The following is a 144,179-nucleotide window of genomic DNA, read 5'->3' on the forward strand; positions in this document are numbered from 1 at the left end:
TCAATTTTGTAGGTTCCCGGAGCGAAAACTCCCAAATACCAAATCAAATACAAACCAAATTGTCCGAAAATAGTGATATAAACAAAGAAGTTCAGAAGTTCAGTTAAATAAATACATCCAAGAGAACAGTGAAATTAAGAATATTTAATATAAAGGTTTTATTCAGCCAAATGTCTTCAGTCCTCCCGTAACACAATTTAAAAGTTAAAAGTAACTTTTATAGCTAATATCATGACCACGAATCAAAAATGAGGCCAGAACACATCCAGTTTTATTTGACGGGGTCTATAATATTCTAGGTAGTAGGTAGTGGTGGTGCTGTGGTCTACAAAAATGTGAAAACGAAAGATGTTTCCAAGTTAGTCCAGTTTCTAGACGGTGCACTGAAGCTATCCACTATCGGGTTGCTGAGCCTACTTGACTATGACTGCTGTTTGGTTAAGGAAAACTCACCTACTACTCGTTCAGGACTACGGCACTCTGCGCAGTCCGTGTTAATTTTTGATAGATGATTATTTCTTAGGGGACTTCAAGGAGATTTGAAAACGGCTCTTGCCTAAAGATTTTCTAAGTCCACTTTTATTTAATTTTTTTAATTATTGTACGCTAATTCATGCTACCGTTTCCGAAAGTATTTCGCATATTGGTGAGTTAATATGACTTACATTATGTTACAAACTAGATTTTGGATCAAATTCACTTAGTACTGTTTTGCTTGTATCTTCCCATTGTTATTTAGGACTGTGATCGATCAGTCTGTTGTTGGTGCATAATGTGCAGAATGTGCGGATCCCCTCGTTATAGCCTTAGGTCACAGGCATTTTAACCAGAGATGAATAGTGTCCAGCAATGAAATCCAGGACGCGCGTTTCGTCCTATCTACCTGCAGGTACATCCAGCTGATGAGTCCCAAGTAGGACGAAACGCGTGTCCTGGATTCCACTGCTAGCTACTACCCACCTTTGCTTTAAATAGCTTTTGGATCGTTATCAGAATTCTCTGTCAGCTTCCGAAAGACCACTGACCTTTTTTAGAGATCACTTCTGGATTCTCTTCTTTAAGCTTTACTCTGCTGACAGGTTGAATAACCACTATGTGGTTTTGAAGTGTGACGCAATTATTTATTTTAAAGATAGCCACTTTTAAACAGTTATTGTTGATGCTGTGCTTGTTGGCCTAGTCTTGGATGTAGAGTAGATTAAGCTTCAACATAATCTTTGTTAGATCGATTTTGTGTTCTGAACTAATATCTGTAGACCCAAACTATTTGGAGTTCCTAGTACTTCGTTCAACTGCGGCTGGAGTCCCTCCGGGGGCAACTGCCGGTCCCAAGCCCGGATAAAGGAGGAGGGTTGGGCATGGGGTTAGCGTCCCCATCCCGTAGAAAACTAACTCGCTAAAAAAACGCTAACCAGAAAAAATTATTCACACCTTTTAAACTTTGCCCTGTGTTGGGATATTCAGAAAAATATCCTAAAAATTATTCTGTTAAGTCTAATGCTATCCTTGGACATGAAATGGTATCATCCCATTGGTCAATATTCATTCAACGTGTCATTTTCCTACTGGTCAATATTGTACAATGTTATTTCTATTTTATGGTACGATGTGGTCTGCTTGATTAGTATATAAACAGAGTGTGTTTGAAATATAGTGATTCATATCTCCGACGCTGAGACTTATGTTCTAGACTTAACTGGCTGGGCTAGACAGGGGGCAGGACCAATCAGAACCCTAGGCCGTTCTATGTGTTTGCACGTCTTTGGTCCAATCAATAATTCGCTACCCTCTAATCTGCCGTCACATTTATAGCACCCTGGGAGTCAGAAGGTCTTCATTTAGAAGAACTATGACGCCTCATGATGAAAGCCGAATTCCTTCGGAAGTTACGAGACCGATGCCATTTCTGACAACCAGAGCAACCATTTATTTAGGTACATGGAATGTTCGTATAATATGGGATACCGGGAGAGCCTTCCAAATTGCTGCAGAAATGAGAAGATACAACCTAGAGGTGCTTGAGATCAGTGAAACACATTGGACGCAAGTTGGACAACAACGACTAACTTCAGGAGAGTTCCTGTTATACTCCGGTCATGAAGAAGTAAATGTCCCACATACACAAGGAGTTGCATTGATGCTGTCCAAACAAGCACAAAATGCACCTATAGGATGGGAATCTCATGGACCAAGGATCATCAAAGCCTCGTTTAAAACAAAGAAAGAGGGCATTTCAATGAACATCATCCAATGCTATGCACCTACCAACGACTACAATGAAGACGCGAAAGATTAATTCTACAATAGGCTGCAGTCAATCATCGAGAAGTGCCCAAAAAAGGACCTGACCATTCTGATGGGAGATTTCAACGCCAAGGTTGGAACGGACAACACTGGATATGAAGACATCATGGGACGACACGGACTGGGAGAAAGGGACGAAAATGGTGAGAGATTTGCAAACCTATGTGCCTTCAATAAACTGGTCATAGGCGGCACCATATTCCCACATAAACGCATACACAAAGCCACATGCACTTCGCCGGATCACACTACACAAAACCAAATCGACCATATCTGCATCGAAAAAACGTTCAGGAGGACGATGGAAGACGTGAGAACCAAGAGAGGAGTTGATATAGCATCAGACCATCACTTACTGGTCGCTAAGATGAAATTGAAACTCAAGAAGCACTGGACAATGGGGCGGACAATATCAAAAAATTTTAATACGGCCTTTCTTCGAGATACTGACAGACCCAACGAATTCAAGATAGTCCTCAGCAATAAGTTCCAGGCCTTTCACGATCTACTCAGTGGAGAGCAACTGGAAGGGGATCAAAGAGGCAATCACTTCAACATGTCATGAGGTTCTAGGCCACAAGAAGCACCATCACAAGGAATGGATCACTTTTGATATACTGGATAAGATTCAAGAAAGGAGGAACAAGAAGGCAGCAATCAATACCAGTCGAACAAGAGCAGAAAAAGCCAAGGCACAGGCTGAATACACAGAAGTAAACAAACAAGTGAAGGGGAGCATCAGATCCGACAAACGTAAATATGTGGAAGATTTAGCGACGACGGCGGAAAAGGCTGCAAGAGAGGGAAACATGAGACAACTGTATGACATAACAAAGAAACTCTCTAGAAATCGTCGCAAAGCAGAACGACCAGTGAAAAGCAAGGAGGGCGAGGCAATCACCAACATTGAATAACAACGAAACAGGTGGGTAGAACACTTCAAAGAACTCTTGAATCGACCAGTCCCATTGAACCCACCTAACATTGAAGCAGCACCCACGGACCTCCCAATCGATGTTGGCCCACCAATAATTGAAGAAATCAGCATGGCCATCAGACAAATCAAGAGTGGCAAAGCAGCAGGACCGGACAACATCACAGCAGAGGCACTAAAAGCAGACGTAGCGGCAACTGCAAGGATACTCCACATTCTCTTCAATAAGATTTGGGATGAGGAACAAGTACCAACAGACTGGAAAGAAGAACTTCTGATCAAAATACCGAAGAAAGGCGATCTCAGCAACTGTGATAACTACAAGGGCATCACTCTTCTCTCAATACCGGGAAAAGTCTTCAACAGGGTATTGTTAAACAGAATGAAGGACTGCGTAGACGCCCAACTTCGTGACCAACAGGCAGGATTCCGTAAGGATAGATCGTGTACAGACCAAATCGCAACTCTACGGATCATTGTGGAACAATCAATTGAATGGAATTCATCACTCTACATCAACTTCATTGACTACGAAAAGGCATTTGACAGTGTGGACAGAACAACACTATGGAAACTTCTTCGATACTACGGCGTGCCCCAGAAGATAGTCAATATCATACAGAACTCATATGATGGATTACACTGCAAAATCGTGCATGGAGGACAGTTGACAAAGTCGTTCGAAGTGAAGACCGGTGTTAGACAAGGTTGCTTACTCTCACCCTTCCTCTTTCTCCTGGTGATCGACTGGATCATGAAGACATCAACATCTGAAGGGAAACGCGGGATACAGTGGACATCTAAGATGCAGTTGGACGATCTGGACTTCGCAGACGATCTGGCCCTTCTATCCCAAACGCAACAACAAATGCAGGAGAAGACGAACAGTGTGGCAGCAGCCTCAGCAGCAATAGGTTTCAAAATACACAAAGGGAAAAGCAAGATTCTCCGATACAACACAGCATGCATCAATCCAATCACAATTGACGGAGAAGATTGGGAAGATGTAAAAACCTTTACGTATTTGGGCAGCATCATTGACGAACAGGGTGGATCTGATGCAGATGTGAAGGCGCGGATCGGGAAAGCAAGAGCAGCATATTTACAACTGAAAAATATCTGGAACCCAAAGCAACTGTCAACCAACACCAAGGTCAGGATTTTCAATACAAATGTCAAGACAGTTCTACTGTATGGGGCAGAAACCTGGAGAACTACGAAACCCATCATCCAGAAAATACAGGTGTTTATTAACAATTGTCTACGCAAAATACTTCAGATCCATTGGCCGGACACTATTAGCAACAACGTACTGTGGGAGAGAACAAACCAGATCCCAGCGGAGGAAGAAATCAGGAAGAAGCGCTGGAAGTGGATAGGACACACATTGAGGAAAGCACCCAACTGCGCCACAAGACAAGCCCTCACATGGAATCCTCAAGGTCAAAGGAAAAGAGGAAGACCAAAGAACACATTACGCCGAGAAATGGAGATAGACATGAGAAAAATGAACAAGAATTGGATGGAACTAGAAAAGAAGGCCCAGGACAGAGTGGGTTGGAGAATGCTGGTCAGCTGCCTATGCTCCATTGGGAGTAACAGGCGTAAGTAAGTAAGCTGCTTCTTTTTACCTTCTGATTTCAAACATCGTTGAAGATTAGACGATAACGGTACGAGGGAGATTAGTTATTGAAGCACAGCCACTACAGAACTGGTAATCCCGATGTGAGAACAGGAAGCGAATTTTGACGAAATAATCAAATTCCGAAAATTCGACGCGCTTCATCTCAATTTGGATTATCATATGAACTATAATTACAACTGTGGATTTATATTACTATTTTAATTATACTTACATTATTTCACAGACATTAAACGTGACGATCATAATCATTCTAAATAACAATTATTCGTAAACAATTGATATATTGGTGCAACTTAGTAAGTCTGTTCCATTTTATAAATTGTACCATTTTTTATTATCATTGTTTTTGTCCGTCTATTTGTCCTTGTGACAGATACATTATTTTCGTGTGCTACTTAATTTTTTATAAACATGTCTTACGAAAACACAGTGTCAGGCGTACAGCAAACCTCGTCCCTGAGGTCCCTTAACCTTCCTGCCCCTTCTTTTAAAGTCACAGACCCAAAACTTTGGTTTATAAGATTTGAAAATTATTTTCTCGCTAACCGCATTCTCTTGCAAAAGAATAAATTCGGCCTCACAAGCACACTATTCCCAGATGAAGTAGCAGACAACTAACATAAGCTGAGGATGACTATTGCAAAAACCAAGGGAGCACTGGACAGTTTGTTTGTTCACAGTTTGAAACTATTCATCATTGTGAACGCTAAGTCGCATATGAAATCAAATTGTTAACAAACTAGGACGAAACACCCATTTACTGCTTTTCGATTTTCAAATCTTTACCCGATATCAGTTTTTAGTGGATCGAAATCTGACTCCAGTGAGATTGTTTCTGATTGCTGTTGAGATATACATATCGTCAATCCTCGTATATTATCATCGACTTAACTTGCGTTAGTGAATAACGGAATTAAATAAGCCAAATACGAGGATGAATTTTGAATATGTATATTTCATGCACTCATTGATTTGAACAGACAATCGAGGAATGAAGCGAAGAGAAGGAAGCTAAATGACGCGCAGTGAAGAGGGCGTGTGAGACAACTCCCATTTAACCAGGCGTTAATCAATATTTATAGGCACACAAAAATAAGTTACAGATATGTGATGAGTAATGGGTTAGGAAGTGTACACACACCTACGCGCTCATATAAATACAGTTAAGATTGATAAGCGAATAATTAACAAGGTCAAAATGTGACTCAAGTAGAATGAATAGAATACGCTGTCTGAAAGCTAGAATAAGGTATATGGACATAACATAATAACCGACAATACAAGATCATGGTTGCAACCAATAATGAATTTCATCTTTTACTATTGTAGTTTAGTCGAATGTTAATTTTTTGGTCGTCGAATAGACAATAAATATTGAAGTACTCAACCTTTCAAAGTTAGAAAATCAATAATAACTTTCTTGGTATTATCTTGTGTGCAAGACCTATATTGATATTCAACAAAAATCTTGACAATCGCGAGTTTTCAACCAACGATCTCAGTGTTTAGACAAAGCGCCTGATTCCTTCAGTTACTTTACTTACTTACGCCTGTTACTCCTCGTGAAGGAGCATAGGCCGCCCACCAGCATTCTCCGTTCAACCCGGTCCAAAGCAATCCTTTCCAGCTCCTTCCAGTTGTTATTCACCCTTTTCATATCTGCCTTGATTTCTCGACGTAATGTGTTCTTTGGCCTTCCACTTTTCCGTTTCCATTCAGGACTCCAAGTTAGGGCTTGTCTCGTGATGCAGTTTGATTATTTGCGTAATGAATGTCTTATCCATTTCCATCGTCTTTTCCTAATTTCCTCTTTAGCTGGAAGTTGGTTTGTTCTCTCCCAGAGAAGGCTTTTGCTGATAGTATCCGGCCAATGGATGTTGAGTATCTTGCGTAGACAGCTATTTATAAATACTTGTACTTTCTTGATTGTGGTTGTTGTAGTTCTCCAAGTTTCAGCTCCATACAGTAGAACTGCCTTGACGTTCGTATTGAAGATTCTCACTTTGATATTGGTTGAAAGTTGTTTTGAGTTCCATATGTTCTTCAATTGTAGGAATGCGACCCTTGCTTTGCCGATCCTCGCCTTTACGTCTGCATCTGAACCTCCTTGTTCATCGATGATGTGAAGGACTCTACATCTTCCAGAGTTTCGCCATCAAGAGTGATTGGTTTGCTGTTTTCCGCTTTGAATTTGAGGACCTTGGTTTTCCATGTAGCCTTGTGTATACGCTTGTGTGGAAATATTGTGCCCCCTATGACCAATTTGTTGAATGCACACAGATTTACAAATCTTTCCCCATTTTCGTTTCTCTCTCCCACTTAATCCATGTCGTCCTATGATATCGTCATATCCGGTGTTGTCTATTCCGACTTTGGCATTTAGATCTCCCATTAGAATGGTGGGGTCCTTTCTTGGGCATTTCTCTATGATTGACTGCAGCCGCTCGTAGAATTGATCTTTAATGTCGTCATTGCTAACATTGGTGGGTGCATAAGATTGGATAATATTCATTAAGATCCCCTCCTTCTTTGTTTTGAATGATGCTTTGATGATTCTGGATCCGTGAGATTCCCATCCTACAAGTGCATTTCGTGCTACTTTGGACAGCATAAGAGCGACTCCCTGAGTGTGTGGAGCATTTTCCTCTTCGTGGCCGGAGTATAGCAGCATCTCTCCCGTATTTAGCCTTTTCTGTCCAGCTTGGGTCCAGTGGGTTTCGCTGATTCCCAGTACTGCCAAGTTGTATCTCCTCATTTCCGTTGCTATTTGACTGGTCTTCCCCGTCTCCCACATTGTTCGGACATTTCATGTACCTATAAAAATTGTTGCTCTGGTTGTTAGAAGGGGCATCGGCCTCGTGGCTTCCGAAGGAACTCGGCTTTCACCATGAAGCGTCATAATTCTTCTAAATGAAGACCTTCTAACTCCCAGGACAGAGTTAAAATGGTTTGGATTATTTTTTCTGGTAAGCGTTTTTTAGCGAGTTAGTTTTCTACGGGATGGGGACGCTAACCCCATGCCCAACCCTCCTCCTTTACCCGGGCTTGGGACCGGCAGTAATCCTATAAGAGCTACAGGCGGAGTTGATTCCTTCAAGCTACCCAAGTTTTGATTTAGTTACCATTAACCCCTATGTACATATAATTCAGCTTCTCAAACTAATTTCCTTTGAATAATAATATCCTATTAGAAAAGTACCTATGATAATCAGACAATTTTAAGTTATCAATTCTTTAATAACAGGAATTTTACAGACAGTAAATAGCTTCTACATGTTAATTAAAAACAAAACTTTTTGAAAATATAATTCAGTGTCTTGATTCCCAAGTGTTTAGATATCTATACATACATTTCTATAGATAAACAGGTTCAAAACTTTATTCTCTGTTATCAGTCTGAAGATTTCCATTTAACATAGAATTCAAGTTTTTCTAAAAGTCAATTTCGTAAATGACACAACGTATCCCTAACATTTTTTGAAGTAAAAATTAATTATAGTATCCATAAAATTAAAGTTTCTTTCAAATACCTGTTATTGAATACAGTTTAAAAGAGTCATACATAGCCACATGATGAACATATTCACTTGCTTCCTCATACAGAAACATGACTACAGTAGATAATTTGACAGAATTACTCGTAAATTGTTCAACATTTGATTTTTTTACTGATTTATTCTATTTTCCACCAGATTTTATCTTATATTCAAATTAAGTTGAGACAAAAATCATAGGTGTAGGGACTATGAAAGAGAAAGCATTTGTTTATATAAGTGAGATTAAATCAGGAATTTTACTGATATTATCATACATATGTAACAAAAGTAAGACTGATTAGTCAATTTAAAATTAAATGATGTTTAATAAGGCTATAAAACAAATAGAAAAGAAATAACTCCTAGAATTATATTGGGAGATTATGATTAATGAAGTTCAGCTAAGTTATGAGTAAAGCGGTTACCTACTAATGGTATTGAAAGATTGTGGCACAATATCATTAAATGAATGAAAATGAAGAATCGAATTTTGACTCATTGGTTTAAATGTTAGGGGCTCTCTACGAGATATAGTTCTTGGGTTGAATAGTGATAGATTCGTGGATGCGTACTTTTGAGGAGTCCCGCACTAGCAGGAACAAGTGTGTAGTACTTCCTCATTTTAAATGGTTATCTAATTAAAATCAGTTTGTAGTGAGAACTACGAAAAAGAAATAATCGTTTGAAATTGTTTAATTTAATTCATGTCACATGAATAACTTATTTACAGGTTATAATTCTTTTTACATTCATTTTATTAGATTGTTCCCGATTAATCTTTAACATTTAGAAGTTTCTTTAAATAAAATATATTACCAGAACACTTACTGTGTTGAAAAGATGAATTTTTCCAAGCTAATGATGATAATTCCCGAGACCAACTAACCAGAGAGTGCACTAATCCATAGACAATGAATACCAATGGATCAAATTGATAACTTCAGTCAGTAAATCTTGTGTCGAATAATAATATTTATACTAATGCGTTCAAAATGTTGATCTCACTCAAAAAGAAATCTACAAGTACTTTGGTAATAAAATCAGTTCATGAAGTCATCAACTTTTGGACTAACCCGTGTTCATCGGTGCAAACTGTAGTGTCGGTCATTATGTTAAGCCCATATACCTTATTCTAGCTTTCAGACAGCCCATTTTCTTCATTCTACTTGAGTCACATTTTGGCCTTGTTAATTATTCGCTTATCAATCTTAATCTTAACTGTTTTTATATGAGCGCGTAAGTGTGTGTACACTTCCTATCCCACTACTCATCACACGTCGGTAACTTATTTTTGTCTGACTATGATTATTGGCTTACCCACCATCTCCACTGCGCGTCGTTTTCCTTCGCTCTATTCCATTCACTTTATATACAAAATATATGTACTGAAAAGTCAAAAAGAAAGTTACAGACATGTGATGAATAATGAGATAGGAAGTGTAGACACACCTACGCGCTCTTATAAAAACAGTTAAGATTGATAGGCAAATAATTAACAAGGTCAGAATGTGACTCAAGTAGAATGAATAGAATGGGCTATCCGAAAGCTAGAATAAGGTATATGTGCTTAACATAAAATCGACACTACACAAACCACCTTGGTTAGGATACGTGTAATGATACTAACCACCGGTTGGAGATGCGGGGTGACATGGGTCAGTATTAGTCATAACGGCGAAAATGTATTTAGTCTTTGTGTTCCTCTTGGTCTCGAGTTTCAAAATGATCTTATACTTTTTATTCTGTGAATTCATTGCTTATCGAATCAGAATGTCTGTGCTAAATATTTTCTACTTCTACTACTCTGGCATTTGTCTTGGCAACTTCATCTTAACATAGTGATGTGATGTGGGGGGTTTTATCGATCCAAATATGTGCCGACTTCTACGTTGTTTACAAATAACAAGCGATCAACGACCTTTCTTTTTATTGAAATGATTATCATGTATTGACAATACACTTACACTTTCATGAGCGGAAGGTGACACGGATAGTCCCATTGTGAAATTTTTCTGTGATCTTTTACAATCATAGAAATATGACAGTCATAGTATGTTATCTCCTTAGAACTTCTGGTGATATTCTAAAGTAAAGTCTGAGGGATATGAAACATATATTAACAGGTAACCTGAACGAATGACAGTTATGATAATCTACAATGTTAACTTACTTACTTACACCTGTTACTCCTCGTGAAGGAGCATAGGTCGCTCACCAGCATTCTCCATCCAACCCTGTCCTGGGCAATCCTTTCCAACTCCTTCCAGTTGTAATTCATCCTTTTCATATCTGCTTCTATTATCCGACGTAATGTGTTCTTTGGCCTTCCTCTTTTCCGCTTCCCTTCAGGATTCCAAGTTAGAGCTTGCCTCGTGATGCAGTTTGACGATTTGCGTAATGTATGTCCTATCCATTTCCATCGTCTTTTCCTAATTTCTTCTTCAGCTGGTAGTTGGTTTGTTCTCTCCCACAGAAGGCTATTGCTGATGGTATCCGGCCAATGGATGTTGAGTATCTTGCGTAGACAGCTATTTATAAATACTTGTACTTTCTTGATTGTGGTTGTTGTAGTTCTCCAAGTTTCAGCTCCATACAGTAGAATTGCCTTGACGTTCGTATTGAAGATTCTCACTTTGATATTGGTTGAAAGTTGTTTTGAGTTACATATGTTCTTCAATTGTAGGAATGCGGCCCTTGCTTTGCCAATCCTCGCCTTTACGTCTGCATCTGAACCTCCATGTCTATCGACGATGCTTCCCAGATATGTGAAGGATTCTACATCTTCCAGAGTTTCGCCATCAAGAGTGATTGGATTGCTGTTCTCCGCTTTGAATTTGAGGACCTTGGTTTTCCCTTTGTGTATGCTGAGGCCTACTGATGCAGAGACTCCTGCTACATTGGCTGTCTTTATCTGAATCTGTTCACGTGTACGTGATAGGAGGGCTAGGTCATCTGCGAAGTCCAGATCGTCTAATTGGTTCTGAGCTGTCCATTGTATTCCGTGTTTTCCTTCAGATGTCGAGGTCTTCATAATCCAGTCGACCACCAGAAGAAAGAGGAATGGAGAGAGTAAACAGCCTTGTCTGACTCCGGTCCTTACTTGGAATGCATCTGTCAGCTGTCCTCCATGCACTACTTTGCACTGTAGTCCGTCGTATGAGTTCCGGATAATATTGACAATCTTCTCAGGAACTCCGTAGTGTCGAAGAAGTTTCCATAATGTCCTCCTATCCACACTGTCGAATGCCTTTTCATAATCAATGAAGTTGATGTATAGTGACGAGTTCCACTCAACTGATTGTTCGACGATGATCCGTAGTGTTGCAATTTGGTCTGTGCACGACCGATCATTTCGGAATCCAGCTTGTTGATCTCGAAGTTGGGCATCTACTGCATCCTTCATCCGGTTCAGCAACACCCTGTTGAAGACTTTCCCTGGTATTGACAGTAGTGTAATGCCTCTGTAGTTTTCACATTTGCTCAGATCTCCTTTCTTTGGAATCTTGATGAGGTGTCCTTCTTTCCAGTCCATTGGCACTTGTTCCTCCTCCCAAATCTTTTTGAATAGAGGGTAAAGCATGCTTGTGGTTACTTCGACGTCTGATTTCAGTGCTTCAGCTGGTATGTTATCGGGTCCTGCTGCTTTCCCGTTCTTGATTTGTCTGACGGCCATTCTAATTTCTTCCGTCGTTGGTGGGTTGACATCTATAGGAAGATCTGTGTGTGCTGCTTCGATGTTCGGTGGATTCATTGGAGCCGGCCTATTCAGGAGTTCCTCGAAGTATTCTACCCATCTGTTTCGCTGTTGTTGAATTTCAGTGATTGGCTTGCCTTCTTTGTCTTTGACCGGCCTCTCTGGTTTACTGTATTTCCCTGATAGTTTCTTCGTTGTATCGTAGAGCTGTTTCATATTTCCTTCTCTAGCAGCTTTTTCTGCCGTCGTTGCTAATTCTTCCACGTATTTCTTCCTGTCGGCTCTAATGCTCCTCTTCACTTGCTTGTTTGCTTCTATGTATTCAGCTTGTGCTTGGACTTTCTCTGCTCGTGTTCGGCTGTTGTTAATTGCTGTCTTCTTGTTCTTCCTTTCTTTGATCTACAATGTTAAACAATGCACTATATAGATCTTAACAATCTTAATAAGAATTGCGCAATTCCAAATTAATCTTCTGCATTCCACATCAACCAGTTAAAAGAAACAATGCAGTTAAAATTAAGAGAACGCAAAGTATAAAAGATTAATAGCCTATATTTGGAAAATAACCCTAGTTTTAAGTCATGGTACTTAACTTCGTCTGCTTTCACTACAGATATCTCGAATGAGTTATCCACTGTTATTCTATGACTTTATTTTTTACTATTGTCGACGAAAAATCATAATTGTATCTGTGATAATATGATGAAACTACAGTTGATTGGTCACTAAGTAGCAACCAATTCCCATTTGGATTAGATCTTTAAGACATCAAGTTCTATCAACTAAGTTGCAATATACTCACTAGTATGCGTAAATTTATATCACATGCAGTATCGAGATATTAAATCGTTAAAGACAGTAGGCGAGAAACTTTGGACCTAAATTTCGTGCTAGTTTTTAGATACGCCTTACTGGCAAGTGCCAACCAGCATGAAATTCAAGTTAAAGTTTTCCTGACTACTATCTCCAACCACATAACATAATATTACGGATTTACCAGTCAATAACTTGATTATTTTTGTCCAAGAAAAAAACGTGAAATCCCTAAATAAAATCATCATCATCATCATAAAAAACATGTGAATGTTTACAGATTTATAGTTAATTCAACACTTCAGTTTGGATTGATGATTCTGGTGATGGTAGTATAGAAAATCAAGGCTGAGAGAAGAAGTGAATAAGAGGGGTAAGTTTAAAAGTAATAAACCATTAACGAATTACTGAAAGTTTAATTAATTATTTATTAAAGTCATAAATATAAATTTGGTAAAGTTAGTGAAAGAAAAAATACAAGAGCTAGATGTCTATTTTGGATTAAACTATTCCTGTAACTTCACTTACAGATTTATTTACAACAGAGAAGCACAGATCACGGAACACTTTTCCATATATATATATGTCACTAATTTTCTGAATTTGAAAGTGTTAAATACAGGTATATAGGTATAATGCTCACTGATAGACGGTAAGTTTGCGATTGAAATCCCATTTTAGGGCGTTAACGTTTGTTTAAGTGGAGTCCCGAAGTAGAATGAAATAACTGTTTCTTCAACCATCTTCTATGTATGGCAACTCTAACTAATGGGTTCATAAATACGTTAAAATCAATAATTCTTAGTTATCCACATTGGCAATAGCATAAAATCCCATTACTAGATTAACAATTAAACTAGCTAGCTGTAACTGTTACTTCCATCCCTTACTTTTCTACACTTAATAGTTCGCGAATGAAATAGAAACTAACGATCGTCTGGGAAAAAACAGATATGTTCACCGACAGAAGTAGGTAGGTAGGTAGAGTTAACCTAATACGAGAACTCCACCTACGAGGAAAGTTACGAATTCGTAGTCAATACTTGACTGTGTATGCCTAATTAGTTTGTTTCGCCAAAACTGACGAAGCCACCATCACGCATTGAATATTTATTGAACTGTCAGTTATTTTGAATTACACCATACTAAAAATGTTGAAAAATATTTTTAATAAAAATTCGCTTGAACCTAGGTACTACTGATATGTCTTCTGGATTCAACGCTATTTGTTATATCGGAATCGCTTATCACTTATACTTGTAAAGCGAGGAACCACCGAAATTCCCACGACGCGAAAGTAAGAATACAAAGACTGGTATAAGTGAAGTTTCATTAACCTCAAAATACGACCACGACCCTATTCGAAAATACGCTTATTTAAATATTGATTCATGCACCTATTTTGATTAATAATTAGGATGAAATCACATATACGAAAAATTCTTATGGTTATAACAAAGCACATGCTAATTATATATCATGTTAATTTAATACAAGAAATCGTATGTTATACAGAATAAGATGTCACACCGGAAAACAAAACAAATACTACATTGCGTAATCACCACATTGAATCAAAACGGAAGTAATGTCGAACAAAAATCATTGAATAAATCAATCTAATTTTGACTTTTCTTCTCGTCATATCAACTACGTCAGGTGAGTCGCATGTAAAAAATCGCAAAATTAAAAAACTCAAGCTCATTATTATTCATTGAAACTAGTACTTGACTATCTAATCATCAGTGTTCGCAATCTCAATCATGTATGTGCAACTGTGAACAGTTTTTCATCAGTGCATTGTAATTGGGAATCATTTCACTTGTCGTAAAGCGTAACCTCAAAGGTCAAACAATTTCCGTGCAACTGTTTTTATATTGTATCGATACTGCATCACTGACAAATAGAATTCATACAATGTTACATGTCTAAAGTGTTCCTTAAGATCCCTGTCAGCTTTCTGGTCGATAAGTCCCATTTAGGAATCATGATTAAGTACCTCAATGTCAAAGAAAATTTAATAATCAACATTTCTCAATTTGCTTAAAATCCTATGAAATCTCTAGAACGTTATGAAAATTCATTATTGATCGTTTAACTTAAATCTCTCAAGTGGCTTAAACATCAAATGGATTATGGTTTTATTCAAAATTCTCTAATGTTATAATATAAAGTGTTTAGTTTCTTAAAATGGGCTTCAAATCATTTATCTTTTTAGTGGTTTCATGCACATTTCTAAAGGATATCACTGACTGATCACATTTACCGACAGGCTGTAATTTGTCCAAGATTAATCTACAAAAACATTTCTTCCAGATGTGCTCCATGGTTATATCTCATTATGGTAAACAAGCCAAAATTTAAAAATAGATTGACCTACGCATGGAAAAGATAAAACTGGGCGTGGCACATTTGCTATATTGTAGTCTAGACATTATGTATAAAATTCAGTATATTGTTGAAATATTATTTGTAGATTGTTTAAAAGTAACAAATACATAGATACCTGTGTAAAACAACTGACGGTCATTTTATTTCTTTCCTTTTAATAAATTCATTACATAGTTAAAATCTATCTTTTAAAAAGCAACGCATATTTCTAATTTTATTTCATTCAATGAAAGACGTTTGCTGTTTTATCATTTTGTACAAACTTAAGAACTTATAACTTGAAGGTAAACAAGATGGTGAATTAACATCAAAATTTAACTGAAATAGTAGCGGAAAACTATAGACTTTTGAACACAATTCATCTTGAAAAAGAACACATTGATTTTCATCGACTGGAAGGACGATATCTGTTATGTCCCGACAAGAATAATGAATGGTAACTTTTGGGATCTATCAATGGACCAATACTAAACGTATATTTCTATTGTATAATTATTAAGTAACTAAACTATGGATATCCATATTTCTCTTATTATAAGCTTTATTTTTACCCATAAACTATTATTATACGTTTTACCATTCTTGAGTTATACCCAGTTTATTAATTACTACCTCCCCCATTCACAGCCACATCTGGCTAATTCTTGTACAAATGTTGTTTCATATTTTATTGGTACGTTGTGGTCTGTTTGATTGGTTTATAAACTCAGTGTGTTTGAAATATAATGATTCATATTGCAGAGGCTGAGATTGGCGTTCTGAACTTAACTGGCTGGGCTAAGCAGGAATCAGGGCCAATCAGGACTCTAGGCTGCTCTCACGTATTCTGCGCGTCTTTGATCCGATCGATAATTTACTTCTCCATAATCGACGGTCACAAGTTATAACAATATCTTATCTTGTTATTTATTATCATCCTAGTAATCCAGAATAGATCATTGAATGAATACATGGATACATATATAAAGTGAAGAAAAACCATTAGTTTTCTAAATTTTCGAATAATCTCTTCAAAATCTATCGTCATGTCCAATAAATTCTAGGTTATTCACTAACAACATTCTTAATTAGCAACCTGTTAAATTCTACCAGTGATCATGTGAAGGTTAAATATTATTTTTCTGATAATAGACCTCATTTGAAATCGATGTATAAAAATTATTGTCTTCACTAGTTTAATCAAACTCAGTCTTCTTCAATTTCTTTTCAATTCACTTCATAATTTAGTTGAATTCAACTCTCCTAGATTGTTGATGATAATATTCAAATAGTGTTTGAATCAAAGTCTGTTGTTGAGTTTCTATACTAACAATATAATACTAATATAGTTGATTAATCTCTAAGAAAGAATTTTAGAGTAACAGCTAATGTCACTTGACCAGGTCGGTCATAAAGAGAAAACTCACCATAACCTTTTTCAAGTAATTATTTTATTGATGTCATCTCAATGGAATTAATCACGGATAAATATGTTCATTATTAATGACTAAATGGTTATTTTTGGTAATTATTAAAAATGAATGAATAAATTATGAAAAATTAAATACCAACAGTAAATGTAATCCTATCAGTCAGTAGAATAGAAGTTAAATGAATTTGATATTTTATTTTAGTCAGTTTCATCAGTGTGGCATTAAATAATCAGTAGTAAGTTAGAATGTAGGCAAATTAATAATAATCAGTATGGGGTTGTAGAAATTGTTGAATTTCATTGAAACCATAAACAGATCAGTATTATACTGTACATTGTTTTTACTGACTCACAAACTACCTTCATTTAGTTTAATATTTTTCATGCATTCATATGAATACTACTGTGTAGACGAGTAAAGGCTGGTGAGGATCTGGGTGAAAAAATATTGTTCAGATATATGTATTATCCTAATTTACAATATGGGGATTTTTAATATCTTAAAAATACCGTTTTATTGTATTTGCTTCTGGAAGTTTTCATGCGTAACTTCACTGGGATAACATAAATCCGAGTATAATTTATACCAAACTTAACTGTCTATTCCTTTCTAATTAGTTATTTGGATCTTCCCATTAAGAATGCAATTGATCAGTCTCTTATTGGCGTATATACATCCTGTGAGAAATGAGTGTCCTGTATTCCAATGCTAACCACCATCCATCTCTGTTTAACTGCTTACATTCCTGATTTAAAGTAATGGATTATACAATCGTATTCGATAAATTCAGTAAATAAAAAACAAAATTACATTTCTTATATAATTATAATAGATTTGTGGAGTTTGTTCAATTTCTAAATGGTATCATGAACTGATACTAGCTAAACAACTATCGAAAACTATGAAATATGTTACCACTGTTACATTTTAACATGAGAATGATGAGCAGTCAACATTCACAACTCAGGTAGTAATCGAACACAAAACCTTTAGTCTCTTGTAGTGAGTGCTTAAGCTTTATATCAGTGGACTTCAATCAAATCTTTCATAGTTCTATTCAGTTGTCTAGCATTTATGAACGTATAATATATATTTAATTGTTAGCGTAAGGTAGTATATTTATTAAGTTGGACGACAGACTAATCAAAAAATATTTTATTGAATTTTTTATTTTAATTAAGCTCATGAACCGATAAATTTAGACCACCATTGTAAACCTGGAAGGATTGGACGGCCGTCTCGTTCCAGTATGGGACTCCTCAGTAGTGCGCATCCACCGATAATTAGTTACTTTCTGAGTGAAAAATGTTTTTGTAGAAATATATCCACATTATGACCTCGACCAAGGATAGGGTAGTAGAAATGGTAATGTTCAGATTGAAAATAAGTTGGAACCGTGCACAAAGTTATGCATTCGTTTAATGTGTTCCTTTTAAATCATATGTAGTTTGATAGCATAACATTTGTGAATGTAGTTTATTGTGATTCGTTATGGAAAATCACCGTAATTTTGTCATCCTAATTAGTTAAAAAAAACCCTTCTGATACTAATCAGCTCACCAGTGACTGGCTTCAAGAGGTATTTCCTGTAGTTCTAGTGAGAAGCAGTGATCAGTGGAGTTCATTCGAGTTCGTTGTGAGATAGTAACTCACTGATGACAATGGTGGATTAGTTGAAGTTAGACATTAACACAATTGGATGCCGGCTCAGCGGTCTAGAGGTTAAGCGTTCACACGCGAGACTGATAGGTCCTAGCTACCAGGACTAATTAGCTAGGTGGATAACGCGATGGCATTTGTAGCGAACGGTACTGGGTTCGAGTCCAAGAGTAAACACCAACTTTGTGATGTAGGTACATCCATCTGACGAGTCCTAAATAGGACGAGACACGTGTGCTTGATTCCAATGCTAGCGACTGTCTATCATTAACTAATGAATATTTTTTTTAATGACTGAACATGTTCCTGGATTTATTCTGTTTCGATCGTGTAAACACATACACACACATACAGAATCTAGCTTACTTATAATATCTGCTTCACAACCCCTATACTGATAATTATCGTGTGCTCACTAGTGACTAGCTTCATGAGGGAATTCTCGGAGTTCTAGTGAGAAGCCGTGACTAGTGGAGCTAATCCGTGTCGGGTAGAGACAGGCATCTACCTCAGACAATGGAAGATGGTCTAGACATTAACACCATAGGATGACGGCTCAGTGATCCAGTAGGTTAAGCGTTCACGCGCGAGTCCGAAGGCTCCGGGTTCGAATCCTGCGAGCAGGATCCTGGATGCGCGCTGACGAAGAGTTCCACAATAGGACGAAACGGCCGTCCAGTGCTTCCAGGTTTTCAATGGTGGTCTAACGTCAATCGGTTCATGATCTCAATAAAAAGATTAATAATCTCCACAACCCCCATACTGATAAAAAAATATATCAGTTAATTAATTCTATTTTGAGTATTAGATAAAATATAAGGAATATCATGATTTCCTTCTTATTGGTTAATGTTCTAAATTTGGGAATTATTTGTTGATTACAACCAATCAAATTATTTTTTAAAAAATTTGAAAATTTTGCTCAAAATAAAGTAATCAACAAAATCCTAATAATAATTTAATTTGATGAAGATCAAAAAGAAGAAAACAGTATCGAATTTCAAAACTTATCAAACCATAAACAATATTCTAGTATATTTGTTTATTTGTCAACTGTAGTATACCGTTGATCATATTATATTTCTTTTATATTCAATCTATTTGAGTATTATTAATAAACATAGATCTATCTGTTACATCTCAATTAGCAGAAAATTGTATTTCTGATGTTTCGTGACTTAATACAAGACAGTCTAAACTTGTGTTAATTTAATTTAGTTATTTATTTACTCTGAAGAAGTGGCTTACATTAAGTCATGAAACATCAGGAATACGATTTTTCCAAGTTATTGGAATGTAACAAAAAATGTATATTTATTATTAACTTTTGATCTAATGTTCAATTTATTTGAAACTATCATATCCAACCTTGGCATTGATACCCATTTAAGTAAATATGACAGCTTAACGCTATGAATGGATAAAGTGTAAGATTTTATTCATTAACGGTTGGATTGAATACGATTTTAATAATGCTATTGAATATTCTATTTCAATCAGTGTGAATCATTGTACATCAACAGTTCTATTTTCATAGAATTGTTTTTTCAGTGAAATATTCCACAATCATAGATCATATGATTTATCATGATATTCTTATGGTTTAGTAAAACTTTAGTAACTCGCGTTGTTCATTGAAACAAAAAAATTTTCTATGAAGCTACTGGAAAAAATTCAACGGTAATTCATGTTTAGTGTTAGATGCTTGAAAGCAAAGTAAAGTGCGTGTGACTGCAATAAATCAATGATCTTCTATATAATAACATCCGCGTCAATTCATGCTTTAGGTAAAAAATTAACTACTTAGATATTAAGAATGTATGATACATTCAAATAGGTATTGTTGAATTAGTTATGAGAACTATTCTATGGATATTTATATATATCTTCATATTTCCTAACCTGTCGGTGTTATGAAACAACTATGAAATTTGAATAACAGACAAAATGAAGAAGTTTCATATGACTGTAATCTCCAATTCCATGTAAAATTTTTATCCCTGAAAATTTTATTTCAGTATGCACAACTGATGAAGAACATGTAAAACCAAACCAGCTCAACTGAATATCTGGAATATCTACATGTTGCATTATTCAAAATGTTTTAAACGGTTTACATAAAGTCATATTTGGGTTAAGCTAATAAGTTGACTCGATTGGCTGATAAGTTTGTGATAAAAATGTTGTTTAATCAAATGAAATTCCATATTTGTGTATTAACAACTTAAATTAATTAATTTAGTTTTGAGTTGAGATTTTTATTGGTATATAACATCTTATGGTTTGAGATAAATGGAACTTTTATGAAGACTACCATCACGAGAATTTTATCGAATTATAATTACCAGTCAAAAAACGGACTGAATCAATAAGGTTTTATCATTTAAGATATAATAAATAATGAACAAGTAAATTATATAATAAAATATCAGATAAAGAAAGGATGTATGGTAACAAATAATAAAGTAATCTATTCGAATATTAATATTTCTAAATAATAACTAACAGTATAATCAAGGATGAACTTCTAAACTAAACACCCTGAAACGATTAATCTTAGATTCTTCTGTTTGCTACAATCTATGATAGCATAGAAAAATCGATAAAAAGAAAGAGTAGTTACCAAGAAAAATCAATCGAATCTGATCCCAAAAAAATGAATAAAAGTGATTTATTTAAAAATTTTAAAAAATGAATAATCTTTATTTCAACAATATTTTTGGTTTAATTACAATACATACTTGTTAAATTTGTCTCACATTGTTCCTACTCGCTCTCTTTCCACATTCAGCAAGCAGTTGTATTCTCAACAATTTTTACACTTATGTTGTAACGCAAGTTGTAATGTAGTATTCTGAAATGTTCACATCTACTTATAACGTTTATTGTACTTATCATTGTATTTATCATTATAATTACTGTACCTTGATCGTTGTAGCGGTTATCCACAGTTTTGTGCATTTGTTTAAACGCAACAGTTTCCATACTGTTTTACTCTTGGTTCGGGTTTCGGTTGTTCATAAACTGTTATCAAATTTGGACACATCTATCAGCTGTCTTTTGTACTACCGTCTGTTATAATTATTCTTTATATTACTGTTACAAGAAGCCTTTTTATTTTCATACTTGAAGGACGCGTTTAAATGCCCCAGACCCCTCACAAGTTGAAGTTTGTAACTAAATTTTGTGTATTATTCAATAAAGAACAGCTATTGTGGACAAATCGTTGTTTTGGAACTTCGGTTTCGCGCGTATCTCAATCGGATGACCTGGACGCTTCGATTGATTTAACAATATTATTTGAAAACAAATACTTTCTTTGATTATATGATTTCAAACATACTTCATATTATTTTTAACTAGATATATTTACCTTTCTTCACACATTTATCAGTATAGTTCATTTGGATCCAATTTTTATCATAATCATTTTGTAAAATTTTCTCCTACAACCTTTAGAATATCTTTATTATTATTTTTTCGACATCAATCAATCAAATGTATAAAATATCTGTAATACATAGTCTAAATTATATTTAGTCTGTGTCTAGATATTTTGATTGAAATTAACAATCTGATTGGTTGACATTTAACCAATCAGGATTATTTCAAAGCTGATTAGGTAAAATTTAGTTTTTTTTTTAGTTAGTAAATCTAACTGATATTCATTTATTTGGCATTGGATTATGGTGCAGTTGTTTACATTTATTGGTCTTGGCATCACGTGATATTTTTAACGTAATTTTTTCCCCTAAAACTAAGCATTCCTTATGTACATGATCAATTATTTCGTTTGTTTTTTTAACATCATGAAAGTCCTTATTACGAAAATTTAATAGTAAAACAATCTGAGAAAACATAATGGCTTTTTCTACCTTCAATGTAATAAAAACAAATGATGTAACTGTACTTGATGATGAGAACAATAAATATGAAGGCAAATCAGTTATTATTCAATATCCCGGTTATCGTATATTAATTATAGATACTGGATTATTAGAAAGACATAGAAAACCAAATATTTTATCGACGTAAGTTTGGTTATTATCACTTGCCTCTTTTGTGTGTGTAAATGACTTATCAGTGTTTATGAAATTAAGTTTTATTACAAAATCAACTGAAGAATTTTCTTAAAAACTGGGTAATGGAGCATAATAAATACTGAACAGTAAACAATATTTTTGAATGTAATTTACCTTATAAAGTAAGTCATAAACTTGTTGAATTTACCTAAGATCTTAGAGAAACACTAAAAAGCAATAAGTTAGTGTTCGATTGCTTTTTTAAATAATTCAGAAACCATTCAAAGATATTCGTTTATTTTAATTATTCCAATTATTTTTCTTTAAAGCAAAACTCATCTTGTAGTTTTAAGGGCGGATTTTAGCCGTATCAAGAGTATATGTTGTTTATTCAGAAGATTCATTGTGTACGCTTTTTGAAATATCTTCAAGTCATCCATCAAATTATATTTCAACTGAATATGCTCAGGTTTATTCATTAAATCATACGACGAAAAGACATAGTAATAATAATAGTAGTATGAAAACCAATTTATTATACATTATTCTGGGCGTTTATTTATAATTCATCTTAAAATAGATTAACTTAAAAACCAGAGTGTACTGAATAACTTTGATATTAAAGTTTGGAATATATTTTGGACATACATTTACAATAAAATACTGTATCAAATATAAGTTCTTCAGGTAAATATTATTATAAATTCAACTTATATATACCCATTTAATAGGATCACTAGATTATAGAGTCCCCTAATGATAAGTTTATCTTACACCAACAATATAATTAACTTCCGCCTGATCAATAACATCAACGACCACAACCAACAACAACCGGATATTCCAACGCCTATTGTTCCATATCACTGTTTTCATCCTTTAACGCTCAATCAGGATACGATAACAGAAAGTCGGCTTACCTTCTATTATAGTGACTCAAAAAATTCACTTGATATTAAAGATCAATTATAAGACCATAACACACCATAAACAGGAAATCTCAATCTGTACATAATTAGGTCATATGTAATACAAGACGTTTAAGTATATGTCAACAGCTAATAAATCAAATATAAACTTACAATCAGGTAATATAAAAATATCATAGGCCAAATATTGAATAAGTACACAACAGAATTAGATATAATAATTCCTCACAGAACAAAATTCACATTTACACATATTCAGTTATGTCTAACAAAAAGCCCACTGATGACATTGTTTGCTGGATGATAAACTTCGGTGTACTAAGATTTCCTATTAGCTTTATGCCTTTAAATAAACCAGCACATATACCAAAAAAAGAAAGGGAATATATATATATATATATATATATATATTTCTGCATAATTATGATCGTGTTTTATCTGCAGAATAGACTATAATGACTGTTTTGGTGCACTTTCTGGTTAGTATTCATTGTGACAAATCAAATAAGCGAATGATTCAAACTTGGCAAATAATCCATAATAAGGTCTCGTTGGAAGTACTTTGTAAGTTGACAGAAATATAGCAGCAATGCAGCGTCGTGTTTTTGTTTGTATGGTGCCAGTATTGACAAGTTATAGTTCCTCGTTCTAGGGAAATAAAAGTAAGAATCTATTAATGAGCTGTCATCAGATAATTAATTAACCATACCATTTTTGATAATTCAATTCATTACTGTTTGAATCTAAGTAGTATTAATGTACCGCTTCCAAATATATATACATATACATATAAAACGAAACACTGAACTTGGAATAAGGTGAACGTAAACCATGCAATATATTTGTTGTCATCGATTAATTAGTTGTTTAAAAACACGTATTCATCTAGACTTGATACTGATAGTTATTATCCATGAAAAGAATATAGTTGTATAGTCTTGGAAATTTATTGGTTCAGCTAAAAACCATCTTCAAAACCATTCATTAAAGTCAGCTTATGCTAATTTAATGAAATTGTTAAATGTTTCATCAGAAATAGGATGTTCACAGTTATTAAATCACGAACTCATCCCAGCTAGACCACCATTGAGAATCTGGAAACACTAGACGGCCATATGGATGGTCTTGCTAAGAGTAGTTCTTGATTTAAACCGTGGACATTCTACAATCTATCAAACTCCCCTTAAACTAATGATAATCATGTGCTCACTAGTAACTAGCCTGAAGACGTAAGTCCTAGAGATCGAATGAGATACCGTGACCAGTGGAGCTTAATTTGTGTCATGTGTGGAACTGCTGTTCACTGCAAACAGTGGATGATGGTTGTGCAATATCGTGGATCGTCTGAAGTTAGACATTAATATTGTTCGATCCCCCGTACTAATAAGAACAGATATGATCTGCAGTTTCACTAGAAATCAGCCAAAGTCACTGAGAACTAATCACTATATTCCAAACTAAGATATCAGAGTTGACTTAACGAAGAAATGTTTACTTCTCCATGTCAACTGAATTTGTAAAGTTAGTGGCATTCTTGACCCAATATCTTGGTTTATAATCCGTTTGGCAACTGAAATGAAAGATATTGAATTCAAATCTTGGTATGTGTAGATACACTCGGCTGAATGGACTCGCAAATATTAGTTATAACTAAGAAATATATTTCAAACCTCCCCACTTAAATTATTTCTATTAAAACTATGGATACTTTTACTTATCAGTTCAGTGTTTAATTTCTTTTGAATAAATTGAATTTTATCAAAAAGGGTTTTTTGGAGATTTTAGAAATTTCAATAGTTGAAATCATGAGTCAATTGAAGCTAGACCACCAGTGCTTACAGGTTTTTCATGGTGGTCTAACTTCAATTGACTCATGATTTCAACTATTGAAATTGAATTTTGTTAGACATCCATCAGTCTATAGACAGTTTGATTGCATGATGATTAAATAATTAACTTGAGTTCAACTAATCATCATAATATATATGTATAAATGTATCGATTGACTGTCAGTCTTTTTTCTTCATTTCTACCTGGACTCTACAATACACTGGTTGTTTTTTATTCTCAGTAACTTAGTTATTCTAAATATCTGAAGGAATATTTACTAAATATAGTTATCTACTATTTGAATGATACATATGATTTTTATTTGAAATTTATCAAGTATATATTTATCACCCTAATTAAATGATAAAGTGAAATGGGAATTATATTGATTTAGTTGAATACTCAGTATAGAATTAGATGGATCCTAGACAAAGTTTTGAAAAGATACCTAATTCAATTATTTACGTACAAGTTAACTGACTCAATTTTTTGGTAACTTCAAAGTAGTGATTATGTCGATGGTAATCCCTGAAATAAAAAGCAAGTACTTCTTAGACTAGTAACAAATAAAATCCTTTATTTATTTCAAATACTTCATTGAAGCATTCTGATAATTATACTTAATATGCTGAGAAATGTCTTATTGCTTTTAAGAAATTTGGTTCAGCAGTTTAATTTCCTCTTAAAGCGAAAGATTGAATTGTATACAAAGTTATTTTAGCGATTATCATGCAATTACTGTACGCGCAAACTGAAATTTCATGCTGTCTTCTGTATTATCAAAAATTATAGATACGTTTCATTTTATTTTAGAACAGAAATTTAGTCAAACGTAAATCCTCATTTCAATTGTTTGTATGATTGTTTGCATCAAACGGTATAACTTTCTCTTTGAAATTATTAATTCTAACATATGGCATAAAGCAAATTTCATGCGGCAAATAATATGAACTTAAATTAGTCAGAATGAGGAGTTATCTTATGAGTAACCCAGTTTATTTGATTCAATTACCCTGACTCAGGCAGATATGGGCAATAATCAATATAAAATAATACGATTGAATTTATTTTTCCTACATTTATGTTAGTCCTACACTCGAATCATTGACAGAAAAAGCTTATAAAAAAGCTTGTAAATTAAGGCAATATCGAGGCATACGCACAGTATGCACATATGCCAATAAGAGACTGATCAATTTCAGTCCAAAAACATCAATGGGAAGATTCAAGTAAAACAATATCAAGTGAATTAAACTTCAACTCATTGCACAAGCAAGTGGCTATCAGGACTCAGTAGCTAAGTGGATAACGCGATGGCGTTTGAAGCGAACGGTACTGAGTTCGAGTCCCAGAGTGAACATCAACTCTGAGATGCAGGTACATCCAGCTGACGAGTCCCAAACAGGACGAAACGCGCGTCCTGGATTCCACTGCTAGCCACTATCCATCTTTGCTTATAATCCTTGTAAATTAAGGCAATATCGAGGCATACGCACAGTATGCACATATGCCAATAAGAGACTGATCAATTTCAGTCCAAAAACATCAATGGGAAGATTCAAGTAAAAACAATATCAAGTGAAAAGCTTATATATATTTACATTTATATATACTTGACTGGTAAATATATAAGTCTAGTAGTGCATCATACACACCATATTGTTTACGAAGTTAGTGGAAATTTGAAATACTCTTATGTAAGACCTGAAATTATTAACTTGTTAATCAAGCATTAAGTAAATGATTGATAAACTAAAGTCCAGTGATCCACATATTTCAAATCAAATTAGATTGTAATTATTATTACTACAGAATCATTTAAAACCAATGAATAATAACTGACTTAACCACTTTACTGAATATAAAGTTTTCTTATGCATCTTACAAATATGTATCTTTATTATTAGTCGTATTATAAGATTATATGTGAAAATTATATTTGAAATAATCTCAGTGATTGAAATTTAAATAACTCCGACGTTTCGTCCCGCTGACTTGTCTGGACTTCTTCAGGGTAATAATCAAAATCAACAAAGAAATGTATAGCTTTTTAACAATCATAACTATACTGTGTTACACCAATCAAATTTGGATGTTGATTTTTGTAAAACAGGATAATATGAGTCAGTTAACTACAATTCATGTGAAAAATTTTAACTACATGGAAATAATTAACTGAATAACAAACTGTATGTATGTGAGTGTGTAGGTATGTATGTATGTATGTGTGAGATTAATTATTGATGTTCTGTGTTGATGTGTGTGATATATGAAGGAATAAATAAATAAAAGTACTCAGCGCCCAATTTCTGTCAAACTATTCGTTCCAATCTTGACGAATATTCGTATAAATTATTATAAGATTGTTTATAAAATACTTTTCAGTCACTTCTCTTGTTGACAGTAAACATTATGACATCAGTTTTTTTGTTCATTCTCGAAATCTATACATAAATATACATCATATAGTTTCTTTCCTATGACAATCGGTACAAAATGCATCATACACAATTATCCGTAGTTTTTCTAATTATCGACTATTGAAATAAGTAAATACACAGAAATTCTTTTTAAAAAAATTAAAAAAAATAAATGATCCTTTCGTTTTATCCATTCTCTCTTCCCACCCCCTCTCTTTTTCCTATTGTTTCTTTTATATATAAACACATAGTTATGTTAATTATTAATAAACAACAACATAACAACTAGTTACATAAATAAATGAGTTGTTGATTTGATTATAATCATTTTATTATATTTAACAAGGGAAATTAAATTGTCCTAGTTAAAATCCGTTCTGTTATTCATTTCTATATAGAACAATACTTTATTTATTGCTATGGTTCTTTCAAATATTATTATTATTGTCATTATCATTATTATTATTATCAATATTATCCCTAAGATAAAGGAACAGTTATTATTATTATTATTTCAATCACACTATTTATTATATCATGGGTTTTAATGTTTTGTTTTGAATTACAAAGAAATCACTTTCATCTATATTATAAATCGGATTCTGATGAACCCTATGAATGGGGGATTTAGTATATGAAGAAAAAAATGGGGATAATGACTGATACAAGTTATCGATAGTTGATAATATTTTTGATTGATTATGTAAGAAGAATCAGATATAAATGATTTTTCATTCATTAATATATATATGTTTCACAGTTTGTCCTGTGAAATTCGAACGCTTCACGTCTATCTGAAGTTTGTGCTGATGATGTCGTTCGGAAAAACGATGAAAGCTCCACAACCAAACCATCCAGTTCAGCGAACAAAACTCTATCAACATATAGTATACAATCTATTTTGATGTTGTTTTCTTCTAATTTATCATCTTCAAGGAACTCATTTCAAAAAATAAAACCGTAAACATTTTTTTCTCTTTTTTTATTTTCATTAATTAACGAACTGGTAATAAACTAGTTTGTTATTGTAAGTTCATGGTTTTGTTTTTTTTCCTTTTTGTCATTAAACATTTTCATACCTTCGAGCAATATTAAAAACAAACTTATCACATCATAATAATTTGTTTTAAATTCAGGAAAATATTGAAATTTACATATATGGTTGGTAGAAATATATAAAGGTGGGCAAGTTGTCGGCTTATTTGTTTTTCTTTATTTTTCTCTTGTTTATTTTTTTTGGTTTACTGAAATCTGTAACATCATAAATATCATTAACAGTTAGAACAACAACAATGTGTAAAATTCCTACTTGTACAAGTAATGAGATCAAAACTCTTTTTTTTACATCAAGTTATTATTTACTTTTTTGTATGTATTTATGTATGTAACATGTGAAGCAATGGCTTAGTGGTTATGGTGTTTAAATTTCAATCAATAATTTAAACCCTTCGTCACCTGATTTCATTTGGGCAGCTGGTTAGTATAATTCGCCTTCACAAATAGAGTATGACTCGAAGTCAAATGCATGAGTTTGTACCTGTTGAATAAGATCATTACTATACACGTAAATGTAAATGATTTCAGTTTGTGAAAGAATGGCGTACCAAAGAGCACATTTGAATTCTATTTCAGTTTATTTTTGTTAATGTTTTATTTTAAGTCACTTCACTTTATTTGTGTTGTTCATCTGACAGTATCATAATATTTGAAAACAGTGGATAACCAAGAGTGAACAACAATAATATCCTTTATTTTACGGATTAAACATTTCCTCTATTGAAATCACGAACTGATTTAGCTAGACTACCATTAAAAATCAGGAGGCGCTGAATAGCTTTTTCGTCTTATTATGAAACAGTATGACACTGAACATTACGATTTCCCAACCTAAAATGGAACCAGAGAGCTACAATCTCGCGCGCTGAGCCTTGACCTTTAGACCTCTGGGCCGGGATCCAACAGTTCTAATGTCGAAATTCGATCAGTCTATCATCTCACTCAACTCTTCATTCAATTCCAGCGGTGGATACTGTCCCACGCACGACACTGATTAATACTTCATTGGTCACGGCTTCCCGCCATAACTGTTCAGTCCGTTTTGGATGTGAAACAGCCTCTACCTCAAACAGTCGATGAGGGTAGTGAAATGCCATGGATTGATTGAAGTTAGATATTAACGCTGTTGGACCTCAGGTCAGTGGTATAAAGGTTAAGTCTTCGTGTATTGACGCGAATGTCCTGCTTTTGATTTCCGATTGTGTCGTCGTGGATGAGCATTGCTCAACAGTCCCATACTATAATGAAACGGCTGTCGAATCTTTCCAGGTTTTCAATAGTGGTCTAGCTAAGATCACTCCGTAGTTTAAATGGTTAAAATACCTGTTGGGGTGATCCAGAAAACTTCTCGCAAAAGACAAAAAATACTCAGGAAACACTAAAAAGCATTTCATCGAATCAGCGTTCACTAGAAGTTTAGCCAGAAACATCAAGAAAGTGAAAAGTCACATGTAGAGTTTTTGATTGACTTATTTCTATGCTGCTACTATGTTTAGTAGCATTCCAGAATTTTCGGGAAACCCAAGGACATCTAAATTATTATAAAAACCCTATATTTTCTTTACTAAAACGAATCTTTGGAGTAAAGTGATTCTCGCATATTTTGCGCCTTTTCTCTCGTGTTCAGGTAGCTGTGTAGTTCTAGTTTGGAGGTTACGAGTATAGCTTAGGAACCGAATATAGCGTCCAATTAGCGACGCTTATCAATACCACAATCTCTACAAATCCCCTATACTAATAAAATATCCATCTGTAAATTATTTCTGGAGTTTGCAGTTACTTGTATGGACAAAATAATTCTAATGGAAATAAATTCTTTAGATGTTTACCAGTAGTAGTTAATGAAAATATTTAAGGATTAATTCTGAGATAGTGAGAAAAATCTCAGTTAGACAATTCATGTCATTTGGCGAAAATTTAAAATGATAAGGTGTTTAAAATTCTGTAAATATACACTTATGGCATTTCAAGATCTTCACATAATGTGCCCGGTCACTGCCTTTTTAACACCAAAAATCTTGTACGAATATATATTTACATAGGTTTTTCTGAGGAAGTATAACTCTGTAGTAGCCATACACTACAACTGGATGACCTTGTGAACGAATACCTAAGTAGTGAGAACCGACTTATAATTACAGAGTTCTTTGCTAAAATATAAAAACCATACGTCCAATACTTTAGTTGCAATTCCTTCATTGCCATAACAGCTACTCTCTGGTCTCATTCTCTTCGATTTAATCTTCCCAACCTTCTGCCACCAGGCATTCCACTTGTGATTGGCGTTACATACTACTTATGTCGATAGACATAAGTAGCATGCACCACAATAACACCAAAACACTAATTTCTTGTTCTGTGAAAAATTCTTCGAAAAAGGGGTCTCGTCTTATTCATGTATTTTCTTCAAGTTAAATCACTTACGCCTGTGAAGGAGCATAGACTGCCCACCAGTACTCCCGATCCAACCCCACCATGGGCAATCCTTACCAGTTGTTTCCAGTTGCTATTCATCTTTTTCATACCTGCTTCCATTTCTACCTGTAGCTCTTTTAGAGTCACTGCTGGTCTCAAACCTGAGTAAAGGAGGAGGGTTGAGCATGGGGTCGGCAATTCCATCCCATAAAAAAAATCTTGCTAAAATACGCCAACCAGATTAAACAAATTAAAGTTAAATATCATTGATCAATTGATGCATTGGAGGAAAATATATATTTTGCTCAATGTTTAAAAAACCAAAATAGTCACTTGAGAGTAGGTTTAGTTTCTTTTGCTAACTTGCAAATTCAATTTAAGAGAAGCACAAACATATAGGACGAAAAACAACATTTATGATTATTTTACTTCATTTCCTTCTTTTCTTGTCTATTTAGTAGAATGAAAAAGTAATTTAATGCATGGTCTTAGCTTACCTATGGTTTATATTTTGATTGCTACATAAATTAGTATTTGCTTACCCATTTCTAAGGCATTAGAACTGCAAATGAAACTGTGATATAATGTTTATTTATTAATTGAGTGAATGATTGACTGGTTGACTATCTAACTAATCAAGATGAATCTATAAACAATCACTTTTGATTAATATATGAAGACTATTGAATTTCATATTTTCTATCGTTGATTGATGTTAATTAGATAGGTAGGAAAAACCAGGAAATATTGGAGAGTTTATAGTGGAATGGTTGCCTAGTTTGCCCTGATTTCGTAAGTAGTTTGTCGTAATAACAATTATCTCTGACACTCCACTAACGGAATAAAATATTCAGAGGCCGTACAAAGTTCATTGAGAAAAATTTATTCCAAACCAACGTTATGACTAGAGGACAGTAAAGTGAAAGAATGGATAAAAAGTGGACGGATATGGTTCAACAATCAATTATGAATACGCGAAGGACTGATTAAGCGATTGAACCATTAAGGTTTAAGCCAATGAGATGAATGAATATGTAGGTGGACATACAATGACTCATTTGTACTCATTATGTACATATATATATATATATATATATATATATATATATATATATATATATATATATATGGAAATATTGACTAATTACCATGAGCTAAAATAATACTATCTGTCGAATAGGTTAATTTTAAGACCTGACTAATTTAAATATATACAAACCTGCATATAGTTGTACTGTGGAATACACATCTACATGTTTTTCCCAATTCATTAAAATAATATTCATTTATTATGATAAGGGAAAAAATCTGAGTTACTTTTGAATCTTTACAATAGTGGAATGTTAACAAAATTGAAATCGTTACAGACCTCTGTAATTAGAGTGATGATTTTGTTCATTTTCATATGATATTTTGTGAACAGAATCAATCAAGTGATTGGTATTATCGCTTACTTTCTAATCATGTAACAACCCTACCCATTTCATGCTATCATGATGAAACCTAACCAAATTAATTGTATTTTAAAGAGAGCAAGAACAACGATTGGTGCAGAATAATATGAATTCATTTTATTTAATTAGGTTCTCATCAGCCGCTTACGGCATGCACATAAGAGGGTGATTAAGGATAAATAAATGTATCATGGAGTACCGAAGATTCCGATAGAGTTAATGAGGTCATAAAATTTTGTCTTGAATAAATAAAGTTTGAGAGGGGAAGTTCCAGAACATTGAAATAGTGATGAGAACTCATTAAAATAGATTAATGGTAATAAAGAAAATATGAATTGAAATTAGTCAATTATGTATTATGTAATTTAAACTTTCGAAAGAGTTGGAATAATGACGCAATAAATAAATAAATAGCAATAAATGAATAAAAGGGGGGGGTTGTTATCAGAGTAAAGAAAGATTTATTACTGTCTCTTTTTGTATACATAGATCTGGTCTTAGATGTTTGATTGCTAACGCTTCAGTAAATTTCAGAAGGTTGGAGTTTGATTGTTTGTTAATCACCTTGAAGGACTTCAGTGTATCGACTTCGTGTCCTGTGTCAAGGAGATGTCTTGTGATGGCATTGTTGAATGCTTTCAATCCATTGTATTTTAAAAAGAGTATGATTAGAAGGAATCAAGTTTACCATTTTTATTAAGAAATTTTCATCCTGACAAATAGGCGAGCCCTCTGTAAATTATAAGTTATATTGCTACATTAACCTGTGTCATGATCTGCTTAGTTATTTTAGCTTTTAGTTTGTAACGTTATTCATGTGCTTTAAGGTTATGTTTGTTGTTATATAAATATGATTCATCTGTTACAATTTCAACTTATTTGAGTCTCAAATCTTTCATAGTACTCTTGAATTCTCTTCCAACAATTTACTTGTCTAGTTATTGCTGAAGTATTGTCGGTCCCACCTACTTCACGTGTCTTATGTCAGATGAATGTTCTAGTCAGTCAATTTTTTTATTAACCGTATGTCTACCTCTACCTAGTTATTTCCCTCGCTGTCTTTCTCACACATATTCCAAAATGAATAGATTTGTTATGTCATACCATGTTTTCATAAGTGATAATTAGTACTAGTAATTCGTAATTGTGAAAAGGTATTATTTAAGCTCCGATTGTAATTGTTAAACTAAACACACAAAGATACTGTAAAAGATTGTGGTATTGTATTGATTACAAGAATGAAATCATCACCTCTGTCTATCGTTTTTATTTTTCCTTAGGATAAAACTCTATCACTACTTATTAGTTAAGTATAATATATTATTATTAGATATTTGATAAACAATTTTGTTCATGTCACTAAACATGAAATTCAAACGTATCACTAGAATAAGAAAGAGTTGAAATAAGGAATTATCGAATTAATTTTAAACACTGATCAATGTTCCGGTTATCTGATTAGCTTATTCCCTCAAAAGAAACATCAGTTATACTTAAGTAGTATTTATTTAATCCTATAATGTATAGTTACTGTTGACAGTTGAAATAAAACTAGAATTTAATTTCAATTAATAATTGTTGTTTCGTTATTATCCTTTAAAAAAATAGATCACTGATTGATTATTCAATAAATAGTGGTTTGATTAAGTAAAAAAGTACTTTGGTTGTTTACTTACTACCAGTCCATGAAGTCATTGATTGTTGGTCTGAACTCTACTAATAAGTGTAGACCACACATCTGTGATCCGTGATACAATCGTACTCACTACGTATGAATATTGGGTGACATGACCGAGAGCCAGTTTCAATGATGCAATTGAATTTACTCTTAATCTATTCCCTGATCTTGAGTTTCAAAATCATTTGATACATTTTATTCCACGGATTATTTCTTCCCTTCTATGTCCAATATATTTTATAATCCTTCATAACACTGTTACTGAGTGTATTAATTCCCTATTAATTTTCATCATTATATTTCTGATTGGTGATATGTTTTGGCAACTTGGACAGATATATTTGTGTCAATTTTTATATCTATGACTAACTGATATGCATATATACCAGTGACGTTTAAAACTGCAATTGACCAGTCTCTTATTGGTATATGTGCATCCTGTGCAGATTTCCTTGATAATGCAACTAAGTAACAATCATGTTAAGTTTAGATGGGTGATGGGTAGCAGTGGAATCCAGAAGACTTGTTTCTTCCTATCTAAAACCCATCAGTTGGATGTACCTGGATACCTGAGGTGATGATCAATCCAGAATTAAAATCCGGTACCATTTACTCCAAACATCATCACGTTATCCACTTAGAACCTTATTCCAGATAACTACCGGCTTATACAATGGGGTAAATTTCAATTCGTATATAAGGATCGGTTGTGCACAGACCAATGTTTTTGGTTTAAATTTCATAATATCTGTTGACTAAAATAACGAAAATAAATGAGTTTTGATATAATTCACGTTATGCAATTTGGTATATTTACATTCACACTTGTAAACACACATAGAAGTTATGCAAACATCTATACACGTACAGATATAAATTTTTGTTAAGGAAGTGAACTCAATAATATTCGGCTAATTAAGATTGAAGTTTTCATTCTTACGTAAACGAAATAATTACTCTGTCTAAATATGGGAGCGCAAAAAAACTAGCCTAGTTTCCATCTATTTATTTACTCGTCTAAACTAATTTCTTTTATTGTGAAGTAAATTGGAATTTCGCCCCATACTTATGATAATTTTTTTGTAATTCAGTGGTATAATCATTAGATAGCATTGAATTATTATGTAAGCTGACTATTTTGATTCGGAAAGATTTGATTGTTATAGTTAAACAAGTGAAAATAATCAGATATGTGGTGAAACTGTGATAGACCGAACGATTGCAAACAGATGGAATGCAAGAGCGAACAAACTATTGGAAGTAAACTCATTACTCACATATCGTTTTCTAGACTGTTTCAGTAATACGTATATTCAAATATAATTTATGTATGCACTTTTGCATAGCTTGTTAGATCACCCATTAAAAGCTCCGTGTACATGTAACAAAATTGGATAGGTTACATGAAAATGATCGTTGAATTGTACAGTATCCTTAAGAATGTTCATCTTAGTGACAATATTTACTTGTGACTAACTTCATAATGGTTGATTTTCCCAATTCCTAGTGGAAAGCATGTGACTAAGAGAATCAACTACGTTGTTGATAAGACACGAATTTACTGATGTCACATTAGTTGAAGTTAAGTTTCTAACATGTGTGAAAATCGAAATATAAAAATAGATTCCATGTATTTTCTGTTTGTGGTTCTAGTGGATCGTTGCAACCACAGTGTAGAGTCATGAATGCCAGAACAAAAAAGTTACTTTAAAACTGTCACTTTCTTGATCTGTTTACCTAATAATATACGGGAGAGAACTTGTCTCGATCCAACTTAAGACCTTGACACAAAAGACTAACTGGTTTAATATTGAGGCCAGAAATGCATAAGTCCGAATTGAGACTACAGTATTGTGCAGAGGGACAGAAACTATTCTATCACCTGATTGGTTGGCAAGCGAGAGAAAAGACGAGTCAACTGGTACACTACTCGATTATTACTGATTCCCGATTCAGATTAGTGTAATAAGATATATGAATAAATATGTGACTAACATAATCACAACGTACAATCAATTAAGAAAATACAGTTTTGTCCAAACTTGGCACTAATGTAAAAAAATTGAGTACAAAAGGTTATGTTTAAATTAAAATAGCATTGGAACACAAAAGGGTATGGCAGTGAATTATACATCAAGCGAAAATTTATGGGTTGTAGAATAACCCAGGGACAGAACTAAATCTCAGTATTTTACAAATTTGAATTAAGTGAAATGACGTCTCCGAAAATAGCTTTCGTTGTTTATCATAGTTTTTTTGTTTGTCTATTCATATCAATAACTAATCTTTTAGAAAACTTACATTTCAAATGTTTTTAAATCATTTAAGTATATTTATTTTGCTATAAGTAAGCAAAATAAACACTCATAAGCAAAGATGTTTAGTGGCCAGCAGTGGAATCCAGCACACGCGTTTCTCCCTATTTAGGACTCGTCAATTAGATATACCTACATCTCAGAGTTCATGTCCACTATGGGACTCAAACCCAGTAACATTCGCTTCAGACGCCATTACGTTATCCATTTACCTACTGAGTCCTGATAACCGCTTACTTGTGCAATGGGGTGAAGTATAAATTCACTTGGTATTGTTTACTTGAATTTTTGCTTATAACGATTGTGACTTAAGTCAATATCGAGGCAATACGCACAATATGCCCATATGCCAATAAGAGTCTGATCAATTGCACTTCTAAATAACAATGGGAAGATTCAAGTAAACAATACCAAGTGAATTCAAAATAAATATTTATTGATGCAATATGAGTTAGTAAGGCATAACTTATTTATATTACTTATTTAGTAATTTTAATAGATTTTAGAAAATATTTTAACCAATCACATCATAAATATTTTTACACTAAATAAGGTGACATTTGTTTGAAAGAGTATTCACTATATCAGAAACAAATATACTCTGGTACTTTCCAAAGAGTAATGACAATGATGACTTTTTTTGGTTTCTGAGTAGTTACGTGTTAAAATGAATGTCAATTTGCTTTTTTGTGGTATAAAAAAACAGAACTCTTAATAAATGAATTACATTTAGTTTCAGTATATTAGAAATATTATACTCCAGTTTAATTCTTTCTGTCCCTCCCTCACATAGTATATTTACGTCATAAAGTATACCAAAAATTCTGGTGTTTAACAATGAACACATAGTTTAAAATTTAAAACCTCCTACTTACCCCCCCTTACTCTTTTTCCACTCCCCTTCGTATTCTTTGAACAGTCGTCAACGTAAATATTTTGGAGAGGAGAAATAAGAGGAAATTAATTCAAACAAAATTTACCTTCAGTTTACTATGATGTCATTTGTCGTGCAATGAATTTCCTAGTTAGATCAACTATATACCACTGATCTTCATTATTATGTTATATATTTATGGCAAAATGTTTAATACTAATCATAATAGTGATATTTATGGAAAAAAATAACTACTTAGATGTCTTTTTTTAAGGTCTTCAGTTCCCAGATAGAAAATGAGAGAAATCAAAGAAAGCAACTCACTGTTTAAACTAGTCCTATTTCTACTTCTTCTATCTTTCTTCTTTATACATGCTTGTGTGTATTTTGTGTATTTGGACACGTCTCGATCTTTGCTACAGACTCATTAGTCTTTCCATTTTACATTGTTCTATACTCGTCATAGTTTTAGACATTAAAACGTTTATGGCATCAAGATAATTTTCTTGAATAGATTTGAAAAATCAAATACTGAATAGGTAAATTTTTTCCATTTCATTTCTGTTTTCGATCAATAATTTTTTATTGAGTGTAAGCTATTAGGGAATTAATTAAATGTTTCTTATATGAAAACTAGTTTTTACAAACCCACTTGAATCTTAACAGAGTTTTTGATTTATTTTGTGGAAAATCTATTTATTCAAGATTAAAATGAATCAATGGAGTCCCATAGATAATTATTAAAACGAACTTCTTTTCCATGATCTGGGAATTGAGATAGTGTTGGTAGCTTGAATATACAGCAGACATGATTGGTAGTTCACAGACAGTTTAAATTTCACTTATTATTCATAAACAGAACAACTTTTTTCAAAGATAATCGGATTTTATGGCTCAAAAACTACAGATTTTATTCACTTATACTGTCTGCACTGATGATAAGTGGTTGAAAGTAGTCTATGGGAAACCCTAAACCCAGAAACCATACTGTCTGACACCCATCAACAGGAATTACCTGTAGTCTTGCAGTGACCGATATTCGCTGACCGATTCGAAGTGGTATCGCAAAGAACATATGGAACTCAAAACAGCCATCTGAGAGCCAATATCAAACAGATAATCTTCAATACGAAAGTCAAGACAGTCCTATGGAGAACTACGACAACCATCATTAAAATGTGTAAGTATTTATAGACATTTGTCGACTCAAGATACTCCATATTCGTTGACCGGATACCATCAGCAACACCCTGCTGTGGGAAAGAACAAACCAGATTCCAGATGAAAAGAAAATTATGAAAAGTAGTTGGAAGTGGATAGGACATATATTACGGAAGTTTTCGAACTGTATCACGAAGCAAGCACCAACTTGGAATCGTGAAGTGAAACGTAAAAGAGGAATACTAAGAAGCATATTGCGTCAGGGAGGGGAAGCAGATATGAATAGGATGAATAGCAACTGGAATGAACTGGGAGGTATTGCCCAGAACATAGTTGGATAGAGAATGCTGGTGGGCGGCCTATTCTCCTCCATGAAGGGTAACAGGCGTAAGTAAGTAACACAAATAATTTGTTACTGGTAATATTACAAACTTTAGCGGATGCTTAAAGGTGAATAATTTCCAAACTGAACTGATGATATATATATATATATATATATATATATATATATATATATGGAGAGAGAGAGAAAGTCTTCCAATTTCACCAGATGTATTTTTCCGATATATTTTCGTAACTTTGTTTAATATATTTTTTTAGTCATCTATATCATGGTGTGATAATACAACAACTGCGATTTACCTTCCTTACTCCTCAGTAAAATGATCATAAATCTTTCAAGAATGCTAGATGGTTCTACTGCTTTTAAAATGAGTCCTCAATGTGACCAGATGTCAAATTGCTATTAGCTGAAATACAGTATATAATTGGTTCTATGCCATATCTAATTGTAATCTGATTAGATGAATTCAACGGAACTCATTCAGTTTTGATTGGGTGTTGAATTTCTGTGATTTTTACGTTTGAGAATCAAACAATCAAATGTTGTCATTTTTAAGTTATTTTAGATCAATGATTAATAAATTGTAATGACAATATCAGTGGTAGAACTCTATATTGATTAAAGTTACACAAACTTTATGCGTCTTCTGTAATTGAACTTAGCGATAATATGTGAAACACGTAGTAGCTGATCATTAAAATGGAGTAGACTATGTTATAATAGTAGAATCTTGTCCAGACTAGTATAAACCAACATAAGGTTAGATAATGATCATTGAATCAATATGCAATTACTACTATTATCATTATTATTATTATTACTGTTTAGCATTGTTTTACTAAGTTAATCAATCAATCATTATACAAAGAAAACATGTTATTCAAATAAGATACCAATTCTCAAAACAAAAAAAATAACCGCTTAGTGCAAAAGCAATATGTGTTCCATACTGTCTCCATATTGATAAATATTACAAAAGTTAGATAAGAATTGGGGATTGAATGTATCAAAAAAAGGAGAAAAAATACATAAAAAAATCAATTAATTTTATTTCATTATCTTTTGTCAATTTAATAAAAGAAAAATAATAATAATAGAAATGGACATTTAGATAAAAAGAGAAAAAAACAAAACTAATTTAATAGACGTTCTGAATGACATAGAATTATAAGTCAATCAGATCTGTTTTATTTGTTTCTGTATATTCAATATATCTAACTTACCTATAATGAAACCATTCAATTGAGAAGTTGATTAGATATGTGTAGTAAAGTAAGTACAAGCTCATGAAATAAATATATATACTATCTTAAGATATTCTTAGTTGTAATAACTTTAAATGGCAAATAAATATGTTACACAAATTTAACGACTGCCTACAACATCATTCTATGCTAGTTGATTTGCATTTAACTTAATCTGTCTAGATTTGTGTAAAACTATTGGTTGAGTTCCGTAAAATAATGGTCGGTAAAATCAGACTGTATATATGAAATGATATATGCGGATGATGCAGCATATCTTGACGAACTGTTGAATGATAGAATTGATGAGTGATATTCTTGTCGAACTGTATGTTTTAAATGAAATCAACTAATGAATAACGATTAATTATGTTGAATTGGTTTTCATGAGCTAAATTATGTGCTTTTAACTCGTATTTAAATGTTTAATAAGCCGACATTTACAAAAACTTTTAGTTTACATTAGTTTTCAGCTATAATTATTATATCGTATTATCTGACACTCAGTAATGTAAACAGATGTTAAAGTTAAAGTCTATGAATACCAAGAAGGCATTGAACATTAAAATTTTTCTCGTTGTTATATATCTTGTTTCTGTGATGTAAAATACACTTATTAACATTAAGTTGTTGTTCTTTTAAACTTTTATAGTTTAGGATAAGATCAAAATAATTACCATGATACATGATATAAAAACATTAATATTAATATCACTATTTTTTCAAGCAATAATCATATAGCTAATCATATACATTAATAATAATTTATCACTGAAAAATTCTCATTACATTAAAACACAATCATATGCACAAAGAATATTATATTCAAGAATTTCCCATTAGGTTCGACAATTATAAATCCAAATAAATTACTGTTCGGATTAAAAGGCCAAAGCTTTGCATCCAAAAGAAATATATTCAGCCGCTTCTTTTACCCTGGTGAGCTTTGGGGTCAACTAGTTAATAATAAATTTCATATTATGGTGATGTAATTTGATTCAAACTTATCCACACACTTTACCATTGTCATCATTATTATTATTACACTTGCTAACCTATTTGAGGAATTTATTCAATATCCACCTCTAAATCTACTATATCTGACCTAATTCATATTATTCTACGTATTACGTAATTTTTATTCCATTATTTTCTCTCTTACCCCATGTTGACCATATTTATTCTGATCATTTATCGCACAATTTCATTTCGCTTATAAACTGATTCAAGTTCACACTTTATATTAAACAGCCCCAACATTAGCGATCTGAATTGCTTTTATATAACAAACAACAATTCTCAATTCACATATTATAATTTCCAAATGATATACTCTGCCTTAAATCTGACCAATTTTATGGATTATTCACGATTGATTAATCACTGGGTGGTGATCAATGTCATGCTTGTCTAGTCCTTATTAGTGCAGATCGAATGCTATCGATTATGTTGTAATGTGGCCACCAGTCTAGGTGACTCGACACTGCGGATTATTAATTTGGATATGAGATAATTACAGAACCTGATGAGAAATTATTGAAAAGAATATTCTTCGTTCATATGAATTGTGTTTTAATAATTTATCATTCTATATAAACATAAATAAAACTTCATACCAATTTATTTAACAAAATTAAATACTTAAATGAATTAAATTGTAGTATTTGGAACAATGATTCCTATCCACTTGGTGTTGTTGCATTTGTATCTTTCATTGTTATCTAGGACTGCAATGGATCTGTCTTATGTTGACATAGGTGTATAATTTCTATTTATAATATCCAAGGTGAAATACTTACGGAGATTTTCATACAAATAAAATGATTAAGTCATATAGTTTGATTTCCTTTTTCTTTCAATATTGACTTCTATTCAATAAAGGTGAAGTGTATAATAAAACATATACTTAGATAATATTACTCACTTTCATAAATGAATATAAGTGACTCTTTAATCAAGTGCATAATGTAATAAGGTTACATTGTAGACAAGTACTTTAAATAGAAAAAATTACTAAGTTGTTTTTAAATTTTAACTACTGATGTATTAAAATAATCATTTTTATAAAAAATTTCATGCTTGTACAAAGAATTAAGATAATTATGTATCATCCTATATTTGGTTTCTATGTTTAATAGTTATTAAAAGTCTATCCTCTTATATGTTCTGAATTTACGGAGGGTTATCAGTATAGGGTTGTGGAGATTATTAAGTTATTGATTGAGATCTTGAACCGATTAATGTTAGACCACCATTGAAAACGTGGAGACACTGGGTGGTCGTTTCGTCCTAATGTGAAATCCTCAGTAGTGCGCATCCACGATCCTGCTCGCGGGATTCGAACTCAGGGCCTTCAGTATCGCGCGCGATTGTTTAACTTACCGGACCACTGAGCTGCCGGCATCCAATGGTGTTGATGTCTAACCTCAACTAATTCTCGAAATTGCGCAACCATCTTCCATTGTGTGACGTAGATACCTGTCTCTACCCGAGACGGAATAATTCCACTAGTCACGGCTTCTCACTAGAACTCCGAGAAGACGAAACGACCATTTAGTGCTTCCGAGCTTTCAATGTTGGTCTAACATTAATCGCTTCAAGATCTCAATCAATAATTTATGGAGAGCTTTTCATATATATATATATATATATATATATATATTTGATATTATTAAAAGAATCATTGAAAAACAATGAATGTTTCTACCTATTTTAATCTGTTACAATCGTTAGAGAGGAATTTTGTGGAGATTGTAGTAATTTAATAATTGAATTCATGAGTCAATTAAAGCTAGACCACCATAGAAAACATGAAAGCACTAGATGGCCATATCATTCTAGTATAGGACTGATAAATCCTGGATTCGAATCTCGTGAGACGGGATCGTGGATGCGCACTGCTGAGGAGTCTCACAATAGGATGAAACGGCCGTTCTGTGCTTCCAGATTTTTCATAGTGGTCTAGCTTTAATTGACTCATGATCTCAACTATTAAAATTACTATATTATCCACAAAACCGCTTAAGATAGAGAATAAAATTAAACAGAAAAGTTATTTTTGTAGGTTGTAAAGTTTTCATCTAGCAACATTTGTAACTTTGTTTAGGATAATAGATTACTAATTAAGAAGTTCCCATTATATTAAAAAATGATTTGTGACACAAAATCAGTCAACTTGCCAACAGACTATTGCATGTGTAAATACAAACACAATTGTACAATTATTGTAAATTTGGAATGGAACTTCTCTTCTCTCAGGTCTTTATTTCTCATTCAATGACACGATGAATTTCTTCGACTGTTCCGGTGAAATTTAGTTGCATTTGTAACCATTTGAACGAGAGTATAACGTCACGAGCATATCATGACAACTCCTCCCTAATCTAATGAGATGTGACTCACTCATGTGCAAACCATCTGTGCTTTCAATGAACCTACGACCTTGTGCTTACATTTATGATAAACTTAACAGTGTCGTAGATCATAATGAGAGTTGTTTCGAACTTTTTCAACTCAAGGATATGATACTGGCTTCTGAATATCAGGTTGATGTGGAGGTACTTTTACGACATTACGACCCTGGTTGGTACATACGTACAAAATTTCCCTTCATTTATGAATCCAAACAAACATCTATTTTATACTAGTTTTATTAAACAACTTCATTTTATCTTTGATAACATCGTTTGAATGAATCCCGCAGTTTGAATCAAATGTTAATTTACTCAGTTGCGAATAAGTATTTTACTTTTCGCATTTGATATTTAAATGATATTTTCTAATTTTGTAGTATAAAAGTTATCAATAAAAGAATTAACTTCATGCCAGTTGACCTCAAAACATATATCTTTTGATATTTTCACTCCCAAATTATTTGGAGTGCATTTCGTGTAGATTTACGGCGACTTAACCTATGCTGCACTCTGATAACTAATGAATATTCAACTCCTTTGGAAGTTAATTAAATATTATTTCGTAGTTTAATTCACGAACTGGTCTTATCTAGACCATCTATGAAAAGCATGATAGCTGTTTCGTCCCAGAATGGGACTTTTCGGTAGTGTAGTTTCATGACCTCACCTCAGAGAATCGAACATTTAGCCACTGGATCACTGAGCCAGTACCAGGGGTGTGTATGTCTAACTTCAGTAAATTCAAAATGTTATATGACCATCTTCAATCAATTGCAGTGGATAACTGTCTAACGCTTAACATGTTTGAACTCAACTTCTCATGGCTTTCCATAGTGGTCTAGCTTCAATTGACTCATGAATTCAACTATTATGGTTACAATAGGGTTTACTAGTGAACTCGTAAATTAAATAAAATCTAAAAAGAAAAACCTTTATTCTACCAACAGCATTTAATCAGAATCGATAATTACAGAACTGTTTGGTAGTCATATATTGAAAAAATCGAACAGTTAACTTCTATTTAAAATGTTGTCTATAAATACAGTGAAAACTTCACTCAGTTTGAAGAATACCACTTCACCCAAATTATTCTCCCGAGTTACAAACTCTTTCAATCATTTTAAAATTCACAATATTTAAAAAAATATTGAACCACTTACATTTAGAATAGACTGTGATCAAATTGTTTTTAAGCTTATTGTCAATTGAGAATGTTGATTGAAATTTTTTACATTGTCATTTTATCTGAATAAGGATTAGTAAACTTGAATGACCTTCATTACTGATAACAGTATTGTAGATTAACAAACATTTCATTGTTTTCTTATTGTATGATTATACATAGCTTATGATTACGATCATTATCATATTTGATTGAAGAATGACAGAAAATTTCCTGTCTTTCTAAAAAAGAAGGAAAAACTATTAAAAAATTATAAAATTCATAAACAAATCGATAACTTACAGTTTTATCCACTTAGTGTTGCTTTACTTGAATCTTCCCATTGTTATTTAGAAGTGCAATTGATCAGACTCTTATTGGCATATGTGCATATTGTGCGTATTGCCTCGATATTGACTTAAGTCACAATCGTTATAAGCAAAAATTCAAGTAAACAATACCAAGTGAATTTATACTTCACCCCATTGCACAAGTAAGCGGTTATCAGGACTCAGTAGGTAAATGGATAACGTAATGGCGTCTGAAGCGAATGTTACTGGGTTTGAGTCCCATAGTGGACATGAACTCTGAGATGTAGGTATATCTAATTGACGAGTCCTAAATAGGGAGAAACGCGTGTGCTGGATTCCACTGCTAGCCACTATCCATCTTTACAGGCTTATTTTTTTCATGGAATTTTTTTAATATCTAGAAATCTTTTCAAGTACGTTAGTAATAAAAAGAAATACATAAAACTATGTTTTACTTCCTCATATCAAAATTTTATGTATTTTTTATATTGAGTTTTAGAGGAACTAAGGTATCATTTTTTTAGAAAGAGTCATTTCTGTAAAGACAATTGGTAAATGGTTGGTGAAACATTTTATTTCCTGTTTACCTTTAGTCATTCCAGAAATTTTATCTATTTTCCTATAAAAATCGTTATCATGTATATTTCAATCAGTTTCAATCTTATTATTACTGACTTTATTTTTCGATGATATGTTAAACCTGGTTAAGATTTGACCGCTTTATCGACATAAATTAGTAAACAAGACTTAAAAATGTTATTCATAGAGTATGCCATATGTCAAATATCAAAATAGTATGAAAATGGGTCTTACCTATAGCATTGGATGATCATACCACTACATCACAAGTTGATTGACGTTAAGAATACGGATAACCAGATTTGGTCTATTGTGTGGAAGTCAGGAAACCATCATGAGATCTGAAAGTTATGTGTCTATTACCTTGTAAAGTTGGTACTGCAAACTTCAAACAAGTCTCAACCTAGTAATAGACAACTATTCACTGCTTCCTGGTTCCTTATGATCACCTCAGCTGAAGTCAGTTCCTGGAAAATACTGGCTCCAAATAGAATTTATGTCCACAGACCGACCAAATGATTAACAAGTTTGTAAACCTATAAAACTGTAAAAAGGTTGAAATTAAAAAAAATATTCAGAGTAAAGCTTGCTTTCTTAGCTTAGCAACAAATACAAACTATGAAAACAGACAACGATTTTACTTCAATAAGGGAGTACTACAAAGAAATGTTGAGTTATAGGGAAAAAACAATAAAATAAGTTTTTTTAACACAACTTTCGTCAATCACAATAATAAAGATACTAGTTTATTTATCATATCGTAGTAAGTGGAAAATTAAATCTTTGATGTTTTATGAAGATAGATGTAACAGTTTCTCAATTTCACTAAAGATTTCCAAGTGTTATGATGCTCTGAAAGTAGTTTGTAATTTATCTATCTACTTAGGATTTACAGGGATACTAGTTAACAATCTATAACATGATAACATTTCAATTAAATTTACTAGTGATTATCAGTGTTTATTGTAATTCATTACATTTAATGATTATCTTCGTTTTGTTTCAAGCAACATGTTTAGGTTGTAAGCTCACTTGGCACATTTATCAGACAAGTTCATAAAAGAATAAAACTTATGATTTGTATTTCATTATTTGTCAGTGATATAATAATTTTAAACTGGGCTAAGCTTCATACTTGTAGAGACTTAAAAAGATTGTCTTTATTCATTGAAAAATATTAATCAAACTCATGTTTAGATCTCTACTAATCACTTTACATAATAACTAATGATTGATTTTTTTATCTAGAATAATGTCTAGATGTGTTATTTTGAATTAGTAACCAATGAATTTATTGAAATCAAAGTTAAGAAGCATTCTAATTGTATTCAAATAGGTACTTGTTTATGCAAAGCATCAAATTCATGATTAACATATATGTAACAATGTACTATCTATAGGACCTAAAATTCCAAATGACAACCATTTATGATATTAGCCTTATGTATGAGTGAATGGTAATTTCTAAACTATGGTGAAGAAGCAATTATCTTGTAACAATTCTTAAAGTAATAAAAACATCTTTGATCAAATTAAATTTGTACACACAAACATTTTATGTAATAGGTATTAAATAAAAATTCAATCGTCGGTACTAAGTTACGGGAAATTGTACACTGAAATCCGTTTAGCTAAGGAAAGTAATAAATCTTGTCGTGTTTTTTGTTAAGTTAGACAGAAATTAATTGCAATTTGATTAATTTAAAAATGAAAGAACGAAGTAATTATAGTACAATGTGAGATAAGAGAATCATCTAGCAATAAAATAAATGACTATAATGATCTATGCTTACTGTCTCCTGTAAGGAAGAAATAAAAATTTCAGGAAAACAAATAAAAAAAGAAATAATCAACTAGTAAATGTAATATAGTAGTGATTGAAGGGGATAAGGGAGGGAGTGTAATATGAATCCGTGTACCCGTATAAAAGTTTCAATTTTGTAGATCTATTTATTTCACTAACTGAAGTCTTAGCTTACAGAATAAAACATAAATTAAGATATAAGTGTTTATAAGCATAGAAGCTGCTAATAATATCATTCGCGAACGACTAAATAAAGTAAATCCATCTATCTGTGACTAGTAAATCACTTGAACGATAAAATAAGACATTATAAATGGTTTCATTTCATATAATAATATTTAAAAATAACAACAGAAAACTAGAAGTAAACCTGGGACCTTTTTAATTACAAGACAGAGATTCCATAAGTATTGAGAATGATTCCATCAGTCAACAGAAAACAAATTTACCCTTTAGATGTTAATGGTTTGATCTGATTTGAATATAACTCATGAGATTAATGACCATTCATTTTATATAACTTAATTATAAGTTGTTTTTGCCACAAACTGATATCAATTACAGAACTCGTAAAAATCAGTGGAATCAATAATTAGTTGTTTGGTCCTCATTTAATATGCCTTAACCGTATCCACTTTTGATTTTACATGGAATTGAACAGAAATTTTAACAGTCTAATAGAAGACATTATATATCAACACTTCTTTAAAACTGTTTTCTGTTGTAATGGAATTTATATGGATAGATATGACAAATAAAATCTGTACAACCATTGTAATCCAAGTCAAAGGACATAATGACAAACGAATGCAGATCAAAATTCATCAACTGAGAAAAGGACTGCATTGGGAATAGTGGACATCCACTCCGTCTACGTCTATGTGAAACCGTCTATCAATTAAACGCCACAATATGGTGTCACTTCCATTAATGCATGCGAACAACTACGAATATGAATTATTCTGTGAAAATGTCAAAATCTTGGATGGAAGAAATATGAAGAAATTTGGAAGATTGTGTAGAAGTCTATCACTCGGGTTATGTATCAACAATCATATTTATCGAAATCAGCTCAGTCTATTAACCCCTATAGGAAAAGGACAAACAACCACAAGGTCTGAAATCAGTCGAGAGGTAAGGAATATCAAAATAAACTTTCAAACAACGATTACACAACTTTGGACAACTAACCAAATTCTAAGCCAATAGAATAAGCTGCTATTGTCTTTAGACCATAGTGGATTTATCATATCACTATGATAAATACTAACTGCCCCTGTAGCTCTTCTAGAATTACTGCCGATCGCAAGCCCACACAAAGGAGGAAGGTTGGATATGGGGTCGGCAACACCATCCCATATAAAACAACCTTGCTAAAAAACTCTGACCAGAATTAACATTGAAAACCATTTAAAATCTGCACTCAGAGTTGAAGGAACAATTACGACGCATCGTTTGAAAGCCGAGATTCTTCCCAAGTCACGGGGTCGATTCCCCTCCTAACAACCAGAGCAACAAAATTTATAGATACATGGAACGTCCGGACAAAGTGGAAAACCGGGAGGACCAGTCAAACAGCTGTGGAGGTGAGGAGATACAACTTGGCAGTACTCGGAATCAGCTAAACCCATTGGACCCACACTGAACAGCAACGGATAGGTACGAAGAGATGCTTCTGTACTCTGGTCACGAGGAGGACAATGTTCCACACAATCAGGCAGCTTCTCTGATACTGTCCAAGGAAGTACTTTATACACCTATAGGATGGGAATTTCATGGATCTAGGATCAGCAAAGTATCATTTAAAACAAGGAAGGAGGGAGTCACGATGAATGTTATTCAATGTTATGGACCTACCTATGATAGCAACGACGACATTAAACATCAGTTCTATGAGAGGCTGCAATGAATCATAGCGAAGTGCCCAAGAAAAAATATCACTATCCTGATGGGAGACCTAAACGCCAATGTCTGAATGGACAACATCGGGTAGGAAGATATCATGGGGCGACATGAACTGGGAGAAAGAAACGAAAGTGGGGAGAGATTTGCAAACCTACATTCATTCAACGAATGGGTTATAGGTAGCATAAAATTCCCAAACAAACTCATACACACATTTACATGGATCCCACCGGATCACATCACGGAGAACCAGATCCATCACATTTGCATCAGTAAAAAATTCACAAGGTCAATGAAAGACGTGAGAACCAGGAGAAAAGCTGACATAGATTCAGATCACCAGCTGCTGATGTGTGGTCAAGATGAAAGTGAAGCAGTGGAATCCAGAACGCGTGTTTCATCCTATCTAGAACCCATCAGTTGGATGTACCTGGATACCTGAAGTGATGATCAATCCAGGATTAAAATCCGGTATCGTTTACTCCAAACATCATCAAGTTACCCACTTAGCAACTTATTCCAGATGACTACCGGCTTATACAACGGGGTAAATTTCGATTCATATATAAGGATCGGTTGTGCACAGACCTAATCTTGACACCAAAGATCATCGTTGAATAAACAGTTGAGTGGAAATCGTTATTATACATCAAGTTCCTTAATTATAGGAAGGCGTTTGACAGTGTGGATAGGAGAAAATTATGGAAAATTCTTCGTCACTATGGAGTGAGTAGCTGAAAAAATCGTCAACATCATACGAATTCATACGACGGACAACAGTGCAAAGCCGTGTGTAGAGGACAGCTGACAGACGCATTCCAAGTAAAGACCGAAGTCATAAAGGACTGCATACCGTCCCCCTATATCTTTCTTTTGGTAGTCGACTGGATTATGAAGGCCTCCACACCTGAGAGGAAGCACGGAATAAAATGGACAGGTTGCGTGTAACTAGGCAGTTTGGTCCTCGCAAATGACATGGTAATTCTATACCACACACACCAACAAATGCAGATGAACACAGCCAGTGTGGCATCAGCCCCTGCATCAATAGGCCTCAACATACACATAGGATAAGCCAAGATCCTCATATACAACACAGAGAACACCAACCAAATCACACATGATGAAGAAACTCTGGAGGATGTGGAAACATTCACTTATCTGGCTAGTATCATCGATGAACAAGGAGGATCGGATGTAGATGCCAAGGCGAGTATTGGCGGAGCTGTACACTGTTGAAGCCCGGCTCAGTGGTCTAGAGTTCGGGTGTTCACGTACAAAAACCGAAGATCTTGGGTCCGATTCCCTTAAGTGAGCTTACGGATGGGCAATGTAGTAGAATATCTTCTCTAAACCTCTGAGTAGACGGTAAAGTAGCTAATACTGTAAGAAATCCTTTCTGTGGAAGTTTTGAATTTTTGATTCAAATAAATAATTTTGCATTTTATTGACCTAACAAGCACGAGACGAAAATCTGGAAAAAATTCGCTTACTAAACTAAGTTCGATGACTCATGCAAATGTAATTCAAAAATGCACACGAACACGTAAAATTATTACACATAAAATGCCAAGAGATCAACAGCACTTATAATTCAGTGCATTATGCACATTAAATATGTATTGTTCAGATCATTTTTCATTTTCGGAAGAAAATAGATTATCTTAAAGGAGCTAGAAACTATCACTACAACTGTTATATCCGAACGAAGAACAAATGAATGATAACTGCCAGGAGTTATTATGGACTATTATTACATATATTCCTACTGAATAATTATTAAGTTACTAGCGATACCATTTGCTGTGGGTTCGGGTCCCGCGTGTGAGGCCGTGGATGTGCACTGCTGAGGTGTCCCATACTATAATAAAAAGACCATACAATGCTTCCAGGTTTTCAATGGTGGTCTAGCTCAGATCGATTCGGGATTTCAACTACGAAGTCCCTATACTGATTAGAAATTAGTTCTAATTATTCGATACTAAAACAATTAAATAAAAAAGACTATGTGTAAAATAGTCTTTTGAAATAGGTATTCAGGTCAGACTAACGCTGAGAAACTTTTGGAAAACAATTGTTATAGAGAATTGAGGAGTAAATTCAATGGTGTTGTGGCTAATTTAACCTAATATATTCCGGTAAAATGATGACTGTACTATGAAAATTGTTGATGAAAACATAAATAAATTGAAACATAAAAACAAAACAAATAAAAAAGTACAGAGATCACTTCAATTTAGTAAAAATAATGAATCAGTTTTTCATCATGGTTCTATACTAATATGTATAATTATGATTTACAACAATGGGATAATACTCATCGAGTAGTTGCGTTACGCAATAAGTATATGATGTTACATTGATTATAAAATAATATCGAGTAATTGGAAAAGGATTATAATAATCATAGTAATTATTCGGAAAATCAAACAGTTGCTACACTGCATAACATATACAAAGAACTAACAAAGTATTTTTACGAAAGGCGAGTAATATAGTAGTTATGTAACAATCAAGAGACGACTGCTGAGAATATGTAAAACTACATAGGTGCAAAAACATCATAATATTGTTCAAATATTTTTGATGAAAATGATTTACTCAAGGTTGGGCTAAATACTCAGTTCTATACTGATAGCCAAGGTAGCGAGAGTGGTTGAAAAAACCTCTTTCAGATATTAAGGTTAGGTTTGTGAACATGCAATATGCAACAGACGAATTCATAAACCATATGGTAAATCCAATGATGTATGGCGGATAACCTTAAAAGCTTTATTCAAGTCAACTTGATGACCTGTGTCCACCAGGTAAATGAGAATAGAAGTCCTAATCATTCTCACCCGTCCTTTGCTCAACCAAGATCGCTTAGCTAAGCGATGATGGACTTGCCGAATCGTACACTCCATACAACTGACTTCACAGGAGCAGTTGAATTGGTAAATGCATATGGACGCGGCGAATTCAGACAGTGTGTCGTTATTGATGGTCTTTATGAATGGGCGGTTGTAGAAAACGGTATTCAGTTTGTCTGCAGTAAATGTTTTCTCCACCACTTTGCTTCTTTGGGTTGAAATTCTTCGGCAGCATCACGTATGAATTGTAATTTTAAAAATGGTAATTTCTTGAGAACGGTAGATACATTTGGTTTTCTTTTCATTACATTGATGTGTTCGCTGATTAATTTCATTGGATATCCACCCTTATTTAGCAGGTTACGAATATTACTCAATTCATTAACAAATAAGTATGTTGTCCAGCTGCAAACTTTCTATGTATCATTCATTTTAGTGTTCCATCTATTTTTCTTGTTGGACATCTAGAAGTGATATACTATTACTCTGTTCTCCCTCTAGTGTAAAAGTAATAGATGGATGAATGTAATTAAATATATTAAGTAGATTATCCTTTTCATGTTCTTTTTCTAATACTATGAAAGTAGGATCTTAAATGACTGATTGTGTATCTGAGTGGTCCATTTCCCAGTTTTGCAAGGAAAATGTCTGTCAGAAGACGGCCAAATGGAGACCCTAATTCTACATCATACGATTGTCTGTAGTGTTCATTGTCGAATCGGAAGTGGATGTTCACCGTGCATCTAAGAATTCAGCTGCACAACTTCCTCTCAGTCAACGTGCCAAAAAACATCTGGTCATACTCATTTGGTGTATTCTTGGTTGCTTAGGAGTAAACTCTTTAGCTATCGATAGCAGCCACGAATACGTTTATACATTTATTACCTAAACCATATAAAGTGAAGCAACTAATCCGGGTCAATATTAAAATGAGAATTTCAGATAAAAGTACAAATCAGTCAACAGTTTAATTTTAAAGCATTTAGTTCATAAAGGTTACCGAGATCTACAACAATAACAAATATTAGAACAACATATATAATCGAACACTATTGTTTTCATTTAGATCGTTATCAGGCTAAAGAGGCATATTCACACGGGTACATGAAAATATTCAGCTAACCAACTCAATTTATTAGTCAATAATCTTAATAAAATGGAGTACATAAGTATATTTTATGGGTTAAAAGTACAAATTGTTAGTAGGATGACCTGTGTACTAGTATTGATACGAATAACAAAATAATGAAATTTCTAGTTAATAGTTCGACATAAGAAGTGGGTCAAAGTTGGACGAATAAACCGTCAAATAAAAATAAACACTAAAATTACGTAATAAAAATTGTGTATATAATCAGAGAGCGAAGAATATAAACACATATATACGGGATGTGAACAATATTAATAAAATAGTTTGTTAAGTAATATGCAGTCAACGAAGACCAAAATATCATTAATTTCTTTTAAACACATAAACTAGGGTTATGAGTTAGGATCCATATAGCTTCTGCTATATTTAAGAAAACGGGATAGACGATATACAACAGATCACTCAAAATGATTTGGCTTTGTCTGCTATATGACCACTGTTTACCAGATGTGCCAAGATAGAGCTGTGTATTCTCTTTATCTGGGCTCTTACAAACCAGGTTGGGTGATCTTCAACCAATCATTGGTTAAGTTACCTGTTACTGTGCCCAATATAGCTATCTCCTTAGGAGCAGCTGAATTTGTGAATGCGCACAAAAGAGCAAACTCAGGTAACTTATCTTTTGTTCGAGTAGATATCACTGGTCTACTAGAAAATGTCGATTCAAGACTAAGTGCACAAAATATCTAATCAACTTTCCTCGCTAAACTATCATGTAGTGTATGGATAGCTACATCCCAGTTGAATTGTAGTTTTAGGTTAAGGGGTTTCTTATCAGAGGTTCAACTTATTTTTTCCTGTATATATGTACTTCATTAAAAGAAATTCTTGGGTAGCCTTTGAGGATTTTTATTAATGAATATGATGATTACCAAGAGTACAGTTTTTAATTTGCAACACTGTTAGACGTAACATTTCATTACTAGTTATATTGAGAAAACAGTTTGAAGATCACTGGTCCATATTCACTCAATTTTCTTTTCAATAGTTGAAATCATGATTCAGTTGAAGCTAGACCACCATGGAAAAAACTGGAACCACTAGACGGTTGCTTCGTCTTAGTATGGGACTCCTTAGCAGTGTGTATCCACGATCCCGCTTCCCGCGAGGTTCGAACTCAGAACCTATTGGTCTCGCGCGCGAACGCTTAACCTCTGGACCACTGAGGAGTCCCACAATGGGAAGAAACGGTAGTCGAGTGTCGTCCAGCTTCAAGAGACTCATGATCTCAAATACTAAAAAATAAATTAGATCATTTTATTTTCATTGGTTAAATAATAAAAATGAAATAAATAGTTGAAAGCCATGACGATCAATCAGTTATTTGATAAAGTTAAATTATACTTTTAATTACTATGATTAATTAATTTTCAAACTTTACTTATCATAAATTAACATTGGCAAAATATCCATTTAAAACCGTTTCTTCTTGTTTCTCTTTGATTGAATGACTCTTAAACAGATCCGATTGATGATTACTTATTCTTTCTAGTTGAAGTGTGCCTTATTAAATAGTTTCAACCAGGAATGAAACATTTCCTGTTGAGATTGAATTATGGTTGTGAATGGTATCCAAGACAGATACTTCGTCCTATTTAAGACTCATCGACTGGATGTACTTGTATCCTAGTTTTGGTGCTAACACTGGATTTTGAACCTAAGTTAGTGAACAGATTAATTCGATAGCTGAATGGGAAGTGTGTTTGGGCTCTGAATCTACAGATGCTAGATTTGAGTCCCACAGTAAACATCTACAGTGATATGTGGATAAAACGCTGAGACAGTTTTTTCAGTATGCACATTTGATAAAATAGAATGAGTTGCAACCTTAAATACCAGCAGGAGAGAAATATGAACCTTTAAAAATAGAATGAAACATCTTTTCAATGCTTTCTTATTTTCAACAATTGTCTTTTTGATACTAGTTAATAAAGATTATTTACGGAACTATTGTCTTATTATTATAGTTTGTCAGTGAATCATGTAAATGAACCCCTTTACTCATCTTTTGTTTCTCAAAATGAATATATTCACGTTAATCTATTAATGCATTATTTATTAATGAATCGATTATTTTTATGGTCCGCAACGACTGGTAAAGGCGATTAACTACAAGTTGTTAGATACTTTATTTCTACCGTTTCAGAAACTTTCAATCTTATCAACTGATGATAATGTCAATATAAAGATTTTCCTAAAATAAATTATATTTAAATATGGTATACTTATTATATTTTTGGCTTCGGTTGTCAATTTTGTAATAGTTTTTCATGTAAGTAGGAACCAACTAAGATAATTGAAAAATTTGACCTAAGGATCTGTAGATCTTTTCATGGTACTATATTGCTGGAATCCAGTCATCTACTTGTCCAATTCCGGTCAAATTTTAATTTAACTTAACCCTGAGTTAATAAATAATGTGATGTCTGTCTCGCTTTATATGTTATTGGGAGGCTTCTAGCTGTAACTATGCTAATCATGTATGAAGTTAGTAGGTAATGAGCACATGATGACCATTAAAATAGAAAAAATTTATAAATATTTGATGGAAAGCCGTGACTGTTGAAGTCTAACCGTGACAAAATAGACAGATGGAACTGAATTGTGATTCCGCTCTTCATCGTAAAATTACTAAAACCAAAGTATGAAATATTGAACTCATTCATAAATACCTCAGTCGTACAGAAGGTCAGTCGTGACTTGAGCAGCTCAGTAGAAACATTCAAGAATAGGTTCACGTCCCAGATGGAGCATCAGTTTCTTAGGGCTACAAGTATTCCTTATTAGTGAGTCTCAACTGGTATGAAACGTTGGTCTTTTTGTTTTCCCATGGACTAATTTCAATCGCCCAACATAGAACTCCATATCACTAAACTGAAAGTTACAAGTTCATAACAATACTTAAAGGTTACAGGTTCAGTTCTCTGTAAAGCCAGGGTTATGCCCTACTAAAGAGTCACGAACTGATAACAAAAAGCTCTTCAATATTTTTAAAAAATTTTTTAGTGCTCCAGTTCGTGGTAAAAACTAACTTAAATATCCAGATCGATTATTGTTATAATTCGTTCATTGACAAGAATGGATCATCAGATTGATTTAATTTTGGCTTTCTTTTTCTTTATTGAGGATACAGCTGATTGAAGTTTTGATATAATCAGCAATTTTGATCAGTCGATCCCTGGTGAATATCGTCTTTACAATTGTCAATCTATTTTTATTTCCTTTAAACGTAGTTTGGATTTATCACAGATGGAAAAAAAATATTCATTCCTGATACTGTTTAATATAAAATACTTTTTGCGTAGCCACAACCTATTGCAACAAAAAAATTTATAAATCAATTCAGTTTATGAACCGAAGAATTCTTTTATTTAAAACAGTAAATTCTTTTGGTCCAAATTACTGTACATAGTAGTGTTAAATAAATGAAATGTCATATGTTTGAAGATAACCTATGGTAATATTTGGACAAAGGTTTCGTACGAGTTGACAGCTGTCATCATACTTACCTACGTAATTACTTACGCCAGTTGCCTATAATGAAGGAGCATAAGCCGCCAACCAGGATTCTCCAACCAACTCTGTCCTGAGTTCCCGTTCGCTATTCATTCTTTTGTTGTCTGCCTCCAATCACCAACCCAATGTGTTCTTGGATCTTCTTTTCCTTTTGCCATCATAGTATATCTACAATCTTAATAGAACTAGGATTTGAACTTATGTCACCTGATGTCAAAAGCAAAAACATTACTGATGAGCTGTTTAGGTGAAAATGATATAAAGGAGTTCTTAATCAAGGATTATTAGCCGATGTTATGTCTGTCAGATCCTGATATCTGGTCGAATCCTATTGATCACGCATACTATTACACCAGGTGGTGTGAGTTTGAATCCCAAAGGTTTGGAGCATCGATACACTGAAGGTTGCAGACATAACTTATTAACGAGTATCAACTAGACCAGATCTTTCCGTCAGTTTCGATCAAACACCTAACACAAAACATAATGTACACAATATAAAATCATCTAACTTATCGAGCATAGTACAGTATGTTTACAAACTTCACCTGTCTTCCTACTATAAACTTGTACTTTTACCTATTATGTGTAGAGACTTATTCTATTTCATTGTGATTATTGACCCATATTGCCTTGATTGGCTTAAAATTTTCGTATAAATATTCATGTATATTAGAGTAAAGCCTGATGATGATCTAATTGAAAACAATTGTTCGCTTACATGTGTTGTTCTAATTTTCACAATGGGAATCTTCAATATTCTAGACTTCATTTAATCACTGATTAGGTGGCGCTAGTGAAAAACGAATGATATACTCAAATGAATTTGAAGTATGAGCACGATACGTAGGAAAACAATTACGTAAGGACTACTGAGATTCTCAGATTTAATACAATTCGACTACATTTTTCCCATAAATGTATAATTTGTAATTAAACAACTAGAAGACTTTGAACATGGGTTTTACAGTCAGGGATGCTATAAATAGAGATAAATTTTCTCTATGAACATCCACTAAAAAAACCTTGTAATATCTCAGAGCCTATAGTTTGATCTTGAATCAGAAAGTCAGAATTTACAGATAACAATCTGAATTCTATGTACAAGACCCTTTATGATTTTATTCTTCCAAATACTATTTCCATTATGATATTTTAGATCTAAACCATTTTCAATTAGTGATAAAGTTAACTAAATGCATCAGAATACATTATACATCGTTAAAACTTATTAATTTTACAAACCAGTTTACAACTGATCTAAACTACTTAAACATATAATAGTGAAAGGAACACACACTATGCTTATAACTGTTTGTATATAATATCTGTAAAAGAATAATATTTCACTTTATAGTTTTACAAAACTATATTAGAAACTAATAAAATATTCAATAATTTATTGATGTATAAATATTGATTCTTACAGATATTGATTATCATTAGTTTTTTTCTTGTTGTTGTTGCTGACAAAAATAAGCTTGTACTTCAATTTTTAAATGATCTGTAATTGAATTTATTCATGATATTAACTTGATTGTAATAGTGACATAACTTTTATTCGAATAACGTATATTATATTATCTAATAAATGAGCAGCAATAAAAGGTATTTAAGTGGTTAAACTAGATGAATTCAATTTATAACAGATTAAAGTTTATTATGATAAATACTCATTCATCATGACCTAAATATAAATATCTATCTATTCAATATATATTCAATGACAGACAGTTGATAAGTAGAACTTTCTAACTAATGAGAAATGGAAGAATAGAATTTATTTATTTTAATTTACAGTAAATAATATATAGAATGAGTCGATTTTCAAATTAAATTCATTCATTACGAACCAATCAACTAATTAGAGTGAAATATCTAAAATAATAAATAAATAATTTAATAATAATTAAAGAATGAAAATTAATCGTTTATAGGTATCATTATCAAGGTTTGATTTGTTAATTTCGAATAAATTGAGCATTGGGTAGATTGTTATAAATAAATGAATAAATAAATAATATATTTGTAATATCCCAATGAGTAGGATAAATTAAATTTTCTGACGTTTCGTGACTTAGTGTTAACCACTTCTTCAGAGAATGAATAACCAAATCAAAATGAATCCAAGTTTAAATAGTACAAGAGGACAATATATAATATTCTTGCGTTGTTCCATTGTACTATTTAAACTTGGATTAATTTTGATTTGGTTATTTATTCTCTGAAGAAGTGGCCTACTCTAAGTCATGAAATGTCAGAAAATCTAATTTTTCTACTCATTGGGATATTACAAATACATTAATTTATTTATTAATAGTTTATAATATATTCAAGAAATGAAATGCTAGTGAGACGTTATAATTAAAGATATTAATAAAATTAGATATGTGTTAAGTTATGACTAATTTACATTAGAAGAAAATAACACCATTTGATAAATAGAATAGTTTTATGTGAATTTTATATTGTATCATAATTATAAGTAGTGATCTCATAGATAATATTGGTCATTCGAAAGGATCTAGTAAAAACAAAAAATGATCAACAAATCATGAGGATGATAATAATAGTCTATTAATCACGTTACGTTTCATTACGGCAAATAGGTTAGAATATATTGGACGAAAGTTTCAAACTTAGTAACATTAATAGTATATTTTTGTCAGTCTTTCAATAATTGTTATTCTGAGTGAGTTTCACACTTAAAAGAGTTATCATCTAGCTATCTGATATTCAATACAGTGAAATAGAACATTTATAAACTCAAATGGGCGCCAACAAGAGGGCAAGTGAAAGAGGGAGTGGATAAAAAGGGGGCACGCTAACGAAGCCGACCATCGGAAGGGAGATCATGAATAAGGCGCATATCAATAAAGGTGATCAGTGACAAAGGGAATAACATTTTTAACGGTGTGAAACGTGTTCGCCTTATCCTTTGTCACTTCACCTTAGGACCAACGAAAACGTATTTCCCTAAACGTAAGATAAAAAATCCACTTTCAACAAATACTGATAATTACCATAATTTCTCTAGTTTGATAATAAATTGTTATCGTTATTATCTTAGTCTTGTTGTCTTGTAAGTATATTTCGAACAGCTAGGATATAATCCATTAAAATAGATGCTTGTTTGTGTTCAATTCCCTATGGGTCCAAAGGTTATTAGACGTTTTTAGATGATCGAAAATGTAAAGGCCATAGACTTGATTATGATGAGGTATTTAGAATGAAAATGTATTGATATATAAAATAAATTTGTTTTTCAAATAAAACATTTGACTAGATTTCAAGATGAAACAACTGTATATAGAGCCAACACATATAAACATCCTTTTTAATGGATTATATCTTAACCGTGCAAAATATACGTACGAGATAACATGACTAGGGTTATAATGCGGTGCATGTTACTTATGTAAACAGACATAATTAGCATGTAACACCAGTCGGAGGTGGAAAACCTGGCAGCAGAAGGCTATGAAGGTTGACTTAAAAAAACAGAAACGGAAATAGAAAGGAATTATTACTTGGATGAGTTATATAGAATATGAAGGGAAAATGATGGAATTTTGCAAATGAAGTATTCACTTTATGGTCCCAATATTTTACCAAGAGATTTTGTTAAAATTGTTATTCCCTTTCCCACTGGTCACCTTTAATAATATGCGCCCTATTCATGGTCTCCCTTTCGACGGTCGCTCTTATTAGCTTGCTCTCTTTTTTATCCTTGCCCTCTTTCACTAACCCTTTCGATAATCGTCCTTTTTCCTGCGCTTCTATTAGTATGAATAAAGAAAATATAGCCATTCCTATCACTTAACAGCTTGGGTTTATTTATATTGATTAGAAAAGGTTACCATAAGTCGATTCAGAAGCTTTAGTGATTTGTAAAAAAAAAAGACACAAAGCGTTTATTTGTCTTCCAGTTGATTTAGTCCAACTATTCGTAATGAATGAAAAAGTTTGAACAACAGTCAACTTACAAGCATATAAAAATTTGACTCCACAATCTTCTATTCAGAATGACCTAAATAAAACTGTGATAGAAATAGGTTGAATAAAAATAATCAGAGTTGTAATATCTAGGGGGAGTAGATTTTGAGATGGTGAAGAAAATGGAGTAGATTTTCTACATCGTAATCGACATTATTAATGTAAGTTTTTACAATAATCCAGTCGACCTCACATTTGTTGGTTGGTTCTCAAATCACTTTTTAACACAATATTCATATAATGTTCTGTGAACAGATAAAACGATTGTACAGGTCGTTGAAAATCTGTTAAATTCTGAACATTGTAATCATGTCAGTTTAACATGAATTTCATGAAACGAATTTCAATGTGAATGCTATATTACCTTGTATTAGTCAATGACAAATATGATATTTTTACCTTATAAAGTTAAGTATTTGGGAGGCAGTGGGTAAGAAGCGTCCGTTTATGTGTTCCGTTGTGGTTGGAAGTAACTGACAAGGGATACCTGACCTATTAAGAAAATCCGTACTGCCTAACAGATTCGAATCCATTGAACTCACTTTCACAGATTTATATTAATCGTTATTTAACTATTCAGACAACAAGTGTGACCCTATAGAACTGAAACATTTACATTGATTAATGACCATGTAATAGAATCGATTTCATAGCTGCCTCACTTATAGTACTGATTAATTCTTATTGATCAAGTTCCCCATTGTTCATACATATATATATTATAACTTTATTTATAATCTCATGAAAACACTTATAGAATAAAACATCTTTAAGTTTGACTAGACCCGTAAATATTATTTTGTTATAATCATCTACTATAATGACAAATCTAGTTATGAATACTACACCGCATGCTGTTATTATATATATATATATATATATATATATATATATATATATATATATATATATAGTTATTGACAGGACTAAATATGATTTTTTATATCTCTCAATCTCTCAATTGACACTTTCACATAGTTGGTTATAAACACTTATCTAAATTTATTGTAATCTACGTGACCAATGTCAATTCTCAGTTGGAAATTCATCATTTTGCACAGCATATACTGTTTTGTCTTTTTTAAAGCGCTTGAGATTGTGTTCTATTTAAAGATAAATACACATATATTTTATTGCTAATTTGACTGTACATACCTTTGAAAATCGATGGACCTTGAAAAATGTTCTTGAAAACTCCAAGTAACCAACAATTCAGAAGTGAATTTGGAGCAGTGGAAATTTTATTCATTGATACTGGCATTTCAGTGAAACAGGACAAAGTTTTCAAGTCGACAATCTTTAGACAACTGTAGAATTATGTGGATTAATTTGAAACCTCTAGTTACGTGTGAATGGATTAGAACTATTAATTGGGCAGTTAATTATCTGCCGAAAAAGGACATGTATGCGAGTACATGGTTCAACTAAAACTCAGTAGTAACATTTATATGATATTTTGTTCTAACAATTTGTTGACTTCAAGTGTATTCTTGGTGTACGACTAGTAAAAAATATATTACAAATATAAAGATTAAATATTTAAAATATCGGTACCTTTTAATTTTATTGAATCCCTCAATTATTTACTTTACCAAAATAATTCATATTATCATTAGAAATCCCTCTGATTTGAGTTTGTTTGCATTCATTGGAGGTTTTTTCAACTCTAGCAAAGTACAATATGTTCCTTCTTAGCAATTTGGTATATCTTAAGCACTTTATGGAAATATTGTTACTCTTTATACTCATTAGTTGAAATTGTTTTTAAAATTCTACAGTGCAACTTAAAAGTTGTTATCCCCTGTCTAACTGGTTTGAAGGAATAATACAGTTTAACAAATTATTCGTGTCTAGGCTGCTTAATTTTTGTAATTTGTATTGTTTCTTAGCAGTTAAGTGGCATGAACTGAAATGTTTGCTGGTGATATTGTGGTGTGTGCTACTTCTTGCCTTGCACTTCTTAGTCTCATTTATTTAGCCCTAGTGATCTTGAGTTATTGTTGTCGTCATTATGACTGCTGATAATATGTCATTAGCATTTAATTCTCATATGATATGATGATTTTGTAGCAATCCTTGATGTTCATTTTATATTGCATATTCGAATCTTCCCATTAATGTTTATGACCAAAATTGGTCAGTCTTTTATTGGCATATGTGCATCATGTGGAGATTGCCTCGATATTGCTTTAGATAATGAGCATTACATAAGATGAATGGTGGCTAGTAGTGAAATCCAGGATATGCCTTCCATCTTATTTAGAACTCATCATTTGGGTATACCAGCATCCAAGTTGATGTTTATTCCATGACTCGAACCCAGTAGTGTTCGCTTCAAACGTCTTCGCGTTTATCCACTTAGCTCCTGGAGAGAACGGTACTGGGTTAAATTCCTGGGGGGAACATAAATCCTGTGGTGCAGGTACATCTAGCTGACGAGTCCCAAATGGGGACAAAAGCGCACACTCCAGTTTCCACTGCTAGTGACCATCCGTCTTTACCTACAATCTTCGATGTATTTATCTGATAAGGCAAGATTTCCCCTTTTCTTTCTCCCTCTCCTCCTCATTGTCATTATTATTATCACAACTGTTTATCAAAAGATATTGTCATCAAATGTTTACAACATTTACTGATAGGTAAAGAAGAAAATGACCAAATATTAAGGTCATGTAACGTGTAAAAATGTGAAATCAATCACTGGTGTTTGAAAATTAATTAATTTTTGTTTTTGTTGTGGTTTAAGGCATAAACTCCCTTTTATTAAAAAAATCTTATCAACACTGTTAATTCAACATTAAATTAGAAAGACATCGTTTCAATCTAGATAATATAACCTAATTCGCCTAACAATGATATTGGATATGTGACCGGTTAACTATTAATCTCTTCTAAGCTAATCATTCCAATTTATAAATTTAATAACAAGGATTATATATTGTAAATGATAACGTCTATATGATTTGCATAATGAAAATCTATCATAACGTGAATTACAAAAACCAATTAAAATCCAAGCCTATATGCGTCATCAATAAAGAAACTGGAGGTGTTTGTGGTGAAACTATAATTTATGGACGACCTTTGAGCGACGCTAAATTGACCCTGAGAATATCAACCTACTAAATAGGACTAAATGATGGTTATGAAGTAGTGTTAGGAATTAGAATTATGATTTACAGTTGACAGTTAGGGTTAGGAACTAGATTTAGGGTTTTCATCATGATGTCAGTTAAAATGCCAAAATGCTATTTAGCCAAAAGGATGAATGAAATGAAATGAAATCCATGACCTGTTATCTTATATCTGATTGGTTCGTCCATAAATTATCACTTCAGTTTCATAATCAGAGCTTTAGACGTAATTTTTGTATGATGTATGGCAGTCAATAGGATTAAATAGTCAAATGAATAGGAGTTTTAGTTTTATTAATCTTTTCTGTGAACACAATTCTCATAGCCGCCGTTAAATTTTTATAGGCAATTTAGTCTTCATATAGTTTTTACAATACGACTAATATAATCTTATCAAAATCCTATTGAATACATAGCTCGATTACAGAAAACATGACTATGGATTTACGTGACAAATAATCAAATTTGTGAGAAGTATAACTTAAATGGACCTTGAACTTCAAGATATATTTTAATGATAATTACCACCCAAAAACATCTTGACAATTGATAATGATTCAACTAGCATATTTATGGTAGGTAATCATTCATCCCACTGGCAGCATGCTTTGAATATCCAGGTTACCTGTTCCTATTATTTAGATATTTCAACAAGTTATCTGTTTTTGTTTGTTTTAACACATCATTATGTCTATTAATCTCATAACCTATTCAGGCGCGTTTGTGAGAAGTTTACGATAATTCGCAGTGTAAGTTACAAACAAGTACAATTAGATACGTCGTGATGGCTGATGATATGCATTGAAAAGAATGAACACTATTCAGATGTCGATTCCTGAACTGCTAACATCTAACTGACGATCACTTAGTATTTATCGTCAGGATCAATCAAGAAATAAGAAAAGGAAACTTGTTGAAATACTTTGTGCTTTGTGTTGAGAATTCTATATTGCATCAGAAATATAATAATAATAATATACCATGTAGAATTATGGTTTACTTCGTTATTAGTACTACTCTAATAATAGACTTGATCCTAAAATTGTAGATTTCTCATGTAGCTGCCTAATCTATACAGTCTTACGTGGAAGTTACATCATTGTCTACACTGATTCATCGTATCGTAACAATTACCAATATATGATGGAGAACATATTCAGGCTAGAGATAGAATAATATATTTATTATGAGTAAAAACAAGTCATACAGAATGACTACTCCAGCAAGACTGAGCCATACCACCCGATTGGATTTAATTTAGTTCCCTCTTCCCATCTTCTCTATCGTTAGGTTTTTTTCCGCGTTAAATGCTGGATATCTGTTTCCCTAGTTATCTCGTGTTCAGCATTGAGGATCGTGTGGTTAGGGCCCAATGCCACTACACTACTATCCCACCAGAATCAACGTGATTCTGGTTCAACACCAAATTGAGTGGGATTGTCGAACGACAGAGGTTGCAAAGAATAATAAGAATCCTCCGGGTATTGATAAGCTGAAAGATAAATCAGAAAGAAGGTGGCACCAACTGATCGGGAAATACATGTAATAACTTTAAAATATCTGGTTTATTGTTTAAAACACATAACACGAAAACCCACATGAACATTATTTATGCGTCAAGTAAGGTGGGATTATAACAATGAAGAACGATTTAGTATAGCGATACTTTAACAAGTCATATTAAAATGCAGCTTTGAGGATTCTGTGGTAAGGGCTCGATCCCACTTCAGCTATTTCCACTGTTCCTTAATTTTGTATATATATATATATATATATATATATATATATATATATATATATATATATATATAAAGTCTTAATAAGTTAGACATTTCGGACATAAAGCTGTGATTTATAATTTTTAAATCGAAATATCAATCAAGCTGATGTTTCACTGGATATGAGATTAAAATATCAAATAATCCCACTTTTCTTGGTTAGTTACTTAATTTATTTCATTGTTATCATAAACATATTGTAATGAACGAGAACACAAGTATGGACAATCGAATTTATTTGATCACAAACTTATAGAACATCTTAGTGAAATCTGAGAACCATACAGTAAATACTTCATTTACAAAACGTTCATTAATTGTCTCTGGCTTCATTGTTCCTGCATTTCCATACAAATCGCTTTCGGTTCCCATTCTTTCCTCCTCGATCTTTTTTACCTTCTGCTGCCAGACATTCTATTCCTGACTTGCGTTATATACTACTTATGTCAAAATAAGTAGCACACACCACATTATAAGTTATTTTAATTCACCTAATATGAAATGTTATTGTATATATCAAACTAAAACTAGATGAAGAGATCATTTATATGTTTTGTTCTAAATACTCCTTCAATAAATATGATGTAATACTTAGAAACAGCTATTGAACGGTAGATGGAATAACTCTCTAGGTTAATTATTCACCAAGAAATTATCATGTTGTGTTAAATAGTGCCTTTATTGAACTACACAATGATACAAATTGTTGAACCTTAACAATTTAATAAATATCGAATACATTTTTCTTAATCAATAGTAGTACACAACTTGATCATCGGTATATTGGTTATGATTGTCATTTATTTGAAGATCTTGACTTAGTGAAAGTGATTAAGCATCATATTAAAACCATTAATTAGTTAATTGTTTTTCAAGCAGTCTGTTAATTTACCCACATAGAATAATTCAATTGATCGAATAGTAAAGGGTATATTATCAGCATTTAATTAATCATTATGATTCATTTACCGTCTTTTGATTGTACACTTAATTTATAAACCACATGTTTATTGATAGAATAGAAAAAACAAATGAGTTAAATTATTTGTTATAGAGGTGAATAGAATTTATTTTCCGGTAACATTGAAATAATTCTAGTCTCTTTAATTTATAGATATGATTGATTGTTTGTTTGTTTTTTTTCTGTTACTATGTTCAGTAAATTGTTGGTATTATCAACATCTAATTGATTGTCAGTGTGTGTAAAACCACAATGTATACTTGTGATTCTCTAGTTTTGAAAGTGAATTTGTTGAAAAGATATTTCTTTATTGAACCAGTGTTTTTCAATATATATCTCAACAGATTTTTCTCCGTCTATTAATTCTCGTTTATATCCACACACAACACACACATGGATATTCACGTTTATGATCTAACTGTTTATTAATGTATTCACTAATTTATCACTCAGTATTGCTTAGTTTTACCGACGAAATATAGACATTAAAAATAGTGAACAATTTATGTATCATACATATTGAATGTGTAGACATATGTCCTTATATAGATAAGTGAACGTGAACACATTTTGTATTGCAGCAGACTGAATGTACTTTCATACATTTGGATATAACTGTATGTTTCTTGTATTATACCATGAATATTTAAAATTCAGATTTATTCATTTCACCGAATAATTAACAAGTTTTTGAAGAATAAGTTCAATTAGGACATTAATAAAGTGAATTTGCATGTCATCTATCCCTTACCTTAATTCCTGATGTCAGTTGTCTTAATTAGAGAACTATCAATAAATTGTTCGAACTCATTGCAACATATATTCATTTCAAATCAATTTACTAACTAGTAATTATTAAATATTTAGCAGATTAGTTTGTACAAAACTGTTTGTATCCTATCTTGTAAGATAGATGTAACAATATTGAATGATCTTAAAGTGGGATAAAGCATTTGTGATGGACGTTATTCAATATAATCCTTAAACTTCGTATACAATTCGTCTTGATAACCGTCACTAGATAACACCTCAATAGTGTATTAATCAGAAGGCGAATACGAAGTGTTAAGTTTATTATTACACCACACACAGATAACCAAAATTACAGGTACGCTAAACAAGCAAGAGTAGTGCCGAAAAGCAAACAGGCAAGTGAGTGACCGAGTGAGTGAACAGGATTAAAATGTACATATATATATATATATCTATATACATAGTGAAATGAATTATTCATCGAATCAACTAAGCGACTAATAGTAAGGTTAGCAGAGTGAATATATGTGAAGGCAGTGAACAATGCTCAAGCATACATATTCATACAAGTGTAATAATAAAGGTACAATGAAATAAATAAGTTATTATTGTACTGATGACTTTGTCCATTAAATAGGTTAACAAAAGGGCTTAACCAAATTAAATATGAACAAACTCAATTACTTGTGAGCTGCTATAAATTTTTTCAATGATTTTTCTTCTAGCCATTTATCCATTTCTACTAAAAATTGTCTTCAAATTAATCACTAACTTAAGTTGATTTATTTACAACCATTCTGAATATATATTTTTTTCTTTCAACAACTTCTATGATAAGGAACTTGAATCGGTTATAAACAAAATCATTATCTAACTGAAACTTATTAAAGTAAGATAAATCGTATAGAAAGTTTTAAATCGATTGCTCCTGTTTGGAAGGGAAAAGCTAAACAAAAACATATATTGAGAAAACTTATCATTGAATTATGTGAACAACAAAGAAATGTGACCTTTCTATTAACTTTGAAGTTGAAAGGTAATGGAATTCAAAGTAAAGTTCAATAAAAGTAACACATAGAAATTGTAAATGATTTTTATTTAATATTTTAATAGAACTTAACCAATAATTCTTGTTTCCTTTCAATTTTTGTTGTTGATTAATTCTTTGAAAAAAATTAAAGAAATTTCAATTGGGTAATACTTTAAAAGTTTTAAATAATATAAATCATTAATTATACATTCATATATTGATTATTTGGATCTTCCTATTAATGTTTAGGATTACAACTGATCGGTCTATTTTGGCATATCTACATCCTATGCGCATTGTCTTGATAGTCACATTAGGTAAACATTAACTCTAGGATCTAAGTACATCCAGATGACAAGCCCCAATTGTAGGATTTAATTTGTCTTACAGATATACTACTAGAACTGTAAATGCGATACTGGCGATCTTAGAGTCTATGTGAATGCTATAATCAGAACAAGAAAACTCGGCTTTAAACTGTATGTGTTTCTAAACGTAGAAACAATTCGATTAGTACAATAATTAAAGGAATTATAGTCATCAAGTGGAACGCACAAACATACTGACCAGTATTGCGTGTCTTATCGAAATGAATAATAATTATGAGTCACACTAATATAATAGGATAATAATGTCCTTCAATTGGCAAGTTACATACAACAGGGATAGTTTAAAAATACATCAGACAAGATTGAAATGGTAGGCACTTAAACAATGACATGGACATAACTGACACAATAAGGACGAAATGCGCGTCCTAGATTCCACTGCTAGCCACCATCCATCTCTGCTTGAAATGTATTCATGTACATTATATTTTGAGCTATGTAAATAGACCTGGAGATAAAAAATAAACCGCTAAATGATGTTTTCTAAGCTTCAGAGCGAATATTATGCTAAGATCACAAACACATGTTTCGGAATAATATCAAAGAGATTAATTTTTAATGCTGGGTCAGACTAACAGGCTGCACCCCCAGCTAAGTTCTAAGTGTTGTGAAATGACTTAATTCTTGGAGACCTTGAATAACATTCAGTAATGAAAAAATCACTTTACTACCTAGAATCATAATGGATGGCTTGATCGACAGTCATTGGTTCGTTCTAAAAATTAGATCTTAATGTCACTCAACATTACGTGAACAATATATTCAGATAATTTAGTTGATAATTTGCTCTAGATTAGGTGAGTATGGATAATCGAATGTAAATACTTAATCTATAAGTCATACTTCTCAAACCGGGACAAAAACACTTCAGTGCTTAGCGTTTTCTAAAAGCTTTCAGCTTATATTAATCTTGGTTTACACCATAAAGTGACATTAATGAGACAACTAGTGAAAATCGGTAGTCACTGGACAGCTGTCTGAAACTTCCAGAGTGTCGTGGATGTTCACTGTTGAAGAGTTCCATGCGAGAATAAAACAATTATTTGATACATCCTAGCTTAATTGATTGTCTAACTAGGGTAAATTCGTGGTATTAAATACAAAACTCAACAATCTCCCACCAAATTCTTCATACCAATCGTATTAATTAGTATATGAGGAATATTAGATTAACATAATTGTATCCATTTCCAAAAATAATGTGCAATGTTTTTGAAGTCGTTAAATCTACCATTTTCATATTTATCAAATAAAATTTGACTCAGAAAAATATTCATAGATGTAACAAACTAAGTTTCTAGACTTAGATTTCGTTTCAATAAAATCTCCTTTTATTTATCTTTTTTTCAATATATTAAAAACACAATTGTATGAACGAAGAATATTCTTTTCAATAATTTCTCATCAGGTTCTACAATTATAAATCCAAATTAATAATCCATAAAATTGGCCAGATTTAAGGCAAAATACATCATTTGGAAATTGTAATATGTGAATCAGAAATTGTTTGTTATATAAATAAAATCGTTAATGTTGGGGCTGACTAATGTGAAGTGTTAACTTGAGTCAGTTTATAAGCGAAATGAAATTGTGAGATAAATTATCAGAATAAATATGGTAAACATGGGGTAAGAGAGAGAGAGAGAGAATATTGTGATTACAAATCGGAAATTGCGTAATGTGTAAAATAATTAGGTCAAATATAGTAGATTCAGGGGTGGATATTGAATAAATTCCTCAAAAAGGGGGTTATCAAGTGTGAAGACAATAATAATAATAATAAGTTTGGGACATAAAATGAACATTAATCAGATTATGTCACCACATTATAAGATTGATTATTAGCTAGTTGGCCAGGGTAAAAGGAGTGGCTGAACATACTTCTTTTGGATACAAAGCTCTGGCTTTTTTATCCGAATAGCAATTGCTTCAGCCGTCTGTAGGATTCGCAGTCTGACGGAATTAGGTAGACTGCTGTTGACACGATAAACTATTGCGAAAGATTGCTCCATGTTGGCTGTATGTCCTGTTTGGACTAAATGGTCTAAGATGGAGCTGTTAACAGTTTTGACAACACCTTTGCTTAACCACACGGGTAGGTGCTCACGAGCCCGAATGTACAAATTCCTAGAACATCTGCCAATATAACTTGCTCCACAGGAGCAGTTGAATTGATAGATACAGAAGGAGGTGGCTAGTCTAGGTAATTTATCTTTCAACCTCGGGGTGGTTATTGGTCGTGTGGAGAATACTAGTTGTAGTTTAGCTGCGTTAAAAGTCCTTTGAATTGATCTACTTAACTTAAGTCTTAACATTTCACTCGGCGCGTCGCCTCTGAATTGTAAGCGTATATATAGAGGCTTTCTATTTACCGTTGGACATTCTCTACGCTGTCTTTTATTGGCTAAGTTTTTATTTATAAATTTCTCTGGATATCCATTTTCTTTCAGAGTTGTAAACAATGTCTTTGTTTCATCTTCAATCGTATCCATAGTGCATATAGTCTTGATTCTAGGATGTAGTGTCTTGATAAGGTTCCTTTTTTGTTGTAGAGGAACGAAACTGAAAAAGTTAGTATATTGACCCGTCCAGGTCATTTTCCTGTTTATGTTTCTTTTTAGCGATCCATCTTTTCTCCTTGTAAGCAGAACATCTAGGAAGGTGACAGTTTTCAAACAGGATGAAACACGTAATCTAGACTCTATCGCTAGCCACATATTAAACAAAGAATTGTAAATTATACATTGTTAGTACAGAATAAAATGTCTATTTAACATATAGCATATGATCATTTTTTAAATAAATTTACACATTTTTTTTACAGGAACAGTCTACACAAACATTTAATGAAAACGTTAGATTTATAATACGGAATAAAAAATCTCATCTACTATAAATGTGTAATGTTAACTAAATCCAGTCGTTTGAAATTTTCATCTTCAGTTATCGACACTATGTCACTGATGAAAAACGAATAAAACTGGTTAGTTGTTTCAGGCATAGTTCCAATCTTTTTATCAACGTAAGGATATTTCTGATTTTGAAATGGTTGTTATTAGGCCTTAGATATTTCACATGTTCCCAAGTCCATTGAAATGCACTTAGAATTTACAGTATAGGGTTGTGAAGATTGTTAAAATTTCACTGGAATCATAAACCGTTCATTGTCAGACCAACAATGAAAATCTGGAAGCCCTGGATGGTCGTTTTATCCTAATTTGGGTATTCTCAGAAGCGTTCATCCACTATCCTGCAAGTGGAGATCGAAGCAAGGATCGCCGGCCTTGCGTGCACGGCTAACCTCCATACCACCGAGCCGATCTCGAACGCTGCCGATGTTCAACTATGACGAAACAACCTCCCAGTGCTTCCAGGTTTTCAGTGGCGGTCTAATTTAAATCAGTTTGAATTTACGTTAAAAGTATGATTCAAAGCTTCTCATCTTAATACAATTTACCAGTTAAGGAACACATAATTCATTGACTCATGATCTAAACCAATAAAATTACTATAATATCCGTAAAACCCATTCTGATACTAATCAGCATATGCTCACCAGTGATTGGATTAAAGAGGTATTTCCTGGATTTTCACTGAGAAGCCGTGACCAGTAGAGTTCAACCAGGTCTGTTGTGATATAGTAACTGTTATATCTCAAGGGGCCGCCGATTAGAGGACAGTGACTTATCGATCGGATCAATAGATTCAGAATCTCGATAGGCTATTCTCGTCCGTTGTACCCGACTCAGCTAACGCGATCAAGAAGTCTGGGTGAGGCGTAGAAAGTGTATTCTACAGGCAAACAGCAGATACCAAGTCAGGTTAAGAACACAAGTCAAGCGTATTTATACAAATATTTACAATCGATATTGTCATAGTAAAATGTTTTTAAACATTAATCATTAAGTTCATCAATCGATAGTCATTCAAATATTTAATCGGTAAGTTCGTCAATTGACTTCTATTTAATCATTTAATCGATGAGTTCATCAATCGACATCCATTCAAATATTTGACATTTAATCGATAAGTTGATCGATAAGATGAAATTACAGAACATGAGTTTTGGGGATCTATCGTCCCTAACAGTAACTCACTGATGACGATGGTGGATGTGTCGCCCAACTTCGTGGATTGGTTGTATTTAGACAATAACACCTTTGGATGTCGGCTCAGTGGTCTGATAGTTAAGAGCTCGCGTGTGAGACTGATAGGTCCTGGGTTTGAATCTCGTGGGGGGCGGGATCGTGGATGCACACTGCCGGGGAGTCCCCCAGCAGGACAAAACGGTCGTCCAGTACTTCAAGTTTTTCCAGGTTATTTAACTTCAAGTGACTAATGATCTCAACTGTGGAAATTACTACGATCTCCACAATAACCCTTCTGATATTCTAAATATGTTAATACATAGAATTATAGAAGTGGGATAATTGAATTCAGTTAGATAATTGAAAAATCTTGTTTCATTTCAATTTTCAATGTTAAGAGAATATGTGGATTTCTGATATTTCTCATTTTTATTATAAAGTTTCTTGATTGAATTCTTGAAGAAAACAAAGAATTATTCAATTCCTAATTTAGATTTGGTAGAACTAATTAAACAATCTTTTATTTAACTAGAATTCCTCAAGAAATATCTTTAAAGATATATTGATGAATAGATATTTTAACAGTTGAAATCATGAGTCAATTCAAGCTAGACTACCATGGAAAACTTGGAATTACTGGACAACCATTTCGTCCTACTGTAGGACTCCTCAGTGGTCTAGAGGTTAAGCGTTCGCACGCAAGATCGATAGGTCCTGGGTTCAAGTCTCATGAGGCAGGATCATGGACTCACCTCCTACTGAGGAGTTTCACAATAGGAAAAAACGTCTATCTAGTACATCCAGGTTTTTCATGGTGATCTAGCTTCAATTGACTCATGATCTCGACTATTAAAATTATTAGATTATCCACAAAACCCTTTCTGTATAGATATTTGTCGAATATCGAATTGTGTTATTTATTCACGTTTATTTTTCTTTACATTTGAACAAATAGTTAAGAGAAATAAAATTACAAGGTTACGAAATAAATATTTGATCCTAATCATTTTCTTTTCATCCTTTTTTTTCTTTTTTTTTAAACCTCATTGTAAAGTTCACTTTTTTTTTGTTCCAGATTTCTTTTTGGTTTTGTCTTTTCTTTCCAATGTTTAATTCATAATTGTATTCCACTGATTAATTATTAAGTTAAGAATAGAATATTTACCTAAATTCAATATACACTATGTGTAACATTGAGATAAATGAATGAGTGAATTATAATCTTAGATAAATATAATAAAATATTGTACAAAAAGTAAACGCCTTAATTTTGTTAATTATTGAAACTGTTCTCTAGTTATTAACTAATTTCATGAATAGATGGTTATTAAGAAATTCTCATTTCATTGTGTTTAGTTCTTTAGATAAATTTACAAGAATCATAATTTGTTAACTTATTCTTAAATGGATTTCCTAGTCTATCAATAACTTTTATTTATTTTATTTATTTAAACACATAAACATAGATACAAGAAGGCACCAAATAGATATGCGTCGCACAAGTCACTTGATTTCTGTGTGGGCTGTGATACGACCTAGGTGCTCAGACCGAACCAGGTGATTTACCGATAAGTCTTGCTAATTGAACGCTATATTCCGTTCCTAAGCTATTCTCATAACCCACAAACTAGAACTACACAGCGACCTAAACACTAGAGAAAAGGCGCAAAATATTCGTTTTAGTAAAGAAAATATAGGGTTTTAATCATATTTTAGATGTCTTTGGGTTTTCCGAAAATTCTGGAATGCTACTAAACATAGTAGCAGTATGGTAATCAGTCAATCAGAAACTCTACATGTGACTTTTCACATTCTTAATGTTTCTGGCTAAACTTCAAGTGAACGCCGATTGTATGAAATGCTTTTTAGTGTGTTCTGAGCATTTCTTGTCTTTTGTGAGAAGTTTTCTGTATCACCCAAACATTTTCTTAGGAGGGCACACATAGAGCTTTTGATGTAAAGGTCCAATCCACAAGACAGTGGAGCAACGTCAGGGGATACAGTCTCATGGTAACCGGTGACCATTAATTGGTTCTTACGCCATTTGTTCCCTTAGGATCCTGGAGCCTATGTTCACAATCGGTTTGGAATCAGGGATTTCCAACTCCCCTAGGTGAACTCTGTGTCCACCAATCCGGTTAAAGCGATGGACATTCGTTTTTCGTCCTCTCAATTTCGTAAACAACAATAATACCGCAGTGAGTATGACTTCCCTGGCAGTGGTTGTATGCACGTGGCCATGTGAGAGCATTTGGAGAGGAAGAGTTGACTTTTCCCACTCTCGGCTGTACCAGGGCATTTGAGGGCACTTAAGTAAACTATATTAATGAATTGGAAATTTTAAGATTTATCAGTGTTAATTCTTTCAGATAAGATCCATATAATTTGTGACAACTGCTTAGCTTCGTGAGGGAATTCTCGGAGTTCTAGTGAGAAGCCATGACCAGTGGAGCTAATCCGTGTCGGGCAGAGACAGGTATCTACCTCAGTACAATGGAAGATGGTCGCGCAATTATGTGGATTAACTGATGTTAGACTAACACCATTGGATGCCGGCTCAGTGGTTCAGTAAGTTAAACGTTCGCGCGCGATACTGAAGGCCCTGTGTTCAAATCCCGCGAGCGGGATCGTGGGTGGGCATTGCTGTGAAGTCTCACAATAGGACGAGATGGCCACCTAGTACTTCCAGATTTCCAACGGTGGTCTAACATCAATCGGTTTATGGTCTCATTCAACAACTCCTTAATTGTTGACTTATTAACTACCTGATTCTCATAAAAGATATTTTGCAACTTAATCTCTTTTTGCTGTATTATTTCTATTTTGTAGATTATTGATTACATCAACTTAGAGGGTGAAAAATGGTTATTAAGTGTACCACCATATAACTAATTATTCAATGCCTATTTACAAATAATATTGGAGAGATACATATTTTTTAGATTTCCGGTGAAAACTTATTATCTATTGAAGTTACTAGTCGATAAACAATGACAGTTATTTCTTCGGTGAAATATATATGTATACGACAAACAGACTCTAATAACGAAGTCTTGTTAAAAAAGGTCCTCTTTCTTTTAGGCAGTTTGACTAACTCAATTTACAACTTCACATCAAAATTTGAGTATATTTGTGGTAATAATAAAAACTAAGTGAATTCTCCATGTCAAACATTTACATCGGTATAAAATGTTCCTTCTCAAAAAATAAGAAATATAATTAGAAACTTGTCAGTTTTTATTATTATATTGCTTACAAGTGAAATTATGTAAATTTCAGTATTAAAAATATTTCCTGTTTTATTTAAAATGGAATAGTTTTGAGATGAAACAAAATGGGTGGATTAGAAACTGATAATTATTAATCAATAGTCGAGATTATGAGATAATTGAAGTTAGACCACCATGGAAAACCTGGAAGCATTAGACGGCCGTTTCTTTCTATTGTGGGACACCTCAATAACGCGCATCCCACAATGAGACGAAATGGCTGTCCAGTGCTTACAGGTTTTTCATGGTGGTCTAGCTTTAATTAACTCATGATTTCAACTGTTGAAATTACTACAATCTCCACAAAACCCCTCCTGAAACTAATTATTAATCAATTTAAAAGTATTTCATTTGTTATTTTTCAACAGTGTATACTTTTCATCTATTAAATAAGATCAACTTAAGAACTGAAGATGTTTAGTTTGTATGTGTAGTGAGTGAAGAATTGGTGGGGAAAGCTAATTTACTATTTAATGCAAAATTACAATGCTTTCATAAAATATGAAAACTAAACATTAAATATATTATTTGAACATCTTCCATCAGTTGTCTTTTACATGCTTCCTGATTCTTTCAATTCTGTTGTTATTACAATAACTTTCTGTTTCCTTTTTTTGTTTTCTTCAATTATATCTTTTCAATCTTCTGATAGCATGTATTCAACTTCCGATTGGTGTTACATACTACCTATATTTGTCGATATAAGTAGCATACACCACATACGTTATAATTACCTGTGATTCTGTCTAGTTACGTCATTCTAATCAATAAAATAAGCACATATGACACCTAATTTAATGGTGAATTCGGACACAAATCGAGTAACAAATAAAACTTTTCAAATATCCACCTGAGTGTCTATTGATCGCTACAATAAATTTTCTCTCAAATTGGTTACAAAGCAGAATTTTCAAATGGTAAAAATGAGTCAAATTTATGACCACTCACATCCCTTCAGTTGATCTTTTATAAATTAGTTAACTGAACATCAATCAGAATATGTTTAAGCTCTTTAACCAAAATCGAAGATAAATTATTTGTAACCGAACTGACTTGGACAAGGTGGATTTCTTTTCGAATGCTAATTTATTTTTGATGGTTTAAAGAAGTTGGTCCCTACTTCTTTTATAGATAGAATTTAATAACGTAACGGTTGCTAATTTGAACGCTTTATTCGGTTCCTAAGCTATTCTGGTAACCCGCAAGTTAGAACTACGCAGCGATCTGAACTCGAGAGAAAAGGCGCAAATAAGAGAAAAACACTTTACTCCACAGGTTCATTTTTGTACAAAAAAAACATGGGTATTTATAGATGTTAACATTTGTTAAATCAACATCATATTTTGGCCAATCCGCTAAAAGACATATTATGCTACTGACCAATAGTAGCACACCACATTGATATTCTAGAAAGCTCCATCATGCTCTGATTGGCTAGGACTCTTCGGCTCATTTAGGGCCTCTGGAGGTTCCGTTGCAGTTCTCAGAAAGTCGACTCAACATCTGACAAAAATACACTGAATTCAAGCTAAATTTATTAGACGAAATTTACCAGCAGTATGTGACATATTAGCATAATATATCCCGAACACTTTGATCATATATTAGATTATTGCAGTATTTACACATAATAAAGTCAAAACTACATAGATCGGAAGAAAAGAAAAACAGATAATAAAGTAACATATTATGAACAACACCAGTCTAGATAGGTTCAGTATGTGTACAAACTTTCTTGAACACTAAACGGAAGTTGGGAGGTTTCAAGAAACAGATATTCGCCGTTGGCAGCTCGTTTACAAATGATAAAGGTTGAGATAGGATCAGTCTGGTGACCTATTTTGACCGTGTTTTAGGACAGGAGATGAGTGTTATTCATCTTAACTTATTGGGTCATTTGAGTATATTTGCCAACGCAGACAAGTTAATATATGTTCGGTCACCCTAACTTGCAAATCACGATTACTCAATTCTGTGTGTATGTCCACATACATGTAAATTGGTAAACACAGTTAGATATGACCTTATCGTTTACATACTGTTTATGGTTTGATGAACATAATAAGAAGTGATCGTGTAATCAAATTGTAAGAAATGTTTTGTGTTCTGATAAGTCTCGTCTACTCATTGAATTTTCGAACTGTTTTATAACTAATAATTTATTGCGTAGACCATGAACATTAATTTATTATGAAAATGATATTAATCATGTACTGAACATTGACTTAAGTACCGTGGATTCAATGATTTGTTAATTGATATCAATCTATAACCATAAAATATCTTCACACTTATTTTTAATTTAAATAACCGAAAACTGTCAACAATATACATAGTATAGTTTATTTTCTATTGGTTGTTTGAACCTTCCCACTGATGTTTAGAACTGCAATTGATCAACCTCTTATTGACATATGTACATCCTGTTCGGATTGCCTTTATATTGCCTTCAGTCAGAAGCATTATAAGCATACTTTAGTCCTAAACATCTGTGGAAAGATTCAAACAACAACAACTTCACCCTGTTGCACGAGCTAGTGAATATCTGAACTAAGTAGCTAAGTGGATAATGCGATGGCTTTTGAAGTCCTGGCGTGAGCATCAAATCTGAGATGCAAGTACATCCAGTTGCTGAGTCCTGGATTCTACTGCTAGCCACCATCTATCTCTGTTTATAATCTATATAGTGGTTTTTACATTATGATCCTATTATTCTGTAGAAATTTTATAACTCAAATTGTTTTTTTTTATATCCTTCCACTCAATTCATGCTTGTTTCTCTTCTTCAATGAAATCAGAATTGATGTCATCATTGTATTACAATGGAATTCAACTGTTCAATTATCATTAAATAACTTGTTCAATGAAATTGCTAGCAAACAATTCATATTTGAAAAGTGCACATGTTTAATTCTACCAACGATATGTCAGTTGAAACATATTCAATTCAATTCACTTCAACATAAATTAATAAAATCTTCAATGATCAAGAATGATGAAATTAAAGAAATGATCTGGTTACAAATTGCATTGAAATTAGGACTAACTGTTTTACAAGTTTCTAATGGAAATAAATTTTGGACAAGATTTCAACATACACAATCAATGAGTTCATCTATAAGTGAAAAACTACACCTTACGTTATATAATAATAATCAATCAATACAGAAAACAAATTGTAATAGTGAATTACTCAAACGAAATTTATTATTATATGAAAAATTTGGAGTAGGAAAATTGAAAATATTACCTATCTCAACTGGATGTGTTGGTAAGTTATCAAGGTGATGAGATTTGTCAGTTTTACAAATTGTCCAAGATACTCTCAGAAAGATCTGTTTACTTTGTATTTCATGTTTTGTCTAATTGACAAATTCAAATTAGATGGTGGTTGGAGGTAGCTCAGTGGTAAGGTCTCTGACTGTGAAGCTGGGTGACACGAGATCGAATCCTCCGGGGAGCACCAGTTCCCTCAAGATTACAGGTACACCTTGCTGGTGAGTGCCAAGTAGCACGAAACCCCGGTCCAGGATTCCCTGTAGACTACCTCCAACCACCATCTAATCTCAATATATAGTGCCTGCAGTGTCGAGTCACCTAGACTGGTGGCCATATTGTAACATGATCGATAGCATTCGATCTGCACTAATAAGGACTAGACACGCATGACATTAATCGCCACCCAGTGATCAATCAATTGTGATGACAAATTCAAAATTTTAATTTATTGTTTTTGTTTTAGGGGAATAAACGTCTATGTATAATCTCAACTAAGTCATTTTGTAGCTTACCTTTTCCATTTAAGCATAGTCTTAGTTCAGTTTTGAGGACACCTATAAACTATATGGGGAAAAATGAATAGCAATTATTCACTAGGGAAAAAAGAGGAACCATCTTCTACACTACGCTCCACCAGAGGTAATCGTCAATATCATTCGGAATTCATAAGGTGGACTACACTGAAAAGTCGTGCATGGAGGGCAGTTCACAGATGCATTCCAAGTGTGGACCGGTGTCAGACAGGGTTGCTTAGTTTCGTCCTTTCTCTTTCTTCTGATGGTCGAATGGATTATGAAGACCACATCTCAGGGGAATGACAGAATACAATGCTATTGAGATGGTAGACAAGATTTGTAGCTTGGGTGGATGGTATTAATGGAGTTTTGTCCCCTGAGCTGAATGATCTGGTCATGGAGCTTTCAGTTTTATTTTGAACAACATCATCAGCATAAACCTCAGGTAGCATCATCGATGAACTAGGATGATCTAATGCTGATCTGAAGACACAGATTATCAAGGGTAGTAACGGCAGCATTCCTATAGTTGGACAACGTATAGAACTCACAACTGTCTCCAAACCATCATCAAAGTGACAATCTTCAATACGAATGTCAAGACAGTCATACTGCACGGAGCCGAAACTTTGAGAACTACCACAACCATCATCAAAATGTACAAGTATTTATAAACAGTTGTCTACTCAAGCTACTCAATATTCGTTGACCGAATACCATCAGCAACAGTCTTTTGTGGGAGAGAACAAACCAACCTCCAGCTGAAAAGGAAATTAGGAAAAGACGATGGAAGTGGATAGGACATACATTGAGAAAATCACCAAACTGCATCACGAGACAAGTCCCAACTTGGAATTCTGAAAGGAAACGGAAAAGAGGAAGGCCAAGAAACACATGGTGTAGTGAATTGAAAGCAGACATCAAAAGAATGAATATAAACGGGAAACAAGTGGAATTGACCAGGACAGAGTTCGAAGGAGAATGCTGGTGGTTAGCCTATCTTCCTTTATGAGGAGTAACAGGTGTAAGTAAGACTAGAGTGAAAATGCAATAACTTGATTACTTGTAAGGTGTATGTCCCTTTAGATTTATAAATTACAGGCATATAAATCGAAGTCTTATAAACCACGTTAGTAAATGTCCGTTCACTTTTAGCAAATTGTAAACTATTATCAGTCTAGGGATTGTGATCACTTACACCATCACTTGATGAAAGTGAGTGAGGCACGAATAAAAAGTTGGCTGACTTGGTACACCACGGGCAGCAAACTTCTAAATAACCAAGCGACAAGTCACCTCGTCAATTATTTTAGGATTTAAGGGCGGCCTGTTACGCGGCCAGCCACAAGCAAGAGAAATTTGATTTAATAATTTAACTTGAGAGCAACGACCTCATAAAAATAATCAACATTCGAACGAAATCACTATTTGCAAATGTATTCACTTCTATTCAAACAATGTAATATTGCTATTTAAAATTACAAAGCATTACCTAATTTTGCTTTATAGTTGATACTTATCATTAAATAAGCTTGAAATTGTCAAAACTTTTGACATTAATATACTACTTGTAAATTTATGATAAGTAATACATAGTGTTGGAATAAATTTCTTTATATTCAGTTGTTTGAATTTCACCAGAACAACCAGTAAAAAGCAAGGAGGGTAAAGTAATCACCAACATTGAAGAACAACAAAACAGGTGGGTAGAACACTTCAAACAACTCTTGAATCGACCAGCTCCACTGAACCCACCCAACATCGAAGTAGCACCCACGGACCTCTCAATCAATGTTGGCCCACCAACAATTGAAGAAATCAGCATGGCCATCAGACAAATCAAGAGTGGCAAAGCAGCAGGACCAGACAACATCCCAGCAGAGGCACTAAAAGCAGACGTAGCGGCAACTGCAAGGATACTCCACATTCTCTTCAATAAGATTTGGGATGAGGAACAAGTACCAACAGACTGGAAAGAAGAACTTCTGATCAAAATACCGAAGAAAGGCGATCTCAGCAAGTATGATAACTACAGGGGCATCACTCTTCTCTCAATACCGGGAAAAGTCTTCAACAGGGTATTGTTAAACAGGATGAAGGACTGCGTAGACGCCCAACTTCGTGACCAACAGGCAGGATTCCGTAAGGATAGATCGTGTACAGACCAAATCGCAACTCTACGGATCATTGTGGAACAATCAATTGAATGGAATTCATCACTCTACATCAACTTCATTGACTACGAAAAGGCATTTGATAGCGTGGACAGAACAACACTATGGAAACTTCTTCGATACTACGGCGTGCCCCAGAAGATAGTCAATATCACACAGAACTCATATGATGGATTAAACTGCAAATTCGTGCATGGAGGACAGTTGACAAAGTCGTTCGAAGTGAAGACCGGTGTTAGGCAAGGTTGCTTACTCTCACCCTTTCTCTTTCTCCTGGTGATCGACTGGATCATGAAGACGTCAACGTCTGAAGGAAAGCGCGGGATACAATGGACATCTAAGATGCAGTTGGATGATCTAGACTTCGCAGACGATCTGGCCCTTCTATCCCAAACGCAACAACAGATGCAGGAGAAGACAAACAGTGTGGCAGCAGCCTCAGCAGCAATAGGTCTCAATATACACAAAGGGAAAAGCAGGATTCTCCGATACAACACAGAATGCACCAATCCAATCACAATTGACGGAGAAGATTTGGAAGATGTAAAAACCTTTACATATTTGGGCAGCATCATTGATGAACAGGGTGGATCTGATGCAGATGTGAAGGCGCGGATCGGGAAAGCAAGAGCAGCATATTTACAACTGAGGAACATCTGGAACTCAAAGCAACTGTCAACCAACACCAAGGTCAGGATTTTCAATACAAATGTCAAGACAGTTCTACTGTATGGGGCAGAAACCTGGAGAACTACGAAACCCATCATCCAGAAAATACAGGTGTTTATTAACAATTGTCTACGCAAAATACTTCAGATCCATTGGCCGGACACTATTAGCAACAACGTACTGTGGGAGAGAACAAACCAGATCCCAGCGGAGGAAGAAATCAGGAAGAAGCGCTGGAAGTGGATAGGACACACATTGAGGAAAGCACCCAACTGCGTCACAAGACAAGCCCTCACAAGGAATCCTCAAGGTCAAAGGAGGAGAGGAAGACCAAAGAACACATTACGCCAGGAAATGGAAATAGACATGAGAAAAATGAACAAGAATTGGATGGAACTAGAAAAGAAGGCCCAGGACAGAGTGGGTTGGAGAATGCTGGTCAGCGGCCTATGCTCCATTGGGAGTAACAGGCGTAAGTAAGTAAGTTGAATTTCACTGAACTTAGTATTTCTTAAGAAGCTAATCGCCTAGAGTATTCTGTTGTCACAACCTATCAGTAAAACAATGGAATGTTTAACATTAATTTGTGAAACACGTGCGCTTATTGTCCAGTTAACATCAGGTCTTGATGTGTACGGATGAATTATCATATAAATTTGTTTATCTTTTTATCTATCAACCAGAAGGATACCTTAAAGATAAACGCAAGTGAAATAATCACTGTTATAACTTTTTTTAAAAACTTTTTTCGTTAATTTAGCTAACCATGGCTTATCTTATAGTGTATTGTTTACATGGATCCCTTATGAAATAGAATTGTCCAACATAACAGAACATCATAAGAATTATGCCAAAGTATTTTTCTATTCAGTAACATTAGATTCAAAAAAAGGAAATGATTCTGTCAATGAAAAGCAATTAGTTTACCATCGAATTGAAACTGAACAGAAGTTAAATAATGAATCTATTGCAATTACAAAATCACTTGTACAACAATTGATACGATATGTTGGAGTGAATTGTTCAATTAATAAGAAAGGAATTACAGAACATGGTAAATTTGTTTGAACTATTTGAATCAAACTGATGTTTTGTAGTAAAGAATAATTTTTCAACGTTTTTTATTCATATAGAGGATCGTAGAGATAACTAAAGGAGATTGATATCACGAACCGATCTAATTTAGACACTTATTAAAAACTAGGAAACATTGGATTGCTGGTTCATTCTTGTATGGCACCCCTCTGGGGTGACCATTCACGAACATAAGACCTTCGGTCTAGCGTACGAACGCTTAGTCTCTCGAAAGATTTCTAACTCAGCTAGGTTCGTGATATAGAAAAACGTTTTGGTATTCATTATATAGTCAGAATTAATCATAATTTATGCAAAATATCCACATGAATTTAATAGTAGATCAAGGACAGTTTAATGTTTTGACATGTAAAGTACACCTAATGTTATGACTGATTATACAATTCTCAATGTATGTAGTAGAAAAAATCTCATACTGTGTTTAAATATTATGATTAACATTATTCTTAATCCGAAATTAGTGAAACTCTCTTTAAATACAGAAATTTTGCAAAAACAGCGTCCAATGAATAATAACCAATGTGTTGCTGACTAGGTCCCCGTGTTAACTAACGTTAGTCAGTCTATTTAAACCTGTTGTACCTCAGTTATATGAGAATCACATTCGAATTTTTGAGTGATTATTAGTTTCCGTCAAATTTCCAATACCTCTCAATCACTACTATTCAGGAAATAAGAATTTGTTTAAACCGCTATCTCCTTTTTGTCTAGCTAAAGAAAGTGATTGATAATGAAACAAAAATTAAGGCAAGTATTTTCAAGACTCAGTATTCAAAGTTAGAACGCTACAAAATGAAAACTTACTGAAAAATTAAAATACAGTTTCCTCTGAGAATGAAAATGTGTCGTCAGAAACGTGTGATCTGTTGGTTACCGTAGACGCCGTCGAGAATACAAGTTTGGAAGCTACCAAAGTTTTACTGTTGTGAGAAATAATTCCCATCCATTCCAGCTCAACTTAATTTTGATACTTTTGTTTTAATCAAGGAATATTCGTTGTTCCTAATTTGGGCTTAATAAGAAAGACTTTTATTCAACAGCTGATAAGACTTACATTCGAGATTATGTTAGATCCATTTCAAATAGGTGGTTTGTAGGGAATTTGAGATCAGGGGAAAATTTTTTTAATCAGGAGCTGATATTAGTCAGAGAAGCACCGACAAAAAGACATTGTTATGACCTTGGATGTCTGGTTTTTCTATCGCACGATTTATCTACCAATCCGAATACGACTTATACGAATCTTCACACTAGGCCAACCAATGACGTTCAACCGGTGTGGGCAGTTTAGCGTCCTTATTGGTCCTATGTCCTACGAGCCCTTCCACTTGAGTACAGAACACAATACCAGCTTCCGAATCAGAGCAGATCGTTTATTTCAGGCATACTTGGTTTATATATCAATCATACAGACCGCAACGTACCATAAAATAGGAAATAATATTTGTACACAAATAAGCCAAAAAGTGGCTGTGAATGAAGGAGGCAGTAGTTAATAAACTGAACATAACTTAAGGACCGTAAATCGTACAATAATAAATTATAGGTCAAAATAAAGCTTGTCATAAGAGGGGTATAAATATACATAATGTAATTGTTGAATAGTTATACAATAAGAATATTCATAGAATATTAGTCCATGAATAGTCCTCGGAAGTTACCTGTAATTTAATCTCCACTCGGATATAACACCTCCCTTTTTTTTTTTTAAGATTCCAAGTTTAGATTCTGATTTTTAAGAAAAATTATGTGTAACTTTCAATTTTCCTCCTCCGCGAAATAATGTTGGGTCCTTATGTCTCCAAATTACAACTAATAGGACTTTGTTTAAACCATGTTTCTCGTATTGACTGGAGAATCCACTAAAAGTGACTAGACGATAATGAACGACTTTTGATTTGAGGTCATTATTTTCAAGTTCATTATGAATCTCATTAGCAGATAACGAGTCATTAAGAAAGTCAACGTCTAACAGAATTAAATTAGATTTTTGGCCATCATTCGACTCAGCTGACATATTTCCCTCATTGTTATAAGAAGTTTCATCAAAATCATATGCATTATTCTGAGAATCAATATCTGGCACACTGTCATTAGAAATGGGATAAGTTGACTCAATATAAAATTCTGTCTTCCGATGATTTTGAGTAACATCTGGTACAATTTGGTTCATCGTGTTGCTCCAGTTATTTTCTGAATACGAGTCACCATAGCTTTCTCGACTAATAGCACGTGGACCACAATTTTGTTCGAGCTGACGTTTATTTTCGCAGCTAGACAGTACCAGTAGTGTTTCATTTGATTCTGGACTCTGGGCATCATCTACAGGATCTGGCTCCTGATCATCTGGTATTGTCACAACTTCATGTGCATTTAGCACAATATTTTCTTGCTCTGAGCTGGACACGTTACCAATATTACGTTTTCCTTCTGGCAAAGGTAATGGATATGAATGATTTTGTAAAGCGTCATTTAATCCTGTTGAAAAGTCTGCACAAAGGCGAATAGCTCCGCTCGCTTTCTGAACTACTACAATTGGTGCTGCCCATGCCGAATAATTAACAGGTTGTATAACACCGAGTTCCTCTAGTCGGTCTAATTCTTTGTCGACTTTGTCAATAGCTGCATATGGAACTTGACGCTTTGGACGGAAAACAGGTTTTACATCCTGTCGTAGGTATAATTTTGCCTTCTCAATTGTGCAGCATCCCAATTTATTCTGGAACAAGTTTTTATGTTTCTGTAAAAGATCTTCTATCGTTACGACTTTCTTGGTTACATGAACTGCGGGTGGATCTCTAGGATTATTTGCGCCTTTCATTGTGCATATTTCATTTAATGGTACATCCCATAAATTTAGTTTATCTATCCAGTCTATACCAATAAGGTCTAACTCATATCTGTTCGTTAAGTAGCAATTTCCTGTAAAGTAATTACCTCGGAATTTAACAGAGCATTTTATCATTCCCACAAGTTTCAATATATCTCCGGACGCATTCCGTGCAGTGTGCTCTGTTGGTAATACTTTCGGACACCCAATTAAATACCAAGTTCGTCTCGAGATTAGTGTGATATCTGACGCTGTGTCCAATTGCAATCGAATATAAACACCATTAACAATTAATTCCACATATCTTCTTTTATTCGCTACGCTTAGAGCCCGTGTAGAATATACGCTGTTTATATACTTATTTTCGTACTGGTGCGGACGTCTGGTTCGTTTTGGTCTTAAACTTTCTCTAGTTCGGCAGACTAATTCTTTGTGGCCAACTTTATTGCATATAGTGCATCTATGATTTCTAAACCGGCAAAATCTTGAGAAATGCCATGCACCACAATACCAACATTTAGTTGCAGGTTTAGGAGCTTTTGAGTGATATTTATGACTTTTGGTACTATTTTGTCTTTGACCTGTCTTGACAGCATGAACAGAATTTGAGGGCACAACACTTTTGGTTTCCAGCATAGCTGTATCTTGTTTTAGGTTTATTAATCGTTGACATTCAGTGGTGATAGTTTGTAACGTCATTTCATCATCATGTTCCATACGGGATAACAACTTCATGCGAAAGTCAGCATCAACAGGAGAGTTCAGACCAGAAATGAATAATAAGCATTTAAATTGATCACTGGTTAATACATTTAATTTAAATCGTTCTGCTTGTAAATTTACTCTTCCGGCGTACGTATTATAATCTTCATCAGCCTCTTTAGTCAGCTGTAGACAGTTATACCGGATACGGAATAAAGACGCCTGTTCACAAAACATTTTATTTAGGATGTTAACAGTTTCATCGAAATTAACTTCTCGCGGATGTTTAGGCAGAATATGGTTTTTATACTTTTGATGCTCATTAGGACCAAGTTTCTGTAATAGAAGCCGGACTTTCTTTGCATCATCCATAGTAGCAAATTCTACTCGAAAAATATCTTCTACTCTGCCGAACCATGCTTCAAAAGTGTGACCGCTGTCTGCATCAAATATAAATTCTGGAATTGGATTGAGATATGATTCTATACTTCTATAATCTGGATTACCTTGTTGAATAGATAGTTTACCCAAAAGTGCCTCCAATAGTTGTTGTTGCGAAGCTAACATTTGATGCTGCTGCTGTAATAATAACTGCAATTGTTCTGAAGAATCTGACATTTTTTTTTTTTTTTTAAATAAAAATTTTACTGCTAATAATAATATTAATCCAAAAATCACCGGCAACTTATTACAGCTAATTTATTTCCAAAATCTGAGTCACCACTTGTATTATTATTATTTCTTTGTTGCCAAATTCCCCGTCGCCAATTGTTATGACCTTGAAGTTGAGGGTTCAAAACTTTTCTCCACCCCGTCGCCAATTGTTATGACCTTGCGTCTCCCAATTATTTTGTTTTTGCCAAAATCCCCGTCGCCAATTGTTATGACCTTGAAGTTGAGGGTTCAAAACTTTTCTACACCCCGTCGCCAATTGTTATGACCTTGGATGTCTGGTTTTTCTATCGCACGATTTATCTACCAATCCGAATACGACTTATACGAATCTTCACACTAGGCCAACCAATGACGTTCAACCGGTGTGGGCAGTTTAGCGTCCTTATTGGTCCTATGTCCTACGAGCCCTTCCACTTGAGTACAGAACACAATACCAGCTTCCGAATCAGAGCAGATCGTTTATTTCAGGCATACTTGGTTTATATATCAATCATACAGACCGCAACGTACCATAAAATAGGAAATAATATTTGTACACAAATAAGCCAAAAAGTGGCTGTGAATGAAGGAGGCAGTAGTTAATAAACTGAACATAACTTAAGGACCGTAAATCGTACAATAATAAATTATAGGTCAAAATAAAGCTTGTCATAAGAGGGGTATAAATATACATAATGTAATTGTTGAATAGTTATACAATAAGAATATTCATAGAATATTAGTCCATGAATAGTCCTCGGAAGTTACCTGTAATTTAATCTTCACCGGATATAACAGACATCACTAGGGTAGCCGTTTCATTCGAAATTGTAACCGGATTGTAGTGCTCACCTAAGAATTAAACGAGATTAAACCGGTGACTTTCAGGTTTTGATATAAAATGTGTATATAATGTCAAGTTCGAATCTAATGCTTCATATTTTCAACTCCATTCAGTCTACGCAATAGACTATTGTGATTATTATAAGTAGTACTAATATTTCGGCGAAACGTTTTCATGCTGAAATCAATTTCTAGATGGTGGAGAAGATTTGTAGCTCAGGTGGATGATTTTGATGGAGTTTTGTTCTCTGAGCTCAGGGAACAAAACCCCATCTAAATCAATTTTTGTAATGAATTAACATCTTTAATAATTAAGCTTAAAATTCCTCATCTGTTTTCTGCTTGCTTTTTTTATAAATTCACTGATTTTTATGGTACAGATGTGACTTATTCTCAGTCGAAAATAACTCGGTCAAAAACATTCACCTCAGGCTTAAATCCACCAAAACGTACAATTTATACAAACGCAGTACGTTCGACAACCAATCCAATTTTAAGGTTGGTAAATTATATTTATTCACATAGTATTTGTTTCAAAGTATTAATTTTAAACTTGTTTAAATTAGTGAGGTTCCATGAGTACGCTAGATCTTCTGATTGACAGTTCACTGATTCGTAATCTCAGTTAAACTTACGGCACCTCTCCTACACATAAGCTTATTTACATTTAGTTCTGTCATGTACTTCAGTTAACTTATTTAACAGACAATGCTATCCGAACAGTAACAATTTATATATCTTGGTATTATTATTATCATGTCTTCATGAACATGTACTCTTGATCACATGTTACGGGTTAGCTCATATCCCTCTCACCTAGCTTAAATGTCAGTTGCTTAAAATGCTCGATCAATCATTCGCTTTCCCATATACATGTACTTAAATCTTATTAATTCATTCGACTCTTAAATTACCCCTTTATTCGCTCGCTCGCATTAACACTTCTTCCTGAATTGGCTATGCGTACTTTTGGCTTAGTGATCTGTGCTGTTTAATGATAAACCATGGTTGGCGCCTCGTATTTCCTTCTGAATTTATACACCGTTGGAATTTATTTAATAATGGCTATCAGGGAGATTGATATATTAAGCCTTGAGAATTATTTCGAAGATAATCCACTACAAACTTTAACTTAATTTAATTATCGACAAACAGCTGATCAGTTAGTGCCATCCAAAGTAGGAGCGTCGATTATCTTAACTAATTTGACTTCAAGTTGGCTTACTGATGGTAACTAATAATATATTCAAGTTTTAAGGATTGATGATAATTTGTAGTTGAGAAGAGATAATATAACTAATGAACTGAGAGAAGTAACATACATTAGTTATCAGAATTCTAAAATCCGTTTCAGGAACAAATGCTGGAGTTTCTGACCGTTCAATAACCTATCTGTAAACATAATCCACTTATAACTGTATTCAACAGAAAAGTATCTCACTGTCGCTTCTAGTGACACTGGAGTAAAAGCCTTCTCAAGTCGGAAAATATTTTATGGTCATCAGTAGCGATAACACACAAACCTTGTTATCAACTTTCATGTCTGTTACCTATAAACATTTGAGATCATACTTAAATTAGTCAATTAACAACAATAAAGCCTAATAACATCCCAACGAACTCTCCACCGTAGCAAATATCAAACGGAGAGATTTTGTGCTGACACGAATGTTTCCGAAATCAGTTTTATTCTGAACACTTATTTTATATTTAAAAGGATGTTACGCTCAACCCATGAAGTAGATGCATTTTTATACAGTGAGCTGAGGTGAACTATAATTAAACCCCACATCATTTAAATGTTAAGTGATAAATAACTCATAATTAGAACTCTACTTCAAGTAGGGGCTAATGATATTGTTTAGAAAGTCATTAAAAATTTCTCAACTAGATCATCTATCTCAGATAACGCCATAAAGCAAAACTACTCCGACTGACTTTTCTGTTTACAAAGAATCAACTCAAATTCCTAATATACATTGGCATTCAGTTAGCCATTTGTTATTGTCTTATGTGATCTATTTGACTGAGATTCGGTGTTCAGTTGTGTAAGTAGATTGTCATTCTTCCTATCTTACTTATTCTGTAAAAACACCGGTGCATCACAGTAATATAAACATGATTACCAATCTATAGGGAACGTAGACTATTTTTTACATCAAAGCCAGTATCAGCATGTTAGTTATCAATGATTACTCGATAATTTCAATAGTTGAGATCATGAGTCAATTGAAACTAGAGCACCATGGAAAACCTGGAAGCACTGGGCAGCCGTTTCGTCCTATTGTGAGACTCCTCAGCAATGCGCATCCCCAAACCGCCCCACGGGATTCAAACCCGGGACCTATCAGTTAGACATTAACACCGTTGGATGCCGGCTCAGTGGTCTAGTTAGTTAAGCGCCGGGCGCGAGACTGATAGGTCCTGGGTTCGAATCCCGTGGGGCGGTTTGGGGATGCGCATTGCTGAGGAGTCTCACAATAGGACGAAACGGCTGCCCAGTGCTTCCAGGTTTTCCATGGTGCTCTAGTTTCAATTGACTCATGATCTCAACTATTGAAATTATCGAGTAATCATTGATAACTAACATGCTGATACTGGCTTTGATGTAAAAAAAATAGTCTACGTTCCCTATAGATTGGTAATCATGTTTATATTACTGTGATGCACCGGTGTTTTTACAGAATAAGTAAGATAGGAAGAATGACAATCTACTTACACAACTGAACACCGAATCTCAGTCAAATAGATCACATAAGACAATAACAAATGGCTAACTGAATGCCAATGTATATTAGGAATTTGAGTTGATTCTTTGTAAACAGAAAAGTCAGTCGGAGTAGTTTTGCTTTATGGCGTTATCTGAGATAGATGATCTAGTTGAGAAATTTTTAATGACTTTCTAAACAATATCATTAGCCCCTACTTGAAGTAGAGTTCTAATTATGAGTTATTTATCACTTAACATTTAAATGATGTGGGGTTTAATTATAGTTCACCTCAGCTCACTGTATAAAAAATGCATCTACTTCATGGGTTGAGCGTAACATCCTTTTAAATATAAAATAAGTGTTCAGAATAAAACTGATTTCGGAAACATTCGTGTCAGCACAAAATCTCTCCGTTTGATATTTGCTACGGTGGAGAGTTCGTTGGGATGTTATTAGGCTTTATTGTTGTTAATTGACTAATTTAAGTATGATCTCAAATGTTTATAGGTAACAGACATGAAAGTTGATAACAAGGTTTGTGTGTTATCGCTACTGATGACCATAAAATATTTTCCGACTTGAGAAGGCTTTTACTCCAGTGTCACTAGAAGCGACAGTGAGATACTTTTCTGTTGAATACAGTTATAACTTCAATTGACTCATGATCTCAACTATTGAAATTACTACAATCTCCACAAAACCCCTTCTGATTACTCGATAATTAGTCAAGATATTTAAATTATAGTCACCCTTTAATTTAATCAACATAGAAAGTCTCAGTGGTGTTCATTGAATGAAAAATTATTTTTGTACCAACAAATGTAAGCTATCTTAAAGGAATAACTACTTCTAGCAAAGAATTCGGGAAAAGAAATGTTAATTTTATTATTTATTTCTGTATAATTGATTTGTGAATTACAGAAATTCGTTTCGTATTCTCTAGGGAACTTTGATCCCTATGGGTTGAATTCAAACTTTTAGCTAAATAAATGAAAAGAAATTGTTATATTGTTACTACTCAAAGAAGAAAGCTAATTTAGTTTTCAAAATGGCTAAAAAAAAGTTATTGATTGTTTAAATGCATCCATCATCATCATCATCATTATAAACTTTCATATCTTTCTTTCACCAAATATCTAAAATGTAAATATATAGGTGAACTGTTTAATTAAGAGTAAATTCTTATTATTGTTCAGCTGGTATTTGGATTGTAATTTAATTCCAAGAACTACTGACTACTTATAAGTAAAACATTACGTTCAAAGTACAAATTATTTTTCAAATGGATCAAGGAAGGTGCTGTCACTGAGAATCATGGAAATTATTATTTCATTTCCCTGGATTTAAAACTCAAGTAAAAACAAAAGGAATGAGGTTGATGAACTACTAATAGAGCAAGCAGTAGTTTATTGATTAGAGACAATAAATGACATGGTGATAATAGGATATTATGTGGAATGCTTACTGCTTCCGATTCAGATTACATATATAACATGATTCAATAAGGGGCAGTTCCTTTCTCTTTGTTCAGACTACATTCTCAACTAAGCCACACTATTAATGTTAGTCAAAGTAATCTACACTCTTTTATGGTATAAATGTTTGAGAAGTTTGGAACTGTTGGTTATGTGATACTCAGTGTATAGTCTCATAATATTAATTAATCGATTTTTTAACAAATCTTTAAATAAATATTGTTAAAACCATGAGAACCCTTTCATAAGGGCATCTATAACTTAGTAAAGCACCCATAGAAATGCTGAAATTTTCCTAAATTACTGAGTAAACTTGTAGATTAAGTGGTCTTTTCTAGATTAAAGAAAATTAATTATGAACCTTGAAAAACCCATAAACCACATAAATACACCACAACAGTGAAGTTTTCGTCATATTTTAGAAACTAGTCTTTGATTTTGACAGTCTATAGTACTCACTGGCTAACAAAGAAACTATAACTTCGAGGATCACTTCGGTGTTGCTCAATATAGCTGCTGTAATGAAGCCTGATCATAGAAAACAACAGCATGCGGAATCTTATTCAACGTATAATTATATATTTCTTACTTGAATAGTTTCAATATCTAATTACTGTTTATTATCAGAATGCTTTGATTTTATTTAAACAGGAAAAGTCGTGAACAGAAATATGAAAATGATACGGTTAAGTCTCCTGAAGATAATCATAAACAAAAATGTGGAATTAAACAAGTTACATTCAGTGGAACGGTAACTATAATTTGTGTATAGTTTTACTTTGGTGAAAGTAATTTTGTACAGGTAATGAATTTATATACATACGCCAAATCTTAACGGAAGGCGAATCTTGTTGGCTAGGCTACAGTGGTATACTGTGTCTTAATCAGTAATGGTTAAGTTAAGAACCGTGAGAATACGTTACTGACTATGTTTAGTGACCCAGGTTTATTTCACGCGATTAAAAATTGATATATGTATATATAACGGAAATTTATGATTGATAGATTGAATGACATAATTGTATGTCATTGTGTACAGTGCTTTACAGCAATCTATTCGTTATTTGTATCCTGAATGAAATTCATATTATGTCTATGAAATCTATAACAAAACGAGGAAGTGAAATAAATAATGTATTATTTTGGTTAAATACTAAATAGCTAAAGTTAGGTGAGAGAAGCTGAACATTTCCTTTGTGAGAAAAATAGATTAATACAAACTAAAAATGAAACTGACGTTTTAGACTTTAGACCACCAAAAGTAAAAAAAGCCTGTAGATGCAATAAAAACAATTCGCTCTGAATAGCTATAGAAAATGATTGAGAATTAATTAATTAATTCCAAAGATCATACTAAATTGATATCTCATTGACTACAAAACCTGACATTTATTATATTTATCTCTAAGAATTATTCATTAAGTCCAATTACGGCCTCATTCGAATTGGAACTAGTGAACACCTGACTTATAAGTCTTACTGAATGCTTAGAGATTTTGTTTTAACATAAAATAACTTTATATGATGAACTATTAAAATCAAAGAACATCGAATAACTACTTCGTTATAAGCAAAGATGGATAGTGGCTAGCAGTGGAATCCAGGACTCGCGTTTCGTCCTGTTTGGGACTCGTCAGCTGGATGTACCTGCATCTCAGAGTTGATGTTTACTCTGGGACTCGAACTCAGTATCGTGTTATAGTTTGGGCTTCTTTAGCGGTTAATATCCTAAGTACACCTATCGACAAATGATTGAATTCATTAACCCCCGGGCCCCACTAGAAGGGTGTTATATTTGAATTAGCTTGTCAGAATGCAACCATTCACAATTTATATTAAATTAATTTGTAATATGGTGTTATCACTGCGTTTTTTTAACACTGAAGTTAACTGTAACCACACTTTATGCATAGTATATATATAAGAGCGTATGAATTGTAATATATTTAACTTAAAGTATTTCATCCCACAGTTAGTTTTTATGACAAAAGAAAGTTACGTCGATATCGTCATTGTTTTAACGTCTTATCTATCATGAAAGCAAAAAGCAGAGAATGTATTCGCCTGTGTGAATTTCACTATTTGTTTTTTTTCTCATAATTGAAAGTGATAATTAAGTCTATTAACCACATCAATTTATATACTTTTTTAAAGGTTAATTATGTTTCAACTGAAGATTTTGTTGAGAAAGTCACAATGAAGTCATCCGTAAATGTCAATCAATCAGTGATACCGAAAGCACTGCCATCGCCAATAGTAAAGGGAATATCAACGAAAAAACCATTGTCACCACAAACAACAGTAGTTAATACTAATACTACTAATGCTGCCACTATTACTACGAATATTCCTGAAAGTCCTGTTATTGTATCAAATGAAAAAAACAATGGTGAATTATTTCTTCAATCTAATGAAGAATGTTCTTTTGAAGAGAAAACCGAGACTCTGCTAAGTAATTCGTTAACTTTAACTTATGCTTATCTTTAAAATCATAATTAATTAATAACACAATTATTCTTCATGAATACTGTACCAGTTATGATATTGTCTTTTTCTCAATAACAATCAACAAGTATCTATAACCAATCTAGTTTCTACGTTTTTTATGATGTTTTGTCTGATAAATAACACTTAGTTAGATAGTTATTTACAATCTAATACCTAAAATCTTCAACTGCTGATGAATGCTACTATACCGTTATTACCAAGGTAGTTTGAATATCCCAATGCGACCCAGTCAGTAACATAATGAACTATTGATATCTATATTGATCGTCTCTAAACGTTTTCCAAAAGCGGATGAAATATTTAGTTAAACAAATACATTGGTATTTTAGTAAACTGTTCATTTATGTAAACTTTGTACATGTTAGCTGGGTTATTTTTTCATAATTCACATCAGCTAGGAAATTACTGATTACCTATAAGTATTAGATGAACGTCTCACCCTGTTTCAAAACTTCTCAAAATTAAAAACTGAAATTTACAATCATTATAAGCAAAGATGGATAGTGACTAGCAGTGGAATCCAGGACGCGCGTTTCGTCCTGTTTGGGACTCGTCGGCTGGATGTACCTGCATCTCAGGGTTGAAATATTCGTGAACATCAACTCTGAGATGCAGGTACATCCAGCTGACGAGTCCCAAACTGGACGAAACGCGCGTCCTGGATTCCACTGCTAGCCACTATCCATCTTTGCTTATAATCCTTGTAAATTAAGGCAATATCGAGGCATACGCACAGTATGCACATATGCCAATAAGAGACTGATCAATTTCATTCCTAAAACATCAATGGGAAGATTCAAGTAAAACAATATCAAGTGAATTAAAAAAATGAAAGTCTAAAAAAAATTCATACTATTCAACTGCCGAGTTAAACTCCAACTTCACTTAATTCAAAACATAACAAAAACATCTTTATACAGTAAAAATTTTCACAGACTATCCTGGATAAGCACTAATCCTATGTTTACCAAAGATTTTCTTTTTTAAAGTAGGTTAGTCCATGTTCTAATGAACACATTTTCGAATTTATACCTTAAAATTGTGTTGATTTTGTTCAGAAGAAGTATGAAATTATCCTCTTGAACTAAAACCTTTCACTGACCATCTTTAATATGTCATGAGAAGAACAGTTACCCATTTATAAGATTGGATAAGGAAAGTGTTTTATGAATAAACTACTTCAAGTCGGAAAATGTTTATTAATTATATTTCTATGATTAGTTTTAAACAACGAAGAAGAAGAAGAAGGAAATATCGAATGATCCATAACTTTTCATAATTTTCACGTTTTTCTTTAAAAATAATTTTTACAATGGGTGTACGCTTTTATTATGAATGAATTGTTTGTACGTCTTTATTTTTCATTTCATTTTCATTCTTTCACATCCTTATTTTAATGAATTGTCCATTCTTTAATTAATTTCATCCATTGAGTCAGTTCTAACAGATAGTTACACTGAGAGTTGAATCAAGTTTTTCTTTATTGCATCACATTTTTCTGTCTATAAGACTGTTTTTCCACATATTGATAATACTATTGGTGAATGTTGTTTTTTCTTGTGTTTTTTTTCAGCTAAATCAACTTCATGCCCTAATCAACTGGCACAGCATACATTAAATAATCATTCTAGACCTACATCATTATTTGAAAAGGATTCCGATTATCAATATTATTACTATTATAATAGTGATCAAGAATATGAAAGATTTCCAATATCAGCCACCGTATTATTAGCTATACCTGAAGGTGGTGAAAATGACTACTATGCTGATTCACCACAATGTATAACAGTTAAAGAACTAAAAGAATTAGGATTATATGCTAGTGAAGAGGACGATGATGACGAAGATGAAGATGATGAGGATGAAAGTAACAGGAGTGAAGACAGAAATGAAAACGATACAGGAATAAATGTGTGTGAGTTAGATAATACATTATCAGATGATGGAACTAATAGTCCTAGTTTCATCAATGAAACTGTATCCGATTTTAATGAAGTACACATTCCAAAAAATATCAGTCTAACACATCATGAAGAAGTAATGATTTCATAATTACATATCTCCCATATTTTAGAATAGTTTCACAAAATAATCATCTTTTCATATTATATTACACAATATACATCGTTTTGCGCAGCTCTACATGCTAGTATTTCAGTCACATACTAGATTTCTTTTATTTCAAGTATTTATTTTAAACTACTTTTAATTATTGTAGTAGTTTATATATTTTTAAGAAAGTTAATTTTATCCTGTATTACCACATTTGTTAATAATTAAATTAAATGATTAATGCATTATTTTGTTGTTAATTAATCAATTCAGTTGAACAGGTTATTGGTAAATTCATTAAATGGAATCTTATATAAAGTCTACACAAAGATTTCGTAAAAGTATATTCTTTTAGAAGTTATTTGAAAAAAATTTATTTAATGTCGTTAATCAAAAGGCTAGATACCAAATTTTCTTGGATATTTTCATGTACAGACTAACATATGCAAAATAGAATTTACAAATAGTACACATTTTCATATTACTAATGATTTATTCATAAATATTTATAAATAACATCTAGTGAGCTATTTGTTTTTGTTTTTTCACTCGGTAAGGTTTCCATTATTTTGTCGAAGTTGTGGTGGTCGGTATTCGATATAATCCTTAAACTTCGTATACAGTTCGTCCTGATAACCATTCTATATAACGTACCAACGGTATATTAATCAGAAGGCAAATACGAAGTGTTGATTACGTTTATTACGAGACCACACACATATATCCAAATGTACAGATGCGTTAAACAAGCATAGAAGAGTTGTGCCGAAAGGCAAGCAAGCGAGCGGGAGCCAGAGCAAGAGCGAGACGAGAGTGTGTGAGTGAGTGTGTGAGTGTGCGAGTGAGTGAGTGAGTGAGTGAGTGAGTGAGTGAGTGAGTGAGTGAGTGAGTGTCGAATATGAATAACATGGACATATATATACCATGTGAAATGAATGAGTAATCGAATCAAATAAGCGGTTAGTAGTAAGACTAGCAGAGTGAATAAATGCGTAGGCCGTAAGCAATATTCAAGCATACGTATTTCATACAAGCACAAAATAATAAGAGTACAATAAGTTGTTATAGTGCGGATGACTTTTTCCGCTAAATGAGTTAGCAAAAGGGCTTATCTGAGTTAAATGAGAATAAACTCTATTGCACGTGAGTCGCTATAAAGTCTCGATTATTTCATACATTTGAATATTGTAGATAATACATTTCCATTCCTCAACCAAACTGTTCAATTTAGAATTATTGTCTCCTTGTGGTGATTGGAAATGCTAGATCCTGTAAAACGTACACTTTAAAAAAAACATCATTTAAATGTATAAGCAATAACACATAAGTATACAGGATATACTGATTGATCAAACAACAAATCAGGAAAGTGATTTTGTTATTTTATAATATGTAAAATGGGAAAATTAATCAATCTTTATAACTTGAACTAATCACAAACTATTTGTAATTCATATCTCATATAACAGGTCATTAAATTATGACTTATATTAGAGAAACTTATCAGGCTCGTAATACCGTGATTCCTTGTCGTCAACACATTAGAGTAGTATTATTACGGTTAGTATGTATGATAATTGTCCACAAAATGTATTATGTAATTTGTATGAGTTACAGTATAACCAAGCATTTTACTTGTAAAAGACATGTCATGCAGTCTCAAAAACTAGATATTTAATTATGAGGAACGATAAAAAGTTTAAGAAAACAAGGATGACTTCTTTTCAAATAGCTATCTTAGTTTACGCTAACAAAATCTGAAGATAGTGACGGTTCACCTGACAGAAGTTTAACAATTGTTAAAATGGAACTCGGACACTGTGACGACGAACCACAGGTGAACTCGAGGAAACTGTAAGAGGGTCAGAAGGAGCCGAGGATGTTCCATCCATTCACCTTTCGGAAGAATATTCTAGAATTCCTACATGTAGCTTCCCGATTGGACAATGTTAATAGCCCCCTGTATGCGGATTGGAAGACTGTAATGATAATTTCGTTCTTACTAAAAACTATAAATACCTGACAATCTTGCACTATAATTGACACTGGAATAATATTCCTTTCATTAGTCTTCTGTCTTCTTATTGCGACTTGGAAGGGTTTTGGTGTTCTGATGCTCTGTTACACGTGGTATATCAAGAAATCAACATTCAACATATAACAGACACACATATAGCTGAATTGATTGTTTGTTTTATAGAGAACCAGTGAATTACTCAATGTAAATATGGAGCTCCCATATCAAAATAAATTAAGCAACAATCATTTTTAAATTCAGTAGTTCTAGAAGCACCAGTCATTCACTTCAAATCACTTCACGGATTTACAGTTAAATGATACTTCATTTCATTAGTTTCGCCTTGAAACTCATCAAATAGTTACTTCTAAAAATCGAACACATCCTCATTAACTTGACACACTTTAGCAATACTCTTTAGTCTGATAAGATGTTATGTATTATCTTACCAACTTTAAGGTGCTTATTTACTGGAGTCAATAATTTATGGATTTCACTATTCTAATAACCCCAAAAATATAAATGACTTTCACTTTACCTGTTATGTCCACTAAGCATGCTGACGTTGATTGCCCCCGCACAACTTATGCTGATCTTGACAAATCGGACTACGAGGAATGCCATCTGATTTACTCTACCGTGTATAACTAAAAAATAACATGATAATATTTGTCAGTTCCAAGAACTGAACTATAAGTGATGAAGTACAGTTTGTGCATAACTTGATCATTTATAGTATAAAACAGAAGAACAAGTGCATAAATGAAATAACGATTATTCATAAACCGTAAAATCTATACCTATAGTTAATAAATTACATGAAAGCTTTCAATCAAAACTGTATAAATCATAAATCAAATAGTTGATACATAAACCTTTCCCAGTCATTCACCCGTATCTAATTATATTATTTAGCATTAAACACCATAATTTTGAGATTTTCACTAAATCAATCAACATTGTCCACGTCTTTTAATAAAACGCCATGTTTCCCCTAAAAAATTTCAGTTCTGCAAATAAGTAAATATTTTCTGATGTTCGTCTTTAGCAAATGATTGATCACTGGATAGTGATCAATGTCATGTATGTCAAGTCCTTCTCAGTGCAAATTGAATGCTATCGACCAAGTTGCAATGTGGCCACTAGTCTAGGTGACTCGACATTGCGTGGACTATGTAGAAATAAGATTGTGGTTGGAGGTAGTCGATAGGATTCGATAAGTTTCGTGCTACTTGGCACTCGTTAGCATGGTGTACCTGCTATGTTGAAGGAACTGATGCTCCTTAATGGATTCAATCCCGTGTCACTCAGCTTCATAGTCAGAGACGTTGCCACTAACCTATCCGGGCAGCGACTGACCTCCAGTAAGAATGAGATATGTTTACAATTGATTTACTAGTGAAGTGTATAGTGTAAGTTGTATCTTCTTACTGGGAACTTCATACACTATTCAAGCACACCACTCTTATTCATATAATAAAAGATTAAGTACATAGCAAGAAGTTTAAAGTTTGGATAGAAAATAAATGAATGGAAAGTCATTTTCATCGTTCAATGAGAAGGAAGACAAAATATCGAATTTATGGTGACATGTAAATAATATGATTAGTTAAAAAAATATCTCTTTACAATTGAACCCCTTGATAAATTCAAAATAAACCAAGAATAATTCGATTCAGTCAGCTTAATGTTACAATTAGTAATGTTCATATGAGTAAAGTTCTACATAACTTAGTCGGAGACGTTGACTTTAAAATGGCGGGAAAATATATAAAAAGTACGGATAAGATACGAAATATTTAACATAATAGTTAAGATTCATAAGTATATATTTTAGCATAGAGATATTGTGGAAATAGTCAAATTTCCCTAAATTAAATCACTGACTGATCTTGATTAAATCATGATTGTAAACTAGTACGGAACTCTTCAGTAGTGCACATCCTTGGCCATGTCAATTGGGAACGGCTCAATGGTCTCCAAGTTAAACGTTCGTGTGTGAAGGTCTTGAGTATTCATTTATTGATAATGAAGTCATTTTGAGAAGAAGGTGATGCTATAAATGTTAATTAAGAGGCAAAATGAAAAAAAAATTGATAAATTAGTGATTGCGTAATCGGGCAACATACCTCATATGAAATTAAAATTAACACCAATGGAATGCTAAGAATACAAAAGAAAACGAAGAGATTATGCAATAGACGACTTTATAACACTATAATTATTCTATTGTGTAAATGATAGAGTTACCACACATTCCTTTTGTGTACAAAATCAGGTCGAAAGCTCATTATGGGAATGGCACTTATAAAGTGGAGACAAAAATGAATTTATTTGCTTGTTGATTATTTTGAACGTTATGTGATACCCAACTTATGTCTACTCTTCACTAGGTGTCTAGTGAACATATTTGTGTAGATTTCTCTTTTAAACACAAGTTTAACCGTTGTTTGTAACTTAAGTACGCCTTTAGCTGATGAGCAGTCTCAAAATATAGTAAATTCATTTTATTCGGGAAATCTTGTTGTTCTTGATTTGTTTAAAAATACCCCTGTGTCAATAGTCCTGACTGATTTATGGAGCACTATGAGAGTTTGTATTGATCAGGGATTTGCTCTTCATTATGCTATGAGACACAGACATAGAGAATATAGTTGAACAGATAAGTTATTTCTGTAGGTTGTGACATCTAGCAACATTTATAACTTTGTTTCAAGTAGTAGATTACTAATTGATAAGTTCCCATTGTATTAAAAAATGATTTGTGACACAAAATCAGTCAACTTGCCAACAGACTATTGCATGTGTAAATACAAACACAATTGTACAATTATTGTAAATTTGGAATGGAACTTGTCTTCTCTGAGGTCTTTCATTCTCATTCAATGACACGATAGATTTCTTTGACTGTTCCGGTGAAATTTAGTTGCATTTGTAACCATTTGAACGAGAGTATAACGTCACGAGCATATCATGACAACTCGTCCTTAATCTAATGGGATGTGACTCACTCATGTGCAAACCATCTGTGCTTTCAATGAACCTACGACCTTTTGTTTACATTTACGATAAACTTAGCAGTGTGGTAGATCATAATGAGAGTTGTTTCGAACTTTTTCAACTCAAGGATATGATACTGACTTCTGAATATCAGGTTGATGTGGAGGTACTTTTACGACATTACGACCCTGGTTGGTACATACGTATAAAATTTCCCTTCATTTATGAATCCAAACAAACATCTATTTTATACTAGTTTTATTAAACAACTTCATTTTATCTTTGATAACATCGTTTGAATGAATCCCGCAGTTTGAATCAAATGTTAATTTACTCAGTTGCGAATAAGTATTTTACTTTTCGCGTTTGATATTTAAATGATATTTTCTAATTTTGTAGTATAAAAGTTATCGATAAAGGAATTAACTTCATACTAGTTGACCGCAAAACATATATCTTCTGATATTTTCACTCCTAAATTATTAGAGTGCATTTCATGTAGATTTGCGGCGACTTAACCTATGCTCCACCATGATAACTGATGAATATCATTTCGTAGTTAAATTCACGAATTGGTCTTATCTAGACCATCTATGAAAACCATGATAGCTGATTCGTCCTAGAACGGAACTTTTCGGTAGTGTACTTTTATGACCCCCTCCCCTCAGAGAATCGAACACTTAACCACTGGATCACTGAGCCAGCATCCAGGGATGTACGTGTCCAACATCAGTAAATTCAAAATGTTATATGACCTTCTTCTATCAGTTGCAGTGGAAAACTGTCTAACGGTTGACATGATTGAACTCAACTTGTTATGGCTTTTTAATAAAACTTAAGCAATTGTTTCTTGAAGCTAGTCACTGATAAAAATATTATTATCAGTATTGGACTGCGTGGATATTGAGGAATTATCATTGTTTAAGCCATAACTCCTAAAATTTCCATAAAACCACATACCGACAATATTATTTCTACTGGCATCATTATTAATTAGTGATTTTTGCATTTTTTTTTCTTCCGAATAGACAAATCCCTATGCTTTTCATTCACGGTATATATAAATTATCCAATAAGAAGCTAAAACTTTACGTATCAAGAGGGTATTACACTATACAAATTTATTTCCGTTAAGAACATTAATATTATCGATAAACCGATTTCTCACCCCGTATTCATTAGGTAATAATATTTATTAAGTTAACCAATCATAAACATGCTATTATGTCTAGCTTTAACCAATTAGTAATAAGATTCGCTAAATATCATGACTAGGAATTTTTCCCAGTTGATATATTACATAAGGGATAATTCAAACCTACATTAAACTTAAAAGTGGATTAAATATGATTTACACATTTTCTGATGTTCAGTACACACTATAAAGTTTATGTTGTTTCTTACCAAGCAACTTGATTGATATTTATTATAGGTAAGCGTATACTTGAAATTATTAATCATATTACGAATGCTTACTGTATAAATTATCATTAAAATATTGAATAGAATGATAAAAATGGAAGAACAAAAATCTTCCGAAGAATTTTACAGATCTAAAGATAATAGTGAGTATGAAGAAGAAGTGGAAGAGAAAAGTATGTTATAAACCAAAGATTGGTACATTGTAAAATCATATACAGTCTTCTTTCACAAGTTTAGCTTCTACATACCAGAAACCAAGGAAAATCCCTAATAAACTCAATATTTGTATGGTTTACCTAATATTAATAATAATTCACTGATATATCAAGGGAGAATATTCTTTTCAGTAAATCCACACCAAGTTCTTTTTCATTTATATATCTAAATGTTCAAGGGGATAGCCAAACTTAAGGAAGATACAACATTTTGAAATTATAGCATATGAATTTAGAACCGTTAGTAAAATTAGATTGTTAATATTGGAATGTATACAGTTTATAGGTCTATAAAAATTGTGAGATGAATAATCAGAATAGGGTGGGAGAAATAATAATAGAATTACAAATCAGATCAAATGTCCGGTCGCAGATTACGTAATGTTTATGACTTCAGTAAGAAACAATAACATGATGGAAGTGCTAATTAAACTATGAATAATTATAATACTAACTTACAATAATATATGAATGAAATTCATTTACTCTATGTAAATTCATATGTGAAGGATCTATGTACATACTATAATGAAGATAGATATTATCATATTGATCATGACCTTCGCCAGGGTGAAAAAAGCTCCTGAATAGATTCAGAACTTTAGAACTTGAGTGGAACTTGTTTTAAAGATATATATACCAGAAATATGGATTATTGATGTACAAGTCACTGCTCTAAAAGAGTAGTGTTCACTCTAAGGCTCGAAGGTTCTAAATTGGATCACACGTGAACTTGTAGGGGTACACTGTTGATAAGTCAGAAGTTACTATGAACTAACTGTATTAATACTCATTGACTTTTTTTTGTGTTCCCTTGGTCATGATAGTATGTGTAGTGAAAAAATCTTCATACATCCTGTAAGTCTGTATAAATCGCCACTTAACTAAACTCAATTCTTTCTTTCTTTTCGTGATAATTATATTACTTGATACCAAGTTATAATGATTCAACTTAATGATTCCGCTTAATGTTATTATTTAATTCACTCTACTGTTCTGAGGAAAACATTTGCATGTGCTTGTGTATTAGCATTTAAATTTTATTGACCTATTTTCAGAGTATATACAAGTCTAATAATCACAGATTATCGTTAAATTCTTCCTGACGAAGATGAGTTTGGTTCCATTTAAACTAATAATGACGTGATGATGCACATAAAATCACACGTATGAAGGTGATTCCGTTTAGTTTGTTACTTTGATATATGGTAGTTTCGAAAATATATCAATTATACTAATGATGTAATTCAAATGAAATACTTGTTCAAATTTCATATATAATTACTCCGTGGTTAATAACAGATTTTGTTTATTGGATGGCAGTTATTTTGAGTTCCACATGTTCTTCAGTCGTACGAATGTGAAAGAAAATTGTTATGTACTTGTTTTTGAGGTTCAGATTCTCTACATGAGCAGATTATAATATTCAACTTTGTAAGTCAATTCTGTAACCCGGTTCACTAAGACGTCTGATTAAATTATACTGTCCAAACCATCAGTTATCTCTAAAAATAGGAACTTCTTAGTGTACACCTCCCTTAGTACCAAGTGAATTCGACCAACAATTTACCATATTCTCACGAATTAATTATTTATAAATTAGATTCCGAAATACTCGTAAGAGTTTGTATTTTTTGAAGATCAAACATGTTGAAAGTGAAATGACTTTTAATGAGTATTACATTATATCATGAATTCATTGAAGCTTGAAGTTCGAACACTCCAATTCCACCTCTAAAAATAATTTAAATGACTACAAGAGTTAAAGATTCTAACCTCAGTCTTTGTTCCCTTCATAGATGTACACCGCTGTTAAGTCAGAAATTAGGAAGAAACAGCTAACTAATTCTGTCTGATTTTTAATTCTTCTTCAGTTGACTTCAGTTTATGATGAGTTCATGGATTTGGAAATGATTTTTATAGAAAAAATTGATATCACCCAAAGACACTAATATCAATTACTCAATGATCAGACTTAAATCAAATGCTTCTCAGAGTATTTAACAACTGAAATGTAATCAAGATCTGGCTATAATTCAGTAATTAAGTTCCATGTATTTATCACTAAAATCAAAAGTTAACATTTATACTATATATTAATGAGATTTGTTTATATAGCTTCATCACAGGCTAATTATTTAAAATATGCGGATACTAAAAAGCAGTTTTACTGTATGTTATAATGATTGACGATTAAAAATAATATTTCTGCTATTATTCAGCTTATATCATCTTGAATAGTCATAAAAATATCTTATTCTATTACCTCTATTACATCATAAAGGTAACTCAGTAATTGGATGCTCTTCACTAAGAGATAATATACTTCAGAATCAACTAGAAATAGTAAGAAAAACGTTCGTACGATTTTGAGATGGTGGAGAAAATCTGTAGCTCAGTTGGATGGTTTTGATGTAGTTTTGTTCTCTGAACTGGATGGTTTCGTCCTGGAGCTTTCATCGTTCTTCTGAACGACATCATCAGCATAAACCATCCAGCTCGAAGGACAAAACTTTATCAAAAAACTTTAGCTGACTGTCTGGATACCAACAATGTCAAATTCACGGAGAACTAGGATTTTATGATTTCTTCCACGACAAACATATTGAAGTTTTTCCAATTTGACCACCTAGTTCAATAAACAAAAGGTCGATAAAAGTATACGCATGAATTGCGAATCTTCTCCATCATTGTTTTTAAAAACATTAGCAAATTCTTTAAAAGATTTAATATTCAATTAAAAAATAAGTATCAGAAGAGGTTTTCGTGGATATTATAGTAATCCCAATAGTTGAGATCATGAATTAATTGGAGCTAGACCACCATGGAAAACCTGGAAGCACTGGACGGCCGTTTCATCCTATTATGGGTCTCCTTAGTGATGCGCATCCATGACCCCGCCTCACGAGATTGTGATGAATAATTTATCATTCTTCTTAAAATTAACAAATAGTTGACTAACGAGGCTAACTAAAGTGAATCAACTAGTCGTCGGATGAATTTAAAAAGAAGTGTGTGAACAAACAAACAAAACAGTTACCTTCGAATGCTTCTTGCAAGTACTGATTATCTCAAGTTAAATGCGGTTTATATTATTTCTTTTCATGATGGAAATAAAACAGTTTTTAAATGATTATTATAGAATGGACACTTTATAGTCATTTATATGAATTCTATAGAAAATTCATATGTATTTCATGACATAAGTATCCTTTTGTGAGTAATGTCCTTTACTGAATTGAACAACTGTTTTGTTTTAATTCAGAAGTATTCAACAATCATACATGAAGTTTATTCTTAAATCTTATGACTTTTCGGTTGTACTATTCTATTAATCCACATTACCGGCTTTCAGTGGATTGAATAATAAATTTCGGTTATTAACTTATAGTATGATGGTGAATTACCTTATTCCTGAATCAATCGCTCTACTATACGATGTATACAAAGTATTAATACTTTGTGAACAAATGATATTATATTTAATTTTTATAAGTCATTACATATCTCATAATGTAAAATGAATGAGTGAATTATCTGATCAGTCAACTGGATTGATGAAAGACTACTGAGTGAGAAATATTTACAAAGAAAAAAGTCAACTTAATGATGCAATAAATCTAACTGAACATATACTTCAAAACAAAATGACTAATCAGTAAATTTGTATATGATTAGTAGACTTGGTTGTATGGAAAACAAACAATCATTATTAGTTGATAAACATGAGTGAATGAATATCAGTGAATTCATTAGTCATTTCTCGTTTTTATTATCAGAATAAGGTTTGTGGAGATTGTAGAAATTGTAATAGTTGAGTTTGTGAGTCGATGTGGGCCAAATCACTATTGAAAACCTGAAAGCACTGGACAACCATTTCGTCATAGTATGAGACTACTCAGAAGTGCTCATCCACGATCCCACATGAAAGGTTTGAACACATGACTTCCGTTCTCGTACGCGAACGCCTGACCTCTAGCGGTGTTGGTGTGTAACTCCAATCGATCCATGATCTTGTGCAACCCTTCATCCATTGTCTTAGGTTGATAACTGTCTCACACCCGACAAAGATTGGATTACACTGGCCACGGTGTATAAACTAAAGACTTATGTGTTATGAAAATTTGTTTTTCTCTAGTTTAAATAAAAAAATAAAATTTCAGTAGGCTTTTATAAATTATCTTAGAAGTACTTCAAAATGGTTGTATTGAAACTCCATCAATTTTTATATGCCCTTCACTTAACTAAATTATTTCAAATCTATATGTCGGTCGCACAACTTTTAGTTGTATGCACAAGTTTACATGAACTTATAAAAGTGTATATTATCAACGAATCAATAAGGAAAAGATTTATTCTGTAGTTGTAGAATACGTATTCTCGAAACTGAACATTTGAAAGTGTTAGATCGTTGGAAATATTCGGAAACAAACTCTAGAACTAGGTTTCTTATTAGCGCATACTTGTCAAAAAGCCTTACCTACAATCTCGAAGGAAATTGATTTTTCCAGTTAACATGGATTCACGTCATTTAGTTATGCAATCGGAAACCACCACTGAGCTAGTCAGGTAGTAACTAATCTCCTGCAGGATTGAGATATTTACAAGTAACTGATATAAGAGAATTCAAAGGGTTTCAAAATGCTATCACCAAACGCTAAATGGATATGATATGTGTAATCGATTCCAACAAAGTTTTCTGCCTTATTAATACTTAATATACAATAAGTCTACCCCCAACGATTGTAAAAATCGTCAGCACGAAACACTTATCAATTGACCTGTGTACGAAAAAAGATTATGAACGCTAATAGTTTTATAATAATTTGTACATTACAGAAAAGTGTTTCGCGTCATAAACTCTTCAATACTTACTGTAAATTAGTAACTACTTTACTTATTAATTTCTTAATATATCTCTTAGTTGCCGACATAGAAACAGCACTCGATATTCTAGATACTAAGAATATTACTTCCACAACTTTTCTTCCATGAATTATTGTATTTTTATGGAGATTAATATCGTTTTATTCGTTATTTTGAATTCCAGCTTCATATATTTCTTTTAAACTTAAAGAGTGGGAAGCTAAACATTTTTAGAATGAAATTTCACGTTAAATAATTAAAAGTATCATTCATGTAACTGATACACTGAAATTTCTCTACGATTTCAAGCGCCTTTTGTAATTGAAGTATAATGAATTTATTTTATGACATAAATCAAGATGGCTTTGCCTTAAATAAGATGGTGGTTAGAGGTAGTCGATAGGAAACCCTGGACATAGGTTTCGTGCCACTTGGCACTCGTCAGTATGGAGTACCTGTAATCTTGAGAGAACTGATGCTCCCTGATGGATTCAACCCCGTGTCACCCAGCTTCATAGTCAGAGACGTTACGGCTGACCTATCCGGACAGCGACTGAACTCCTGTAGGAGTGAGATGTATTTACAATTGGTTAGGTGGGGATCAATGTCATGTATTTCAGGTCCTTCTTAGTGCAGATCGAACCCTATCGACTAAGTTGCAATGTGGCCACTAGTCCAGGTGAATCGACATTGTGTGCGTAGCATTACCTTTTTCAGTATAATTGGGAAACTTGAATGTTAAAAATCAACACTATGCTTATTACTAAGTAATCTAAATATCTAGATAACAATTATGAAGTTTATTCAAATGTTAATGATTTGAACTTTAAAGAACCATGGTAATTTTTTAATGCCATATGATTCAGTGATAATATTGTTTTTATTGAATCAATTCATTGTACTATTTAGTAAATACTACCATGTAGTAAGAGGAATTTTTGACATGTAACTTGCTAACGGGTTTACATAATACCTAGACATTCCACTTGCTTAGGACGTAACACTGGTATATTTTAATAGTTTTCAATTAAAGTATCTTGAGAGAAAACCATGTTTGGATTTATTTGTTGCACATAATAGGGGGCAATTAATGAGGTTAAACATATTCAACGGCTACATGAAATTTCATGTTAACTTAAAAAGAATTAAATAAATACATGATCATTATTGAATTGATAAAGATATGACATGAAGTTAGGTTATCAATAACTATTGGTTCATATACATTGGGCTACAAATCTTGAACTTTTGTTTACTTTCTTTTATAATTATTCTCAACCTATGTGCGTATTTTCCAATTTTCATACTAGTACCCGTTTACTATTGTTATCCATTTCTGTACGTCGTATTAAGAAGTATGGGAACTGAAAGAATTATATTTTAGTAAGTTATCTTACCCCTGACTAATTGTCTATCTTTATGTCTCCGATCTCCTAAATTCATTCTCTATTGCTCAGATCATATAGAATACTGAATTTCATCAGTTACTTAATTATGTATAACTTTATATGATTCATTCTTACTTACTAATAGTTCAACCAATGTCATACTATTTTTATCATTAATGTTCAGGTATCCAGAGATTCGAACATAAAATTACTACCTATTAAGATAATCATATTTATTCATAGATTTATTTATTAAACCATTATGTTTCAAAATTTTGTTATACACGACTGAATCAACTGGCTTTTGTTGTGACATCCATAGGTATCTGTATTCAGTAACTTTGTGGATAATACATTGGTGTTTGAGAGGTATGAGTTTCAGTATGAACATCAACAATGAAATGTCAAATGATTATTCAATGGTTATAATATTATTTTCAAGGTCGTGTATACTACGTACATCTTGGATCGCATTATTAATTACAATTCGAGAAATATGCTAAAACTTATGATCACACAACCGTATCAAGAAATCTGTTTAGAGTACACATACGTTAAAAGAGACTGACCTAATTCGATTTTAAAGTAGTATAAACTTGAAACATGTTTTGAATAAAGTAATCACGTCAAAATATAATGTGAAGTTTTTATTGACTGATTGCAGTAAAGAAGTTATTCAGAACTTATTACTTGTCAGTCTTGAGTGCTGTTAGAAGTATGAAGGAGGTTATCACTTCCCGGTTGCCAAAATCGTGAAAGAATTTTTCTAGAGGTGCCTGAAAAAGGAAATTCAGTTATGGGTAGTCTTAGTGACTTGAGAGCGTGACCGCAGTACCCAAGGCACAAGTGCTAGAGGTCAGTCACACACGACCTTTTTGTGAGTAACTTTTGTGTTAGATCCGTGCTTGTTGGGACCTTACGGTCGGAGACGGATATCCGTGGGATAAGGCGAGGTGTGCATTCTCAGGGTCGATCTTTTCTAACCCCGCCCTTCTTTGTGGGAAGGCAGCATCGCTGTCATGCTGGTTGTCTGAAGGAAACACCTTACAGCTGTCACACCTCTGTACAGTCAGCAGTACGACTTCGCCTTCGGACCTTAGGTTTGTTTCTTTTAATCTTACTGCTCTTCAATCGAACTTCCTGGCATGGTAGGACCTTGAGGAACGATTGTTCCGGCCAATATAGCCCTGTCGGTTCATCACTATAGGCAACGGTCGGACACTTATTACTCGTCATTATTGTTACCTGCTATATATGTAGGACAGTAGAAAACACAAATATTAAATGAAATAAAACTAAATGATGAAATCATACACAACCGATAGTAAATTTTGTTTATCGATTGATTTTAAAATGATCAATCAGAAGCTGACACTATTTAATCTATACTAAGACAATAATTTCGTAAACATAAACAAAGAATATATTGTTGAAATCATGAAAGAACATGACTGGTTATTCATGAAACTGAAGTTTGTTTTTTACAACTTATTGACAGATTACGTAATCAGTTAAACAATGATTCAAATATTAGATCGTTAATGGAAACAATTAGTGTTACTGGCCCTAACCAATGTAAATTCATAATCTCTTGACAGATTATGACTTATTTATTAAAAATTTCTGAGAAAATATTGTCTGTCGTTCTATAGCCACATAAATGATTTTTCAAAATAAAATGTCATCAGTAATTTTATCCTTTAAAGGATATAGCGTATGAAATTCAAAATAATATTTGGAATTACCATTTATCAGAATGGGGATTTATAATTTTAACAATTAAATTGATGAGTCACTGGATAAGGGATTGCGCAAGATCATGAATCGAGTGAAGTTAGACATTAACGCTGATGGATGCCGGCTCAGTGGTCTACAAGTTAAGCGTTCACGTGAGAAGCAAAAGGTCATGGGCTCGAGTTCCGCGTTTGAGATCATGGATATACACTACTGAGAAGTCCCATACTAGGATGAAATGGCCGTCCAGTGCTTTCAGGTTTTCAATGGTGGTTTAGCTTAGGTTAATTAATGAGTCCAACTGTTAAAATTGCCATTTAGTTAGAATGATCTGACTTCTTATCATTGTAGGTTTGATATCAGTTAGATATCCACTTTTCTTAAATATTATTTTACTATCATACAAAGAAGTATTTCTTGACTATAAATCAAATATTTCAGCCTATTACATACCAATTGATGTTATTTAGAAAATAAGAAATTAGTATAGTCAAAAGATTATATGTTTTTAATTTAACTAATCGAGAAGTTAAACAGAATGGAAAAAATAAAATAATTTTGTAGGTTTTCTGGAACTTATTATTTTATTTATTTATTTATCTGAACACATGAATATTGGTACAAAGGGACACCGGATACATATGCGCCACACAAGTCACTTGATTTCTGTGTGGGCTGTGATAAAGCCCGGGCGCCCAAACCGAACCAGGTGGTTTCCTTAGGAGCCACGCCCTGATCCTTCGACTTAAAGGTCTTATCCACAGGGCAGTGGAATAACGTGAGAAGATGCACTCCCATGGTAGCCAGTGACCAATAATTGATTCACATTGGTCCAACATTTTTTCCTTCAGGATCCTGGAGCTCATGTGCACCATCGGTTTGGAATCAGGGTTTTCCAACTCCCCTAGGTGGGACCTCCATATCCACCAACCCGGTTAAAGCGCCGGATATTCGCTTTTCATCCTCTTAACTTCGTAAACAACAACAATGCCGTGAGAAGGCAGTGAATAGGACTTCCCTGGCGGTGTGAGATCATTTAAAGAGGGAAAGCTAACTTTCCCCACCCTCGGGCGTACCAGGGCATTTGATGGATACACATGATGTTACCTCTCTGAGTTAAGATATTGAAAATGTTGGAGAATATTTGGAGTTAACGAGATAAATTTCAATGACATTATCCTCTTCAACTGTATGTTTTTATAATGATATAGTCACAATTCTCGTTATGAATATTTTACTGATATAAACTTAGAAGATATGTCATTAGAACATTTTTACAATTGAATAAAAGCTTATGAAATGTAACTTATTTATTACGTTCATTGTTTAGTTAATATCTAAACATTAATTTCGGATCATAATCTCTAGTGATGTAACCATTAACTTTGTAGATGATTATCAGTTTTAAAATTAAGCCCATATTATATTTATTGATTTTAAATGATCTAGGTATTACCAATATTAAACTGCTTTTTACATTAGAACTTCTCAACATTTTAACATATTTTTCAGGAACAAAAAACATGTTCATAGACGAATAGCAACATTGAAGTATATCAATATAAATTAAAACGTTCTACAGTTAAATGATTTTCACAACGACTTAGGATCAAGCTATTTTTTTCTTATATAGTGTTATTTTCTTTTTGCTGTTGTTTCAATTTAATTTGCATTTAATAATGAAGTTGTTGTCTGAAGTTGCCGACAAATTCCACAATTGGGTTCCACCAACAAAAATGACCAAATCTTATTCGTTCTTTGATCAATTTATCGTAACGTGTATACTTTAAATAGAAATGTAATGAGCCTTCTTGTTTGTTTCACTTTACACAGATCTAAGCATTATTTTCTGACAGCCTAATTTTGGAAATGTAAGAGCACAAATAGAATCAGAATGACATAAGCCTCCTACAACTCACAATAGTACAAGGCCAAATTACTTACTTGAATACTTAAGCCTGTTGCCCCTCGGGAAGGAACACAAGCCGCCCGCCAGAATTCTCCATGGAACTCTGTCCTGAGCAGCAAGGCCAAATTAGCAAGTAAATTTACAGTTTATTTTAAAGGTAGTTTATACCTTATATAAACTTGAAATGGAAGACCATTGAGAACCAGAGAATATGGTTCTACTAGACTGGACCCAGCACCTTTAAATTTCACATCGAGTGGGCACACTACAAGCAATTTATCATGACCTTGTAAAATTAAATGCATTGTTTTTATTCCTCTTAAGCAGTTATTCTTAATATTACAGACAGTTTTTTTTTTCAATTTTATTCTTTTCAAGACCACAACAGTAAAAAAAAAGTGATGAACTCACATAACTGGTCTAGTTTTGACCAAACAGTTATGTTTACTGAACATTCAAAAAATTCCTCATTCAATGTTACAAATGATAACTTAAACCCAATAACTTTTTTTCCAAACAACCATGAAATTCATACAGATTCATTTCATTCAAACTCAGCAAACTTTATGCATGAAGAATTGAAGCAACAGGATCATTCATTTATTTCAACTAAGAATGTTCAACGTTCTTATGTAACGAAAAAACATCAGAAATGCACTACATCTGACAATGTTAGTTCGCAATGTTTTATTGAACCCTCATTAGTTGTCCCAACTGGTATAAGACGTCGTGGTCCTAAAAAGAAGCCAGATTCACAAGAACGTGTTGTTAGAATGAAAATGAGACGAGCTAGAGCTAATGCACGTGAACGTAGCCGAATGCATGGATTAAATTCAGCATTAGATGCCTTAAGACAACACATACCATCTGCTTTATTCGGTGGATATATTTCCTTTGATCTTGATAAAAAAGATGACACAACTATCTGTACTACTCATACCAATCAAAAACAAAATGAAAGTAATAAATTATTCTCGAAAAATCATCAAACCAACAATCCAATAGATCAAATAAACAACAATAATAATGTGAATAATTTTCATCAATTTGGTCAAAAATTAAGTAAAATTGAAACGCTTCGTTTAGCTTGTAATTACATTGGTCTTTTAGCTTCAATATTAAATGATATACACTTTGAATCGATAACAGATATTATAAAATATTTATGTCATGGTTTGTCACAGATAACGACTAATCAGATTGCAGCTGCTTTACAAAGTGATCCTTCTAGATTAATGAAGCATCATGTATCTGATAGTAATGAAAATAAGTTACCATATGATCATTCTTACAAATCGTCATCATCCATTTCATCATCACCAATTGATGATGATGATGATGATGATGTTAATTATACAAAAAAAATTCAACAAAATGTTATAAGGTCAAATTTATTACAAAATAAATTGACCGATGAACAATTAATGAACCATTTAGATTATTATTATTATTATTCAAATAATGTTTCATTGACCATACCAACTAATCAGTCTACATCAATTTCAAATGTTAGTCAATCTCTAGGAAATTGTTCATCAAATTGTACAGAATTATTAAAATCTCAAAATGATCTATTAAATAATAAATTGTATGAATATGAAAATGTTGTATATGATTATGAACAATATGAAATGAATGAATATAGTTTAACAATTCCTTATTTACCTACTCATTATAATGAAAATAATGATAATAATCAGTTAAATGAATCAATGAATCATGAACATTCGATGAACAACACAAAATTACAATTACTTAATAATGAAGAAATAAATTTTATTACTCCGTTAGAAACTAGTAATTCAATTCATATTTCAACTGATTCTAAGGAACCAATTTTAAATTCAGATCCTGATCTAAGATCTTATTCATATTATTGTCATTATCATCATTTAAATGGTCATTATTATGATTCATATTGAGTAGTGAATATTACTACTTGTTATTACGATTAGTAATTATGAAAAAAAAGTTTTTTTTAATATAAAGTAATATCGAATTTGATAAATATTAGTGATATTGTTAATAATAGTTGAAGTCATCATAAATAACATAATATGATCCATGATGATCATTAATACATTTCAATTATATAATGATTAATTTAAACAAATCATTTCATTTCATTCCTTCAATTGAAAAAGATCAATATTAACATGAATGATTGTTTTCATTCTTTGTAATTGTTTCTTTTAATTTTATCATTGAGTTATTTCTTTATATAATTAATTATAATTATGATTAATAATGAAGTAATCTGTTATTATGACATACTTTACTTACTTACGCCTGTTACTCCCAATGGAGTATAGGCCGCCGACCAACATTCTCCAACCCACTCTGTCCTGGGCCTTCTTTTCTAGTTCCATCCAATTCTTGTTCATTTTTCTCATGTCTATTTCTATTTCCCGGCGTAATGTGTTCTTCGCCTGGAGTCCCTCTGGGAGCTACTGCCGGTCCCAAGCTCGGATAAAGGAGGAGGGTTGGGCATGGGGTTAGCGACCCTATCCCGTAGAAAACTAACTCGCTAAAAAAAACGCTAACCAGAAAAAAATTATTATGACATGATATTTACTTATATCATGTTCTTAAATATTAATAGACAAAGTTTCCACTGACTGACTGGAACATAAACAAAATAAACCAGTTTACTTAGTTTAGAGTTATAATATGAAATTCTATCAATCATTTTCATAATATTTCATGATTGAAGTTAACCAAATAATGGAATGACTTTCGAATGGCAAATTTACAATAGTTTCAATACTCGATAATGCAATGAGAAGACGAAGTTTATCGTCATGTCATTGCATTGTCGAAATTTATCAAAGGGACTAATTGTTTTAAGTTTTAATACTATTAATATTTAAAGATTCATTAGGTTGATTCTTATTTAGTTGATTAGTGAAGTGAATTATTCATTGGAAAGAAAAGCTGTGATAACTTTCATCTGTTGCAAAATAGGTCTCACTACAAGTATGTTAGAAATATTCATCTAGACTTGAGTTTACTTGTTTATAAAAGGATGATTTACTCTATTCAAGATATTGTAATCTGAATAAATAAATTAAAAACTGTTTGTATATTGTTAAATTTGTATTTTTCGAACAGTTGAGTTATTCTTAAATCTTTAGCTCAATTTTAAGAGTTTATAATCTACAACATTTTTGCATATGAGATAATTGTTGGAGAGACCTAGAAAATTCCTTGAAAAAAGCCTTAATAGGCCCCAAAAACGCTGAGAAACATTTTAAACAATCAGCATTGAATAGAAGTTTCTCAAAAACATCTAGAATGTGCAAAGTCACGTGTTATATTTCTGATTGGGTGACTGCCCTTCCTGCTACTATGTTTGGTAGGGTTACAGAAGTTTCCGTAAGCCCAAGGTTGCCTGAAATGTTACAAATACCCTCAATTTTCTGAACATAAACTAATCTTGGAGTAAAGCGTTCTTTCCTTACTACTTGCCTTTTCTCTCATGTTCAAGTTGTCGTGTAGAGATATCCTGGGGTTATTACAAGAGCTTAGGCAACCGATTCAAGAGTTCAATCAGAAGATTTATCAATCACAACCTGTAGTATTGAACAAGTGATATCTAACATAAACCTTGTTAATACGAAGCTGGATAAATGAATACTTAATAGGTCGTTTGTTTTGGCGAATGCTGATTTTATATGTCATTAACAATTTCCAAACTTCTAAATCAGCATTTAATGTTTTATCGATATTTGTAAAAGGTTGGTTTGAATGGACTGTAATAAAGTTCTAGTGAGAAGAAGTGACCAGTGGAGTTCAACCAGATCTGTTGTGAGATAGTAACTCAATAATAACAATGGTGGATATGTCGTTCAGTTTCGTGGATTAGTTAAAGTTAGACATTAACACCGTCGGATGCCGGTTCAGTGGTCTAGTGGTCAAGCGCTCGCGCGTGAGACCGATAGGTCCTGGGTTCGAATCTCATGAGGCGAGATCGTAGATGCGCATTGCTGAGTAGTCCCACAGTAGGACGAAACGGTCGTCCAGTACTTCGAGGTTTTCCATGGTAATCTAGCTTCAATTGACTCATGATCTCAACTGTTGGAATTACTACGATCTCCGCAGAACCCCTCCTGATAATAATGTCAATTAATGTCATAGATCTACGAATGTGCAGCTTTCCACAAAACAAGGCTGTTGAGAAAATTTAATTCTCACGTATGATTACTTATCTGTTAAAAAACCTTTTTTGCTACTAACCCCCCTGTTATGTTCCCTCAATAGAATTCGAAAAAATGATTTCACTAATCTGTTTGAGTTCCAGAGAAACCAAAGATTGACTTAAAGTGGACAGTACTTACCAGGAAGTAGAACAAATGGACAATGAATTTATGGACTAGTGTGTATCAAATGACATTTCACTTTTTAAAAAAAATACCCATCAACAAACAATAGGCAAAAAGAGAAGACGTTTAAAGAAATTGTTTTATAAATGCCGTTCATTTTATCGGTTAATAGTAATTGATATATATATATATATTAAAGATATTTTATCTATTACTCACAGATACCTGACAGTGATTACAATTATTTGAATTGCTACTTAGTTTAATAATAACAGCAATGAGTTCTGTAATGTATACAGTTTTATTAACAACAAGGTTTGCAACATTGGCTTGATGTTAATTTGTGTGGAGAACACACCATAATAACGAATGTAGCGTTTCTAAAAAAAGATGGACAGTTATAACAATTTCAAATTAGGTATCCAATAGAGAGTGAAATCGGCTAATAAAAGAAATTGTTATTTTAATAACTATGAGTAAACAGAATTTTAATGTTTTGATATCATTATTTTTCTAATTTTAACTAACCAACTAACTCATCACCACTTGGTGGTATCGCTTTGTGGTTATTGACTGTAAAACATATAGATTGTTGTAGACTTACTTTACTTACGCATGTTACTCCTCGTGAAGGAGCATAGGCCGCTCAACAGCATTCTCTATTAAACCCTGTCTTGGGCAATCCTTTCCAGCTCTTTCCACTTGTTATTCATCCTTTTCATAGAGCTAAAAATAAATACCTTATTACAAAAAATAATTCGTTTAATCTACTTATTTCTTAGTGAAAATGCTTTTTTTTCATGTTTGCATCACAAACTAATCCTAATTAATCAGACAGCCATTAAAAAACAGAAAGCGTTGGACAACTGTCGTCTTAATATGGGAGACCTTAGCGGTGCGCATCCATGACCACATCTGGTATCCAACCCATAAACTTCAGTCTTAAGGTGGACCTTTAACGTTTGGACTAATAAGTTGGCATAAAGTAATTTGCTTTTTTAAAAACTCTAAACGATTCGCTATAATTCATAACCAACTTTCAGAGCCGTTATTGTGTATCTACTTGAGTTCAATCAAGTCGGGCTCACATCTGACTTGGTTGAACTCCACTGGGTATGGCTTAGCACTGGAATTCCAGGAATGGCCTCTAGAAACTAGCTGCTAGTGAGCATATATTGGCTACCTACCTAAATTTGGTTCGTGATGTAAACTATAAAATTCAGGTCTCCACAAGCCTCTTGTACTAATGAAAATATTTGCTTGATATGGTAAAATGAGTCTGTTTATATAGTTGACGAAAAATGCTAGGTGAAGTATGATTAAATCTTTAAATTACTATAGTTAACTTAAGTTTATTTGGTCATGCTTTCAAAAACAGATATGGGGGGAGGGGCTGATTAAAGTAGTAAATCCATATCATAAACTTATATTCTAATCTCGTAACATAACAATCAACTAATATTCTACGTTTCTTTCTGGATAAATCCATTTCATGAGGGTAACCAATTTGTCGTTTTGAATCGTTCATGTTTAACCTACTTAACATATTATGTAATCACTCCTGTTATTACTTATGGTAATAAAATTAAAATATGGTGGTTGATACAGAATTATTCAATTTTATGTTTTGATCAATGGGAATATGTGAAGTTCCAAGATAGTAAAAACTTTGTATCAGATCGACAGTATGATAAAATAAGTTTTTTTATCATTAGATTACAGTTATGAAAGTAATAACAGTTGATTATTTATTGTGACACTGATAACTATCGTTCAAGGTTAAAATTTATAATAAAATATTAAATGCTAAAGAACTACTGAAAATCAGTAAATATTAAACACTTGACTGTTTAGTTTTTGATTGAGATCATGAACCGATTGATGTTAGACCACCACAATTGAAAACCTTGAGGCACTGGACGGCCGTTTCGTCCTATTGTGGGACTCCTCAGCAGTGCGCATCCATGATCCCGCCCACGGGATTCGAACCCAGGGCCTTCGGTCTCGCGCGCGAACGCTTAACCAAATGGACCACTGAGCCGGCATCCAATGGTGACAGTTTCTAGCTTGTGATTGACCATTTACAACGATACAATATTGAACTTGTTGATATGGTTATTAACAATGTAAAAGATATTAAAAGCGAATGGAGTCCAACGGTGAGATTTGAATCAGGGACTAGATTGAGTTATACCAGTGAGAATGTCAATCGATATGTGACAAACGATGTCAGTTTTTTAGTAGGTCTTTATCAACAATATAAACGTAAAAAGGTTTGCAATTACGCAACTGTGTCCCATATTCAAAGCTTTATTGGTAATTGAACCAAAGCGATTTGACTCCGAATAGAAATTGACAGTTTGAATGTCCAACTTAAAAGCAATCGGAACGAAGATTTTATTTATAGAAAGAGACAAATTCATTTTAATTGTCCTTAGGTTTCATTCAGGTGCCACTACCCATAACATTTCATAATCCCTTAGCAACTGGGCTTTACTACATATGAACCAGCTAAGATAAAAAGAAGTACCTGATTTAATGTGACAAGAATGAAAAATAGAGAAGTTTAAGAAGCAAGTCAAAAGATTACAATTATATGTCTAACTATCCTGTGAATTCAAGAAAATCAGTAGGATTAATAATGGATTATTATGAAAACTGTGATAAAGCATTATATAATTTACTGCATGTGCAATCGTTTGAATTAACCTGTCATCGATAAGTTGACTGAAATTCGATCAGTCTTGGTCGGCATATGTGCATTATATACTGATAGCCACGAAGACACAGGTTTGTACAGAATATATGTAATCGGCTAATAATGAAATCTAGAACGCGCGTTTCGTCCTATTTCGGGATTCACCAAACACAATGAAACGCGCTTCCTGGATTCAACTATTAGCCACATTTCATCTACTCTATATAAAATTATATAAGTTATTCGGTAGATAATTTTAAAAAACACAACCTAAATGTGTGAAGAAATGACCAGTTATACTTACGAGTATGTGCCAAGAATTTTAAATTGAAAATATGATATTACCTAGAATCAATAGAAAGGGATTCAAGTTAGTCTACTTAAAAAACTTGACAGATGTTAGTTAGCTCTTTCTTTGTGATAGATTTAGTTTTAAATATAACTTGTAAGATGTTGGACATAATGTTTGTGAACTCACTTTACGTATTCGAAGGAATATAGTTGATCTTGTTATTCAGATAGCATCCAAAAAAACCAGTAATAATACATTATCTCCCACAGAATTATGTTCAAAATCTCGGATAGGCATTACTTTCTGTTGCTTCAGTGTAAATGCTAAAAAATGATATAGATGTATTGGTAGATATAATTAGTAATCATACAGAAAGCGTTAATTTATCTGCTCTCCGATTAAAAGCGACTGAATTGTCTGGCTTAGAAAGTACTGATGGTTTATCTTTTGTTCATTGCTTTTTCAAGTTAAGATTGTTGAGTATAGTTTACTCTGATTGATTACCTCTGATTATGTCAATGAATTTTTTTAGACATATATCTTTATAGGAATCAAAGATCCTTTTTTTAAGTACTTGTATATATCTTTTTGACTTTATATAATATTGATTCTACCAGTGCTCTTCTAAAGGCAGATTAGGAAAAGGCTAACTTAGTAATCGTGAATATCTTTTTGCGTTCGACTAGTTATTTATATGATTGTTATCAGTAGAACTAGAATTGTTCTGAAAGATTTTGAATCGTGTGTAAAACTGATGATAGCCAAAACTCTGTACTTGAACAAATCTGGAGAAACTAGATGGAATATGAAAAAAGGTTTTATAAATGTCACTGACAAATAAATGATTTGATAAGAAATAGTCACCAACTCATAAATTTACATTCACTTAGACTAATATAGCTTGTAAAAATAACATACATTGAATCGTTTAATTAGTAAATATGTTTGAATAACTTTTGCGGCTAGTTTTATCAACATAACAATAAAAACGAAGATTTTATTTTATATTTTATTTAAACTTTGATAAGTTCAGTTGATTATTATCTACGTAAGTGACTACTATGTTTCTGACTATGGTTTATGATCCATTATAATCATTGAATTACAAAAGTATACCTCCATCATTTCCCAACGGAGTTCGTTCCTGTCTCCTACATATAGCTGAGGTCATACGAATTTGTACATTGAACCACAATTTATGTGTACAGTTTTATAATATATAAATTTCAAAGCAAATAACTCAAATTCACATACTAAACCATACTCAACATGACTGAACAAATCTTTTTTTCAATATAGCTATTTACATGAACTTCACCTTCTCCAAACATCAATGTGAAGTTAATAACAGGTATTTATAATTGCAATCTTATATCTAATGTTTTATAATTAACTGATGTTATATTCTTATGAAATAGATACCCATATTACGAAAATTCATAGGAACATTAAGTGATATTTTCGAAACTATGATTAATTATTCACCATTAACAAAATATGTTATATGGGAAATTTTCCTCTAATAACTTTCTTGGATTATGTGTATGTATACTGGATAAGAAGTTGTAGAATAGTTCTCTCCATGTGCATAAATTTCAATAGTTTCTTCTCGTTTTACCTTATTATAAACAATTCAGAAGTTTTTTTTTAATCATTGAATTAATGAGTCGATGCAAGCTAGACCATCATTGAAAACCTGAAAACACTGAACGGCCATTTTGTCCTAGTATAGGACTCCTTGGCAGAATGCATCCACGATCCCACACATAGAACTTGAACCCATAACTTTTGGTCTCTTGCGAGAACGCTTAACCTGTAGACCATTAAGCCGGCATCAATCATTGTTAATGTCTAACTTTAACCAACCCATGATATTGCTTGAGCCCCACGTGCGAAATCGTGGATGCGCACTGCTGAGGAATCCCATACTTGGTTGGAATGGTCGTCCAGTGCTTTCAGGTTTTCAATGATGGTCTAGCTTAAATCGACTCATTAATTCAACCACAAAATTGGTACAATCTCCACAACCCCCCATTCTGATAATGATTCAAAAGTTATAATTACAGTAAATATCTTGCATTTGGTAAAGAGTCTCAGGTGTACACATTTTTCTTAGTGTCTATCCACAATCATGTATTTTAATACGGGCGATAGCCTCATCAATAATCCTGATGACTGCCTTTAAGATCCATCTTCTTTAATTACCCCATTTTGCTCAATATAGATGATACTATCTTGAATTCATATCATGATACAGGATTATGTTTTTAACTGAAAAGCGGTGTATTTGATAAGAGTCATTACTAAGACAAAATATTATGTATTTTACCTACTTTTCCTTCTACAAAATAATATGATGTTTTGATCAGTATACATTAGAAAGCTAATTCTCATCAAAAAATGGATATCAGATTAAAATCTATTGGAAATCAAGGAGCGTTGGATAAATGTTTTGTCTTTAAAAACACCTACTTTATACCCCTTAAGGGATCGAGGTAGGAATATTTAAGTCTCGTAGTGAGTATACTTACAGTGGTATGTCAGCTATATGCAAATAAAAACAAAATATTATGTTATTTCTACTCAATACGGATCTAGTTTACCATTTTAAGATTCAAAGCGTCTTATCTATTTCTTAAGTAATCAGTCTCACATTAAATTAAAGTTTATTTGATTTTCATCTAATTGCTTTGCACTTGATTAGTAGTTACATATGATCAACATGATACTTAACTTTTGAGGAAAAGTAAACTTCATGTTTTAACATGATTGGCATTACAGACTAGTATAAATGGAGGAACCTTTGAAAACCAGAGAGCACTAAAACGTTTTGCATCCTGATTTGGATTTCTCAACAACACTCATCTGCGATACCACAGAAGAGTGAAAATTAGGAAATCAGATATTATAATGAGCGGTTAAATAAAAACCATTCATTTGAAACGCAGCAGACCAAATTTCCATCTTTAATCAATTCATAACAGAACACGGTAATAAACTTACGCCCGACCCTTTATGGAAGAGGAGACTCAAACTAAATTTTATCTTTTTCTTCAAAGTACTTAATAAACTATCCTTTACATCCAATCAAGTGACTCAATGTGCGGAAACTTCTCATCACGATATCCGTAACTCCTTGTCACTAGTGAAACAAACACATTCAAAATCATCTCTCTGTATAAATTACTTAACCTGTAAATTTTCTAGACTCTGGAATAACCTACCACAATCTATCTGCAAGATAAAATCACTCCCATTCTTTGTTCGTTGCATTGATGTATACTGCTCCTCTGAGAATGCATTAAATATTCTAGCACCTGTAAGTGTATCTTATTCCGCAAGTGAGATTGTAGAAACTTTAAATATTTAGCCATTCTTATTAGTTAATCCTCGAAGTAAAATCACCTACCTTCTGTCACTAAATTAACACTGTCCCTAGCAACCCTAACTAATTTGAATAATATTTAACATCAACAGCATATCACTGTGTCACATGACACACGCATTTAGGTAGACCTGATTGATATATTTTGGTAATTACTGCTTTATTGTTCCGTGCTCTCTGTTTTCGTTTTAATTTCTCTAGTTGTAGATGATTATCATTAATTCGATCTGGCACACGAAATGACCTTAATTACTCCGTTCATAAATCAACAGGCTGTCCATTTAAAAAAATATTAAAAGTTCCCGGCTGATGCATTAGATCGCTGTAATACATGTACTACCTAAACAATTACTGAACTAGTATACTTAAAACTTTCTCCTATCATATGTTTGTTCTGTACATCTAATGTTGCTATTTATATCAAATTGATCAAGCCTGTAAGCTAACGTGAATTCTGTAATTATTATTTTCAGAACATATAAATTATTATTAATAACTCACTGTCAATTTGCATACGACTTACAACTAGAACTTAAGTAAGTTTACCTTGAAATTTACAATTCTTCATTTTTAATAGTTCTCCATTTGAAACTGGTTCATGATTATAAAACCAGCAGATAAACTCATCTTCCATCCCGTTTACGAGTTTATTTAATTTTTTTTTACGAAAACTGAAAGATTTTATGTTTATTCAGTTACAAAAAAAAAGAAACATTTCCCGATCATCACAATTACTTTAACAGTATTTCATTTGACATTTTTTTCCCTGAATGTAAATGTTTATTTAGCTAGATAGTGAACATAAAGTTTTGTTTTCCGTTAAGCATTCTTTCGTATATTCAATTAATTTTTGTATGTATATAGACTATTACAAACATTCAAATTGTCAATTAACTAAAGAGGAACATATGTATAAACACAGTGATTATTTGCTTCTTAATTCTCCCTTTTTTTATCTTATGGTTTGAAAATGACAGGAGGATTGTTGAAGTAAGAATTATAGAACTCATCATTTGTACATAGATTACTTTAAGTGTATTTTGAGATAAGTAAGATTTGATTTAATTTTTTTCTCTCCCAGTTTATCATACATATCATGTGTATGTATAGACATGTGAATATATATAGACCACCATATGTTTAGTTTATTTTAGGTAATTAGTGTTTACTATTAGTGATCATAGTACACAACAATGCCGGTTTACATGAAGCATTTGTTTTAGGAATGACCGATAGCAGAAGATTAAGTGGAATGGGTATGGAGAGGATGCCACAAAAACAAAACAAATACATACACATATCCAAACACACATAAAGATAGGCTGATCAAACAGTAGCATTTACTATTTAATTGTCTTATTTCTTTTGTTTATGTACATAGAAGAATGTTAGTTAGATAACGGGAAAAGTTTATCTCTTTCCGTAGAAGTAAATAAACTAAAAACAACATGGTGGTGGCATCAATTGATAATATTTCTCTAATACAAAAAAGAGAACTTTACATCATTATTGGTAACAGAAATTCTGTAAAACTATTGGAACTATTTACGATAGATAATAAGTAGTGATATCTCCGAAAACGTTACTGTCGTTACTTTTAGTTGCAGCCATTATCTTACTACTATTAACCAAATAAAGGTAAAATGAGATTCTTTTTGTGTAACTTCTTTTACTTACAGTCTGCAATTATGTCAGTTAGTAATAAACGGGATAAAAAACAGTTGACTTTTAGTAAAACAATTGTGAATTGTCAGATGAAATTAGAAATGGAAGTTTGTAAAAGAATCAAGGTAATTTTAAGAAAGAATAAATGATTTGATTCCTTTATCCAATATGAACAAGATGTATTAGGAAGATCATTTGCTTAAATGTATCGGTAAAAATGTAATTTAATAGCAATATACATTTATTGAACTAGGTTAGCTGGAGAGTTTGCGACTTCTCACAGGTAGTCATTTGAGATCTTGCCCCTGTTAAGTTCGATCTCTGAATTCATATTGTTCGTCAGTTTAGAGACATGGAAAGAAAAAATTTATTTCTATAATATGAAAAAATTTTTCCTAAAATTTATTAAGAAGTGTTCATTGAAATTTTTCATAGTACCATTGTCAATTCCACATAAATAAAAATGATTAGACCATTAAGCAGAATTCGAAGTAAGGAAACGCGGGATCCAGAAAACATTTTATCTCGCTAAGAGATCATTACATGGATTTGAGTTTTTCGCGCTAAATATTAATTTTGGGAATGAAATACGATTAACTGATTGTGAGGAAATATTTCATCGCTACATTGATCTGAATACGATTTCTCAAAAAATATAACTACACTTTAACGCCTGAATAATGTAACACATCAAATGAAACTGACTAACGGCACTATATTTAAGAATGAAACTGTAAGGCTTTTAGTCACTGCTAGATTTCAGTCTTTAGTAAGTAAAAATATAATGATGTCGGTAACTAAGCTACCTACCATCCACATGTTAAGTGAAAGACATGTAGTCAAAGAAAAATGACCATGTCATTGAACCAACAAACATATTAGAAACATTAATTTCAAGGACATCAGAATATGTGAGAATCTACTAATGATAAATTAAATAATTACTCCTGTCATTCTAGTTCCTTAGCCACTGTACTGTTTTGTGAGAGTTGAGGTCTACACAAGTCTTATATAGGTTTTAGCTATTTAAGTAAATGATGATAAACACTAACGATATTCGATTCGCTCCCTTGAAGGTGATGCAAATTAAGTCAATAATAAAGGTTTTAATGTCAAATTTTAAAATTAAACATTCTGTATGTGTATCTAGAGTAGTCTTATGGATGGTAAATCACTTAATGTTTAGAAAAGTCAGGAGAAACGCTTTTCATTACTATACTAAACAACTTAACTCGTGTCATATTTGCCAGTGTGAGATAGTATATAAATTTTCTTCAGGTTTATATGTATTTTTTTAAGATCACCAAATACAAGATCTGACTAAAGGAATTTTCGTTAATCACTTTAAATGAAATAATAAATGTAACTATATCATGTCATTAAGTGTATTCAACGTAATACTCGTTTGGTTATTCAGTTCAATTCACTACTGAACGGGATATATTGAAGAGAATAATTAACTGAAACAAAGAATACAACATAGAAAAAAAGACTAAAACACCGACAGACATTGTATCATACAATCAAATAGTAAAAATATTACAATAGGTATTGTAAACTACGGATTTTTACGATATTTACAACTAACCACATTAAATAGTCTCACGGAAATACTAAAATTAGGTTCATTTGATTAGTTCATAATATAATGAAGCAAATGTGCTAGATTTCACTGCTAGTCCCTATGAAATTGTATAAACAAATATGTACATATAACATATGTGCAGTTGGCAATCAGTAAACAAAGTGATATTCCCAATAGCTTCGATCTGAAAATTGTAATAGTTCAATAATTGAATACGCTAATTATTTACCCAACATGTCAGATAAAAAAACAACTAGGACTATTCATAATTTAGATGGTTAAGTGTACACTACTCATCTACGACAACTTCAAAGAAAGATATGTTGAATAGCATTACAAAAGTTAGTTAGAAACCAATGAAAATATATTATCAGTCAAGAAGGTTTATAGCAACTATCCTACAACCAATTTCGATAATGGTTAGTTTTGGTTAAGCTCTTTTATTAAATTACTTAACTGACAGTTTGGCCGGACACTATTAGCAACAACGTACTGTGGGAGAGAACAAACCAGATCCCAGCGAAGGAAGAAATCAGGAAGAAGCGCTGGAAGTGGATAGGACACACATTGAGGAAAGCACCCAACTGCGTCACAAGACAATCTCTCACTTGGAATCCTCAAGGTCGAAGAAAAAGAGGAAGACCAAAGAACACATTACGCCGGGAAATGGAAGTAGACATGAGAAAAATGAACAAGAATCGGATGGAACTAGAAAAGAAGGCCCAGGACAGAGTGGGTTGGAGAATGCTGGTCTGCGGCCTATGCTCCATTAGGAGTAACAGGCGTAAGTAAGTAACTGACAGTGTTTTTCGAGCAGTAACGATTCGCATATTTCTTTGTACTATTATGATCAGTATCATATCTGTATAAACGTATACGCTTGATCACATGACAAACACTAGCTAAAATGTTGGTAGCTTAAATATTGCTTGATGACTCATTCTCTTCCTCATGTTTATATGTACGCGAATCCTACTATTAACCTTTGCCTTGCCTAGCTGAGCATTACCCAATTTGACTATAAATTTGTCTCAGTATTTGCTCGCATACACACATTCGCCTTTCTGCTTCAAATTCGCTCGGTGTGCTTATAGCTTTGTGGTCTGTGCTATCCGCTAACAAACTGTAGTTGACACTTCTTATTGCCTTCTGATTCTAAACACCGTTAAGATTTATATTATTATTATTATTTGAACACATGAATATTGGTACAAGAGAGCGCCAATATATATGCGCCACACAAAACAATGAGAATTCGAAGAGAAGTAGGAAAAAAAACTAAGGAGCGCAAAAGAAAAAGAGAACAATAACGAAGAGATTGGTGTAAGGTAGTGTGGTAGTAATGAGGGAACGAAAAGGTACAATCAGAAGAAATCTTTCAGGTAAAGGAGACACAACCACTTTTTATAAAGAAAGTAAAAGAAGGTTACAGCAGGATCGCCACTGGCTTCTATTCTGAGCCATATCTGATAACGTCTCTAGCCACTGTGTAGCACCATCTCTCAGACCCCAACCAGGGAGTCGTGAAGGACCGACAGAAGCCAGTCCTTTGCAGCTTTCTTTCATACCACGACACCATGTCATGCGCTGACCACCTCTCCGCTTCTTCCAACCAGTCCCAGAGTCGGCAAATAATGCACGACGTGGAGTTCTCTGGGACGACATTCGTAGAACATGTCCAAGTCACCGAAGTCGGTGTTTCAAGATGGTGACACCAATTGAATTATCGTCTCTGTGCCCGAACACACGATGCCGAACCTCTGCATTACTAACATGGTGTTGCCACTGGATGTCAGCAATCCTTCGGAGACAGCGATGATCGAACACAGAGAGTCGTCTAACATCTTCAACTCGGAGAGACCAGGTTTCACAAGCATAGAGCAAAACTGCTCTCACCGACGCGTTGTAGATCCGATCTTTTACAGCCAGACTGACATCACGAAGGCGCCAAAGGTGGCCCAGATTGGCATAAGCCGCTCTGGCTTTCACTATTCGTGCATTGATCTCATCACTCACACCCCCACCAGCACTTATGCAGCTACCCAGATACACGAACTTCTCGACTACGTCTATCTGCTCACCATCCAGGGTGAGTACAGGATTAGAATCCTGCCAGTCTTGTAGAAGTACTTTGCACTTCGAAGGTGCAAAGCACATACCATACCTACGGACACTGATTGCCAACTGATTAAGTGCGGATTGCATGCCTTGGGCATTATCGCACAGTAAGACAATATCGTCCGCATACTCAAGGTCGAAAAGTCTTTCTCCAGGCAACAGATCCACACCACCATTACTTACATCCGTCAGAGCTGCTTCCAGAATGTCATCGATGGCAAAGTTGAAGAGGAATGGTGAGATTGGGCAACCCTGCCTAACCCCACTGCTCGAATGGAACAATGGAGAGAGGTGGTTGTATGCCCTCACTCTGCCTGAGGTGTTTGTATATAGGGCTTTCAGGATGTTAATAAACTTCTCAGGCACACCCTTCTTCAATAGACAATCCCAGAGAACAGTCCTATCCAACGAATCGAAGGCAGCCCTGATGTCAAGAAACACTACGATTGTTGGCCTTTGAAAAGTATGGCGGTGTTCTAACATTTGGCGGAGGGTGAAGATATGATCAATACATCCTCGACCAGAACGAAACCCAGCCTGCTCCTCGCGAGTCAATCTTTCTCGAGTTTTGAACCCACGAAGTATGATGGAAGCCAATAGCTTGGACGCAATCGGAAGTAGACTTATCCCCCGATAGTTGTTGCAGGAACGACGTGAACCCTTTTAAAGATAGGGACAACTATCGACTCATTCCATGACGTTGGTACACTCTCTAGTTCCCAAACCTTTGTAAACAACGTCGTCAATTCCTTAGTCAAAAAGTCACCACCATCTTTAAAAAGAGCCGGAGGTAAGTCATCTGGGCCAGGTGATTTGTAACGCTTCAAGAGTTGGAGTTCCTTGCGGACTTCCTCCTCATTTGGTGGATCAGTCGTCACTGGCCATGGAGGGCAGGACAGTCTGACCGATGTTGCCGGAGCAGCAGGCCAGTTGAACTGCCCTTCGAAAAATTCTGCCCATCGTCCAAGACGTCGATGGATGTTAGTAATTGGCATCCCATCACCCTCGCAGATTGTTCCACTCACACCAGACTTCTTGCTGCCAGTGACTCGGATGAGCTGGAAGAGCTTCCGGTAGTTACCAGATGCAGCTGCTGCTTTCAGCTCATTAGCACGCATCGACCACCAGGCTTCTCGGTCCTTACGCAAGCTTTGCCCAATTTCCTTACGTAACATCCTTCGTTTATGGTCAAACTCACGGTCACCCGGAGTAGACCGACGGGCTTCAATGAGTTGTAAGGAACCAGAAGAAACCCAGTGCTTAAAAGCGGGACGTTTCGCAAACCCACAACTGACTGTCCCCGCCATTTTCATGGCGTCATGCAATTGCAACCAATGCTCATCTATACTTTTCGGTGGAGTGGTAGCTAGCCTAGAGGCTAGCTCGGTTCGATACTTACTAGCAACAGAAGTTGCAACCAGCTTGCTAATATCAATCCGTTGGTGGTGGTCACTTTGTTAGCCAATGAAAAGTTAGGTAAGATTGGCGCAGAGCAGGGCATGATCAGAGTCCAGATAGGTACTCCAAAAGGAGCGGCAGTCTTGTACACAACCACGCCAGCGGTAGCTGATCGCGATGTGATCAATCTGAGTCCAGGCTTGAGATGCAGAGGGAGGACGCCAGGTGGCACATCGGCGATGACTGTGCCGAAAGTTAGTGCTAGCCAGAAACAGGTTGTGGTCTGTGCAAAGTTGCAGTAGACGGTCCCCGTCCCCGTTATCTGTTCTGCGACCAACAAGTCCCCATCGGTCACCTAAACAACTCTCTTCTGTGCCTAGACGCCCGACCTGAGCATTGAAGTCTCCGCCTAGTACTACAATATCTGTCGAACGCATTTTCTAGAGCAGACCAGTTAACTGGTGGTAGAATTCATCCTTGATTGCATCCGGGCTGCAATCTGTTGGGGCATAGGCGGAGATGACGAAAAGACATCGTTTCTCACGCCGATTTCTTCTCACTTTGATGGAACTTTCTAATCTAACAGCACATAACCGACTGTTAATGGGGATCCAATCGACTAGTGCTGCCTCAGCTCTAGCGCTTAGTGCGACACCAACGCCAGCAAGACCAGACGAAGATGCCACAGGGTCCCCGGATAAGCGCACGTAAAACAAGCTTTTCGAAGCGACAGATGGAGATCGAATTTGTAGTACTTCACCAGAGTCTTGAATACAGGTCTCGGATAGACAACAAACATCAATATTAAGACTTTCCAAAGACATAGCCAGCCCTATCTGTTGTCCGACCTGCATAAATGTACGAACGTTGAAGGCAGCCAGTTTGAATGGTGCACGTGGTTTCAGAAAAACTGCTTCAGTCCTCGTATTCGGTGGTAACATACAATTTTCAACCGGACAGTGACTCGAGAACGTTTAGATACAGTCGAATTTCCACCAAAGACGAGCCGCTGTATAAGTATAAAAGAGGGTGAATAATGTGGAATAATAATAATAATAATAATAATAATAATAATAATAATAATAATAATAGTATTAATAATGACAATAATTGTAATGATAATAATCTGAATCAATTGTTTGTTTTTCAAAGCGAGAAAGGTAATTTCCATAGGCATAAAGAGTTCATCAATTTGTGTGTGGGCTGTGATACTGCCCGGGTGCCCAAACCGAAGCAGGTGGTTATCTTAGGGGGCCACTCCCCGAGCCTTTGACCTAAAGGTCTAACCCACAAGGCAGTGGAGCATCGTAAGGAGATGCAGTCCCATGGTAGCCGGTGACCAACGATTGGTTCATACGCCATTTGTTCCCGCAGGATACTGGAGCCCATGTGCACCATTGATTTGGAATCCGGTTAAAGCGCCGGACATTCGCTTTAAGATTTATATAATAACGGTTACAAAGGTGATTGGTTAACGAAGCAAAGCCACTACAGGCTCATAACACTAAAAAAAAACAACCAAAAACGGTACTTTGGAATTTGTCATAGAAGGGATCTTTATCATACATTCACAATGAACGATTTGGGTAGTCAGTTAGATATTATATTAGGAAGTATTATTCAATTTATAGTAAACAGCTCAAGAGCTGGTTTGACATCAACGAAATTTCGAGAATATAAGAGAAATTCGGAAGAAACTTCGGATACTCTACTTTAACTCAGAGTGTAACTGGCATAATCTGATATTTACTAGGAAAACTAGTGAACAACTGCCTCAAAATTATCTGTAACCCCTCAAACCCAATAATTTCACGAAATTGTCACAGTCAATCTTCTATTAAACCACTGGGTCAGAATTTGTTTTGTATAAAATTTCAGCGAAATTACTTTGTCACTGTAGTAGCAAGTAACATATCAATAAAAGTGACTCCTCAAAACTAAAGAGTTCCATCAACTATTTATTTTCATAGCATTTTAATTTGTTGCTTTTTTATTGTGATCATTATCACTGTTTATCTTATCCACTAATCATGTTTCGTGTAACTAAGCTATTCATATTATGATTACAGTTTTCCTATGTCAAATGCACCACATACACAAGGAGTTGCATTGATGCTGTCCAAACAAGCGCAAAATGCACTTATAGGATGGGAATCTCATGGACCAAGGATCATCAAAGCGTCGTTTAAAACAAAGAAAGAGGGCATTTCAATGAACATCATCCAATGCTATGCGCCTACCAACGACTACAATGAAGACGCGAAAGATCAATTCTACAATAGGCTGCAGTCAATCGTCGAGAAGTGCCCAAAAAAGGACCTGACCATTCTGATGGGAGATTTCAACGCCAAGGTTGGAACGGACAACACTGGATATGAAGACATCATGGGACGACACGGACTGGGAGAAAGAAACGAAAATGGTGAGAGATTTGCAAATCTATGTGCCTTCAATAAGCTGGTCATAGGCGGCACCATATTCCCACATAAACGCATACACAAAACCACATGGACTTCACCGGATCATACTACACAAAACCAAATCGACCATATTTGCATCAACAAAACGTTCAGGAGGACTATAGAGGACGTGAGAACCAAGAGAGGAGCTGATATAGCATCAGATCATCACTTACTGGTCGCTAAGATGAAATTGAAACTCAAGAAGCACTGGACAACGGGGCGGACAGTATCACAAAAGTTCAATACGGCCTTTCTCCAGGATACTAGCAAACTCAACAAATTCAAGATAGTCCTCAGCAATAAGTTCCAGGCCTTTCATGATCTACTCAATGGAGAAGGAACTACTGTGGAGAGCAACTGGAAGGGGATCAAAGAGGCAATCACTTCAACATGTCATGAGGTCCTGGGTCACAAGAAGCACCACCACAAGGAATGGATCACTGTTGATACACTGGGTAAGATTCAAGAAAGAAGGAACAAGAAGGCAGCGATCAATACCAGCCGAACAAGAGCAGAAAAAGCCAAGGCACAAGCTGAATACACGGAAATAAACAAACAAGTGAAGAGGAGCATCAGAACCGACAAACGTAAATATGTGGAAGATTTAGCAACGACGGCGGAAAAGGCTTCAAGAGAAGGAAACATGAGACAATTGTATGACACGACAAAGAAACTCTCTGGAAATCGCCGCAAACCAGAACGACCAGTAAAAAGCAAGGAAGGCAAGGTAATCACCAACATTGAAGAGCAACAAAACAGGTGGGTAGAACACTTCAAAGAACTCTTGAATCGACCAGCTCCACTGAACCCACCCAACATCGAAGTAGCACCCACGGACCTCTCAATCAATGTTGGCCCACCAACAATTGAAGAAATCAGCATGGCCATCAGACAAATCAAGAGTGGCAAAGCAGCAGGACCAGACAACATCCCAGCAGAGGCACTAAAAGCAGACGTAGCGGCAACTGCAAGGATACTCCACATTCTCTTCAATAAGATTTGGGATGAGGAACAAGTACCAACAGACTGGAAAGAAGAACTTCTGATCAAAATACCGAAGAAAGGCGATCTCAGCAAGTATGATAACTACAGGGGCATCACTCTTCTCTCAATACCGGGAAAAGTCTTCAACAGGGTATTGTTAAACAGGATGAAGGACTGCGTAAACGCCCAACTTCGTGACCAACAGGCAGGATTCCGTAAGGATAGATCGTGTACAGACCAAATCGCAACTCTACGGATCATTGTGGAACAATCAATTGAATGGAATTCATCACTCTACATCAACTTCATTGACTACGAAAAGGCATTTGATAGCGTGGACAGAACAACACTATGGAAACTTCTTCGACACTACGGCGTGCCTCAGGAGATAGTCAATATCATACAGAACTCATATGATGGATTAAACTGCAAAATCGTGCATGGAGGACAGTTGACAAAGTCGTTCGAAGTGAAGACCGGTGTTAGGCAAGGTTGCTTACTCTCATCCTTCCTCTTTCTCCTGGTGATCGACTGGATCATGAAGACGTCAACGTCTGAAGGAAAGCGCGGGATACAATGGACATCTAAGATGCAGTTGGATGATCTAGACTTCGCAGACGATCTGGCCCTTCTATCCCAAACGCAACAACAGATGCAGGAGAAGACAAACAGTGTGGCAGCAGCCTCAGCAGCAATAGGTCTCAATATACACAAAGGGAAAAGCAGGATTCTCCGATACAACACAGAATGCACCAATCCAATCACAATTGACGGAGAAGATTTGGAAGATGTAAAAACCTTTACATATTTGGGCAGCATCATTGATGAACAGGGTGGATCTGATGCAGTTGTGAAAGCGCGGATCGGTAAAGCAAGAGCAGCATATTTACAACTGAGGAACATCTGGAACTCAAAGCAACTGTCAACCAACACCAAGGTCAGGATTTTCAATACAAATGTCAAGACAGTTCTACTGTATGGGGCAGAAACCTGGAGAACTACGAAACCCATCATCCAGAAAATACAGGTGTTTATTAACAATTGTCTACGCAAAATACTTCAGATCCATTGGCCGGACACTATTAGCAACAACGTACTGTGGGAGAGAACAAACCAGATCCCAGCGGAGGAAGAAATCAGGAAGAAGCGCTGGAAGTGGATAGGACACACATTGAGGAAAGCACCCAACTGCGCCACAAGACAAGCCCTCACATGGAATCCTCAAGGTCAAAGGAAAAGAGGAAGACCAAAGAACACATTACGCCGAGAAATGGAGATAGACATGAGAAAAATGAACAAGAATTGGAGGGAACTAGAAAAGAAGGCCCAGGACAGAGTGGGTTGGAGAATGCTGGTCAGTGGCCTATGCTCCATTGGGAGTAACAGGCGTATGTAAGTAAGTAAGTATGTCAAATTATCTACTTCTTGCTTTTCGGGAAATTCATCTTGCTATTGATTCGAATAACGTCAAGTAGTTTTGTTAGTTTATCAATATTGTACATTTAATCGAAAGTCTCAAGATCAGGGGAATGAAATTCAGACGTAATAGTTCAGTTTAGTACATTACTAATTATTTATGGCTGAATTTGTGAATCAATTGAAGCTAGACCACCATGGAATCACTGAACAGTCGTTTAGTCCTAGTATGTGACTCCTCAGCAGTGCGCATTCACGATCCCACCCCACGAGATTCGAACCCAGGACCTATCAATCTCCACAAAACCCCCTTCTAATAATAATCACCATATGCTCACTAGTGAATGGCGTTCTAGTGAGAAGCAGTGACCAGTGAAGTTCAACCAGGTCTGTTGTGAGACAGTAACTCACTGAAGACAATGGTTGACAGTGGCTCAATGTCGTGGATTGGTCGAAGTTAGACATTAACATCGTTGAATGCAGGCTCAACAATCTAGAGGTCAAGCGTTTACGCGTGAGACTGACAGGCCTTGAGCTCGAATCTCGCGGTATAAGATCGTAGACTATGCACTGCTGAGGAGTCCCACAGTAGGACAAAACGGCCATCCAGTACTTCCAGGTTTTCCATAGTGGTCTAGTTTCAATTGACTCATGAATTCAACTATAAAAATTACTAAAATCTCCACAAAACCCCCTTCTGATAATAATTATTCATGATTAACATAATATATACGTGTAAGTGAAATAATTCTTTGTTTAGTAATAAGAAAAACATTTTAATTATTTTATAACAGTTATCTAAACATAAATCTTAATATTCTTTTCAACTTTATTTTATCATTAGAATTTTTCTTTGAAATAAGCAATAAATTTTAATAATGAATTGTTAAAAAGAAGAAAATACGTGGTGATTCGGAATATTGTTGATTAAATGTAATACTCTAATGAACTGGATGCAGTCTCTTTCGTTCCTTCTGGATATCATTATTATGCTTTTCTATTTAAGTTTGTCATAATAATAATAATAATGACAATAATAATAATAATGTTGGTTTTTTCATGTTATCTTAGGTGTTGTATATTTATAAATGAAACAAGCAAAACGTGAAACAAAACTTACATACATTAATAAATACGTCTCTATTGCGTGTACGCTTAAATCGTGATAAGTAATTACTTAATGAAGAGTTTCTTTAGAATAGGATTTATCCAACCTTTTCTCTTTCATTATAAATTTAGTCTTTATGAATAAATGTAATCGAGGAAAATTTCCACTATACATCTGTGGAAATAAGTCTCATATTGATTAAATAGACGAATACTGAGATATATTGGCAAAATAACTTCGGTTGGCTATTCTGAGGCTGTCAGTTTGAATTAGACAATGAATCAAGTTCCTGTTAAACTTTAGTTGTCTTAAGTAACGGTGAAGGGCTGTATTTTATTTAGAAACTTGATTTACAAATTTCACTGGTATCTGGTAATAATCACTTTTAATAGTTGAATTCATGAGTCGATTTAAGCTAGATCACCACAAGATCATGAATCGATTGAAGTTAGACATTAAAACTGATTGATGCCGGCTCAGTGGTCTACAAGTTAAGCGTTCGCGTGAGACAAAAGGTCGTGGGTTAGAGTTCCGCGTTCGGGATCGTGGATGCGCACTGTTGAGGAGTCCCATACTAGAACGAAATGGCCGTCCAGTACTTCCAGATTTTCACTGGTGGCCTAGCTTACATCGACTAGTGAATTCAACCATTAAAACTACTACAATCTCCACAAATCTTCATTCTGACAATATTCACTACTGTTCATTCGGGAATTTTCATCAGTAAGTTATGGACTACCATAAATCCTTTCTCGCAATTTAAATTTTAGTACAAAAGTTTCAAATATACATGCATATTGAATGATGTCTTTAAAACAATGTTTAACCATTCTGTATTTATAACTCCAAAAGGCTTTTGGTTAGTTTACCCCCTCAAAACATTTTAAATCTAATTACATATGTTGTATTTTTCTTAGTGTACATAAATCCAAATTATATCGAGTTTGGATTAGCCAGAAAACATACTATAATAGGATAATATATGTTTCCGATCGCAGTATTTAGTATGGAAATAGGTTATTGCACGTGAGTTAAATTACTCAGTTGACATACATAAATATTTGGTTAAAACAAATCGGAAGTTATGTTGTGACAAAGTATTCGAACAGGCTGATACTTCCACAGTTTGAGTAGACATGTCTCATTGAGTTTTACTGAATAAAGTAAAGTGAACAGTTTTATCAGTGCGTTTTACTAACTAAAATATTCATGTGCCTAACTCTACTGAGGCATGCTAAATACCAAGAGTTAGCTCCCCTCTTCCAATGCTCTCACATGGCCACGCGTATACAGCCACTGACAAGGAAGTCCTACTCACTGAACAATAATTTTAGTGGTTTCATAGCTGTGGAGCGGATGCTGTCAAATGTATAGTTAACTAGTTTACGGAATTACATTTCTTCAAAACCAAATAACATAGCTGAATCTAATGCAAACGAATTATTCACCTTTAAATTATGAAACTACAATTTTCGTGTACAAACCTTTCAAAGATTTATTGATCATCTACTTTCTTGGGTCCAACATTTGTATAGATTTTCAACGACATACAAATGGTTTCTGTATCAAAAGTGAACACACCTAAAGTATCCCACAATTTTTTTGGGCAATTAGTTCAATATGTAATAGTTAATGATCCTAAAGAATTTGAAGACAGACTAGATATTAAAAGTAGAAACCTAACTATAGGAAGCTTGGTAATTGAAAATACCTTGTGAACACGAATAATCCGATAAAGACACACTCACTGTTAAAAGTTACCGATATAGCGTACAGAAACACTGAAATTCTGTCTTCTATGGATTATTGAAGCTTTTGTCGTGAATCTAGAAACTATGCAGACTAAAGATACCTATCCAGACTTCTATTACAATGATCTTAACCTCCACCGTTCCACTACTTTATTGACCTTTTAACAGGAAGCGGATTACTTCAATTAAAAAGTGGAGATTATAGAGCTTCCGTAGTTCAAATAATAAACCGATTTTAATTAGACCACCACAGCAGATCAAAAAGCACTGAACAGTTTTTTCTTTCTAGTATGAGACCACAAGGTACCAAACCCAAGACTTTCGGGTTGTGGAGTCGTGGGTATACACTGCTGTCTCGTACTATGACGAAACAGCTGTCCAGTGCTTTTTGATTTACGATCATGGTCTAAGATCGGTTCACGATTTGAACTACGGATTATTTTCGTTTCAACATACCTCCTCGTTACACCCCACTCCAGTATTTTTCTCACTTTTACAATTACTAATCATCAACTAACTTTAATGACATTCTTAATGAATATTCAAGCTCTTAACGAATATATATACTTTAACAATAAACACTTTTGCTGCACTGTCAATATGGCGAGTAAATTGTTTTCATTAATAATGTCACCGATTATTATTGTCAATAAAGCATGTTTCAACTTTAGGAACAAATTTACTGAAAAAAGAACTTGCTGAACAGATATTTTTTACTTTATATCGCAGTAGATATCAACTTGAAGATATATTGGTCTTCATACTATTATTGATCCACCATCATTATACTACTTACTAGATAAAAGTTTGAACTACTATAGCCTAGAAAGAATATTGGAAATAACTACAGCAACAAAGAGAATATCTGATGAGAATGTGCTTGCACTACAGGAACTTTGTTTATCGTCATGATTGGTGTCATTGTCAGCTAAGGTGAATGCATCGATTGTAGCCGCCCTCACTTGTGATACTGATGGGTGAAAACGATTTTTCCACATTTAGAAAAGTCAGTATGACACTACTTTTGATCAGTTGTTTGCTACTTATCTATGCATCAAATGTTAATAAACCATAAACTCCTTTATAACAAGACTAATAGCCAAACTAACGAAAATGGAATCCTTCTACAATTTAGATTTCGTAGTGGTGAATTTTTTAAACCAGATGAATAAATGCATCGATCAGTACAGACGGCTGTTCTTTAGAAACTGCCTCCTTAATGTGTGACTGCCTTTTGTTCCATACAGCTTTTTTACAATCAGCACTATCTAGGTTTCAAAATTCATTCCAGTTACTTTAGTCTGGACAACAGAATAATAACAAAAGCTCTTAAATAGAAAGCCCTGCTCAAAGCTGAATACACAACCCGTGCTCAGCAAATGAGTTGCAGTTAATTCGAAACAAATTCGCGATTTACTTTGAGTTGAATTATTAAATAATGTGATAACCCAAATGAATACTTTATTTTCTCATCTTTTGAAATGATTCGACTAGGTAGTGCAAGTACTACGAAGGACTTTTAAACGTATAATTAAGAACAATATGAGAATTCTACTTAAAGATATATTAATGAAGTGTACTGGATGGAACATAGTCTAATCGTAACAAGTGGTTACACTATTGTAAACAAAGATGGATGGTGGCTAGTAATGGAATCCAGGACGTGCATTTCGTCGGCTGGATGTACTTGCATCCTAGAGTTGATGTTCACACCAGGACTCGAACACAGTACCGTTTGCCCCAAACATATACCAATAAGAAACTGACTAATTGTAATCCTAAACACCAATGGGAAGATTCAAATAAACAATACAAAAACGGCTACACCACTACCTAAACAACACCACCAATTGGGAAAAGTCTATTAATAAATTAATAGTTCTTAGGAGAGACTCAAGTACAAAGCCTGTGTTGCGGAATTTGAAACTAAGCAACATGTTACTACCGCATTGTATAACTCCATAAAATATAAATGTAGTAGTTGGCTAAATACAAGTTAGAGGACAGATTTAACGAGGTTGTGTATCTTCATCAACTGGGGCGGTTAGGACAAGTTATGTACGGTTAACCAGCCATTATTCATGGCGAATTCCTTTGAATTTAACATTTTTTTAGAATAAGCAATAACGAAGTTGGATCTACGGCAAATATTAAAGTCTCAATAGTACAAAAAGAATATGTCTATAAAAATGTATTAAGAAAATGATGGGTGACATACTCAGGAAAAAAACTGCTTTTACTAAAAATGAAGATATTGACTATCTGATGTACACTGAATATATATTTGACCGTGAGGGTTTTAAAGTCAGATCTCATGAGTTATGCAGGAACAATCTCATAAATGGATAAATCTAGACATGAGTCGACTGGGATTTTCTGAAGTAGATCGGTATCCTATTTCCAATAACCAAACAAGATTTATTTCTCAAACAATCTGGAAATTTGTAGCCAGAATAACGATCATATGAGATGTAAACTCGTTCAGTTGCGACAGTGCTCAAAAGTACGTCTCAGCATTGTTGCAGTAAACGCCTGTTGAAAGTGTCCATACAACGTAAACGACTACACTTGCATCAAACATTATTATCAATGAGTGCATAATAAGCAATAGGATCATTTCCGCACTTCTTTAATGAGTACAACAATATCGTTTAAATGGTTTTTAAATGCACTTTCGTCTCCATCATTGGATAAAATGTAATCCCAACAAGTGAATTCATCTAATCCACACTCGGACATAGCATTATCAACCCCATCAACATATGACCAACCCCGTTCGATTCTAACTTCTATAGGTGTGACAATACGTATTAACAAACATTTGGATCGACCAAATGTCCTGATGAGATACTCCACATCATTTGTCCTTCTGGCATCTGAGATAATAATAATATCAGGATGAGGTATCCCACATCGTCTAATACTTTCAAGCAATGATTTCCGGGTGAATATATAAGGATCTTGCCTAATTTCCTGTTCCATCCAATCAATCATTTGTTTTCGATATTTTTCTTTATATTCGTTCGAGGACAATAATTCAGACAAGTCCAATCCATAATGTTCAGCGAAATACGATTTAATTGGTTCACTTATTCGTACTACTAAACAAGAAAGATGATTACATTGGAGCAGATTAGTCAGACGATTAACAGTATAATCTTTGCCTGATTTTCTTTTCCCACTAAAAACAACACAAACAGATGTCGATTCTTGAATCATTAGGTCTGAAATTATGAATACATAGATTAGTTATTCGAAAGGTAAACTACAAATCAGATGAGAAAAATAAACACTATGACCTAACACAAAACAAACAGTATAGTTCGATATAAATGCATACTATTCCAAATCATCTTGATTTACTATTACGGGAAGATATCAAATGGATGGAAGTAATAATACCAACAACAGAAAACAAGAGGTAGAAAAATTATGGACAAATAAAGTGGTGGAAAAGATTCTCATAGTTGATTCTACTACTATTCGGACCAATTTCAGTATTCATATTGCGCTAATTCGGTAACTGGGGTTGACACGCATTCGCGACAGGTCATATAATGGTTTCGATAGACCCAAAACAAAAAAAGGAAAGTAAAGGCTCATATGTATCTAGTGCCTCCTTGTACTAATATTTGTGTTCAAATAAATAAATAAACTTGATGTGTATTGAGGTGAAAAGTCTACCTTTCCCAATGACGTGTAATACTTTAGAAAAATGTCTTTTTGCCCCTTGTAGGCAACAAGTGGGAAATTATTTTGAAATTTCTCCTTTATTTCCTCTTTTTTGTTTGATTGAGACCATGTACGTGAAAAAACAGAATGGTCAAACAGCACTATGGCTTTGAAGTAGAGGTATTTGAACCTCTACATGTTGACTACGGCATTTGAGTGTAATAAAGAGTTGGGATTCAAAATTAAAATTACCAAGTATTTTGATTGCAATAGTTTAAACCTACAGAATTTTATTTCGTAAGTAAGAGACGGTCAGGATACTGCCTGGGTGCCCAAACCGAAGCAGGTCACCTAAAGGACGCCTGGGGAGTTTCACGGACCAGATCGACAAGCAGCGAATGACAGCATTTGACCACTCCTAAGGAATAGAAGGTATACATGCAGTCCGTTCTGCTATGTTGTGCTTCCAGTTTCTAGGTATTATCCCTAACGTTTGTGTTGGGACTGAGCTTAAGTAGGTATTTAAAGGGATTCCAGAGCAGTTTAGGATGTTGTAAGTTATTAGGTCACCTCTGAGACGACTATAGTCTAATGAGTGACGGTTTCGTGGCGTGATGTGCTCTTCATAAGGCTTGGATTCGATTCCCCGAACTGATATCGTGGCTCCATCGGATACGTTCCAGTGTACCCTTATCTTTTTAGAGTGAGGGAGGAAATACTATTTCCACACTCTAAATGGAGTTAAATAAAACTGTTGAAGATTAAGTGGAAAGTTTTACCGTCAAACTGGCTAAAAATGCACTCAAATATCACCAGTGCAAGGTTTGCTCGAAACGCATTTTTGTAGCAGTTAACGTAAAACTTTATATCATAGGATGCCAACATTCCCAGATCTCTTTCAACTTGGGAGCTATTTAGGTTTATATACATCAGTGTGAAATATGCCGACTTTACATTACCTAAGGCGTGAAATAACTGCAATAGTTGAGTAGGAAGTTTACCTTCAAATACACATGGTAACTCACTTTTTGAATGGCCGTCGT

General features: G+C 33.6%; 3 protein-coding genes across 3 annotated transcripts in view; 2 read left to right on the plus strand and 1 right to left on the minus strand.

The window, feature by feature from the left end:
- Positions 1–22,073: 22,073 nt before the first annotated feature.
- MS3_00002102 (uncharacterized protein) lies at positions 22,074–98,258 on the plus strand. Its single transcript, XM_051209666.1, has 7 exons — positions 22,074–22,419; positions 79,018–79,490; positions 83,617–83,910; positions 89,361–89,478; positions 93,818–93,917; positions 95,321–95,618; positions 97,248–98,258. The coding sequence occupies exons 1-7, from the start codon at positions 22,250–22,252 to the stop codon at positions 97,727–97,729; spliced, it is 1,935 nt and encodes a 644-aa protein (XP_051075126.1). The 5' UTR covers positions 22,074–22,249; the 3' UTR covers positions 97,730–98,258.
- A 15,732-nt stretch (positions 98,259–113,990) lies between these two features.
- Positions 113,991–116,532, plus strand: NEUROD1 (Neurogenic differentiation factor 1). The gene is made up of 2 exons (XM_012939793.2): positions 113,991–114,413; positions 114,659–116,532. Exon 2 carries the CDS (start codon positions 114,682–114,684, stop codon positions 116,200–116,202), a length of 1,521 nt encoding a protein of 506 aa, XP_012795247.1. The 5' UTR covers positions 113,991–114,413; positions 114,659–114,681; the 3' UTR covers positions 116,203–116,532.
- Positions 116,533–136,338: 19,806 nt separating this feature from the next.
- MS3_00002105 (uncharacterized protein) overlaps positions 136,339–144,179 on the minus strand; it is an 8,335-nt gene continuing 494 nt past the window's right edge. The window contains exons 1-2 of the mRNA XM_051209669.1: positions 143,916–144,179; positions 136,339–143,867 (exon numbers count right to left, since the gene is read on the minus strand). The exon at positions 143,916–144,179 is cut by the window's right edge and continues 494 nt beyond it. Coding sequence (XP_051075127.1) covers positions 142,078–142,683 — 606 coding nt within the window. The 5' untranslated portion in view covers positions 142,684–143,867; positions 143,916–144,179 and the 3' untranslated portion in view covers positions 136,339–142,077. The remainder of the gene's footprint in view (positions 143,868–143,915) is intronic.

This window comes from Schistosoma haematobium, chromosome 1 (genome assembly GCF_000699445.3).
Source record: "Schistosoma haematobium chromosome 1, whole genome shotgun sequence".
NCBI lineage: Eukaryota > Metazoa > Platyhelminthes > Trematoda > Strigeidida > Schistosomatidae > Schistosoma > Schistosoma haematobium.

What these genes read in the sequence shown, in the direction of transcription:
- MS3_00002102 (XM_051209666.1), top strand. Translation starts at nt 22,250, where the DNA reads ATGGCTTTTTCTACCTTCAATGTAATAAAAACAAATGATGTAACTGTA. An exon ending in AAACCAAATATTTTATCGAC is followed by an intron (nt 22,420 to 79,017) that starts GTAAGTTTGGTT and finishes CAATGAAATCAG; the next exon opens with AATTGATGTCATCATTGTAT. An exon ending in ACAACCAATCCAATTTTAAG is followed by an intron (nt 89,479 to 93,817) that starts GTTGGTAAATTA and finishes TTATTTAAACAG; the next exon opens with GAAAAGTCGTGAACAGAAAT.
- NEUROD1 (XM_012939793.2), top strand. Translation starts at nt 114,682, where the DNA reads ATGAACTCACATAACTGGTCTAGTTTTGACCAAACAGTTATGTTTACT.